Source organism: Tiliqua scincoides, chromosome 8, assembly GCF_035046505.1.
Source record: "Tiliqua scincoides isolate rTilSci1 chromosome 8, rTilSci1.hap2, whole genome shotgun sequence".
Classification (NCBI taxonomy): Eukaryota; Metazoa; Chordata; class Lepidosauria; order Squamata; family Scincidae; genus Tiliqua; species Tiliqua scincoides.
Window position 1 is genome coordinate 56,673,202 of NC_089828.1, and position 103,590 is coordinate 56,776,791.

General features: G+C 45.9%; 2 protein-coding genes across 2 annotated transcripts; both read left to right on the plus strand.

Moving 5' to 3' along the window:
• The first annotated feature begins 16,033 nt into the window (after positions 1-16,033).
• On the plus strand, positions 16,034-48,044 carry UBE2G1 (ubiquitin conjugating enzyme E2 G1). Its single transcript, XM_066635494.1, has 6 exons — positions 16,034-16,388; positions 36,149-36,251; positions 38,244-38,341; positions 40,266-40,444; positions 42,041-42,165; positions 47,922-48,044. Exons 1-5 carry the CDS (start codon positions 16,343-16,345, stop codon positions 42,125-42,127), a joined length of 513 nt encoding a protein of 170 aa, XP_066491591.1. The 5' UTR covers positions 16,034-16,342; the 3' UTR covers positions 42,128-42,165; positions 47,922-48,044.
• Positions 48,045-56,121: 8,077 nt separating this feature from the next.
• ANKFY1 (ankyrin repeat and FYVE domain containing 1) lies at positions 56,122-102,267 on the plus strand. Its single transcript, XM_066635942.1, has 25 exons — positions 56,122-56,144; positions 68,962-69,154; positions 71,135-71,253; positions 76,894-77,029; positions 78,391-78,514; positions 80,554-80,703; positions 81,770-81,935; positions 83,242-83,446; positions 84,145-84,213; positions 86,958-87,157; positions 87,458-87,555; positions 88,791-89,013; positions 89,838-89,936; positions 90,545-90,698; positions 91,338-91,506; positions 91,941-92,059; positions 92,303-92,459; positions 93,234-93,434; positions 94,363-94,539; positions 95,525-95,672; positions 96,438-96,528; positions 96,905-97,029; positions 97,118-97,264; positions 98,436-98,526; positions 99,755-102,267. Exons 1-25 carry the CDS (start codon positions 56,135-56,137, stop codon positions 99,885-99,887), a joined length of 3,504 nt encoding a protein of 1,167 aa, XP_066492039.1. The 5' UTR covers positions 56,122-56,134; the 3' UTR covers positions 99,888-102,267.
• Positions 102,268-103,590: the final 1,323 nt, after the last annotated feature.

Sequence of the window (103,590 nt, forward strand, 5' to 3'; positions counted from 1 at the left end):
AACATGGAGCCAAACCTCCCCTCACCTGTGGCTTCTGTTAGGTCCAGGAGGAAAGCTCCCAGGATCAACAGCAGCTGAGGGCAGAGTTGCAAGTTCAATGCATCCCACATCTTGCAATTTCTGAGTACCTTGTTGTTGTTGGCAACCTTCAGTCTCGAAAGACTATGGTATCGCACTCTGAAAGGTGGTTCTGGCACAGGGTCTAGTGTGGCTGAAAAGGCCAATCCGGGAGTGACCATCCCTTCCACACTGAGAGCAAGTGCAGTCTGTCCCTGGTCTGTCTCCCTGGCTATGGGTCTTCCTTCTTTGCCTCAGTCTGTTGGCCAAGTGTCTCTTCAAACTGGGAAAGGCCATGCTGCACAGCCTGCCTCCAAGCGGGCCGCTCAGAGGCCAGGGTTTCCCACTTGTTGAGGTCCACTCCTAAGGCCTTCAGATCCCTCTTGCAGATGCCCTTGTATCGCAGCTGTGGTCTACCTGTAGGGCGCTTTCCCTGCACAAGTTCTCCATAGAGGAGATCCTTTGGGATCTGGCCATCATCCATTCTCACGACATGACCGAGCCAACGCAGGCGTCTCTGTTTCAGCAGTGCATACATGCTAGGGATTCCAGCACGTTCCAGGACTGTGTTGTTTGGAACTTTGTGCTGCCAGGTGATGCCGAGAATGCGTCGGAGGCAGCGCATGTGGAAAGCGTTCAGTTTCCTCTCCTGTTGTGAGCGAAGAGTCCATGACTCAATGCAGTACAGAAGTGTACTCAGGACGCAAGCTCTGTAGACCTGGATCTTGGTATGTTCCGTCAGCTTCTTGTTGGACCAGACTCTCTTTGTGAGTCTGGAAAACGTGGTAGCTGCTTTACCGATGCGTTTGTTTAGCTCGGTATCGAGAGTCTGAATACCAAACCTTGAAAAATGGGGGAGGGGGGTGAGATCTGGTACCAAGGTGAAGTCCAGCAGTAAAGGGGCAGAGCTCACCATTCGCCATCGCCATCGGCTAATGAGACCCAGCAGAGGCCCAAAAATGGCTGTCCCCTGCCTGGGAAAAAAAAGAAAGTTGAAGAAACAGGGCCCTGATCCAAATTAGAAAGTATCAAGAGCCCTTTCCCCTCTATGGTGAGCCTGCTAAACTAGGGCCCCTTATGGCAGCTATCTACCGTGGGGAAAAACCAAGCATGGAAGCTCTAAGATGTAAATATAAGTGGTGTCCCCCTTATATTTAACTGGGGGGGGAGGAGCAACTGCCCAGCATATCATCTCTTCCAGTAGCTATTGCTGGTGTCCTTTCTGCAGCTATTTTTTTTTTAAGTTTGTGAGCCCTTTTGGGAAAAGGGAGTCATTGGTTGCTTTATATCGCTTACGTATACCGCTCTGTGAACTCCTCTTGTTGAAAAGCTGTGGGCAAATATTCTTATTAATAACAACACACCAGATTTAACGGCATGAACAAGAAAATGGTCCGGATTATAGAGGTGGCCACACCTGGGGATGCACCCATTGAAGACAAAGAACATGAGAAAAGTAACCAAGTATAAAGATCTTCAGATTCGGTGGTGATCTTGGCCCCGGCGCCACCCAGAGCTATGACCGCAAGCTGCCGGCCCCCTCACCAGCAGGGCTGCCATCCCCTCACTGGCCCCACCCTTCCGGAGGCCTGGGGAGGTTGCCCGTGGCCTCCATGACCCTCCAAAGTCCTTGTGAAGCCCTCAGAGGGACAAAAAACATCACTTCCAGTTCTAAGGACCACTTCGGAGGACCAGGGTGGCTTCCTGTGTACTACCTCCCTGTGACTTAGAAGGCCTTCCAGAGCCTTCCGAAATGCACTTCTGCTTTAGTGAAAAAGGCAGTGTGCCTTTCAGAAGGCTCCAGCAGGCCTTCTGTGGTGCGGGGAGGCTGCGCATGGCCTCCCTGCACCTTAGAACGCCTCCATACGTGACCAGGAGGCACCTCCAGTCACATCAAGATGTCCTTTGAGGCCTGTCTGCGGATTTCTGTTCCTGCAGGGAGTCTGGGAGCAGATCCACCATGGATACTGAGGACCAACTGTAGCAGTAGAAGCATGTTGTAACATGTTGCTTAACTGTGAGGCTGCGGGCGCATATCCAGGTTCGTGAATGTATAACAGAGCAACCCAGAATCCCCATTAACCCAGCAATGGAATCAACACTGCTGCTTGGCAGCCCCTTGCAAAATTATAAGTAAATAAGCCAACACTGCGGAGTCGGGAGAGGAACAATGACAGTAATGGCCCTGTTTTGTTTTTAAACCTGGTTTGTTTCCCCCAGGCGCCGGCGCGGGTGCCATGCGAGAGCGATTCACTTCCAATTACAGTCTCCAAAGGTTACACAGTCAACCGCTGTTCCGACTGAAGAGTTGACGAAATTGCTGTGAAGTTTGGCTCCGAGCTCCGAAGAATAAAGACCCAGGACCCAGCCAGGGGATTCTGTGAGATCTGTGGCAGTGAGGACTTTCACCCACCAACATTTAGGGACACGGTCATTACACTGCAGTTCTTATACCAACGATTGCTGCCCAAGCTCCTACCCTACCTAATTGGCAGGTCTCAGGATTTAACCTTTTTACTTATGGTAAGTTAACAGAACATTAAATTTCAGTTAACTTGTTTATTTTATTTTGATCAACGTATCAGCATGTACACATGCCCAAACCTAGGCCCAGACTTAGGCATGGCTGCTAAGAAGTAAGTCCAATTATAGTCCATGGTGCTTACTCCCACATAATCATGATTCTATCAAAAAGCAGAGGTATCACAATGCAGACCTGGTAGATTTTTGCAAGAGTCATTATAATGCAATACATTAACTATAAATACAGGCAAGTACCATCGATTTTCCAGAGTCCCTCGATTCAGTTCCTAGTGTGGATTAACAACACACAGTGGTGTAGCTAGAGCAAAGCACTAAGTTTTGCAGGGAGCATCACTGCGGCTTGCAAGCTGCTCTCCCCCTTCCCTTCGGAGCCATTTTTTGCAGGGGAGCAAAATGGAGGTGAACACCTGGCTCCAAAGGGGAGGGGGCCGGGCCTCTTGCAGACTGCTGCGGTGAAGTCTCCCTGAAAATGTTAGTGCTTTGCACCCCCTCTAGCTATGCCACTGACAACACACAGAAACATTGTATCTGTCTTTAAAATATCTTTTAAGAATCTCTCTCCTTCCAGAAACCAAGCCTCATATTACTTTATATATATGCACATCACAGGGCCTTGCAGTAAGCAGGTACTCAGATTGTTTCTCCTTAATGGATCGGTTTCTAGCACAGGATATGCCTTTACAGGTCCAGCTGCTTTTGTGTGTTCAGCCACGCTGGCAACCGTGCCTTCAGCCTGGGATATGAATGGAATCACAGCCACTAAAAAGCTGGAGTCACTTGAAATACTGTTGACCCTTCACAGTTGTAGGTTTTTTTCCCCTTGTATGGACTTATCTTGGGGCGATGATCATGTTGCACTCCTGTAGCCCATGGAGGAAGTCGAAGCTGAGTCTAGCAGGCAAGAGAGGCTGTGATAAGGTGTTTTCTTTCCCTCTCTCGTTGATGACCCAGTTGTCTGGTGATGGAACTTCCTGGTACCTTTCCAAAGTGATGTTTTTTTACTCCCTTGGGGAGGAAGTGAGAGCTGCCCATAGATGATAATGACGAAATCCAAGATTTGAACATAGATGTGATTGGGCTGCAGCCTCACTCTACCCACCTACCCTGCCCCCCCAGCAGCAGTAAAGTCAGGAGTTCCTGGTTGTTGTTTTTTCAAAATGCAATTTTGCACAAAAACATTTTTAACCATTTTAAGACTGTCACACAAATGCCAGTTTCAATACAATCCTGCCCAATCCTGTCATTGAGAGCCGCTTATGATCGTCCTAGCGCGGGGGTGCTCACACTTTTTTGGCTCGAGAGCTACTTTGAAACCCAGCAAGGCCCGGAGATCTACCAGAGTTTTTTTTTTACAATGTTCGCGCCATCATAACATATAACATTTATGTGTACAATGTATGTTGGTGTACCTTGAGCCCTACTGAGTATAACAGGACTTACTCCTGAGTAGACATGCCTAGGATTAGGCTGTGAGGCTGCAATCCTAGCCACACTTACCTGGGAGTAAGGCCCATTGTACTCAATGAGTACTCAATGAGTACATTGTACTCATTGTACTCCCGGCGTTTCCTCCCAGAGACACCTGAAGGGGGGGTTGGCATTCCACGATCTACTCATTTTGCCTCGCGATCTACCGGTAGATCGCGATCCACCTATTGAGCACCCCTGTCCTAGCGCATTGTTAAGATTGCAGGTTAGAAACATGGCTGAGGCTTTTTTGAATTCCTATCAAAAAGCCCGCCCCCTCCCCCCAACAAAAAGAAACACAGCAAAACTCAATTGACTTCAACTGCCAAACCAGAGACATTACTACAGGGTAGAGGAAGGGTAGGCAGGCCTTCAATAGCCCAGACCTGCGGAGGGGTGGAGGCTCAGCAGCAATTTGTGGTAGGAGATTGGGGCAGGGGTTCCAAGCATGGCCCTACTTTCCCCTGTGAAATGGAGGCAGACGAGGCACCTAAACTTGTCAGCACCCAACTGTAGACAGCGAGGACTATAGTGTGCAGGGTTTCCACGCATGGGTGTGTGTGTGGCAGATTCCGAAGGATCCTGCAGCCCAGGCAGTGAGTTAAAGGTTAACCTGGGAGACTCCAGGCTCCTTGGGTTTGTATCTCACCTTTGAGACTCAACTAATTATTATTATTGCGAGCTGCCTTGAGGCCACTTTATGGCAATAAGTAAGGCACAAATGTTCGCGGAAATACATGCAGGTATGTAACATGCAACAGTGTGGGGGAAAAGTGTGAAAAAGCACTATGTTTTGCAGGAAGCCCCACTGCAGCGTGCAAGCGGTCCCTTCCCTTCCCTTTGGAGCCATTCCAGGTGCGGGGAGCAAAATGGAGGCGTATGCCTAGCTCTGAAGGGGAGGAGGAGGGTCTGCTTGCCCTGCGAAACTTAGCGCTTTGCACCCCCTCTAGCTACACCACTGGTCAACTCAGCTTTCCCAACTCACCACTCAATCTGCATACTTAGCAAAGGATTTGCGTGGCGTGCTGATGAGATTGCTTGGATCTGAGGAACTGGAATAGCACCACCTTATGGCCACCCTATTGACCCTATGTATTGTATTGGCAACCTTCAGTCTCGAAAGACTATGGTATCGCGCTCTGAAAGGTGGTTCTGGCACAGCGTCTAGTGTGGCTGAAAAGGCCAATCCGGGAGTGACAATCCCTTCCACACCAGGAGCAAGTGCAGTCTGTCCCTGGTCTGTCTCCCTGGCCATGGGCCTTCCCTCTTTGCCTCCTAGCCTCAGACTGTTGGCCAAGTGTCTCTTCAAACTGGGAAAGGCCATGCTGCACAGCCTGCCTCCAAGCGGGCCGCTCAGAGGCCAGGGTTTCCCACTTGTTGAGGTCCATCCCTAAGGCCTTCAGATCCCTCTTGCAGATGTCCTTGTATCGCAGCTGTGGTCTGCCTGTAGGGCGCTTTCCTTGCACGAGTTCTCCATAGAGGAGATCCTTTGGGATCCGGCCATCATCCATTCTCACGACATGACCAAGCCAACGCAGGCGTCTCTGTTTCAGCAGTGAATACATGCTAGGGATTCCAGCACGTTCCAGGACTGTGTTGTTTGGAACTTTGTCCTGCCAGGTGATGCCGAGGATGCGTCGGAGGCAGCGCATGTGGAAAGCGCTCAGTTTCCTCTCCTGTTGTGAGCGAAACCCTATTGACCACCTTATGGCCACCCTATTGACCCTGTGGCTGGACAGCCCTGCAGAGCCCGGTTTCCATCTTTGACATGTGAAAGGAGAACCACCTACCCTTATGTTCTAATGAAGAACTTGCTTTCTAACTAGCAGCCTCCCAAGATAACATGTTCTTTGAATTCCTTTATAGCCCTCCGATAATACTGTGCATGTGCGCTGTCACCTTTTCGGATTCTGCTCCGTACAGCACTTATCCTGTTCATGCTGAGTAAAAGGCACAATGTGAGCAGCAGAGAACCAAAGTTTGGCACTGCCAATGCTGGCAAAGCAACTGGCAGGCTCAAGACAAACACGCCAGGGCTGCGCGCTGTGATGATCTGTGTGCGGTTAGAGTCTCTCTTTGTCTTCCCCTGGGAAGATCTCCCCAGCAGCGATTACTGGAAAGAAAACAGCGCTTTGGCTGCCGTCCACAGACTCGGCAAATGAACTCATGCTTCAGCCTTCCAGATGATTCAGTGCTTTGCATTCCCTCCTTGGTAACACACCAGCAGCAACTGCAGATGCCAAGAAAAGGTAAATATGGGCCTGGACAGGCTACAAGGAACCAGCGCTTGTCAGCTTAGGCCAAATGTGCCATCCAGGATGCCTTGTGATAACAGTCACATGTGTTTTAGCCGTTTATTCTCCTTGCAAGGTTTGGGCTGGCAAAGAAATGAGAATGTTCTGACAATGGGCAGCAGGATACTAACTATCTCAGGGGTCTAACCTCTACTTTTACATAAGCCTTCATGGACCTTGAGCTGAACGTGAGCCAGTAGTGTGGTGCGGTGGCGAAAAAAAGCAAATGCAATGCTGAGCTGCATTAACAGAGGCATGGAGTCCAGAGCCCAAGAACCAACATTTCCACTCTGTACCACACTAGTCACACTTACTAATAAGAACATAAGAAGAATCCTGCTGGATCAGGCCTAAGGCCCATCCAGTTCAGCATCTCACAGTGGCCCACCAGATGCCTCAAGGAGCACACAAGACCTCAAGATACTTGCATCCTGTAGGCATTCCCTTGCATCTGGCATTCTGAGGCAGCCTACTTCTAAAACCAGGAGGGTGCACATACCCATCACGGCTTGTCACCTGTGATGGACACTTCAGAAATCTGTCCAGTCCCCTTTTCAAGGCATCGAGGCCAGACACCATCACCACATCCTGTGGCAAGGAGTTCCACAGATCAATCACACGCTGGGTAAAGACCTGTAAAATGTCAACCTGTGCCAGGTAATGCACACAGTTAGGCCTAATGGACTTCAGCGGGAAGCCATACCTTAAATGTCTCCCCTGCTTTTTAAATCTGAGGAAGAGAAGGAGCAGTGGAGCTGGGTGGGTAGTGGGCACTGCTCTTCCCATCTGCTGCCTGAGGCGATTATCTCAGTTGGCCTCATGAACTGGTTGGTCCTGTGAGCCTAGCCAGTTGCCTTGTGGGCTGTGAACCCTCATTTCCAAACCCGTTCCCAGTCTGTCTGCTCGCCATTCAGCAACATCTTATTCAGGCAGGACTGGTGATGAGAAGGGGCTCTTCATTTTGCAAGGAGCTTGTGCCGAGAAGCCTGTGTGTGAAACTGTTGCTGTCAAAGGCTCAATTAATGGGACTCTGGAGAATACCTTCAGGCAAAACCACAATACGAATTGCCTGGAGGAATCCAGCCACCAAATATAACCATGAAGCTACTTGTTCTGTCTCCCAAGGGGCCTCTCCGAACACAACAGCTATAAGGGGCGTGGGGAAACACCCCAGAGTGTAATCTTGTGTGGCTGGAGAGGAGAGCCAAGCAAGATTGTGTCAGAGGGATGTTGGGTATTTTGTGTGACTTTTTTCCCCCCACTGAATGAATGAATGTGCATTGAGTTCCTTGATAGCAAAGACGCTCTTTTCAGACCTTCTGGCTTTTCTCATTGAACCTGTCACAGCAACCTGTCCCCTGTGACCCAGGCAGAAGTCATATAGGCTGTGGAAACTGAGGGAGCAAGTAGAATCACCTGCTCTATACTGGCTCAGATTGCCATATGCAAGGGAGGGCGCCCCCGATGCAGGTCTTTTGTTATCTGGTGTGCTCCCTGGGGCATTTGGTGGGCCATTGTGAGATGCAGGAAGCTGGACTAGATGGGCCTATGGCCTGATCCATCAGGGCTGTTCTTATGGCTCCAGCTTCCAAGACCTTTCAGAATGTCCTTTGCACAGAGTAGCCGGGCTGAATTTGAACCAAGTCAGAAAACCAGTTATGAATGCTGGGACTGAGACCCAGGAGGACATCTGTGCATGTGTAGAGTGCATTTTCACATCAGTTCCGGACACAGGCTGCAATCCTATACACACTTACCTGAGAGTTCCAAAAATGTCAACAGGGCTTACATCTGAGTAGATATACTTAGGATTGCACTCACTGTCACTACTTTCTGTTTCCTAAATCGCTGTTCCACATTTGACTTTCTGTTCGCTTTGTTAGTGTTTTTAGTGTATTATCACTGGACCTGTCATTCTTCAGGGGTCAGCTCCCTCCCTGGACCCTCTCAAAGTTAAATCCCAGAGTAGTTGAATGCAGGGCCTCCATTAAAGAGCTAAGTGATTATCATGTAGGATCATATGGATGGCTCACATCAGTCGCAAGCTCTGGTCCCAAAGACATCACTGGAGCTAGGCAATTCTGAGCCTGGCCAGTGACTACTGAAAGATGACCTGGGAACCCACCTGGAGCTCCAGCATGCAGGGAAGGTGGGATATAAATAGGGGTGGAAAGTAAGTGAGTTTGCACAGGGTAAAAGAGAAATCAGTACGTAGAGATGTCACTCTTGGACAAGATGGAAATGGAAGGCTAGGGGATCCTTTCATGCTGGCCTAGGGATGGAGAAGGTATGACTTCCTGATGAACAGAGAGTCTAGAACTGATGTAGCTTCCAAGTTTACATATCTAGAGACTGGGCTAGAAGCCTACGAGGTCTTGCAACAATGGAGAAAGACAGGACAGATCAAACTTTCCCCAGGTCTTCCAACAGTGGCTGAATGACAGAGTGGTCTGACAGTCACCCCAGAGGAGCCAGGGTTGGGTCCCCTGAGCAGCCAACACCTGATACCGTCCTCGGGCTGGTCTCCAGGTCAGCTCAGGCTGTGTTGCCAACAGATGACCTTATGATACGGCACCGTATGACTGGGGATACTGGAGTAATGCATGTAACCTTCAGTACCCAGAACTGTGATCAGGCTTTCTATTTATAGAGTTGTCAGAAGCGTTTCTGCACTGTTGGACTGATGGCTGGCAAAACAGTTTCTTAAACCTGAATTAAGTGCTGAATCCCCGGGGAGTCTGGAGAATCCTCTCTGCGCAGGCTGCCATATTGCAAATGCTCATTGCTTTCTTTTCTTCCTCTTCTTTCTGTTGCCCCAAACGATGTAACCATGAAATCTAAGAAACTGAGCCCTCAGTGAAAAGTAGGCTCAAATCTGAGGTCGGTCATCAGTCCACATGCACTCTCTCCCTCTTTTCCACAGCTCCCTCTCCATAAAACTGGGATCACAACATTGGAGGGGGTACACATCTGCTCATTGGAGAGCTACCCCCTTGCTATAATGAATTTGAGTTTCTAGTTATAGCTGCCCAAATCTGTCCTCAAGCAGTTGATGGACCAGGAGGCCAGTGACTTCTCCTGAATGGGTGTTAATGACTGTGAAGTAGATGAGATTTCAGATTTCAGGAACCTTTATTGGCATTAAAACAGTATATAGCTGTGAAGTATCCTGATGCAGGAAGCCATCAAAATCTTGTAGGATGGCTGGCAGGTATCCACTTTCACCTGATTGGAGGACATGGGGAATGCACCTAGACATGCCACTGTTAAATGGTCTCTGTCCAGAGTGAATAACTCTCCCTATTTTGGTCTGGTCTCTGAGAAGTTCTCTGTTAGCATTCTGTTGATGTGAGTGGTTTCATGTTTACACTCCTCAAGGTGTTAGCCCCCTCGCCGAGGTAAATCCTTGAGTGGATGAGAGGCGTCTGTAATACACCGGAATAGCGACAGGACGATGGCATTGTGGACGACTGTGTCCCAACCATTGGTATTCCATTCATTGGCGTCCCTGAATAGTTGAGTCTTTTTTTGTGTGTTGTGGACATTTGTGTTCCAATATATGTATATTTATATTAGAAGTACTTTTTAATTTTTAAAATGCAGAGGTAGGGTTAGAATAAGAGGCTAAGGATATACAGGTCAGTCCTCAGCATCCGCGGGGGTTCTGTTCCTGGATTCCCCCAGTGGATGCAGAAAATCATGGATAATCAAATCCATGGTCCAACCTTCAGAGGACCTTCCGGACACAACTGGAGGTTGCGTCTGGGAGGTCCTCTGTGGGTCCTCTCGCCAAGGGTTCAGAACATGTAGTGGGTCAAATCTGTGGATACTGAATCTGCTGATAATGAGGATCCAGTGTATAATGTGGAGTTTGTTGTCCAGTTGTGGCTGTTGACAGCTGCGATACAAGGACATCTGCAAGAGGGATCTGAAGGCCTTAGGGATGGACCTCAACAAGTGGGAAACCCTGGCCTCTGAGCGGCCCGCTTGGAGGCAGGCTGTGCAGCATGGCCTTTCCCAGTTTGAAGAGACACTTAGCCAACAGTCTGAGGCAAAGAGGCAAAGAAGGAAGGCCCATAGCCAGGGAGACAGACCAGGGACAGACTGCACTTGCTCCCAGTGTGGAAGGGATTGTCACTCCCGAAACGGCCTTTTCAGCCACACTAGATGCTGTGCCAGAACCACCTTTCAGAGCGCGATACCATAGTCTTTCGAGACTGAAGGTTGCCAATACAATGTTGTCCAGTTATAGTGGGATGCAAATAACAGGATACACACACATAAGGACCTGAATGTTCAGGGACACCAATGACTGGGATGTATTCGACTGGGACACAATCGTCCAGGATGCAAGTATCCTAGTTCCCATGTGATTGATCCCTCCTGATTTGACTCTTCACATCTGGTTTAACTCTGAAGTAAGCACAGCTAGGACTGGGCTGCAGCATTGGCATCAGCGGTTGACCAAGAAGAGTATTGGCTGAGCACCCACACCCATCTGTCTGGGGAGACCTCTAGAACCCCTGCACAGATGCCAGTTTGTAGTAGCCAATGTGCCATTGGGGGCTCAGAAGATATCACGGGGGGGGGCAGGGCTTGATTTGGTCCCAGGATCCTTAAGGTGCTGGCACTGTTGGGCTGCCAGGGGCTTCAGCATGGTCTAGCCTATGTCATTTTCAAGTTCTAGCATAGTTTTTCAAACTTGGCTTTCATCCAAAGCCCTTGATGGAGGGATGCTCCTTTCATATTGCATTACTCATCTGCCCTACTCACCCCTCTTTTCAAGTATGCACAGGCTTGCTTTCCCTCCTCTGCCCCCACTTCATCTGCTATCTGTCCATATTTTGTGGGGGGGTGGGGGTGGTGGGAGAAAGAACACACACAAACACACATTTAAAACCTTCTCATCCCCACATTGACACAAATAATAGATCTTCATGGAGCCTTCCTGGACTTTGCTGGACTTAAGGCTGCAATTCTATACACACTTACCTGGGAGTAAATACCATTGAACTCAAATTGAACTCAATTGTGCTTACTTCTGGGTAGAAATGCATAAGCTTGCTTTGTAACTTTGGGTCAACATGAACATAATGATGTGAAATGCATTTTTAAAACACACAATTTGCTTTTACTTATTTTTATGGGTATTAAATATAAATTTTTAAAAGAATTGTGATAGTTCCTCTCTGTCTGAATTGGAACTGCAGTACAGAAGAAAGGGGGTTTAAGCTTTCCCCTCTAAGCTATTTTATGGACAAAAATCAAACCCCCTCCCCAGTTGCTATTTGTTTGTCTATGCTACTCTTCCTGGGACAAATAGCTTCAAAGAGTAGCAATCTTATTTGGGAAAATGGTGCAGGAGGAGTGGTAAACCCTTGCCTGCGCTCCCAATCACCCCACGCCCATGACTGCTTTTTAATTTTTAAGCACAAAGAAAAATAATAAAATACAACAATGCGTTTAATGTCATGTGTAGTGTGACCCAACACAGGTTTAAATTAGTTGAGAATCGTGGTGGCTCAAGAAAGCCCCTCTTAGGGTTTAGCCAGAGGATTAGCATAGGTTCATGCAGCGCCTATCAACTTCCTGTAGGCAGGGGCGTCTGGGAAGGGGTAAGCCAGCAGAGTGCACCAAAATGAAGACCCACCTCCACCCAAAAGTGGCCCTGCTTCAGCTGAGGGCCCAAGAGCAGTGTAGATTGGTTTTCTACTGGTCAGTTGGCAACGTATTGTCCCTCTATCCAGTGTGGTGTAGCAGTTAGGCTTGGGCTCAAACTCTTGCTCAGCCATGACTTTAGACCAGCTGCTGTCTCTCAGCCTAAACCACAAGATTGTTGTGGGGATTAATAAATGGAGTGGTAGGAGCCGCGTACAGTGCCCTGAGCTCCTTGGAGAAAGGATAGTACATTAATGTGGAAAGTAAGCAGAGGCTTTTCTCCACAGCATGCCAAATTGTATGAACCTTGGTGACATCTCTTCTTAGTCACCTTCATTCTCATCCCCTTGTGGCGAAGGTGTTCCAGCTTCCTGGTCATTTTTTGTTGCTCTTTTCAACAGCTTGGCTGTCAGAGAAGGAAAGGACAAGTTGCCCCGGTCACAACTCATTGGTCTGGGAGCTGGCACCTTTCAACACTGCCAGTAGCCCAGAGAGCCAGTGTATGATGTAGGGCAGCGGTTGGCATCAGGCTAGGACAGGGAGAATGGGTTCAATTTCCTGGTCAGTCATTAAGCTCACAGGGTGATCTGGTGCCAGTCACAATCTGCAGATAGAGTGGAGGAGAAGGAAAACATGGGTGCCAGCTGGGGCACCTGGCAGAAGGGATAAAATAAAAATGCACTAAATATACCTTTTTTTAAAGGCTAGGAAAATGTTCACATTCTGGAAATAGCACATCTTGGGAGCACATTCAGCCTCCAAAAGTCTCCAGAATGATTAAAGAAAACTTTCAAAAACTATCAAATGGCAGAGGCATTTGAGGTGGGAAGCTGTGCCGTTCATCACTGTTTGCATTGCTGGTAACATCCAGTCCTTGCTTGCTGATGCTTGTATAGCAACATTCCATCCAGCCTGTGCAATCGCTGGTGGGGGGATATTTCGTTTCCCAGTCATAAAAATATTGTGTTGTGAACTCAGGGAACAGTTTTGTGTCCCAGAGACAGAAGTACATCACACACGGACATGCGTGCAGGCTCTCTTTCTCTCCCTCCCTCTCCCCGTGGATCCTATACAGCACATCAGTAAAGCAACATACTCTTCCAGCATGTCACACGCGACAACTGAGACATGTTCTACCACCCCAACTCTTCTAGGATCACTGCTCAAACTGAAAGTTCTCATGCCCCTGCAACCACCTGTTTTTCATCCCTTTCAACCGCTGGGGCATCTGTTTCCAGCCAGACTTGAGCTTCAGCATCTCTAAGCACTGGCCAGGGGATTCACTCGCAAAGTTTCTTTTTAAATGCACAGGAAACATTTTGGAATGTGGAACTGGAGGGCCATTTCCTCACCATTGAGAAACTGCAACCCCAGGCTCATGGATCTGAGTTCACCTGAGGGACAGCCACCCTTTTTTCCCCCCTCCAGGGCTCCCCTGCCTTAACCAGAGGTGCAACAGGCTGAAATGTCACAGGTGCAGTGTTCACCTGTGGGATTTCTGGTAAAGTTGCCAGAGCCCTTTTTGAGCAGAGGTTATATGTATGTGTGGAAAGGTAACAGCTCTGTTGGGAGCTCAGGGATACATCAACTTAAACAAACAAACAAACAAACAAAATCAAGCCCTGGGCTGTGAACGCTATTTAGAAACATAAATAGCGTTTACCGAATAGCGTGCTTTCGGTATTTGTTTGTGTGTTGCATTTGAATTTATTTATTTATTACATCATTCTATAACTTTAACATGTTTTAAATGGTTTTATTGCTTGCAAACCATCTTGGGATAATAGTATCTAAAACCACAACATATGTTTCCTGGTTGAGCTGGAGAATGTTTTACGTTTCTGAAATGGCTGAGACAGACAATTTCTCGAATCACTTTATTGCATGTCAGCAGTCTGGACAAACTTTGCAATTCAAAAGCAGCCCAGAAATTAGACAGATCAATAAATCAAACTCCTCATTGAATATATTGCTGGGAAAAAATTATATCCCAGGTTTCCACCCATACATCCCTTCTTTTTAAAATAACATTTTAAAATAAATAAATAAATTTTAAAATTTTAAAATATTTTAAAATTAAAATATTTTAAATTTTAAAATAAAAAAACAATGTGATGATTAAAAGTCAAAGTTCACAATGTTTGTATCATTTCTGCATGATTGAGGGGAGAATTGTGTGTCTCCCTTTAACTTTGGTGAACTTTTATGTTAGAGAAAGTCCACAGAGCTGAGCCCTTCCCAAGATGGCGACTTCTTTAGCCATGCAGCACTATTGCACTTGCGCAAGCTTCTCCGTCTCCCACCCTCCTTTTCGACCTCCCCAAGATGGCGTCTTCCTCCTTGTCTGCTGCACTCGAGAAAGAAATGAGAGTGAGTACATCATAGAGATAGGAATAGAAAAGGTATAGACTGACAAAGTCCGGTTAAAATTGAAAGTTGTCTCAGATCATGATTCTGTATAAAGTATACATTAGGATAGTAGAAACTATACTACATATAAATACTATAGATTATACTATATACTGAATACTAAACACTTCTCTTGTTGGCAACCTTCAGTCTCGAAAGACTATGGTATCGCGCTCTGAAAGGTGGTTCTATACTATATATAAATACTATCCCATATGCTATATGTATAAAAATACTCAGGTCATATATATGTGCGTGTGTATACACACACACATCCATATGTGTGTGTACATATATCATATGTATGTATGCATATATACACATACACACATTAACATACTTACATTATAATGCCATTGTACAAATCGATGGTAAGGCCACACCTGGAGTATTGTGTCCAGTTCTGGTCGCTGCATCTCAAAAAAGACATAGTGGAAATGGAAAAGGTGCAAAAGAGAGCGACTAAGATGTTTATGGGGCTGGGGCACCTTCCTTATGAGGAAAGGCTACAACATTTGGGCCTCTTCAGCCTAGAAAAGAGGCATCTGAAGGGGGACATGACTGAGACATACAAAATTATGCAGGTGATGGACAGAGTGGATAGAGAGATGCTCTTTACACGCTCACATAACACCAGAACCAGGGGACATCCACTAAAATTGAGTGTTGGGAGAGTTAGAACAGAGAAAAGAAAATATTTCTTTACTCAGTGTGTGGTTGCTCTGTGGAACTCCTTGCCACAGGATGTGGTGATGGCGTCTGGCCTGGACGCCTTTGAAAGGGGATTGGATAAGTTTCTGGAGGAAAAATCCATTACGGATTACAAGCCATGATGTGTATGTGCAACCTCCTGATTTTAGAAATGGGCTATGTCAGAATGCCAGATGCAAGGGAGGGCACCAGGATGCAGGTCTCTTGTTATCTGGTGTGCTCCCTGGGGCATTTGGTGGGCCGCTGTGAGATACAGGAAGCTGGACTAGATGGGCCTATGGCCTGATCCAGTGGGGCTGTTCTTATGTTCTTACATCCATATGTGTGTGTACATATGTATTGGCAACCTTCAGTCTCGAAAGACTATGGTATCGCGCTCTGAAAGGTGGTTCTTGCACAGCGTCTAGTGTGGCTGAAAAGGCCAATCCAGGAGTGACGATCCCTTCCACACCGGGAGCAAGTGCAGTCTGTCCCTGGTCTGTCTCCCTGGCTATGGGCCTTCCTTCTTTGCTTCTTAACCTCAGACTGTTGGCCAAGTGTCTCTTCAAACTGGGAAAGGCCATGCTGCACAGCCTGCCTCCAAGCGGGCCGCTCAGTACATATATGTATGTATGCATATATATACATAAATATATTATATATATGGATATATATGCATACATACATACATACATGTGCGCACACACACACACGTGTGTGTGTGTGTGTGTGTATGTGTATTTATACATAACTAGCGTATACACACATCCGCCAAGGTGCGCTCCCCCGCCTCCAGACACCCCGGAAGTGCCCCCTGAGGGTTGACGGCGCTGACTCTAGGCATTCCCTCCTCCTGCCGCTCTTCGCGGAAGCGCTCTGCGCCTGTGCGGGTGGGGGGAGTGCGCGTGCGCGCCAGGGCGCCCGAGTGCAGTGAAATTCCGTGAGCGGGGAAGGTGGGGGCAAAAGCGCCGAGCAGGAGCGGCGCCTACGGAAGCCCGGAGGGCTCAGCGCGGTCTCCTCAGGCGCGCTGCTCCCGCTCCCCTCAGACGGGCGGAGCGGCGCCTTCCCTTCCCTGCCCCGGCCAGGGACTGCGGAGGCCGCGAGGGCCACGACGAGGGCCGGGCGCGGGGCGGGCGGGGAGGCCCGCGGGCGGACGCGGCGACGAGGGTTCTCAGGGGGGCTCGGCCGTCGCCTCAGCGCCTCCCCGGGCGCCGGCGGGGAGGATGACGGAGCTCCAGTCCGCGCTGCTACTGCGGAGACAGCTGGCAGGTGAGGGCGGGCGGGGGTCGGCTGGGGTCCCAAGGGGGTTCTCCGGGGGCTGGGCCGGGGCGAGGGAGCGGCGGCCGGGAGGAAGCGGCTGCCTTGGGGCTGGCAGCGGGGGAGGGGGCGCGACGCGGTGGGTGCCAGGAGTGTGTGAGGGGGAGGGGTATGCGTGGTGCGGGTGCCGAGGAAGAGGGGGTGTGTGGTGTGGGTCTGAGGGGGGAGGGGTGTGCGGGTGCCAGCTAGGAGTAGGGGTTTGTGTGGTGTGGGTCTGAGGGGGGAGGGGTGTGTGCGATGTTGGTGCTGGGGAGAGGTGTGTTGGTGTCAGGGGTGTGTGGGTGCCAGCTAGGAGGAGGAGTGTGTGGGGTGTGGGTGCTGAGTGGGAGGGGTGTGTGGGTGCCGGGGAGGAGGAGTGTGTGTGGTGTGGGTCTGAGGGGGAAGGAGTGTGGGTGCTGAGGAGGAGGGGATGCATGTGGTGGGGAGCAGGGGGAAGTGTGAACTTGGTGGGATCCAAAATGGAGTAAGCACAGGTAAGTTGGAAGGGAAACAGGTGTGTGTGTGGGGGGGGGAAAAGCTGCCTTAGAAGTGGGCTTTTCCAGGAGTGGAAGTAAAAGTTGGACTGCAAGAAATTCCAGAACAGCCAATTTCAACCACTGTGCCAGAGCACATTGGTATGCTGCAGATGAACCCCAGGGAATTTGGGAGAGGGTCCTTTATTAGTAAGACCATTGCGGCTGTGAGCCGCACATTAGAAGCCCAGTGTGCTTTGTCAGTTGCCAAAAATTGGTAGTGTGCCTTGAGCATTTTCGTGCCTTGCCAGTGTGCCCTGAGATCTAAAGGGTTGGCAATCGCTGTTCTAGCAGTAGGCTACCTCAGAAGGCCAGATGTAAAGGGGGGGGCAACAGTTTTCAGGTCTCTTGTGTGCTCCTTGAGGCATTTGGTGGGCCAATTTGAGATACAGAAAGCTGGACTGAGGGCTCATGTTCTTAAGTGAACATGTTCATGTTAAGTGAAGAGGGCTCATGTTCTTAAGAGAGGGGTGTGTATGTGTACACCTGGGACTGTGGTGTTGAAAGTGCGGCAAGACAGAGGTAAGGAGTGAGATGAGCAGAAGGGAAAGGGTATATAAGGGAATAGATTGATTTTTTTTTTATGGTGTGGGTTTCAAGGTGGGGTGTAGTGTTGGGATCCGTCTGGAGATTCTGAAGGGGTTCAGTACCTGTGGTGGTTGTTGGGGCTTTGGTGGAGAGGTGAAAAGCATTAAGGTGGTGGTTCTCAAACTTTTTCGACTGGCAGTTCCCTTAACCAACTGGGCCATTGGCCACAGCTCAGCATTAGGGCTACAATCCTATACATTGCAGACTGGTAGTTCTTTGGCAAGGATTCCACAGCTGTCCAGGAAACTACGCCTCACAGTTTGTGAACCAGTGTGTTAAGGGTTCAGTGTGGAGGAAAGAGTAAGTTGGAGAAGGGCATTTGCAGAAGGACACCTAAGAAGAGATCAGCAAGGCCAGTTTTGGGTGCTGTAGCTGTGGTGTTGGGGAGGGGGGAGAATCATCTGGTGGTTTTGAGTGAGATTTGATTTTAGGAGTGGAGCAGGTCTGAGTGAGCTTAAGTGGTGGGGAAGAGGCACTTTGAAGATGGAGAAGGTACTTGTGGAAGTGATAAGTTGTAGATCTTCTAGCAATGTGTTCATCTTTAAGGTGCAACAAGACATCCTGTGTTGATAGTAATAGCTTGAGAAGGCCCCTGGTTAGTCCCATACTGGATGAATAGGGAAAGGGATGAGTGTCATGATTTGAGGTAGCGGTCACTAAACAGGGTTGAAACAGTAAAGAGTTCAACCAGGGCCATCCCTGAGGAACCAAGAGGGGCTAATAGCTGGTGGGTTTTACCCGTTCAGTGGGGATTTTTGGTGGCACAAAGCTAAGATCCTCTAAGTTAGCAGACATCTTGTGTGGAAGAAGGGGTTTGGTCCTGCATTTAACCATCTGTGTTTGGGGCTGGCTTTGAATAACTCAATTTTTCTCCCTCCCCCCTTTGCTTAATCTATAGAATAAGATTGTACATTGTCCACCTTGAACAAAGAAGAGTAGAGTTGACATCTGTGGATTAGTATATTGGGGTGGGGGTGTAGGGGGATTAATTAGTATTGTTTCAAATCCATAATAGGGAGCTATCAAAGTCTTCTCCCCCTCACTTTTTTTCCTCCTGCTGGGACCTCTGTCAGGACTGTTTCTTACTAACCCCCCCCCTTATTTTTATGGTACATGATAATTTCTTAGAGCAGCTGTGTCTTTCTTAAACTGTGTCTTTGTTTTTCAAAGTTTGGGGTGGGGGGGGGGCTCTTTTTTGGGAAGAGTTATCTCCAGATCTGGAGATGGTAAATGGAGCCAGTAGAGCATCCTGGTAACCTGACCTAGGTACCTTTGGAGAAGGGAATGGATATTTTCGGAAATCCTGGTGAAAGGCAGCTTCCTTCTCTTTTCTGATTTGCTTCTACAGCTCCTCCCCCTCCTCCTTCCTTTGTCCCCAGACTGACTAGCCTTGCTTGGCTAACACTTGAGCTACTGATATGGGGGGGGGAGCCAGCAGGAAGAGGATGACGGCACATGGCTGAGTTTGGCCCATGTAAGCAACAGTGTCAGACATGTGTGTTGGTTGCCTGAGTAGTTCAACTTGAAATCCAGCCTGTGTGTAGGACTACTTGTTGCCAGATTGAGAGAGATATGAGCCAAAAGTGGCTGTCGGGCTGCATGTTGAGTATGGTATTTGTCACTGCTCTTCCCTTTCTACCCTCCCCCTTCTAGTATGAATGCTTCACCTTGAATCTTTCAGTCCTTCATTCCTTCAGCAGAAGTCAGAGGCTGAAATAGTTCCCCCCTCAACCAAACAAATTTGCAGGCAGTTTGAGTCAGGTGCTAGTCAAACCCAACTGCCCTCGTCTTTACTTACATAAAAATTTGTAAAAAGGAAACATATGGAGTTGAGTATATAGCCGTGTTCTGGGCAGCAAGGCTCTGGTTGAAGGCTATGAAGGCTCAGGAGGGCTATGAAGTAGATTGCTGTAATAGAACAAAATAAAAAACCTATTTAATGCTATAGAAAAACTAAAGTTTGGGGTTAAAATACTAAAAAGAGCTTCATACTGTGTCAGTATGAAGTGTCTTCCAAAGTTGCGTTTAAGTTTAAATGCTTGATTTTGGTGCTTGTCTTAATTATAGGTACTATGGCAGTAGGTTAAGTACCGATGCTACTTCATTTCCTTGAACATAAGTAGTAATGTACTATAGCAGTTCTTGGGTGTTTTGTATGCTGTACTGAAATGTGAAAGTTGGGGCTTCTTTCCTTTAGTGCTGGGTCCTGTAGTTGGAGATAGAGAAAAGAGAGAGACCCAAAAGGACAAAACATCAGTGTGAAGTAGCTCTCTAGTTTAGCGATCTTGGTGGGGGAGGAGGAAACTTAAAAGTAGTAGATGAAGAATTATTTCAGAAACTTTGTTATCATAATATCAAGTTTTTAGTTGACTTTATCTAAAATTCTGGACGGTGGGCAGAAAAGACAGTTCACTTTATTATATAGCAGTCCAGTTTGTGATAGGCGATTTGGTAAACTTTCTGTACTATCTTCTGTAGCAAGTTGGAATAAACTGAGCAGTTTGTATGAAAGCAAACAGATCTGCAAAAGCAGGACGCCTTTGTATACCACTTCATGACCTCTCTGTGCCTCTCTCCCAGTGCTTACATCTTGGGCAAACCTTTCGTAGGAGGAAATGGGATGGCTGTAACTTGAAGGGGGGATTGACCATGGCTCATGTCCAGAATGTTGCAGATTCAGCCTCTGTCAACTCGAATTAAAAAGACTTGGGAATAGGACTGGGAAGGGCCTCTTCTGCCTGAAATTATGGAGAGAACCAGACACTGTAATCCACACTGGAGACTATACTGGACTTGAAGGCCCAATGGAGTAACTTGGCACAAAGCAGCTTCATATGTGCATAATAGCTAAATTATTATTCTTACTTCACAAAACCTGGCATGACCAAATGCATGTTTCATGGCAAGAAATGCTGTGTGCATAAAAGACATTTGCATTTGAATGAACTCTGAATTCATGCTTGCAGTTCTGCTACAGAATGTCTGTGCTGAGCCTTCTGCCTCCATCTATGGATCATCTTTATTGGATGTAGACCAGGATACATAACTTCAAAAATGAACAGCCATTAATACTGGCTTAAAATGAATGGTAGCAATACTGAAATGTCCAAAGGTTAGCATTGGTGAGGGTATGTGGGTCAGAGTTTGCTTGAGAATTGAGTAACTCAGCTCTTTACATGTGTCCCTGTCAGTCTGATATCATAACAGGGTGTGGTAACATTTTAATAGTTACACCTTGTCTGAATAAGGGTCTGCGTGTTTAATCAGAGTCAGAGTTCTGTTCTGTGCAGAGATTTGGCAAAGCAGAACTTCCTCTTGAAAAAATTACCCCCCCCCCAAAAAAAAAACTGATCAGGAAATTCAGACTTCCCAACTGTTTCCTATGGTTGTCTGCTATAACAGGGAACTCCCTTGCACAGCTGATGTTCCCAACCCCCTCCTGTTTGCTGGCACATGTGTTCTAGTTTCAGCTGTTCTATAAATGGTCAGAATGCTAGCAAGTTGCATTACTGTCTGCTTCAATCTTGACTCTGGTGTTGTGCACTTCACAAGAGGGGATAGCCATGTTAGTCTGTTGCAGCAAAAAAGTCTTGTGGCACCTTAATGACCAACAGATTTATCATGGCATGAACTGCCGCAATAAGCCTTTAAGGTGTCACAAGATGTTGTTTTTTTCATAGACAACTGTTCATGACACATGGTGTGTTCTCACACTTGGAAGAGTGCCTTACCAGGTGGATATTGCAAAAGCTGAGGTGGACTTGTATAACAGTTTTAAAGGGTGTTGATCTCACAGTCTTTTAGGTAGCTATGCCTCAAACATTGCTCAAACACAGTAGATTGGCGTGAAATTTCCTCATGTGCAATGTCTGCAGTGAGAAATTGAAATTCCAAAGCTACTTTTGTGGAAAGGCTGTTGGCTGGTAACACCTTGGTTGGGGAGTGTGAGGTTATTGTGTTAATGTCTATTGGCAGCTTAGTACTGCTATTATGTAGGGCAGTGGAATGTCTGTAGGCCAGAAACCGGAAAAGTCATGCCTACACACATCATAGTCTGGATATCCTGTGCACGTGGAATCTTTCTCAATGGAGAAGGAGTATCGTGTTTCAAAGGAAAACTTTAAGTCTTAATAGCATCATTATACACATTGTCCTTGATGTAGATCAGATCAGATGCTTTATCTGACCAGCTAGTCACAAAACACAACAAAATACACAAAATTAAAACCAACATCCCTTTACACATATATAAAATCATCAGTTCATCCTCTTGATTTTCTTTCTTATCAACTGTGCAGCATGGCAGAAACGGGCCACCCTGAGCGATATATCAGGATTTACATCAGATAACAGAAAAGCAAGCTGCTCCTCCACCTGCATCCCCGTTACAGCACCAAAAATCGGGGAAATAAATTTAGATCGCAAATCATCATAATTTGGACATTGCAGAATAATGTGGGGAGTTGTCTCCACCACATTATTATGGCAGGGGCACAGTCTCTGAATAAGGACGCCTTGCATAACATCCCAAAAACTGCTGATAGAAGTGCATTGCACACCTTGATGTAGAGTTGTCTCTTGGAAGATGTAGTTCTGCAGCTTGGTAAGATGTACATAAATAAGGTAGAGAAGTCTCTTCCCAGCACTCTTGCACAACAAAAGTTTCTAGCACTATTGAACTTGCAAGAGCATGATATTGACTCTCTGTGGGAAGATTTTAGCAACTTTTAAATAAACTGTTATGAGAGGTCACTTGGATTTCACAAAACTGGCAGTCTTAATTTTCCTTGTCATGTGGGCATAAAAGGACTTGCTCCCAGTGTGGAAGGGATTGTCACTCCCGGATTGGCCTTTTCCTAACAACACAGTCCTGGAACGTGCTGGAATCCCTAGCATGTATGCACTGCTGAAACAGACGCCTGCGTTGGCTCGGTCATGTCGTGAGAATGGTTGATGGCCGGATCCCAAAGTATCTCCTCTATGGAGAACTTGTGCAAGGAAAGCGCCCTACAGGTAGACCACAGCTGCGATACAAGGACATCTGCAAGAGGGATCTGAAGGCCTTAGGAGTGGACCTCAACAAGTGGGAAACCCTGGCCTCTGAGCGGCCCACCTGGAGGCAGGCTGTGCAGCATGGCCTTTCCCAGTTTGAAGAGACACTTGGCCAACAGTCTGAGGCTAAGAGGCAAAGAAGGAAGGCCCATAGCCAGGGAGACAGGCCAGAAACAGACTGCACTTGCTCAGTGTGGAAGGGATTGTCACTCCCGAATTGGCCTTTTCAGCCACACTAGACGCTGTGCCAGAACCACCATTCAGAGCGCGATACCATAGTCTTTCGAGACTGAAGGTTGCCAATACAATAAAAGGACTCCCACAAATATGCCTGGAGCTGGTTTAGAACAACTCTGGTGGAAAGCTGTTACATAGGCAATGCACGTATAGATAAAAAGTCAGTCTAATTTCTATGCATCTGGTGAATGTTTTCTTGTCTTCCACGCTTAAAATATTTTGCAGCTATAGAGCAAAGAGCTTGGAGAACACAGCTAGGGAATACTGCTGAACCAAACACATTTTGGAAGGTACAACAAGATTTGTGTAAAAAATATAAAACAAACCCACCTGGTATTTTCATGATAGATCTCTGTACATCTTGTGGAATTAGTTTACTACTGTTCTAAGCTGATCTTTCTGCTAGTTGGCTAAATAGAACATCCTCTCCTGGAAGAGTATAGTTAACCTGTTCCCAGGTTTAACCCAGTGGATGGCAAAAAACAGCACTATAGCAAAATCAATTAAAAAAAACAAAGTCTCTTTCCTCTGGTGATTTAAAAACAGCCTTGCTGACCTTTTGAAATGCACACAGAGGCCATCAATCCCTCCCTTCACCTGGAGCCCCCCCTGGGGGGGGGAAGAATGCAGAAGGTGATAATCACTGCCATTTAACCTTCTTTCACATGCTCAGGGGGAAGGGAGGAGTGAAGCCTACAGAGAATGATTGATTGGCAGTGGGCTGCCCTCTCTGACTATTTCACTGTTTTCCTTTAATTAAGCTGCCTTGGGTGCCCTTCAGTGAGAAAGGCAGAATACAAATCTAATAAATAAATAAATAATTTAAAGGACCCTTTTCATCAGCTTTGAGATAGAAGAATCTGTGGATACTTGGGTTATACATGTAATTACTTGTATGACTGTCTCTCTGCAACAGTAAAAAGCAGTTTTTTAAACTGATTTTAAAGGGGTGCATTTTTCCCTTCTCCAGGGATCAGCCCATTCCTTCTCATCTGCAGGAGTCATTTGTGTTGAGTCAAATCAAGGTATAAAAAAATCAGTGTATAACAAGGCTGGACCTGTACTCTAAAATTCTTAGTATCAGATGTGATATTGCTAATTGTGTAGTTGAGATTATTCGAAGGCCTGTTAGGCTTAATTGAAATCGTGTTCTTTTGACTATAAGGTGTAAGACTGTAGTTTTTTGAAGTTAGGTTTGACTATAATCCAACTGTTGGATAAAAAGTCAGTTTTATAGTGCAGGGCAACAGCATGTATGGAACGGGTGTAGATGGATCCCAACCCTTATAGAGCTGAGAAACAAAGGGCCTTGCTTTGTCAGATGATGCATTTAAAAGATAGACTGCCTCCTAGAAGAAGGTGTTCTTGACTTCAGGGTATTTCACCACTAAATTTTTCATTGGTGTCCCAGTCTTTGTGAAATTCACTACAGCATCCTGTTCTCCATCTGTTCATGGCAATCCTGAAAGATTCAGTTTCTAAAAGATTCCATTTCAATCACCTAAAGTAACTTTAAAAGCCCAGTTACCTAAATGTGAAAACAGCCACCCTTTAGAAGTAGAGGCAGCATTTGAAGATGTTGGAGCTCTTCCTTGGCCCTTTTGAGCCTTTGCCAGTGTGGGAAGTGAGTATCTCTTTCTGCTGTCCTGGTCTGTGTATTGTACCTTTGTCTTTATAATCTGTTGAGCTCTATGAAGACTCCTCCTTCTGGAGACTTGCATATACATACATTTTTGCCCCAGATTTGACCACACATTACAATTCAAATTTCCTTAAATGTTCAATTTACAGTAATTCAAATTATGAACTCCACTTTCCACTGAGAGAACAGTTAAAACATCTGCTAACTTTGCTACAGTGAAGGTGTTGCTTCAAGGAACCTTTTGCCTTTCAAAGTGTCTTCAAAAGTATAAAGAGTATGGAAATCCTGTGTAGCTTTGTTATGTGAGGGGCAGTGAAGACTGTAGATTGCACTATACAGCATTTGTTCTAATTGGGTATGGGGCTTGAAGCAGAAGGGCCTGCAGAAGTTATCACAGAATTATATTGTAAACTTTGCGCCTGTTCTTGCAAAGTGACAGGTTCTTGTGCACAAAAATCTGAATAGGATCCTGAATTGGTTTTGTACTAGTGTGACATGTTGCAGAAAGTGTCACATGCTAAATTGTCAATTTGTTGTGCGGTTTCTTCTGCATGCAGTTGTGCCGCTATGCATGGAACTTATGTTTTTTAGGATACAACCCATGATGAGGTAACATTTCACTAGATGCCTTCAGATCTCTAGTTCCTATGCAGCTGAATCAGTAAATTGAGCTAAAGCTCTGAACAGATGCTTTAAGACCTTAAAGCTCAGTAAATCACTTCAGTGATGAGAGCAGCTTACTGCCAGGGCTATCTGGCTTTTCTAAATCTGCATGCGCAGAACTCCACATGGGATCCAAGTCCTGGCATCAAACCTGGATTTATCAATCTCCACCTTAAAGGGAAAAAAGCTGATGTGTATGAGGATATGTATGTACACTTCAGATTCCAGAAGCAGTGCCTGAAAAGGGCTGCAGCGTTCATGATGTGAAGCAGCTGGTGAACAGGGTCCTCCTTTATGACATGTAGTTAGACCCCTGACTGTCTCTTTCTGTCTTTCCCTCATGCTGTACTGCTCCTTGCCTCAAAATCCTTAATTGTGCAAAGACCTCCACAGATCTGTTAAAATTTTTATTAAGTTCATAATTGATTTCCAAGAATGTGTTGACATAAAATATAAATTGCTTTGCATTAATACAAAGCTTCAAGGAATCTTGAGCATGAGATAAAGATTTTTAGTTGTAATATAAGGCAGGCGGTCTGGTCTAGAGGGTAGAGCCTCCGTCTGCTTGAAGATAACATCCACAGGGTCGCCAGTTCGAGGCCACCGGCACCGTGTGACCTTGGAGCAGCTGACAAGCTGAAGCCGAGCAATTCCATCTGCTCTGAGCGTGGGAGGATGGAGGCCAGAATGTGAAGCCAGATTGGAATGAAACACCTTGAATGTAGTCGTTCTTGAAAGAAAGAACCTTCTTTGAAATTGTAAAAATCCCTATTTAATAAGGGATTTAATAAAGCCTGCCTATGTAAACCGCCTTGAATAAAGTCTTGAATAAAGACCAAGAAAGGCAGTATATAAATACCTGTTGTTATTATTATTTATTATTATATGACAGACTTAACGATTATACTAACAGGCATATATAAACTCATTCTTGTTGAGAAGCAGCTGGGGAATTGATCTATATCCAAAATTGTGATATTGGCACAAGTGTCAACTGCTTCATTTATGCAAAACATTGTGATTTGGTATTGCTTTGAAAGTTAAACTGCTTGTCTAATCATGTTGGAAAAATGCAGCTGCTTCTTAACTCTCTGCTCTTCAAGTACTGTATTTGGATAAATTGAAGGTAGCTCAGTTGAAAGATTGTTTTCACATGTTCTGTTTCTTGGGAGGTGCAAGTCCAAATACGGACTAATTGAAATACTATCAACTGCTTTGTACCTGTTGGAGTATTGTGAGGAAATGAACTGTTCTCACCTTAAATATTGTCGTACTCCAAAGTTTGAAAGCTGTGTCTTGCAAAATTGAAATCAAGAAGGCTTGCATTGGGTTAATAGTTTTGTTCCAAGAACTCATGATGGGCAATGGGATTATGAAATACAAAAATCTACTGTTCTAAGCCTTTTGGTCAGGAGCTATAATTGAAGAGGGGACACAAGAAATACGCTCATGTTTGTCTCTCTGCTAGCATCCTCTTAAACAGCTTGTCAAAATTCCTTTCTCTGCCAGGCTAGTTCTCTTATTTCAGCCTCTTCTTTACTTCAGTTTCTAATTAGGAGTGGTGGTGTCAGCCCCTAGGCTCAGAAAGCAGGGAAGGTTCCTACCTCAGCCCCTCCCATGCACATCCATTTGTAGTGCCACAATACACCCCAAGCCAAAACATTTAATCCTTACCTGATCCTTCAACTTTGCATTAGTAAAGCTGGAAACGAGCTCTAAAACTACTGAAAAGCTAATACTTTGAAGGTGAATTAGATCCTCAGTCGAGTATTGCAGTTCCTTCATTGCTGTAGGGGGAACTAGAGCATGGGAGGCTGGGTCTCCTTCCCAGCTACTGGTTCACAACCAGTCCACTGGTGAATTTGCCTATAGAAAGCTGCCTGGCCCCAACTGCCTAGACTGCCCCCTCATAATTGTTCTCCATTTCCTTTCATGGGCCTCTGAGCAAAGGTGGTGGTGGCTTACAACACCCTATTCCTCCTTGCCACAGGGCTTCTACTAACCTCCCAGGGTCCTGGACCCTTCTTAGGGCTAGTCTCCAGCCCTCACATTCCCCTGGCCTCATTTTGTCCATCCCTTTCTGGCTCCACCCACTTGGCCTGGTGACCTTCTGGGTCATAAACCTTGTCTTCTGGGAGACAGGACAGCTCCTGCAGACTCTGGCTGCACCTTACTGCTCCATCACACACATGCATGATCTGCCCAGTGGGCTGATGGCCTGAGCCCTGCCCTGCTGAGGCCTTTCCTTTCTGCACCCAGCTCTGTGCTCGCCAGGCAGGCCACTCTCTGGGTCAGGTAAGTCCTGCCCTTGGGCTGTTTCAGCCTAACAGAAGAAAGCTTTGTGCTTCTGAGTGGTGTGCTTACAAGGAAGATTAGGCAACTTCTTAGCCTGGTTAGCATCATAGGCTGACTGTAGTTTGTCCACACAACTGTCATGTACCTATGCTATGGAAACAATAATAAAAGCACCCTGTAACCTTCCCCTAATGCAGAATAGGGAATACCGATGCAGTATTGGTTTGTACTATCTTTATTCCAAAACAAGTTTACATAAAGAAAAATTGTGACATTTAGGCCATAGTCTAAGTCCAAGGTGATGCCAACTAAAGGAAACTTTAAAGGCCTTGTGGTACGGTTTTTTTTCTGGAACTAATATGTGGGTAAGGAGTATAAGTTGTCACTATTGATGTCAAAGTTGCCTGTTTGGGGCAAATAATTTACTTGACTACAAGTGTTTCAAGTTCTTCCCAAGATGGCATGTGTCCCACAAAGTTACAAAGGGTTCTCTTAAGAGCCATTGACTCATGACTTCCTTCTGTGTACCTTCTCAGTGTGTGTGTGTGCTGTCTCCCTGTTGGTTTCTGATCACACTCCCAATCCAGACTGGGGCTTACTAGATTAGCAGGATTTGGTTGTGCATACACTGCCTCCTCTAGGCAGTAGAGGTAAGATGGTCCATGTCTCCTTTCACAGTTGGAGAGCATGGTCGAACTCGGTTACTTCATACCTGTTTTGTAAAATAGGGGGCAGCGATGCAGAAATGTCACGGGTGCAGAGATGGAGAAGTGTATCTAGTGGTGTTAAGTTTAGCTTGTGGGAAAGATAAACAAGCAGGCCTGTGCTGAGCCAAGTGTAAAAAAAAAATGCCTGCAAGCACATGTGTGAGCATGGAGGCTTGGCAGACTTGGGCTGAGTCGTTGGGGCTGCTCTACAATTGCTGCGATTGGTGGTTAGACCATACTGACAAAACAGGAAAGAGTAACTAAATTTAATGAGTGGATGATCTTGTTGACTCAAATGGCTGTTCCTGTATAGTCAAATCCCTCTTGTCTTTGAAATGGGTACTTTAATGTTCATTACTGTTAAATTGGCAAGGGGGAAAGCTGTGAGACTGGACCTTAGTCCAGTCACTCGGATGGTTTGCTTCTTGAAATTGTTGAGCTATCTTTCCAGGAGGGCTGTGTTACCATCTTAACAGCCTTTTGTCCCTCCCACCAAGTCTTTTCAGCTGACCTAATGCCTTCTGTATCTGGAAGCACAATCCGTGTTGGACGTCTGGCAGGTTTTGCTTGCTCCCCAGAGAGCAGAAGGGAAGAAAAACAGCATGAATGGATACTTTTACTTGCTAGTTACAGTATGGTATGTGTATATGTATGTGCAAAATGCACAAGTCACTACACACCACTGTAAGGGTTGTTTTTGAAAGGTAGCTTTCAATGTGTCTATCTGCAGTGGTGGTTTAGGGGAGCCTCCTGATAGCCTATTAGCAAAAGTGTTAGACTGGTCTGTGTACATTGCCAAATGTCTTTGCCACATTGCTTCTTGTATTTTCCCTTCTGATTTAAAAATAACTTACAGAATATTATGCTCCCTTCTGTACCCTGCAAGGGCAAATTGTCACAGAGGTAGCCTATGCTTCTGAGAAATGTTGGCGCACCTGAGAGTATAGTTCCTATAGCAATCAGGTGGTTTCTCATTGCACAGACCACATTAGCCCTGTCCCTCTCTCTGTTGGTTCTTGTTGGCCATGTTTGCTGAAGAACCTTGAATGCATTTGGTGTGGGGACCATAGCCCCTGGAAATATTCATTCAGTCTCTTAAACTAGAACTTGGACAGGGTTCTTGTGCTCTGTTTACTTGTTAAGCTGGTTGTTTAAAATGTGAGTTGTAAATATATTCAAATCACCTGCTTTAAGGATGTTGGCAAAAAAAAAAAAAACCAGCTATAAAATTATAACCTAGTGAATCAATTTCCTTTTTCCTAAATGATGTGCCAACAATATGTACCATGCTCCTGATATAGCGAGCAGGAAAGGGTGTAGAACAAGTGAGACAGCAGCAAGAATAAAACATTAACACCATTTCCTTCAGCTCGCTGCACTAGAGATATCAAAATTGGGTTCTGAAATTGTATACTGGTCTTACACATTATGTGATATAGGTAAGAATGGTTTGTATGGCCACTTATTCTTCATTGAAAATGTAGTCCTTTCTGAAATAGATGCATAATTATCTAATCCAATGGTTCTCAAACATTTAGCACTGGGACCTACTTTTTAGAATGAGTATCTGTCAGGACCCACCAGAAGTGATGTCATGAGTGGAAGTGACGTCATCAAACAGGAAAATTTAACAGTCCTAGGCTGCAATCCTACCCACACTTAGGCTTATTTGCTATCATTGTTAAAAGCATATACATAGTAGCCTTTTAAAAGTACAGATCTGTAACATGTCCCCAAATGCAGTCACATACAATGGTAGCATGAAGTCTAATATATTAAAAATAAAATATTGAAATGAATGGGGACCCACCTAGTGGGTCCCAACCCACAGTTTGAGAAACACTGATCTAATCTCTCACAAAGCTGTAGTCATTCCAGTTTGAATCCATTTAGGTTCATTGCTTTTGCAGGGCTGTATGTTTACTGCCCAACTTAGCTTCTTGTACCACTTAATATCTATTCAAATACAGTACTGAGGACTGGTTCATTTAGCAGCAGCACTGCCAAATTGTCTCCAGGTAAGTATTGCTTGATTACCAGTGATCACTTGGAACACCACCGAAATCTGCAGTGAATGTGTATCATAGTATGTAGGTTTGCAGCAGTTTTCACTGTCACATGTCCAGGAAGGACTTCTGCATATGTCTCTCATAATTCTTCATAGAATGAGAAATGGGATAGAACTGCTGCATATATTAGTGGACCTTTGGGGAAAGAGATGAAAGTTACTTATGTTTTCTGATAAGTGATTGCTTAAAAGAGCACCACCTCATTATGTTTTGCCTAATAAACAATAAGGTTCCCCCTCATTTCAAAATGTATTGCATGCCCACATCTACCTGCTAAAGGCTCAAGGAGGTTAACTTCTCTCCTATCTTGTACCCATTGTGTTGCAGTACTTTTCTAACTGCTGCCTCAGCCTTCTGTGTTTCCACTGACCATGCTCGGTTAGCATCACAGTGTGATGGAAGATTTACCTTTTTTCCTTCTCTTATGTACCTGAGTATGTAGGCAGCCACTAGCTGCTTTTGGATTGCACCTGTTTTGTCTGCACTTTAATGGGTAATCAACTCCTGGAATTCATGATTGGGGTAAAGAATGATAACACTTCAGGATAAGAATGTGTATAGAATGGTGGTCCTTTGGATACTGATGGGAGGCCATCTTGCAGCATTTTGGATAACAGTAAACTGTACTGGCATTCTGAATATAGTTTTAAGAATTCAACTCCTTATAAGCTAGGCTGTTGCTTCACATTGTGTTATTACAAGTGATTGTCATGGATGTGAATGTGAAATATGAAATATATAGCCCAGCAGTTCTCAAACTTTGGGTTCAGGACCCACTAGTGGATTTTTAATGGTTCGCAAAACTGACAAGGCATATTAAGCTGTGTGTGTCAAGGCTTAAACAAGTTGCTGCTTGGTGGGGGGGGCACTGCTGCCCAATCACCATTATAGCCACGCTCCTTGCTATTTAGAAATCAGGTAGACGCCTATAAGACCCCTAAAAAGTTTGAGAACCACTGACACAACCTATTTCAGAATATCTAGCTATGTTGGGAATGTAGAATCAGTTTGCAGTATGCATTTTTTTCAGATTTCTTATCTGTTAGGTTCTGTTCCAGCTGTTGATCTATGAAGGGGAATCCTGTCTGTTCTTTTGCACAATAGTTTGTCTGAGGAAAGATATATACTTTGGTTCAGTGGTACTGTGGGGGAAGTTTGAATCTTTGAAGTTTGCTTTTTCTGGCAAGAAGCTAGTGGATACTGTTAGGTTCTTGTTTTGAAGTTCAGTAAAACTGGAGGCTTTGAAAGGGTCAGTAAGTCCTTTCACTGTAACAGAATAATAGTGTAAAACAGGGGTCTCCAAACTTTTTGGCAAGAGGGCTGCATCAAATAGCTGGCGTGGTGTGGAGGGCCGGGAAAAAATTTAAATATAAAATTTAAATAAATAGATTAGATATGGAACTTAGATGAGTGAATAAATGAAAGAATGGGCTCATTCATTCAATCTCTGTGGCCCTCAGAACACCCTCCAGACACAACCAGAGCACAATTCTGGTCATGTTCAGTTGAGTGGGCCAGAGGCTTCCAGAGATAAGAGGTTGGCACGGGCCGGATAGAGGCTTGCTGTGTGCCGCATCTGGCCCCTGGGCCGTGGTTTGGAGACCCCTGGTGTAAAGTGTATTAAAATGAGACAAATTGGTACACTGTTTGCTTGTAATTAGCTGTCCTTTTATTAGGAAGGAGGAAAAGGTTGCAAAATGAGTACTGTACTGGCTTGGATAGTAATCTAGGTTCATATCCGTGCTTGATGGTAGGCGTATTAGGGAATAGAGCTTGAGAAAGCAAAATGTCCAAGATCACCTACCTGTAAAACTGAACTAATAACCAACTTCATGGCAATCTTGTGGTCAAGATGAATCTTGTAAGTCATTTGTGTGCCACATCTCGTCTTAAAGTGAATAATGCAGGAATACTGGTTTCAGCTTAGCCTGCAGCTTGAAGGAATGAGAGAATGTAGCCTTCCATCATTGATTTACAGGCAGCTAGTTGAAAGTATTAGCTCTGTCGACTGTATCTTACTGTATTAATATAGTGCCAAAAAAATTAGTCACAAAAAATTAATTGCAAAGCACAAGAGAAACTCTACCCAATGAGTTTAAAATCCAATTTGGACAACAGAGCATGATCAGCAAGAATAAAAATTCATGATGGCAAGTTTTTGGATTGATTCTTTAAACTTGTAATGTGTAATGTTTCTTGGGGCTTTACTAACACTGCAATTCTTCACATAAAAGTTTTCAACTTTAGTTGAAAAGCGATATATAAATACTGTTGATAATAATAATAATAAAAGTAATCCCCAATGTATCCAATTGACTTGTGGGTGAATATAGAAACATAGGATGGTGGCAAAAACAACCTATGTCACCCAAAGAACTTGCTTGTTTCTGTAGTGTTCAAGCAGATGGGTTTCTGGGAAACCCTGTGACTGCCAAAGCAGGTTGAAGAGTTGAGATGCTATACATAGCTGCTCCTTTAGCCATAGGGTTCTTCCTGCTTAGTCATTTTTGTTGACGGTGCTGCTTTTGACTCACTTGGACTTGTATGGAGGCTTTTCTTTCTAAAGCAGAGTCCACAAGCAGGGGAATGCTGTTCACTTGGTATGCCTTTGAACTTCAGCCATAGCCCATGCTCTGCTTTACAAAAGAATCTGTTTTGGCTGGTAGCGTAGTCTTTGTGGAAGTAGCTATGTATGCTGATGACCCATGTCATAAATTGGTTGCAGGATCTATGTTTGCAGTCAAAACTGTTTACTTGGTGTTCAGTTCTTGGCAGTGCCATCTTGGTATAGCAAATGGGAATGCTATTAGCAGAATGAGTCAGTTTTCCATTTTGGACCATAACCTTCTCACACACACAGGCAAGGTCTTGAGATGTATGTTGCGTTGGCAGTTCTCTGCTTGACTGCAGCAGGCACCCTGCTTGGGGCAAGACTTGTACTTGTCCTAAAGGGGAGGCACTACATTCAGATGGGTTAACTTCCAAAGTTCACAATTAGGTTGTAGCGAACTCAAAGGGGGCAAAACAATGAGTTCCTAAAGACAGAGTTCTGCAGAATGTGATTAATTTGTGGAGGGAGCAACTTGAGTATCGGCAGAGTATACAAACATGAGCATGAGTGGCAAAATGTTTTGTTCAGTCTAAAATATGCCTTCTGTTTGCTGCCTCTGCTGGCAAGGCAAACTCCTCTACTGTGTCTTGGACTATGTCCATAGCATCAGTTACATAGCTGCTAAATTTTGCAAACCTGGAACATGGGGATGGCATCCAATTGGGTCAGTGCCTTATTTTGCTTTTGTCCTTTAACACAACTGTCAAATCCTCCTCATCCTGCAGAAGCCTTGACTCAGACGTCCCACACAATGTACTGATGAACTTTATTTGTGGGGAAACAATAAGCTGTTCCTATTGCATGTGGATATGTGTTGGCTTCTGGGTGGGTAGTAACCTAAACAAGTCTGTGGAAGTAGGATGAGTATAATGTAGGTTTTAGCCTATGAATCTTGCATGGGAGTATACAGTTCAATAAAAAACCTTGGTAGAATGCTATGACACAATTCTGCCTTGTGTCTGCAGCCTGTCGTCATTCTTCACATACCCAGTGACATCTGCAAGTTTGCAAAGTCTCCTTTACTAAACTTGAACATGACAGCTTGGTCTGTAGGAATTTCTGGTTTATGCTGAAATCCTAGCACGATGGTATAGTGCCATGACTAAGACTCTGCCATGCACTTGCATTAGGCAAACTGCATCTCTTCCACCCCCATCTGAAATATGGGGATAATACTCATTTTATAGAGTTGTAAGGATTACAAGATGATGGGTGTGAAATGATTTGAGCACTTAAAACTACTATACAAATGCCAAGTACGGTTGTGATGCAAGACATTGCATTCTGTCTCCTCTTTGAATACCCATGCTATGGATTTTTGGCTTGGGGACTATAATTGTGTGTGAGGTCCATTTAATTTTGTGTTCTGCACTAATTAGCATGTTCATACTGTACAGTTGTGTTGGCAGCTTGTTTTACTGCACTCCCCAGATTTCTTGATCCTGTTTCATGTGCACCCTGCTTTCAAGTACTTGGGTGTAATTCCTTGGAATTATATGAAGATCAAGAAGTTTAACACTGTGGTTTGAATAGTTCATACATAGCTGTGCTTCCACACTGTAGGGATCTTTGAAAAAAGAAATATTTGCAAATGCCTTTTGAGAAATAACTGACTTCAGTCATTCACTTGTTGAAGTTTCTGGTTGTGAACACTTTTTTGCTAGCTTCTTAAATTACTTCATGAAACAAGTCTCTCTGCACTCCAGATCTGAACCAAGTGCATGGCCAATTAAGAATGCTCTTGCTAAATAAAAGTTGGTTTCCCATAAGTCACTAAGAGCAAGGAGAATGAAACGGAAATGGATTGGTGTGGTGATGATTTAACTTCAGGTTGATGTAACTAGTCAGAAAGACATAACTGATTGCTTTCTGTATGGGCACCTACTTAGTTTTAGGATTGTGCAGTAACTGATCTCAATTTAGAATTTCACCTCTTGGGTCAGGAGCAGTCTGGGGAACAGATAGCAAGGCCAGAATTAGGGATGTAATGTTTCCTAGCTGCTTCATGTTGGCTTTCTCCATAACACAGTAGGAACTGATTTTTGTGCAGTGCTCATGCGAGATCTCAAGCTTCACATCAGCAGTCCTTGTGGAACTGTTTTATATTTCAAAGTAATGTGTAGGATGCATCTGCTTTTGATGGTTGGGTGATTAGTAGTTTGGACCAACAGAGTTTAACAAACACCTTGCTCTTTCTCTAATTTTAGTAAGGTACTGTGATTTTGCTGAAAAAGTAAAGAGATGTCAGCAGATTTTTTGCTGCCATTTTGCTTGTTTCATGTTTCATTAGGATTAATAGTGCAATATAGCATAATGGTTCTGTTAAAATCATAGTCATGGGGGGAGAAGTCCAACAACAGGTCAGTATAGTGCAGTGATTTTCAACCTTTTTCATCTCATGGCACACTGACAAGGCACTAAAATTGTCAAGGCACACCATCAGTTTTTGGACAATTGACAAGGCATACCTTTCTGTTGGTGGGGGGCTCATATCCCCAATGGTCCTATTAATAAATGACCACCAAACTCCCGTGGCACACCTGGGGACCATTTGTGGCACACCAGTGTGCCAAGGCACAGTGGTTGAAAATGGGTGGTATAGTGGCTTGTTGAAAACAAGGCAGAAGTGATTGAATAGGAACGACTTCACTTTCAGGGAGCTTTCTCACCTGGGCATTTGGTAGATCCTAGAATATGAACTTTGTTAACCAAATGAGCAAACTTTGAAAACGTGTCATGGTACAGTAGAGTACCAAATTCAAGTGCACTTGAACAAGCTCTAGAAGCTGATGGGCTACTTATTATGAGTGAAGCATAAGGCATAACAAGCACAAAGTGTAAACTTTGCCTCTTAATGGGCAGGAGATCTGGTCTAGAGGGTAGAGCCTCCATTAGCCTGAACATAACATCAGAAGGTCGCCAGTTCGAGGACACCGGCAGCTCCCTGAACGGCTGAGAATGGCGAGACCTTGAAGCAGCTGACAAGCCGAGCTGAGTGATTCCACCTGCTCGGTGTGAGCAAGAAGCGTCTTGGCTGCCCTCCATGTGAGAGATGGAGCTGCTTGTCGGCCTGTGTGGGAGAACTGAAGGCCAGAAGTGAGACCAAACCAGGAAGATCCACTCTGAAATGTTGTTGGTTCTTGAAAGAGAGAACCTCTATGATTGTAAAAATCCCCTTGAGGGATTTAGAAATGCCTGCCTATGTAAACCGCCTTGAATAAAGTCAGAGAAGTAATCTGATGACCAGAAAGACGGTATATAAATACCTAGTTGTTATTATTTTTTATTTTCTTCTATAACCGCATGTCTTTTTTTTTTCCTGTGTGTTTACAACAGAGCTCAACAAAAACCCAGTGGAAGGCTTTTCAGCAGGGTTAATAGATGACAATGATCTTTACCGATGGGAAGTCCTTATTATTGGTCCTCCAGATACACTGTAGTAAGTATCATTAGCAGCCTAAGAATCTTGCTGCTTGAGTATTTCATCTAACTAGTTTTCTGTGCTCTTCTGAAAATAACCTGATTGATCTTACTGAAATCATGGCTTAGTGCCTCATTTCAGGAACCAAATACTAAACTACTGTTGGTTGTGGCAATCGTTGGATACTGTTTGCTCCTGTCTAATGGGGATGGCCTAGTAGTCAGAATATATTGTATAGTTGCAAGCAAAGCTAGTTGCCTCTTCTGTTTCCTTGCAAACTACAATTAAGAGACTTGCTTGCAGCCAGTTATTCAGCCAGTGCAAAAGTTATAGCAAGGCCCAGATTCAGCCTTCCCCTGTAGGGTTGGGAGGGCAAAGGATAAATGTTTCAAGAAAGGCAAGCTTTCTTTTTTGCTAACGAAGATTGAGACCTACATAAGAAATTCTAGTCTCCTCTCTCCTGTTGGTCTAAGATGGATCGAGTTGCAAGTGAAAACTGGAGACTTGCCCTGGTACATAAATCTTGGGGAGGTGTTCTCCATACCTGAAAACCATCTTATGTTTCCTACATTCAATTCTCATGGAAGGCATGCCCATTCTACTTCGTAGTGTCCATGTTATATGACAAGCCTTGTTGCCATAAATGGAAAAGCTCTTGCATAGGTGTATTCCAACAAACACTGTTTAAAGTGCTGGGTGTGATGACATCATTAGGACCAGGGCATGGTGTGAAAGCACATGATATAAGGTGCCTTGCTGAAATTGGGCAGGTCTGATCAGTGCCTAGCTTGGAGGACTAATTAGGAACCCTGTGCTTGCTGCCTTAAATTCACAGAAGCAAGACAGGATGTAAATGATATATTAAAAGCACAGATGCCTTTTTCCATTAAAAGTGGATTGGCTTCTGGGCAGTGAAGTGAAATGCCATGCTAGGAAATTGAACCTTAACAACCATGTCATACTCTAGTCTAGCTTATTTAGTCTAGTCTTTGTAAACTCCTTGACTACACCAAAGGAGCCTTGTAGCTTTAAATGCACTGATGGTATGTGGCTCCTATACCCCCCCCCCCCAAAAAAAAGCATCCTGGAAGCATGTGCTTATGACCCTATAGAAAATTAAAAGAGAAAAAAACAGATGAATCTGCTTTGACACATTGGGACACATAGAGAAACTTGGAAAAATAGCAGGTGCTGGAAAGAATGGACACCTAGAAAAGGTGATACTGTTCTCTAGAGAGTGCAGAAACACCCTAGACATGAATTCAAGGACAGAAATAAGATTGCTTGCTTGTACTTGACCACAAAGGAGATATTGATGAAAGTACATGTTATGCATGGCCCTGTTCTTGTTTGAAGAGAAGCACTAGCATTTGTCCTAGTGTTAATGCACTCAACACCTATCTTGGGCATACAGCCAACAAGCTGGTCACACCATACTTAATAGAGAGTGCAGGTGGCTCCCCAACATTTGCTTGGCAACAAGTATTTTGTCAGACACGCACTCAAATCTGATGCTTTTCTTTATTCCATATGTGGGGTTATTTCTCGTGTGCTTCTTTGCCATCCAAAGTAGAGCAACTTTCAGATTTAACATTAGAAATGAATCTTGGATGTCACCTAGCCTGCCCCCCCCCCGGGTTCAGTGCAAAGTAAATTCATCATGACAGGAAGCTGCAGTTCTTTGCCTTTAACTGAGAAAGTCACCAAAGTGATGGGAAGTAGTTAAAAGCAATTAACAAACAGTCATCTTGAGGCATATTCTGGACTGTAAAAATTACCACAAAAACACCAGAATAAGCACTTGCTGTCACACATGTTACTCAACCATTTAATCAGCTACTCCTCTCTTGGACACTGAGGTCCTGACTAGCAGTGCTTGGCTACATTGTGCTAAGAAGTGATGACTCAGCTTCACTTTAGATAATTGGATAATTGATCTTCTACTATGCTGAATTTTAAACCATTGATACTTCAAAGGCCAGTTTCTGAGAATTCTCTTAATTCTTCCAGTGAAGGTGGCGTCTTCAAGGCTCACCTTACTTTCCCAAAGGACTATCCACTCAGGCCGCCAAAAATGAAGTTTATCACAGAAATATGGCATCCAAATGGTAAGATATGGTTGTACTGAATCTGGAATGAGAGTTGATGGTCCCAAACTGGATAGTGGGAATGCAGATATCTTGGACCCAAACTATTTTTAACAGTGTTTAGCGCAGTGGTCTCAAAACTATGGCCTGGGGGCCACGTGTGGCCTGCCACAAGATTTTATCTGGCCTATAGCAACTTGTTTTTGGCAAATCATTTGCTATTGTTTGACATTTTTACTTATCATACAGGTGGCCTGTGTTATCCAGATTCAGAAATCATGGAGTTCTTCATCCTTGGGTTCTGAACCTGTCCATAAGGGTCCCTCTGCATCCTCTGAAAGGGACCAGAGCAGTGCTGCAGTTGTTTCCAGAGGCTTTCTGAAGCCCAGAGAGGCTGTGTGTGTCTGCCTGAGGCCTCTTTGGGCATCCGAAAGCCTCTGGAGGCGACCGGAGCACTCTTCTGGTCACCCTTGGAGGCTCAAAGGTCCCTCAAAAATCTGCAGATTGAACCATTTCTGTTTTGGTCTGAATTGTATCATGCTGATTACAAAAAAGATCCAAGTAGAACTTATTCATTCATTTACAAAACTCTTTCCCAGTCTGCAAAATTGTGTAAAATATATGATGTGGCCCTTGTACTGGAAAGTTTGGAGACCCCTGTTTTAGTTTATACAAGTGGACACATATCTGTGCCTTATTAACCATGTAAACTGGTGATTCTCTTTTGGTAAGGATAGTTAAAACTATTTGCAGTACAGTCCAGCATGGCTAAGTAAGCAATGTATTGGTTTAGAAAATAGGAAATGGGGATCTTGGGTGATTACTTAACTGACAGTAGAAAGGAAATATAGGTTGGCCCTTGTTATCCATGGATTCAGTAAGTTCCACACTTGTGGGAAAGGCCCACCTGGAACCTTTGACTGTGACTGGAGCTGCACTCTGGTCACATCTGGAGGGTTTCTGAGGCCTGTTTTAGGCAAAAAAAAATTTATTGTGAAATTTGGAAGTGACTTTAAATGCCTTTTATGGTTATATTTATATGCCCACAGCAGCTTCCCTAGCGCTCAGAATGCCTTTTAAATGCATATGAACATCACTTCCAATATCCATAAGATGTTGGGGACTTTTTTTGCCCAAAATGGGCATTCTGAGGGCCAGAGAGGCCATAGGTGGATGTGTGCAGCCTCTGCAGGCCTCAGAAGAACCTCTGGATGTGACCGGAGTATCGTTCTGGTCATCTTCAGAGATTTTAAAGGGTCCAAAATCTGTGGATTCAATTATCTGTGGATTTTGGCATCTGCAGGGATCCAGTGGATACAGAGGGTCGCCATATACTTGCATTTTATCTTACTGGATGGTTACAATACTGAAGGATTATATAACTATCCTACTAACTATGCTGTAGAAACTTATGTTGCCTTTTCTGATTTTGGGTATCAAGATAATCTACTGGTACTTCACTGTATTGTAAATCTAAGAAGAGTTTGTGCTGTAATGGATCAGACCAAAGGTCAATCTAGTCCAGTATCCTGGCGTCTGCCAACCAGTTGCCTCAATGAGAAGTCCATAAGAAGGGCATGGAAACAGCTCTTTCCTGCCCCCCCACCATGTTACTCCCCAGCCCCTGGTGTTCAGTACTTTCCTACAAACATGCAAGTTTCACACAGTTATTTCAGTCAATAGACATGATGAGCTATTGATAGTTTTAAAGAGGTTTTTGTAAACTAATAGGCATTGCATCGCCTTGTGGCATTGAATTTCATAAACTGTGTTCTGTGATGAGCACATACCTGTCCTGAATCTATCGGTAATTGATCTCAATATGACTCCTCATAGAGGTGGGGTGGATTTTGAGGTTCATAACTGCTCATGAGACTCTGTGTGTTTCTGTATGTAAGAGAAGTTCTTATAAAGCCTCTGAAATGTTTTTTTCTCCTTTTGGCAGTTGACAAAAACGGAGATGTCTGTATTTCCATCCTTCATGAGCCAGGAGAAGACAAGTATGGCTATGAGAAACCTGAAGAGCGCTGGCTTCCCATCCATACTGTGGAAACCATTATGATTAGTGTAATTTCTATGCTGGCGGATCCCAATGGTGACTCTCCTGCTAATGTGGATGCAGCGGTATGACTCCTGTGGCTAATAAAAATCTTCGCAGCATTGCTGTTGGAATGCTGAACACTGAATTAAGAATAGGGTCAATTCCTTGGCAAGCAGGCTCTCTCTGTCACAGATGTTGTAGTAATAAGTGAGATGGGAGTTGACCAAAAGTAGCATAGTAATGCTATTGCTCTAGAACAGGGGTGCCCAAACCCCGGCCTGGGGGCCACTTGTGGCCCTCAGGGGCTCCCAATCCAGCCCTCGGGGAGCCCCCAGTCTCCAATGAGCCTCTGGCCCTCCGGAGACTTGCTGGGGCCCATGCTGGCCCAATGCAACTGCTCTCAGCATGAGGACGGCTGTTCAACCTCTCACCTGAGCTGTGGGATGAGGGCTCCCTCCACTACTTGCTGTTTCACATCTGTGATGCAGCAGTGGCAGCGAAGGAAAGGTTAGCCTTGCTTTGTGCAAGGCCTTTTATAGGCCTTGAGCTACTGCAAGACCTTCATTCAGTCATATAAGTTCAATCTATAATATATTCATTTATGTAAATTTATTCAAATTTGAAATGTAAATTAATTCATTTTTTCCCCGGCCCCCGATAGTGTCAGAGAGATGATGTGGCCCTCCTGCCAAAATGTTTGGACACCCCTGCTCTAGAACAGTGTTTTTCAACTGGTGGTATGTGAGGTAGTGTCTGGTGGTACATGTGGCACCCCCTGGACACCTCCTGCCTAGCAGCAGGACTGTGATGCAAAGCAACAAACATCAGGAGGAGGCTTGGTGGACAGAGCTCCAGCACGTGGTTTTTGCACACTTGAAAAAGCTCTCCTGCCCACTCTGAGCCTCTTACTGATGTGTTGCATCTGGCTTCCCAATCTGGAAGTAACTGGCGATGATGCCATCACCAAGAACTTCTACTGGTACTACTATAGGTGGACCATGACATGTGGTAAGCAGGAGAATGAAAGTTGAGAAATGCTGTTGTAGAAAAATAGGAATAATTCCGGACAGATTTTTTGCTGTTACTGTCTGGAAAAGACCAGAACCTTTCACTCATCTGTGGTAAACATTCATGAAGGAGAGATCTTCTGTTTATCTGGTGGAGAACTCTGTGACTGTAGTTGAAAGAACCATGAGCAGAAGGCAAAAATATCTTAGAACTGTTTCACAAGCTCCTGCACAAGACTTCTTGCAGTGCAGCACCACAATATATTGGGAATTGTATTCCAGTACGAAAATTATGAATAAGGAAAATGCAGGCTGTCGCTTCTAATTCAGAGAACAAGTGAGCTGTAACTTCTCTGGACTGGGAGGAAGGTTACCTCTTCTGCTACATCAGACAACCATATTGTGAGCAGAATTTCTACTAGCTGTTAGGTTCTTCTGGATACCTCCCAGTATCCTGAGAAACGTAAGGTTCTCCTTTTTTAAGAACAAGTTTATAATAGCTGCCAATTCAAGCTTGACTTTCTCATAATAGGAAGTATTTCCTGTTTCAAATGAAAAATGTCAGCTGTTCTTAGTGGTGAAAATGGGCAAGTTATTTTATAGCAGTTTAAAAAAAATAGAGGAAAGGTGTGTGTGTTACAGTTATTCTCAAAATTGAATTTTGATTTGCAGAAAGAATGGAGGGAAGATAGAAATGGAGAATTCAAAAGGAAAGTTGCCCGCTGTGTAAGAAAAAGCCAAGAGACTGCTTTTGAGTGACACTTAATTCAGCAGCTAGTAGCTTCACTTTTTTCAGGGTAAGTCAATTGATTCATTTTGATTTGCAAGATGAGTTAGCAGATATTAGTATTTGATCTTTAACACTGAATGCACTGAGAAGGATTTTGCAATACATGCAATACACCACGTTCTAGGCCACCTGCATTTGTTGAAGGCTTACTTGCTCTTAAGCAGAATTTGGTAGGGTTTGGGTTGAGTTATATATAACCTGAACATTCTGTGACTTAAATCTTCATCAAAAGGAGCTGTAAACCAAGAGCTCTGTGTATGAGAGTAGGGAGCTTACACCTTCTGTACTGCTGTTTTGATCCTCCACAGCACTTGACAATGGCTATACTACCAATGTCAGGAAAACTAAAGAGGCATTGTAGTATAGTGGTTTTAGTAGAGTAGTGTAATATAGTGGTCTGGCTTGGACCAGAGACCACCAAAATCCTACTGAAGCTGCAGAGTTTACTAGGTGACCAAACTGAGCAGAAGTTGCTGAGCTTAAGACTTCGTGCCAAAATTGAGTAAACCTGAGTGTGCCTGGCACTTGTGGATGCTGCTTGTGGTAACCTTGCTACTGACTTATTTCAAAGACTCCTTGCTGCTAAAACCTTGCCACTAAAAGTATGGAGGCTTGTTAACATCAAGACCTAGCTAATTTTTTGGTAAGTTCTGAAAGTATCAGTGTAGATGCAGCCTGCCCCAGGTTGGTGCAGTGGCATCACTAGGATTCGTGTCACCCAGTGCGGGAGGCCTGCGAGTCACCCCATGCAGTGGGCGGGGCAACACCGCAGGTGGGGGTGTGGTGATGTACCATCACCCTGCCCCACTGGTTTTTTTGGCTATACCTTTTGATAGAACCAGATATACCTTTTGATTTCAATGTGGTTTGTTTCATTGCATTCTGCATGAAATTACGCATTGATTGATAGAACATGATGGTCTTATTGCTCCAAACTCTGATTTTAGTGGTTTTGAAAACTTGTAGAGTCACACACACACCCGTGTCTCAACTTACTAATACCTTATTGCAGCAGTTCTCAAACTTTTAGCACTGGGACCCACTTTTTAGAATGACAATCTGTCCAGGACCCATTAGAAGTGATGTCTTGGCCAGAAGTGACATCATCAAGCAAATTAAAATAATTATAAATAAATTAAAATAAAAGAATTATATAAGGGGAGCCAGTCTTGTTCCACCAAGTGAATCTACTCTGAAGTAAGTCCCACAGTGGTCAATGGGGCTTACTCTCAGGAAAGTGTGGGTAGAATTGCAGCCTGTGAGCTCAATCCTATGCATGTCTACTCTGAAGTAAGTTCCATAGTGGTCAATGGAGCTTACTCTGTCACCTGCCTGCAGTCACCCCTCCCAAAAAGAATCAGTGAGATTTCTAGCCCTCCCCAGTGCCCAGTTTAAAGTTCTTCTATTTCAGGCATATTGAGATAAGGACCCACCTGGCTTTGCAAGTGCAAAATAGAAAACTTTCCCCTTACCACTTGAAGCCTCTTTCCTTTGTCCTTCTTAGTGTGTGTGGGTGGGGGGGGGTGCCTTGTGGAGCATTTGTTGTGCTCCAGTTCCATCGGATCGGGACCCTTCTGGTGTCCTCACATTCCCCTTTGCCTGGCCTGACCAAAAGGCAAGGCACATCTGTCTACTCACAAGTACTATTATTAACAGTATTTATATACCGCTTTTCAACTGAAAGTTCACAAAGCGGTTTACGGAGAAAAATGCATATGAATACAGCAGACAGCCACTAGAACAGACAGTGCTGGGGTGAGGTGGGCCAGTTACTCTCCCCCTGCTAAAAAAAGGAGCACCCACTTGAAAAAGTGCCTCTTACCCAATTAGCAGGGGTACCATAAGTAAACACGACCGTGTGGCTGTTTGCTTTCCATAGAGCTCAATAGACTGCAGAAGAGAGGGAGGAACTTCCTTCTCAGGTGTTTTGGGGGCTGCATTCATTGGATCAGGAACATTCTGATGTCTTTTGAGTTCTCTTTGCCTGCCCTTTCTGATGGACTAAGGCAAGTTCGCCTACTCATGAGTAAATGCGGCCACATGGCTCTGTTTCTGGCTCAATAGACACAGCTGGGAGGGAGGCAGGGAGCTCCTTCTCCCTTCTGTGTTTTTGGGGCTGCACTCATTGGATTGGGACCATTCTGGTGTTGTTGGATTCCTCTCAGCCTGCCCTTTCCAATGGACTATGGCAGGGGTTGGCAACCTTAAACACTCAAAGAGCCATTTGGACCTTTTTTTCCAGAGGGGGAAAAAACCTTGGGAGCCACAAAACCCTTTTGACATCTAAAATGAAGATAATACTGCATATATAGTTTTTTACCTTTATGCTCTTATAGGTCCCATTTTTATAATGTGGCCCCCCTCTTGTAGCTTTTAGTTAGCTTTGTCATACATTATTGTCCTGTGTTTTCAGATGCCTGGTTCCAAGGCCATTCTCTGCCTGGAGAATTAGGCCCACTTTAAGCAAATTAGCTCCCCTTCTTTCCCCCAACAGATGACCTTGGTTCTGTCCTGCAGTCCTGCTAGACCCCACCTTCAGGGTAGCTCGCCTGTTCAACTTGCAGAGGTCCTCTCTTCTGCCAGCAGCCTCCCACCACTACAGCAGACCCTGGGTCGTCAGCAGGTCTTGGGCACAGCAGCCACACTTCAAACTCCAGTGTCTCCAGCAGTTAGTCACAAAGTCAGTCAGAGTATCCAGGGCAGAGTCCAAAGTCAATAAGCCAAGTCACAGTCCAAGGTCAGATTCCAAAGTAAGTCAGTCAAATCAGTCAGAGTATCCAAGTCAAAGTCAATAAGCCCAGTCAGTCTCCTCTCCAATCTGCACTCCTTTTCCAACCCACACCCCCTTCCTGCCTCAGGTGCTCCTTATATCCCTGAGGGCCCTATTGCCTTCAAGTGGCTGCAGCTGTGCAGCACACTCTGCTAGATGCCCAGGCCTTACCCTTAAAGGGGCCACTGCTGACACCACATCTACCTCTTCACCAGATCTTCCAGGATTCCAATACATATGTCGGTTATGACATCTGCTTATCTTACATGGATACTAAAGAACTCCCCCCACCTTCCAGAGGCACCCTGCTGGAAGGAAAAAAGGACACAGACTCCAGAGGTGGGGAGGAGAAGAAGCCAGAGCTGGGGGGGGAAGGTAGGGGGGCAGCCGCAGGCCAGCTTCTGCCCTGCCTGCCTGCCTTCCCTCACTCAGGCTGCAACCCTCTCCACACTATCCTGGGAGTAAGCCCCATTGTCTACAATGGGACTTCTGAGCAGACAAGTTGGTTGGAGCTCTCAGGTTGCAGTCCTCTCCACACTTTCCTGGGAGGAAGCTTCACTGACTACTTGTGAGTAGACCTGGATAGGAGGGGTCTGAGGCTGCAGCCCTCCACACCTTCCTGGGAGGAAGCCCCACTGACTACAGCGGGGCTTACTTGTGAGTAGACCTGCACAGGAGGGGGCTGAGGCTACAGTCCTCCACACCTTCCTGGGAGTAGCCCAGGGACTACAGTGGGGCTTGCTTGAGAACAGACCTGCCAGGTGTGGGCTCCCACTCACCCGTCCTTGTGCTTGGCCTTGAGCAGGCTCCAAGGCAGCCATCCCAGGCACCCTTTCCTGGGAGTAAGCTTCATCCGATGTAATGGGGTTTACAACTGAGTAGACATGCATAGGAGCAGGCTGCAGTCCTAGGCACCCTTTCCTGGGAGTAAGCTTCATCTGCTGTAATGGGGCTTACTACTGAGTAGACACACAGGATGTCTCCTCTGCTGTGGAGGAAAAGCCTCTCCTTGCACTGAGTGGGGACCTGCTCAGGGAAAGGTGGGCTTGCAATGGCTGAGGAGGAGGGTGTCCTGCTGGAGAGTTGGGTAAGGGAAAAACAGGGAGCTTAAGCCTGCAGAGCGGGCAAAATTGAAAAGGGAAACCAATGCGGGGCAGGTGGGGGTGAAGGGAGAGGAGGGCAGTGAGCTCAGGGGGTGGAGGGAAGCAGCCTGTCCTCCCAACACAGGTGCCTCCTGTCACCCCCTTTGCCACTTTCACCCGGAGGAGCTGCAGCAGACAGCTGAAAGAGCCGCATGCGGCTCCAGAGTCACGGGTTGCCGACCCCTGGACTACAACCCGTGCAAGTACACCTGCTCATGAGTATATGCACGATACAGCTCACTTCCCCTTTCCATAGGGATCCATGCATTTTTTCCTTCCAGTTTTTTGGCCATAACTTTTGAAGGAAAGAAGCGATTTCGGTTCTGTTTTTTACATTGCATTCCGCTGGACATTCCACATCCAACGGTGTATGGCATGATGCGGTAGCTCCTAATGCCACGATGTTACTGCATCCTCCCCCAGGGCATGTCACCCCCCCGGCACATCATCTGGTGCGACCCGCACCCCCTGCACCTCCCTAGCGATGCCAGTGGGTTGGTGAGCTTCTTCCTCATTCTTCAATCAAGTTGAACTAGTCAGTTCCTTTCTCCAGACCAATTCAAATATAGGGGCAGGCAGGTGGCACAGTCCATGGGGTGTGTAATCTGAGTGATGCTTTAAATGCTAGTCCCCTGCTAATTGGGTAAGAGGCACTTTTTCAAGTGGGTGCTCCTCTTTTATTTAGCAGGGGGAGAGTAACTGGCCCACCTCACCCCAGCAGTGTCTTTTCAAGTGGCTGTCTGCTGGTGTTCTTTTTGCATCTTTTTAGATTGTGAGCCCTTTTGGGACAGGGAGCCATTAGTTATTTGATTTTTCTCTGTAAACCGCTTTGTGAACTTTTAGTTGAAAAACATTATATAAATACTGTTAATAATAATAATAATAATAATAATTAATAAATGAGAGCCTCCTCACAATCAAGATGAGCAAAATCTTTATCAGGCAGAAGTCTAGTAAGTTTTTCACACTTGGGGAGAAATTATAAAGGGTGTGTGTGTTGCATCTTAAGTGTGTATGTCCCATGCATTCTTTGAAGGACTGTAACATGTGCTTGTGCTAACTTTTGTGCTGTAAGGAATGGTCATTTGCAGTCAGATGTCTGTCTGCAGCTGACTCCTGCTCCAGGGGCTCCCTGGTTGTTATATAACATCTCTCCACATTATTATTATTAATTATTAACAGTATTTATATACCACTTTTCAACAAAATTTAAATCCTCAACTTCGAGAAAGTAGATTTACAGATGTCTTGCACTGATGTCCTTTACTCCAGTAGCCATAACTTCATTCTGTTTCTCCTCTGAGTTCTTAAAGGGACATCCCTGGACAGTGAGAATTTGCTGTTGCTTTGCCTGAATGTTCCACTCTCCAAGCTCTTAAAGCAGGGGTCAGTAACATATGACCTGTGAGCTAGATCTGGCTCACCAGCTGAAGTCATCCAACCTGCATGGAGTTCAGTTTGACAGGCTTTGCCTCTTGTCCAGTTTGCCATGCACAAGACAGGAAATGGCAGAGCTAATGGGAGGGAAACTGTATTTCTTTTCCTCCACAGAAAAAGGGGGAGAACATGAAGATACCTTTCTCCCTCCAATCAGTAGGGCTTTTGCTGGGTATGCAAGGATGCTTGCCTGCAGGTTAGGGGCTCTTTCTGCTGGTGTAAGGGGTGAGTGGATTTGTAAGTATTTTCACAACAAAGAATCTTGTGGCACTTTAAAGACTGCAGTTTGCTGCCACACACTAGCACCATTATGCCTCTGTTAGAGTTTGAAGGAGTCTATAGAGTGAGGATCCTACTAAGCCTAGCTGTGATACGGGCGGACCAGCTGACCATTCTGTCTTCTTGCCTTTGTAGGTCTCCAATTGAGGAACATGGCGTTGGTTTCCTGCACTCTACCCACCTATTGCTGGACTTCTGTTTATACCAAGTTGGCAGATACTGGCTGGAACTGGGCTGCAATAAAACATGCCAGTTACCTATGCTGACAAAGAGCCTAACAAGTGCCAACCAAGATTTGCGCATTTTGAAAACTAATGAACTGCTTTAACCTTCAGGAAGAATTGTAAAGATGTGTACATAGCACAACATGATCCGGATAATATATATACTGTTCATGTACATCCACAAATACACATTGTACCAAATAATGCTGTCTTGTAGTTAGGGTAAGAATCGTGTAAATTCTAAAGATTTTAGCAGGTTTTCTTTTTTCTTTCCCGCCCATGGTTTTCTTATCAGTCTTTAAGATTTCTTGTGAAGCATGTCAAACTAAAACAAATTAGGATTTAAACAAAATTCCCTTTGACTTTTTTCTTTCAGCTATTGAAGCTTAATTAAAACTTCTCACTTTGATAAAGCTTAATCTCTTTGTAATTCTCTCCCTTCCCTCAACTTTGTTTCAGACTCCATTTAATAAAACACGGAGATGTAGTACTTGATTCTAATGATGACTTTTGAGCACTGTCATCAGGAGGTTTCTTCCCCTTGCATTTATGACTCAGCTGTGCACATCTCTTGATTTTGGATGTAGCAATAAAACTTACAGCCGCGGAAGACCCTTGAGCCTCCTATCTTTTCCCACAAGGGCTGAGAGCGTGTGTTGCTTTGGAAGTGGTCAGCTAAGTAAGTTAGCCCAGTGTAGGACAAACTGCTTTCTTTTGATTTCTTGCTTGGTTTGAAGTTGGATAAATTAAAAGCATGCAGAACCGTAGGCTTTCAAGTGAGTTCTCATTTTGCTATCAAATGCTGTTGTCCCCTCTCTGATGCTTCTCTTCCCCCCTTTACTCCTTTTTTTTTTCTCCCCTTCATCTTTCTCTGCCTTCTGATCTCCTGCAGATTTTCCTCACTTAATGTATAAAGAAAAATTGCGATGTATATTTTCATGTAACTTGATTTTGGAATTCTGTCACCTTCTGTAGTGAGTTCTTCCAAAATATAAATTTTTCCAATAGCTTGGTGTTGCATTGGCTCTCTGCGGTACCTAAGAACAGAACTTGTTTTCAGGGAGCCTTCTGCAGAACTGTAGTTGCTGTGATAGGTAGTACAGACTCTTGTGAACGCAACTCCTGAATCCTGGGGAAACGGACTTTGGGGCTTGTGAGTTCTGAGAACCAGGTGTAGCATACTTGGGATTATAGCCCTTAATTGTATTGGTTAGATTAGTCAATTTTAAAAACATTTGAATTTACTAAAAGGCATCCCCAGATACTGCACAGAATTAATAAATGCTTATAAAAGCAGAAGGTAGTGAGTGCCAATTTAGACTCATTCCTCATGCCTTTCACATAGGAAGGAATGCCTCTTCTGAGATGGCACCTGCTGCAGTGCGTGCATGAACTATCTAAACCAGTGGTTCCCAAATTGTGGGTCACAGCCTGATTTTTAGTGGGTCATAAAATTGACTAGCTGACAAGGAATGTATTGAGCCCTATGGAAAGTGAAACTGACCTGTATGTGTGCATTTACTTACAAGTAGGCAAATGTGCCTTGGTCTGCTCTGAAATGCAGGCTGAGAAGAATACAGTGCCACCAGAATGGTCCCAATCCAGTGAACACTGGCTCCCAGAAACTCACAAAGGGTCCCCCCAAGCTGACAAGGAGAATATATTGAACTCTATGGAAAGCAAAACTGAGCCAGATGTGTGCATTTGAGTTGATAAACTTGCCTTGGCTTTTATTAAAGGCCAGGCAAAAGGGACTGCTAGGCCCCCAGAATGGTCCTGATCTGATGAATGTGGTGCTAAAAGGTGCATGCACAAGTTGCCCCCTCACCATAGCAACAAAGATAAAAACGGACTTGAGCAGCTGGTAAAGTGCAACTTTTTTTAGTCTCCTAAAACTAGGTGGATTGTGATAGTCACTAAAAAGTGTCCCAGTGCTAAAGTTTGGTAATTATTATTCTAAACCATTGCTTTAGTTTTCTGATTTAATCAATTAAAACTCCTCAACATTGGGTGTCTTTAATCGGGTGACAGACCTAATAGTACTTAAATTGTCTAGTGCCTAAATCAGCATCTTAAAGAAGGAAGCATCAACTTGGACATTATTAAAGGGCATTTCTACATTCTGGCTGGTAGCATGTGAAATGGTTCTCTTTGGAGAGTGGCCAGTGACCTAAACCAAAACAAAATGGACTGAGGCTGCAATCCTATCCACACTTACTTGGGAGCAAGCCCTATTGATGATAATGGGACTTCGGAGTAGGCATGCATAGGATTGGGCTGTCAGTCTTGTAGACCAGTGAGTCTGAAACTGTGGGTTGGGACCCAATTTCAGGTGGATCACCATTCATTTCAATATTTTATTTTTAAGATATTAAACTTGATGCTACCTTAGTGTGCGACTGCATTTGGGGAAAGTTACAGATCTGTACTTTTAACAGACTGCTATGTATATTCTTTTAACAATGGAATCAATGGAACTGACTTCTGGGCAATTGTGGGTAGGATTGTTAAAAATTTATCTGCTTGATGCCATTTCCGGTGGGCCCCGACAGATTCTCATTCTAAAAAGTGGGTCTTGGTGTTAAAAGGTTGAGAACCACTGTTGTAGAGTCTAATATTGGGGGGGGGGGGTTGTTTCCCTATTCTGATGAAGGGGGAAAAGATGGCACAACTTTTGAAGTTGTTTAGAAATTATTGGGGGCGGGGTTTACATATGATAAAAGTTTATAAAATTACGCATGGATGCAGAGAAAGTTGATAGCTGTTTTCTCTCTGCTCAATACTAGAAGTCTGGGTTGCCCAGTAAAAATATATGTAGATTTATAACATAACTTCTGCAGGCTCTTGAGGTATGGATTTTGCTGCCATAGGATAGGGTGATGGGTACTCGCTTTGAAGACTCCAAGAGGCGATTAAACAGATGCATGGAGGAGGAGAGATCTAGGATGCTCTGCAGAGCTTCCATGCTTGGAGTCACTAGAGAACACTGAGTAATGTGCTGGGAAACAGTGGTAGCCTTCATGCCTTGCTCCTGGGTATCCTGGAGGTATCTGGCTCAACACTCGGGGAAACAGAATGCCTGACTAGATGGCACTCTTAAAAAAAACTTTTTAAATATCAAACCAACTTTTGGGGCTTCTGTGTAGACCAGTGTTTCTCAACATTTGTCCCCCATTGTACCATGCATGGTCTACCTATTGGAAGTAACTGGCAATGATGTCATCACTAGTTACTTCCAGATTGGGAGGCCAAACATAATACAAACACTGGTAAGAGGCTTGGGACCAATGGGAGGGCTTTTTTGAGCATGGAAAAAGCACATGCTGAAGCTCTGCCTACTGAGCCAAACCTCCCCCTGCTGCTTGTCATGTTGCATTGCTGGCCTTGTTGCCAGCTGGCGAGGGAATGAGTGGCCTGCAAGTACCACTGGACACTACCTCAAAGTACCACCAGTGGCATGAGTGCCCTGACTGAGAAGTCCTGCTATAGACCTCTCCTCCCTTATAATCGTACAGCAACTGGTACCTGCTGTTTCTTTCCCAATAGTCACTGCTTCAAAGCAATGACGGGATAAACTATTTGCTCTAAGTTTGAATCCACAAATGAATCATAGCAGTTTCCCTCTGGAATATTGTGGGTGCAGGTGCCACTTAGGCTGGGTTACATGACATAAGAAGGAACAAAAAACCTCACAGGTCCCTAAGCGGAGTTGTGCTGGGCATTTGTTTCTGCAACAGCTGTTGATGGCAAAGCATATTAACGGTCTTCATTTTCAAGTATTGATGGCCTCTCCCTCTTGTAAATACCCTCCTGGCAGAAGGAAAACATTAATATAGCAGAGGGACTGGCTTGAATGGGCCTTCTGTGGCACAAGTTTTTTTTGTCTAATGCCGTTAATTGCAGAGGGTCTGAATGGATGGATCCGAACTCATTCTCAACTGCTGTGCTGTCTGCAACACAGTCTTCTAATCTCGATGTTCTATAAATAGTTGGCCAGACTGGCCTGTTTTTTGGAGCTGCTGTTTCATACAAAAGCAAGTGCCCAGAAGCAAAAGCATATGGTAGGTTCGGGGGGGGGGGGGAGAAAAAGCAACCCAATTACAAATGCCAGGGGAACCCACCATTGGTACAAATTAATTAGAAGAAACAGCAATTAAAACTTGAAACAGCCAACGGTAGAGCAACCACTTGCTTCTAGTATTGCTTTAAAAAAGCAATGCTGCTTTGTCCCCTCTGCCTGGCTGCATGTGGCACCTCAAAGTTACTCCAAGATGCCATGGCTTGGAAATGGCGCTTAATTAAGCACACTCTTTTTGAGGCAGACAGATGTATTTGCGGCTTTGAGCTGTTAGTGCCCAGACACAATAGCTGGATTTAGACAATTGCTCAAATGAGAACCAAATTTGCTTAGCTCCTGCTGAGGTAGGGGGAAGGGGGGAGACTCCTAGCCAGCTGGCTAGCGTTTCTGCTTTTCTGTTTGCGTAAGATATATGTGGGGGGGGGGAGAAGAGTTATCCTGCAGATCCTGGCCATGGGGTGCTGCCATCTATCCCATGATTAAAATATGAAGGAGAATATCCCAGCGTTTCTAGGTTGGCTATTGTCATCTAAAAGGCTGCCAGCTGGCCATAGAATTAAAGTCTCCCAACTTCCAGCCATATGAAGTGCTTGCTTGTTTTGTCTGTTGAACAATGCACGGACTGGCAGAGGCTTGGCAGTTTCTCTGGACTTGGGAGAAGCAAGACTAGGCCTTATACCTGGCTGGGATTATTCTTGAATTCTTTAAAAAAAAAAAAATTCTCATGCTTTTCCTACCCAGATAGTGTCCTTGGAACAACCAAAAATTTTTAAAAAGCAGACAGCTAAAACCAGAGAAGAACATAGAAACCTTGTTCAGCACAACCAATGTGTTCAAACGTAAGCATCTTCATGGCCAATTCAGACAGCAAGACAGAGGGAAAGTTGAATTGCTTGAGCCAGACAACTGCATAGGCTGGGGGTGGTTGAAAAGGCCTGCTCAGTGCCCTCTGTCCTGTGCATGTCCCCTCAAGGACAATTCTGTGTAGACCACATTGTAGCACTCTAACTTGAAGCAACACAAAAATGCTTAACTGGTGCAGGATCTGCTTTCTCCTTCTGAGACTGCAATGGGACTGTTCCTGGAAGGTGGGCAGAAGAATCCCTGATAGCTCCAGCTGTGCTTATCCCAGAACACAGCTTTTCCCCTCAAAGAAAAAGCTGGAGTGAACATAAGAGTGGAACCTCTTCTAGAAGAGGTTGAACTCCACTTCCTGGGTTGGATTAATTTATCTTGTTCTTTGGTAGAGGAAGGGGGTCTAAACCCCTACCATGGAGAGGGGGGACCTCACTTTACTTCGGTCACTTGGTTCAGACAAGGGTGGCGGCTTCACCATGTGGCTGCAGTCCATTGTTCCCTCTACAGTGGTTTTCCAACTTCTAAACTTTTGCCCAGCTGTGGAAGACCTCTGAGCACAGTAGTGTGCTTGGAGATCTGCTGTGGTTGGGCAGAAAAATTACACCACGACCTCTGCATAGCACCCAGGGCAGGAGGCCTTCAGGCTCTGCCCTTGTTAACCTTGATACCCTATCATTATCCCTTCTATGCTTCCACTCCATTCCCCTCTTTCTCTTCCAATCCAGGGAGTGGGAGGAGCAGATGCTGGGATGTTCTTGTGAAAGAATGGAAGCTCAGTGATAAAAAGTCTGCTCTGCATGCAGAAGGTCCCCGGTTCAAAAAGATGTCAGGTAGCAAGGCTGCAGAAGACCTGTGCTGGAGGCTTGGAGTGCTGACGCCACTAGCATAGAACTGGTGCAGCAGTCTCCAAAGGTGCTATGACCATGCCCCACTAAAGCTAAAAACCATAAAGTACTCACTTTCCTGGGTGTAAGCCCCATTGAACATAATGGGACTTCTGAGTAGACATGAATAGGCTTGCACTGTTAGGCTGCAACACAGTTTTCTGACAGCACGTCCTATTGAATTAGATTAGACTTACTTCTGAGTAAACATGCACAAGACTGTGCAGTTAGGGCAGGGTGACCAGATTCAATGCAGGACAGAGTGCCTGTACCTTTAACTACAGAACAGAAGGAATTTTGGCAGGTGCAGCTCAATGTGGAAGGGTTTAAAAACCTACACCTGCCAAAATTTCCTCTGTTATACAATGGTTAAAGGCACTCTGTCCTCCATAGTATCTGGTCAATCTGCTCAAAGACCTCAGGGCCTCAAAGTGGTTTGGGAGTTGGACTTAGACCAGGAAGATCCAGGATCAAATCCCTGCTTAACCAGGAAGCTTCCTGGGTGACCTTGAACTCAGTCTCGCCTACCTCATAGGGTGGTTGTGAGCAGCAAAGGAGGGGAGGAAATATGTACACCACCCTGAGTTCCTTGGAGGAAGGAGGTGAAAAATAAAATCCCAAAGGCTTCAATTCTACAAGATACGCAGACACACTTGGTCCTTAAGGCTGTTTCCGCTTAGGTCAGTGGTTCCCAAACTGTTCGACTGGTGGCTCCCATGACATATTGGGGCGTTGGCTGCGGCTCCCCATTAGAGTTACAATCCCATACATCAGTGTTTCACAAACTGTGGGTCAGGACCCATGAGGTGGGTCGTGAACCAATTTCAGGTGGGTCCCCATTCATTTCAATATTTTATTTTTAATATATTAGACTTGATGCTACTATAGTCAGTGACTTTCTTTGGGGAAATGTTACACATCTGTACTTTGAACAGGCTACTATGTATATGCTTTTAACAATGATAGTAAATGAGGCTTGTTTCTGGGTAAGTGTAAGATTGCAGCCTAGGACTGTTAAAAAGTTGACATACATGATTGAGACATACAAAATTATGCAGGGGATGGACAGAGTGGATAGTGAAATGCTCTTTACACTCTCACATAACACCAGAACCAGGGGACATCCACTAAAATTGAGTGTTGGGAGAGTTAGGACAGACAAAAGAAAATATTTCTTTACTCAGCGCGTGGTTGGTCTGTGGAACTCCTTGCCTCAGAATGTGGTGATGGCGTCTGGCCTGGACACCTTTGAAAGGGGATTGGACAAGTTTCTGGAGGAAAAATCCATTACGTGTTACAATCCATGATGTGTATGTGCAACTTCCTGATTTTAGAAATGGGTTATGTCAGAATGCCAATGCAAGGGAGGGCACCAGAATGAGGTCTCTTGTTATCTGGTGTGCTCCCTGGGGCATTTGGTGGGGCCGCTGTGAGATACAGGAAGCTGGACTAGATGGGCCTATAACCTGATCCAGTGGGGCTGTTCTTGTGTTCCTATGTTCTTAAGTTTACTGCTTGATGGTGCCACTTACGGTCATGGCATCACTTCCCATGGTTCCTGACAGATTCTCATTCTATAAACTGGGTCCCGGTGCTAAATGTTTGAGAACAGTGCCATACATTGTATAGGGTGGTGGGTTTTTTACAAGAATTTGTGGCTCCCTTGGTTGGTTTCTGTGGCCCTCTGGGGAGCCACAGCTCACAGTTTGGGAACCACTGCTGTAGGTCTTAAACAAACATACAAAGCCCTTCTGTTTTGAAAGCACTCTGCACATGCTCAGACAACCTTCCTTCCTTTTTAAAGGAAAGGCAGTTATCTCTTTAAACATTTTTTAAAAAAATGTTCTGCTCCACTTGAGAAAATGCACTCTGCACATTTTCAGACAACCTTTCCTCCTTTTCAAGGAAAGGCAGTTATCTCTTTAAACAAACTTTAAAAAAAAAATCCTGCTCCATTTGAGAAAAAGTACTCTGCACATGTTCATTAGCTCCTTCACAAAATACACTCTGCACATGCTCAGAAACCCTTCCCTCCCTTTTAAACAAACTAACAAAATCCTTTAAAAAACTTTTGCCCCACTTGGGGAAAATGCACTTTGCACATGCTCAGGGGCACTCACCCCACAGGCAGTGTGGAAGACGCACGCGAGCGCCCCCTGGCACCTATAAAAGGATGACCAGCGCTGCCGGTCTTCGCCTGCCTTCCATCTGCCAGGCAGTGGCGCGCCTGCGCACTGGACGCTCCCCGCCCCGCCGCCTCGGCTCAAGTGTCGCGAGAGCTGCGAGGCAGCGGCCCGGGCCAACATGGCGGAAGGTAGGCGGGGGTGCTCCTCCTCCTCCTCTCAGGCTGAGGGGCGAGCCGAGCTACTGGGGCGGGTGGGGGGTGTCACTTGGCGGGCTGCTGTGGGGAGGGGCCTCTCCTCGCAGCCCCTCCAGAGGGGGGTTGAGTGGCAGGGGGTTTCCTGGGGTGGTGGGAGAGGGGGTCGCCTCCTGCTTGGGGACTAGTTTGGGGGCCTCCTCCCCCCATCTCCCTGTGGGGGGTGGGTGGAAGGGGGGGTCTGGGGAGAGGGTGAGGGTGGGTTGCCTCCTGCTTGGGGGCCTCTTCCATCCCCCTGTGGGGGGTGAGTGGCAAGGGGGTGTGGGGAGAGGTTGAGGGAGGGTTGCCTCCTGCTTGATGGGTGGTTTGGGGGCATCTTCTCCCATCCCCCTGTGGGGGTGGGGTAAGTGGGAGGGGGCTCTGGAGAGAGGGTGAGAGAGAGTTGCTTCCTACTTGGGAGTGGTTTGGGAGCTGCCTTTGGGGGCTGCCAGTGGTCTCTGGCAGCACCAAGAGGTGTGGAGCATCTGCATGGCTTATGGGCAAGGGTCTGGTGGCCTCTCTGGGCTGCAGCCCCCTTCCCTGCAGGTGTGTATGGTGCTTGCAGGTGTCATGCACTGGAACACTGTGGCAGGTAACTGTGTCCACCTGGGCAGGTTAACTAGCCTTGGCTGCCTGAGGACATGCACAAACATGGAGTGTGGAGAAAGAGAGAGTCATCATCAGAGAGGCTCAGAGGATTCTCACATGCAAGAGGGACATGCATTACCAGCGGTGGTAATTTTGTCTAAAGCAGTAACTCCCAACTAGTTGAATGGCTACCACCAGTGGTACTTGAGATGGTATCCGGTGGTACATGCAGGACCCCTGGACACCTGCTGTCTGGCAGTGAGACCAGGTATGGAACATAACAGTGGTAGGAGGTTCCAAAACATGTTTTTACATGCTTGAAAAAGCCCTCCCATCCTCCATGAGCCTCTTACTGTTGTTGTCCTGTTGCATCTGACTTCCCAACCCAGAAGTAACTGGCAATAATGTCATCACCAGTTACATGTGGTGGTACTTTGAATAGGTGGACCATGTGAAGTGGTTCAGTGGAGGACAAACATTGAGAAACCACCTGGAAGGCATCTTACAGCCTGTACATGGAAATGAGCACAAGACCTTCTAATGTTCACACTGCAGAAAATTTTTGGACAAATGTGTCTGGATTTCAGATGTCTGATAAGGGGTAATCCACCTGTAGTAGTAAGGAGCCTTGTGGGCCCTTAAACACTGAGAGGTTTGTCACAAGCTTTTGAGGAGTGCAGGTCATTTCCAACGGAAGCTTGAAGTGTTGTCTTTAGCAAGTAGACACACATAAGCATAGAGAAGGAAGATGAAAATGTTGCACATGGTGGGGCCAGGTGGCATGAAACGTAAGTGGAGCACTAAATTCTGAGTGAAGCTTAACTGTACGTAAGAAGAGCAATGACAACACACACCACAGCAGTCATTGGTGATAACAGGGTGGTCCTCCCTTGGCTTGCATCTGTGCTTATCTTGCAGGCACTGAAGCATTTATGCAGGCTGTACCTCTTGTGTGTCATGGCCATGTAGCCCCACTGGCTGCAATTTAGACGTGCTTACAAACCTCTTTGGGAGCCTTTTCTGTTGGTAATGAAGTGTGCAAGCCTGTGATAAGCATGGCTGTTTTGTTATAAGTGTTTAGTACTTGCATAGGGCCACTTTAAAAAGTATTGAATTCTAATACCAGAGGCACTTTATTGGCAACTCTTTATTTTTTTTAAAAAAACTGCACCTACTTTCTTGTGATAAAAAATGGCCGGACCCAGAAAGAGGTACTTGGAATTATACAGGTCCTATGTCAACATGTAGGATGGCTTATCTTGACTTGCATAGGAAACGGCTTTAGAACTATCTGCTTGATTCCCTTTCCTGATTTCATTGAAAGCTCCGTTTGGAGAAGAGGAAGAACATAGAATCTAATTATGAGAGGATTGGCACTCTAGGTTTTCTTTTCCCCTGAAGTCTGGTGATGTGTGTGCTTGGCTTTTCAAGTCCTGAATGAACAGATCTAATGATGGTAGGGAGGAACGTTTGAAGGAAAACAAAAGTGGAAACGATAAAGCTATAAGGCACCTAATGTTGAGATAACTAGGAGTGTTTTAAAATCATACTAAACTAACATTTTCAGTTGATCCTGAATAAATTTGCATGCAACTAAAGTATTTTGGGGAAAAAATAATCCTTGGTGTCTCTGGTTATGAATTGAATCCAGGGAGCTGTTTGGGTATGTCAAGTGTACAGTCATCCCTGGGAGAGTCTTTGGTCTTCTGAATGTTAATTCCATGCCAAACTGCAAACTGCTTTTCAGTCTACCCTGTCTTTCGAAAGATCTGCTGTGAAGTGTGGGGCTGTCTAAGAATTGCAAAGTCAAATCTCATTTAGGCATATGGAACAAGTCATGCAGTTCTTTGGATTCAGACTGTTCCTTAATAATAATAATAATTAATAAACTTTATTTATATCCCGCCCTTCTCCCTGAAGGGACCCAGGGTGGCTTACAACATATTTAAAACAGATTAAAATCACATTTTGCAGCAGGCACCATCTTGGAAGAGGCATTCTCTCTGGTGTTAGAGAAGTGGGAGGGGATGCTTCTTCTAATGTAACAACTGTTGCCAGCAGTTTTTATATGCATTTGTATTAAAAATAAGGACTCTATCATTTAAAATCGTGTTGATAGACTTTGTATCAGCTTCCTTTAAAAAAAATTTTTTTTTTAATGCAACTGCCCAAGTTTCAGTTTGTAGCAGATGTCTGGTGTGAGAAGTGCTTTATTTTAAGATGATTCCTCTTATGACTAGAGGTGTTCGTTTCCAATCAGTAAGATAGAATTGCAGCTGAGGTCTTACTGAACACAATGGGCTTGCTTCTGAGTAAAACAGTACCCTTTTCAGACATCTCTGCTTATGATATAGTTAAGGTGAAAAAAATTTCTTTAGATGCCCATAAGAACAGCCCCACTGGATCAGGCCATAGGCCCATCTAGTCCAACTTCCTGTATCTCACAGCAGCCCACCAAATGCCCCAGGGAGCACACCAGGTAACAAGAGACCTGGATCCTGGTGCCCTCCCTTGCATTGGCATTCTGACATAGCCCATTTCTAAAATCAGGAGGTTGCACATACACATCATGGATTGTAACTCGTAATGGATTTTTCCTCCAGAAACTTGTCCAATCCCCTTTTAAAGGCATCCAGACCAAATGCGGTCACCACATCCTGTGGCAAGGAGTTCCACAGATCGACCACACGCTGAGTAAAGAAAAATTTTTTTGGTCTGTCCTAACCCTCCCAACTCTCAATTTTAGTGGCTGTCCCCTGGTTCTGGTGTTATGTGAGAGTGTAAAGAGCATCTCTATGTGCCCAATTTTTTGTCTTGGGTGCAGATCCAATGCATTTAAGAAATCATACAGTAAATGGCTAAGAGTTACTTAGGTGGCATTGAAATTAAAACTAGTTAACAAAATCTGCTTTCTGATCAATGGTTTAAGTCAGGGGTGTCCAAAGTTTTTGGCAGGAGGGCCACATCATCTGACACTGTGTCGGGGGCCAGGGAAAAAATTTACATTAAAATTTGAATAAATTTGCATAAGTTTACATAAATGAATATATTAAAGATGAACTTATATGAATGAATGAAGGTTTTGCAATAGCTCAAGGCCTATAAAAGGCCTTGCACAAAGCAAGGCTGGCCTTTCCTTTGCTGCCTCTGTTGCATCACAGACATGAAACAGCAAGTAGTGGAGGGAGCCCTCATCCCACAGCTCACGCGAGAGGTCAAACAGTTGCCCTCATGCTGAGAGCAGTTGCGTCGGGCCAGTGAGGGCTCCAACAAATCTCCGGAGGCCAGAGGCTCCTTGAAGACTGGGGGCTCCCTGAGGGCCACATTGAGAAGCCTCGAGGGCCGCATGTGGCCCCAGGGCCGGGGTTTGGGCACCCCTGGTTTAAGTGATCAAAATATTGTGAACAATTGAATAAAAGTTTCAGTCTTAAATGATTTGAAGGTGGGAGGAAGGTGTAACACCATATATGTATAAAAGGAGAGAGTGCCATGGATAGAGGGTGGCAGGAAGGAAGAGGGGTGAAATCAAACTCACATACTTCCGTATTTGGTGTATCTTGTTTCAGAAACACCAACAAGATGCAGCTTTTGGAATGTGGCTTTGGAGTTTATAGGATGTGGGAGTCTACTCCACTTGTTAATAATAAAACTGTAGTTTACTTTCTAGTCCGGCTGCCTTATCATTTGTAAAGTTGCTGAAACTTTTTTTCTGTCTTAAGCCTGATGGTAGCTGAGCCAGCATGGTGCAAGGCTTAGTGTGAGAGACTCTGACCTGGGGTCAGATTCCTTGCTTGGCCTCTAAGCATAGTGGGTGACCTTGGGCCAGTTGCTGGTTCATAACCTCACCTGTCTCTAAGAATTGTTGCAAGGCCTACTCTGAGCTCCTTGAAGAAAAAAAACCAATAGAAGCAATGATGCTCAGAACAGCCATCCTTTCTTTCCCTGTCCTCCAGCCCCCATTGTGGTGCTCTACATCAGGGTTGCCCAGACCCCGGCCCTGGGGCCACTTGTGGCCCTCAAGACCTCTCTATGCGGCCCTCAGGGAGCCCCTAGTCTCCAATGAGCCTTTGGCCCACTGGAGATTTGTTGGAGACCACACTGGCCTGACGCAGCTGCTCTCAGTGTGAGGACAACTGTTTGGCCTCTTGAGTGAGCTGTGGGATGAGGGCTCTCTCCACTGCTTGTTGTTTCACGTCTGTGATGCAGTAGCAGCAGCAAAGGAAAGGCCGACCTTGCCTTTTATAGCCCTTGAGCTATTGCAAGACCTTCATTCATATAAGTTCATCTTTAATATATTCACTTATGTAAATTTATTCAAATTTGAAATGTAAATTAATTCGGCCCCTGACACGGTGTCAGAGAGATGATGTGGCCCTCCTGCCAAAAACTTTGAACACCCCTGCTCTACATCAATAGCACCACAAGAAGATACCTTTCATTTGGGATTGCTGCTTAATTGTGGTCTTATGTGCCAGTTGATGATGTTTAGCTGCTGTGTCCATATCTAACTGGCACTCTCTCATCACATTAGTGATGGTGATTTTTTCCCTTGAGTCTCTCAGCCACACATCAACACAATACACAGTGACTTCAGACCTTGTTCATTGTTCTCTTTTCTTTCTTATACATTGTAGCCTCCTGATGGTAGATACAAGCTTTCAGTTTCTGAAATGCCTCGAATTAGTTAATTTCATTTTATTATATTCCACTGCCAAGCTAATACTGTGATATGGCCTTCCCAGAGCTGGGGGGAAGGGGGTTGCACGCTAAACCTGCAAACATTGTAGCAACCTCTGCAAAAATAGTTCTCTGCCAGGGTAAATAGATTGTGCAATCCTTGCAAAACTCAGGAAGGACAGCCCTGCATTGCCCCAGGGAGGTCATTCAGTTTGCCAACAAACGGAAGTGTGCCCTTTTCCTTTTAGGTGTTTGTGGGAGATGCAGAAATCTGAAAGGAGAAGGGAGCTCTGGTTTGGGGACATCATTTGAGTTGAACACAATGGTTAAAACAGGTGGAGGGTAGGTTCATTATAAGTAGTGATCCAAAGAGGCAGAAATGGTGTGGTTGAAGACACTGATGACCAGGTTCCAGAGCTGGCAGTGAGACACAAATTTGCTTGGTACTTTCTCCTAAAGACACAGGAAAGTGTCTTATCCTGTTGGACAGGTGACCCACCTTGCTCAGTATCATCAGTACTAACTTACAGCAGTTCTCCTGGGTTTCAGGCTTTCTGAAGGCAAAGTAGGTTCCTTATCATTGAGCTGCAACCCCTTCAAAGACATGTTACCCAGGCTAGGGACCTAAGCTCAGAGCTCTTTGAAAGGGCCAGCAAGAATTCTGTTGGCTCCAGAGGTCACTTGGACCAGCTGGCTGCAGCTTTCTCTCTTACCAGTGTTGAGGAAACGTACTGTGGTGCAGCAAAACTTAGGTTACTAATGGCACCTCCTTAGAAGGGAAGAAAGTCACCTGCCTCTCACTACCAAGTCTCCTTGGTTTGAGGCACTGATGAAGATACTGTGAAATGTGTGGGCTCAACTGGATGAAAGCAAACACCATGTTGAAAGGAGCTCTGGCTTGGCCAAGTGAACATTGCTAGAGTGCATAAGGATGTAAACAAGGCGGTTGGTATTTAAGTTGCATGATAGTGTTGGGCATGCGCTAAAACACTGGGGAACGTTGACTTGTGACTGTTTATGCAGATCCAGGTACAGTGCTCATGGCACAACTTGTTGGATTGGCATGACATGCGTATAGAGAGGCAAGGATATGGGTGCAACAATATGTAGCTTTTATTTTGGGAATAAAAATGCAGTAACTAGGAACAGGAATAAAAAATACATGCTTACTACTGCAAATAGCCTTGAAACATGAAGCATCAGCGATTTCTGGACAAGTTGAAAAGAGAGAAATCCTTACAAGGAGAAAGGGGTGCATTGTGATGCAAAATGAATTATTAAAGGAGGGGAGCAGAACATTTGAAAACTGGAATGATTACTTGGGGGGGGGTGAGAATTGATAAAGCAAAGGCTGTGTACAGTAGCCAGGGGAGAAAAGAAGAAGACTCGGGAATAGAACCAGGAGCACAAGGGCACCCCTGTGCAATTGTGCACTACACAAGGGTGCCACATAGGAAATGGGGGATGTCACTTTTGAGTGGGGAGGTAGTGGTGCCTTTTTCTTCTGTCCACAAAGATGGTGTGTGGGTGAGGGACAGCCCTGCAGGAAAGCACACAAGATCCCAGCTGTGGCATGAGACTGGCTCGATTCTGCATTCTCTGTGGTCTGAACCAGTGTTGCAGTCAAGGACTAAGTCCTTTGGCAGGCTGTAAAACAGAACACATGGGTTGTGAGTGCTTGAGTGCTCACACGGCAGTGGTGCTTTTTGAAGGGGTGCCTCTCTACCTACTGCACAACCCTTGTGTGCGAACATGGCAGGCAACCATACAAATATCAAAGAAAATAAATCTGGAAATGGAATTAGGATAGGGAATTACAGCATATCTGCCCTGTGTGAGTTACGAGTAGTGAGTCTCTTATGTGACACATCCAAATGGGCCAGCGAACATCTGCAATCGGGAGAGAAATGAATCTTGTTTCCCTCTTTGTTCAGATCTGGCTGCAGTGTTAGATTCTTACAGGTGGTCTTTCTTGGAACACTCTTCCACTCTGCTCTATGAAGGGGTTCTTTCTCTCCCTCAAGTCTGTCAGCTGGCTTAATGTAGGGCTTTTTAAACATTTGTCATAACTTCTAGCGAACTAATGTTAAAAAAAGAAAAGACTTGATTTTTGTTGCCCAGAAAGTTGCCTTAATGTTGCTTCCTGTTTGGAAAGGTTGCCAAACTTTGGTTTTAATTGGATCTAAATACTCCCAAGTTTACCACTCCCAAGAACATCATCAGCACATACGTATGTGCTGGTTTGCTTTCTTTTAGTTGTCTGTGTCAATTAATAGATTCCCCCATCAGACTATAGTTCCACCAACTCCAGCATTCTGTTTCCCACAGTCTTATGGTCTCGTCTCCCCTCCCCCCCTGTAATGGAGTACAATATTCATCAAGATTAAAAAGCAAAGGTCAGCATATAATACATAAAATGCAATAGCAGCAATAGTAAACACCTTAAAAAAAAAAAAAAAAGCATAACCACCCCAAATGAATTAAACCAAAACAGAAGACCAAGCAGTATCTAAACCAAAGCTAAGGTAGGACGGCCACCTAAGAGAGGTTTTTAGCCCTAATATTGGTACTTCTACTGAGAAGCTCCAGCCCTTTGTTGCCATCAAGCTGGCTTCAGTCAAGGTTGCACCTGAAGGAGGGTCCCGTTGCTTAAGTTCTATGGACAAGCTGACTCACATGGGAGAAGATGGTTCCTCGAATCCTCTTGTCTCTCACTGTAGAGCAATGTTCCTCAAACAGTGCATCAGGACCCACTAGGTGGGTCACAAACCAACTTCGGGTGGGTCCCCATTCATTTCAATATTTTATTTTTAATCTATTAGACTTGATGCTAACATGGTATATGACTGCATTTGGAGAAACGTTACAGACCTGTACTTTTAACAAGCTACTATGTATATTTTAATAATGATAGGGTTAAACATTTATGGAGTAAATGGGGCTTATTTCTGGGTAAGTACGGGTAGGATTGCAGCCTAGGGTTGTTAAAAATTTTCCTGCTTGATGATGTCACTTCCAGTTATGACATCCCTTCCGGTGGCTCCTGGCAGATTCTTATTCTAAAAAGTGGGTCCCAGTGCTAAATATGTGAGAACCACTGCTGTAGAGGACTTTAATAGTCCAAACCTGTAAGTGGAATTGTGCCTGGAAACAAACCAGCAGGCACCAGGAGCATTGGTCTAACAGTTAAATCACCAATCACTCTTGAGACTTGCCCTAATTGTCATTTCCAGAGTCCTTGGGGGCAGCCCCATATAGAATGTGATACAGTAGTTGGGACTTGATGTCACGAAGGCATGAATCGGCATAGTCAGGTTTGACTCACATATGGATGCAGCTGGCATGCCAGCTTAGCTGGGCAAAGGTCCCTTGGCCAGTGTCATCACCTGGTGATCCAGGAACTGCAGAGAACCAGAAGAACCCCAAGCTGTGAATCTGCTCCTGCCAAGGGAGCACAACCCAGATCAGGACAGGTTGACAACTAGAGTCTGATTCATTGTCATCCAAACTAAGAGGACTTCTGTTTTGTCCAGATTTAACTTCTGTTTTAGCTAACCAGTTACCTCCCTGCAGTCCACAAGCAGGGCATGAAGCATGGCCTCCCAGCCATTTATGTTAAGACATGCTCTGCTTTTTAACCTGGAAGCTTCATTTAACCTTCTTGAGAAATAGGTGGTGGTGGTACATCCTCCTTGAATTTTTCTGTCTCCCCTCTTAAAACATGGTTATGGGCTTGTGACTATAAGCTGTATAATTAACTGCATAAGTTGTATTATGTGCAGAAGCATCCTCTGTCTGTCCTGAATCTCTGGCCCTTGGTTTATTTCATAACCTAGTGTTGTGAGAGGAAAAAATTCTATTCTGTCATTATTAATCATACCCCTATCATATTTTCCCACCACCACCCTACATCATCTTTCTCCATAAAAAGCTGCAATAACTGTCTTCTGGTAAAGCTATACTGTGTTGCTTCATTCTGTTTTGAGGACAGGGCCATATCACTTGCAGTGTGCCTGGTAAGTCTTAAGGAATACAGGTGCCTTCTGCAGCTGAGTCCACCTAGTTGATGCACATGTTGGTACCCTGGGGGCAGAGTTGTTTCCTCCTTGAAGATGACTTGGCTGAGGTGACAAAAACCTAGGAATTCTAGCTGTTAATCTTTTTATATGGCTCTACAATTGGACCTCTGGAATGGGGAAATGACCAGGGCAGTGGATGAGATTGCTCCGGAGCGACCTCTGCCACGTTGCAGACTTGGAGCAGCTCCTTGGTTCACTGAGGAGCTGCGAAGGATGAAGCGGCAGGGCAGGCGTCTAGAGCGACGGTGGCAGAAAACTCGGGATGAATCCGACCGGACACGGAGTAGAGCCCATTACAGAGCCTATTCCGTGGCGGTGGTAGAAGCGAAGAGATCATTCTTCTCTGCTACCATTGCGTCTGCTGACAACCGTCCGGCAGAGCTGTTCCGTGTGGTGCGGGGCCTCCTTCATCAGCCCCCCCCCCAGTAGACCAGGAGGAATACACGGTCAGCCGCTGTGACGTGTTTGCGCAACATTTTGCAGATAAAATCGATCGTATTCGTCACAACTTGGATGCCACATTGACAGTGTCTGACGATGTCCCCTTGGCAACTGCTTGTCCTGTGTTGTGGGATTCTTTTCAGCTTGTACAGCCTGAGGATGTGGACAGACTCCTTTGGAGTGTGAGGCCATCTGCCTGCCTGCTCGACCCTTGCCCAGCTTGGTTGATAAGAGCTGCCCGGGGTGGGCTGGCTGAGTGGACAGGGAGGGTGGTCAACTCTTCCTTGATGGAGGGGACGTTACCACTCGCTTTGAAACGGGCGGTGGTTCGCCCCCTCCTGAAGAAGCCCTCCCTGGATTCCACTGTGTTGGATAACTACCGGCCAGTCTCCAACATCCCGTTTCTGGGCAAGGTAATTGAGTGGGTGGTGGCGTCCCAACTCCAGAGGGTCTTGGATGAAGCGGATTATCTGGATCCTTTTCAATCTGGCTTCAGGCCGGGCTTTGGGACGGAAACCGCCTTGGTGGATGACCTACGCCGGGGACTGGACAGGGGGAGTGCGTCCCTGTTGGTCCTGCTGGACCTCTCAGCGGCTTTCGATACCATCGACCATGGTATCCTTCTGGGCCGATTGGCCGAGTTGGGAGCTGGAGGCACTGTTTTGCGGTGGTTCCGCTCCTACTTGGAGGGTCGGTCCCAGATGGTGGTGCTGGGGGATGCCTGTTCGACACCCTGGCCCTTGAGATGCGGGGTGCCACAGGGCTCAATTCTGTCCCCCATGCTATTTAACATCTACATGAAACCGCTGGGAGAGGTCATCCGGGGGTTTGGAGTGGGGTGCCATCAATATGCTGATGACACCCAGCTCTATCTCTCCTTTCCTCCAGACTCCAGGGTGGCGGTTGAGGACCTGGAGTGCTGTCTGGAGGCAGTGAGGATCTGGATGGGGGCTAACAAGCTGAAATTAAATCCGGATAAGACAGAGGCTCTCCTGGTTAGGAAATCCTCGATGCAGGTGCTGGACTATCGGCTTGCGCTGAATGGGGTTGCACTCCCTCTGAAGGAGCAGGTCCGCAGCTTGGGGGTCCACCTGGACTCGCAGCTGCTCCTGGATTCCCAGGTGGCGGCTGTGGCTAGGGGGGCCTTCGCTCAGCTTCGGCTGGTGCGCCAGCTGCGGCCGTACTTGGATCGTGCAGACCTGGCCACGGTGATCCATGCCTCAGTGACATCGAGATTAGATTACTGTAACGCGCTCTATGTGGGGCTGCCCTTGAAGACGGTTCGGAAACTGCAACTAGTGCAGAATGCGGCGGCCCGTGTGGTTACTGGAGGTAGGCAGTTCGACCCTGTCAGTCCTCTTCTCCAGCGGCTGCACTGGCTGCCCATTCGTTTCCGGGCCCAATTCAAGGTGCTGGTATTGACCTTTAAAGCCCTATACTGCTCTGGACCAGGGTATCTTAGAGATCGCCTGCTCCCGTACAATCCGGCTCGCCCTCTCAGGTCATCAGAGAAGGCCTTTTTACAAGTGCCGCCGCCTAGGGAGGTACGTGGGGCGGCTGCAAGAAATAGGGCCTTCTCAGTAGTGGCACCAACGCTATGGAACTCCCTTCCCCTTGACTTAAGAATGGCTCCCTCTCTTGAGACCTTTCGGCAAGGCCTGAAGACCCTTCTGTTTAAACAGGCCTTCTGAGTTCTTGGCCTTTTAACATCTTTTTAACATCTTTTAATATTTTTTTACAAGCCTGATTCTTTTATGACTTGCTGCTGCTCTATGCTCTTTTTACCTATTTTTTTTACTCTGACTGCTGTTTTTAGTATGTGTTAATATGTTTTTATTTGTTTTTTAAATTGTTTTTAATATGTTGTAAGCCGCCTTGAGTCCCTTCGGGGAGAAAGGCGGGGTAGAAATAAAGTTATTATTATTATTATTATTATTACAATTCAAGTTGTATTTTTAAAAATCCAGTTATTAGCCTCTTGAGTAAGAGCGCAGAATAAATATTTATGACAAACTTAAAATCATAATGGCAATCTTTTGACTCAGTAAGGGGATTATCCCCCCAGACCCTAATGTATGCTCTAAAGATAACATCAAAAGCCAGTTAATGCCATGTACATGGTTTTTTTTGCAAATCTTGCTAGTTGGTACTTAATGGAAACGATCGGTCACTGCAAGTAGAAATTGATGTGTTACAGAGGGAGGCCTCTCTAATGTCACTGTATGCAGAGTTTGCATCTCATAACTTAGCAATTTCTCTTCCGTTGCTTCTGCTCTCCCACTGCCCATATGCCCAACAGTTGGTGAGGCATGAGTCTCTCCTCCCCTCTCCCCCCCCCACCCACTGAGGGCTGCCATAGCTCCTTCCTCCCTTCTGGGGTGATTCCCAGACCATTGGTCCATCCCTTGTTCTGAAAGTACAGGGTGGATAACGACACAGGGCCAGGGTTCTTTTTCACCACCTGAAATGTAGATTTCATTATAATTTAGGCTACGTGGGTAGGGCCTTCTTGGTAGTAGTGTTTAGGTTGTGGACTATGCACTCTGGGGAATCCTTCTGCCTGTCCGGAGAAGGTAAAAGCAATACAGTCAAGTTTATTTGTGGAGCCCCTGAAATCATTTTGAAGGCTGGTGCGTGTGCTCTGTACCTGCTTTTCATGATATAATTCTGGTGCTTGGTGGGGGTGGGGTGGGGTATGTCACTATTTTGGGTTTAAAAGGTTTCATTTCCCTTGACTGTTTAGCTGAGGATGTGTATGTCTTGCATTAGGGGTAGAAAATCAGGCTGTAAATGTGGGGCTGCTTTGTGCTGGATTGAGTCAGACCATTGATCTATCTAGGTCAGCATTGTCTGCACTGACTGCAGTCCAAGGTCTTTCCCAGACTGGTTCCTGAGATTCTAGGAATTGATCTTGGGGCAGAGTGGGGGAGGGGAGAGACACTGGAACACAACATGCACTCATTTTATTTTTTTTTTGCCCATCTTCACAGAAGAGGTGGCCAAACTGGAAAAACATTTGATGCTGCTCCGTCAGGAATATGTCAAGCTGCAGAAGAAGCTGACTGAGACAGAGAGGAAGTGCACACTCCTGGCTGCTCAGTCAAGCAAAGAGAGTGCCAGCGATTCCTTCATCAGCCGACTGCTGGCCATTGTTGCAGACCTGTATGAGCAGGAGCAGTACAGGTAAGAGTCGTCCTCAGGAGCAGGACCGCAGAGGGGCTTGGTGACTATAAAACTGCACAGGTGCGTGCCTGTTATCTATACAAACAATTGCACGTATTGTAGTTTTAGTGGGATATGATGCTCTATATATCAGTGCTGTTGCTTGGTAAGAAATCTGTTATTTGTATGAGTTTTAAATGACTAAATCTGCATATGTTTGCACATGAATGGCAAGAGTTTTGAAGAATAGCACACTTTTAGTTGGGTCAGTTGTCTCCAACTTGTCAAGAACTGAGACCCATCTCAGACTCCAGTGTGCAACATGTAAGGATCTATCTTCAAGAGCCCATTGACCCTGCCCAGTGATGAAAGGGCAGAGCCAGCAAGAAGGAGGAAAGTCACAAAAGCTAGATTCAAGTCCTTGGCCACCAGGCAGTATGTTATTATATTATATTATATTATTATAGTATATTATACCAGCTCTCCTCTTTTTTTCCTTCCCACCCATCTACCTTTAGATGGTGATCAGTCACCATATGCTGCAACTGTGGTTCTGTCCGTTTTTAGACCAGTTGGAAAGAGGGGAGGTTGGATTGCTTACCAGTGAGCAGAACCAAAGTTTCCAGATAAGCTGTTAGGTTAGATGGCAGTTTTTCGAAAAGCAGAGATATTGCCCTCAAGCTAGACTGGAGAGAGAACAAGCAAACAGTTTTCTGTGTCTTTCCAGCAGAATGTAGTTAGCAAGGTACTCTACACTCAAGAGTGAGATGGATTCCAGACCCAGCATGTGTCCAGAAATGTGTGATAGTCTGCATTAAGTGTGTCTCAAGGAGCTGTTGCCAAGCTGAGCATCCACAAATCTCCTTTCAGCCTTTTGTTGAGCAGGTCACCCAGTGTCACACAGGTTTCTGCCTGAGAAGTCTTGTTTCAATGAGAAGTCATTGATGAGACTAAGAAATGGTAAAAACTCTTCTGAGTAGTGTGACTGACTCCTGTTATTTGCCAGTGCAAATGAGAAAAGATCTGTCTGTCTCTCCCAAAATCCACTTATCCCAGAGGAACTTAATGGTGACCCCTCCCAATTAATGGCTAGCTTGCAAGTCAACATTTGCAGACCTCTGTACCAATTTATTCCATAAGTGCATGTCATGTTTTGCCATGAAGTACAGCAAGATACATGCACATTTCTGAGTCAAGAACCACTTGTCTAGTCTGCCATTTAAATATTTATCTTGGGCAAATACTCTGTCGCTCTGCCTATTAAGTCCTTCCTGAAATTCCTAGCTTTGAAAAGTATTTATGGTGAGTTTTTTGTCGAAGAGGGAAGGGGAACACTCAAGCTAAATTTTTTTATTCTGAAGTATTTTTTTAAAAAAACTTGTATCTTATGTTTTCCCTTCCACTCAGAGGCACAACCTCTGGGATGGTGCTCAAGGCAGCTGACAGTATAAAAATGTAAACAATAAAATTGCAAAATCAGAACTGTTTTTCTCTTCCATCCCTTTTCTCTGCTGCATCTCCCTCACAGGATGACAGTCCCAAAGGGGTAGCCTGGCCCTTAGTTGGCAACCACAAGCCAGCCATTCTCAGAACCCAGTTGTATCCAACTTTTCAACCCTGTTGCAGCTGCAATGCAGCCTCAAGATAAGGGAACAAATGTTCCTTTACCTGGAGGAGGCCTCCATGACTGCCCCCACCACCACCACAGGATGCAGCACCTGCTTTGTGGTGCATGTTGTGGCTGCGTCAGCACTGGAAAGTTAGGTAGGATTGGGCCCTAAGAAGCCTGACTTGTCCCCCTTGTTTCTGATCTCTTGGCATTCTTTCATCATTCTCCAGTATCTCTCTGCAGCAAAGAGTGCTGAAGCTTTGTCTCGTGGTTCAAGATTGTATCAGGAAACCACCTGCTTCCCCATTACAGAATATCGTGAACTTCATTGCAGATGATGCAAGTTCATGCAGTCATCTCAATCCAGGTGTGCGTCTCTGTTTTCTCTTCAGTGACCTGAAGATAAAGGTTGGAGACAAGCGCATCAGTGCTCACAAATTTGTATTGGCAGCTCGCACTGAGACTTGGAGCCTGGCCAACCTCGTGTCAACGAAGGAGCTGGATATGTCAGGTTAGTTTTCTGACTGGCTTGCCTGAGTTGGAGAGATGCTTTCACTGCCTCTGGAAGTGCAATGAAAAGATGAGAGGCCTCTTTCAGAGAGAAGAGGTGGCGTCCTTCTGGAGGAGGCTGTCTGCCTGTCGAGAGTGGCTTGATCCGTTAATTACGAAGCTTTTTTGTCTCGGAGCAGGCTTTTGAGGTCTTGGTGTTTAATGCTAGTTAAATCAATGACCTGTGCCACTTTGGTTGTGTAATGGTGTGGATGTGAAGAGCAGCGAGTCTGTTCATCGTGCTAAGTGGGAGCCTGACTGAGCAGAGAAACAAAGCTGTCTGCCAGTGCCTGATTATTCCTTTTTGTGCTTGAGATTGCTTGGTCAAGGCAGCCTGTGTTGTCATGCCATGTAAGGCAACTGTTGCAATTGCAGCCTTGTGTGTGTGTGTGTGTGTCCGTCTGTGTGTGCGCGCGCGCGCACGCACGTGTGTGTGTCCTCTCTTCCTCCTGCCCTGGAATCTTGCTAAATGCACATTTCTTCCCTAAGGACACATTTCTGTGATCAGAAGAAATTTATGCCAGCCAAAGTGGATTGATTAAAAAAAAAAAAAGCAATGAACCGATTAAACTTGGATTATAAAACAATCTGTATTAAAAGTGTAGTAAAATTATGTTGTACGGGCACAACTCCTCTACCCTGTGTAAATAAGCTTAATCATGCATATATTAAATGGCACATTCTTCTCCTGATTATGCTGTCATCACTTCCATCTCTCTGCCTTGTGTGTGGTTTTTAAATTGTGAGCCCCTTGGGGCAGTGACTTTTCCTCTCCTCTGTTGGAAAGTGTCCTGAACGTTGATGGCGCTGTAAACATTCGGATGCTTAAGGGGTGTGTTAAGGAAGCTCCCTTACATCGATGATTGGAAAAGGTTGTATACCAAATGTGCCTTAAAGTGATACAGTGAGTGTCTGATTTGTTATGTGCCATCCATGTTCTTTTATTCTGTGTACAGTGTCATGTATGAGTCCCTGCCCCAAGGTACTTGGTTGAGAAAATGCACACAAGGAAACCATACAGGGGGCAATGGAGTTAGGAATACGGTGAAAACAGTGGTGTAGCTGGAGGGGGCGTAGCAGCAGCCAGGCTGGCAGCGGGGCGGGCAAGTGGCCTCTCCCTTCGGAGCCATTCCCGGCGGGGGGAGCAAAATGTAGCCATGTGGCTCCATTTTGCTCCCCTGCCAGGAATGGCTCCAAAGGGAGGGGTCAGTTGCCCGCCTCGCTGCCAACCTGAGTGCTCTGCCCCCCTCCAGCTACGCCACTGGGTGAAAATGTGCAGTTTTTTCAGTTTCAGTTTATAGCAGAAAACAAATGACCATTTTGATCAGCAATGTTGTGTTTAAGGTGGCTGTTGGATCCAGGCCCATTTATCTAGATCAAGGGTGTCAAATTGGTCTCATGCGGTGAGCCAAAAGTGATGTCATTAAGCAGGAGAACTAGAAATAAGCACTTTTTTCTCACTTAGGAGCTTATAAACTGTAAATGACAGAAGATAAAATATGCAAATCATGACCATATTTTCAAGATATAGGAGAGTCCAGTTATCACGTGGTCTGCTGCTTCTGCTGAGATGTCACTGCTGAAAGGGCGGCCTGCATGATAGTTGGCTTCTCTCAGCGTCTTGCCAGCATCTCCTTATCTCAGCCCTCTAGTGCTGCTCTCTGTACCGTTCCTCACCTTCTGAGGTCTCCTCTGTCCTCCTCAGTGCCTTGGCAGAAGCGATGCTGTTGAAAGGATGGTCTGCATCAGTGGTTCTCAAACTTTTAGGGAGATTTACTCCCTATGTAAGTCTTTGCGGGGGAGGGGCGAGGGCAGCAACGTGATCCCCAGAATCTCATCGCTAAGGGGGGTACTTCTACTTACTTTGGGCTTGGGCATGCAGCAGGAGGTGTGGGGAGCCCCGTGCAGCCCTTCTCAGGGCTCCCCGAGGCTTGGAAAGTTGAGAAACAGAGCATGCAGACCTCTTCCGGTTTCGCGTTGCATCTAGGAGGTGGTTTGCGCATGCTGTTTCTCAACATTCCAAGCCATGGGGGGCCCTGCAGAGGGCTGTGCAGGGCTCCCCACACCTCCTGCAGCCCAAACCCTTAAAGGGATGGGGGAAGCTTTACACAAACTGGTGGGTTGCGACCCACCAGTTTGAGAGCCGCTGGCCTGCATGATAATTGGGCTTTCCCAGCACCACCCTTTCAGCAGTGCCACTTCTGCCGGTGTATCACCTCACAGCTCAGCAACTGAGAGTAGCTGATGGTGGTGTTGGGGGCCAGATAAAGAATTTCTATAGGCTATATCTGACTCATGGGCCATATGATTGGCACCCTTGATCTAGAATTAGTAAAAGAGTACAGCCAGTGACTGTGAGGGTTGGACATGAGAAATGTTGAAGCACTCTTACATTTTTTTAACCTTCCCTACTTCCAAGAAGCTTGGGGCAGTTCCCTTCTCTCAGCAATCCTGTGATGTAGGTTTGGTTGAGAGAGTGACTGGCCCTTGGTCACCCAGCAAGCTTCATAGTGGAGTGGGAATTTGAACCTGGGTCTTTCTGTCCATTTTAGTCCAGGACTGTAACCCTTGTGAAAAAACAGGGTGTGTGTGGGGTGGAGGCAGGGAGTGAGGTGAAGCCAGAATAATGCAGAGCAGTTATCTTTTGACTCTGATGTGGAAAAGCGATTGGAAGGGCCAGGGTTGCACCTTACCCTTTGGTGTGTTATAACTTGAAATGAGTCATTGGGGTGTTCTGCCACTGGAACTGCCCTTAGTGCGTGATCTGTGTCTCGCCTCTTGCATTTCTGGCTGCAGGACAACTTCTAATAGTGGTGTTCAGCCAGCTCCTCTTTCCAGGGGGTGAATGAGTAGCCAGCATCCCTAAGCAAGCAAAGGTATAAATATTACTTGTCCCAGATCGCATGGGGTGCCCCAACTATTGCTGACATTGGGAGTAGTTGCAGCAATGGTGTGATTGAATATCTGTTTTTGCCGTGACTCGTAAAGTACAAGTGGTGATTCTGATTGCTGAGACAAGGTCCTCTGTTAACCTCTCTAATGTAAGAGCATCACCTGGCAGGACAAAGTTCCTAACAACACAGTCCTGGAACGTGCTGGAATCCCTAGCATGTATGCACTGCTGAAACAGACGCCTGCGTTGGCTCGGTCATGTCGTGAGAATGGATGATGGCCGGATCCCAAAGGATCTCCTCTATGGAGAACTCATGCAAGGAAAGCGCCCTACAGGTAGACCACAGCTGCGATACAAGGACATCTGCAAGAGGGATCTGAAGGCCTTAGGGATGGACCTCAACAAGTGGGAAACCCTGGCCTCTGAGCGGTCCGCTTGGAGGCAGGCTGTGCAGCATGGCCTTTCCCAGTTTGAAGAGACACTTTGCCAGCAGTCTGAGGCAAAGAGGCAAAGAAGGAAGGCCCATAGCCAGGGAGACAGACCAGGGACAGACTGCACTTGCTCCCGGTGTGGAAGGGATTGTCGCTCCCGGATTGGCCTTTTCAGCCACACTAGATGCTGTGCCAGAACCACCTTTCAGAGCGCGATACCATAGTCTTTCGAGACTGAAGGTTGCCAATAAAAATTTGGGACACCAGTAAATGCACTGTGGTGCTGGAGAGGTTAGCAGGTGTGCAAGGTTTGGGGGGGGAGGTGGCAGCAGCAGAAGGTGGGGGTCTGAAATATTCCTGGTAGGACAGAGTGTAGGAGAGAGAGAAGGGGAAACTGAAAAATGAGGAGAATCGTGTATGAGGCTGTCTTAAAGTTGGATCTTGGCTACATATCGCCCACTGCTGTCCGCTATAGCAATCAGCAGCTCTAAACCTTCCCAGACTCTTAACGGAAGAGCCATGGATCCTGCCCAGGTAGTTACCTTCAACAGAAGCAGAGCAGTAGTCTGTCTAGTCCACGACTGTTTCATGTGGTAGCAGATTTTTGGCAGATTCTCCTCCCCAGGCCTGCTGTCTGAGAACCATGTCCCTAGAGATATCAGGGTCTTTCTCTTGAACCATGTGACTTCAGACATGAAAGCAGGCTCCTTCAAGAGTCTTCTGTCCTATGTCAAGGAAGGAGGGAGAACTTGCAAGCCTGAGGCTTGGCTCCGTACATCTCCCTAACCCCAGGTGGCAAGTGTTCCTAGGTTTAACAAAGGACCAAAGCCCGACTTCTTAGAAGGTGCCTTCCATCTAGTCCAGTATTCTGTATGTCGACTGGCAGCTGTCCTCCTTTGGAACAGAGGTCTTTCCCCGACCTCCCTTGCGATGCCAGTGTTTGAACATGGAGCAAAGCAGGGGCTCTGTCTCTGGGCGACAGCCCCAGAATTGAACATGGTAGAAAATCCTGTGTATGTTTTGAGACTTGTCTCTGGTGCTCTGTTTATTTGAGAAATTAATTGGTGGATACAGGGATGATATTAGGAAGAGCAGGATAGCTTTAACCCTCTCTGAACAGGTACCAAATGGAACAAGGAACCTTAGGCTAGGTGCAAGATCAGCATTGGCAGAAACCAGTTTATGAAACTGAGACGGGAGCATCTTCAATTACACTGTGCTTATTAAAAGAGAGATGTAGCGCAAAAAGCCTCAACAAACTGTAATGCTCTGTGTGTGTGTGTGTGTGTGTGTGTGTGTGTGTGTGTGTGTGTGTGTGTGTGTGTGTGTGAGAGAGAGAGAGAGAGAGAGAGAGAGAGAGAACATATGCACAGTGTATCTGGAGTGCTAGGGAAATAAAAGGGGGGAAAGGCTGAGGGGGGGGCCTTCTCTTTTACCCCAGTACCTAAGCTAAGCCAGGAAGGATGACTGAGAGAGGGATGGCATGTTGCACTTTTGAAACCCCCCTCCCCCCACAAGTGTATCTACCTGTATCTAACATGAGTGGGAAGCTGTTCAGAGGTTTCCCAGCTTGTGGAGGCTCTGGCACACGCGCTCAAGAGTTTCTGCATCTAGTGGAGCACAGCTTACTAGTTGATATGCCCCTGTATTTGTTGGAATGTGGGATGCTGCCTGTGTTGCGGCTTGGAAGGTAGGTGTTTGTGATGCCTAATCCTATTATCTGTGGGTTTTGTTGGCTTTTGTTCTGATGTGCTAATGTGTGAGCTAGTGTGTGAATAGAATCTCAGTGGGCAGCTATACGGCAGAGTTCAAGATGGTGTTTTGTGAGCTTGACTTCAGTTCTAAGAGATGTGTCCATGCTGTTATCCATTGATCATAGATTCAAAGAAATGATCCAAAAATGTGTAGATGGTAACACTTCCACCCTTCGAAATGTCTCTTGGAGAATGCTCTAAGAATGTTCATATACTGCTTTTCAACAAAAAGTGGTTCACATAGCAAAATTAATGGTTTCCTGACCCCAGAGGCCTCGCAGCCTAAGAAAAAATGCAGAAGAGATGCCAGCGATAGCCACTGAAAAGATACCATGCTGGAGTGAAGAGGAAGCGTTATTGCTGCTCACTCCTTCTGCATCTGGGCTGCCCGTGGGGCGTGGGTTGACACTCTGCAGAGGGCTGCATTTAACTTGGAGCTTCTCAGTTGGTGACCCTGAACTGTCACAGAACATGGGAGCCTTTTTCCTCATCCATCAGTAACATCTCTAATGCTCTTCCGCCAGACTCTGACCCCGAGGTGACCATGGCAATGCTGCGCTGGATCTATACTGATGAGCTGGAGCTAAGAGAAGATGATGTGTTCCTCACTGAGCTGATGAAACTCGCAAACAGGTTTCAGCTGCAGCTCCTCAGGGAAAGGCAAGCCTCAGAATAAGCTGTTGTGCCTCTGTCTTAATTAGCCCGGCTGGGTGTGAATTGGCTGTTTATCCTAATGCAAGGCAACTTTTCCCCTAGGGGCCTTGGAGAGGGGTTTTGAAAAGCAGGGATGGGTGTATTTAAGGCAACCGTACCATGTATGCATTGTAGAGTTGATCGAGAGAGAACTTTTTTCCTCTTGCAATGCTCGAACGTGGGGTCACCCAGTTGAGAGAGTGGCAGGTGTGGTCTATGGTGAACCGTTGTTGCCCATCTTCTACTCTTACTAGCCTACTCCTTGCATACTCTCTTCAGAATAAGAGGGACTGTAGTGCCACCCTTAAGTTCACATCTTTCTTCTTGGGAGTACACAAATGTTAAAGGGACTCTGCTGACTAGCAGGACTCTGAACCCTGGCTGTGGGAACCCACACCCACCCTGGTGGCTTGTATTATTTTTCCATCTTGTTCAAAGAGGCTTGTACTCTTAAGCAGTCTCACTGTGGTGAGATCAAGAGAAACTAATAGAAAAGAACTTTCTGAGCTGATCTGATAAAAAGCAAGCCTGTTTTCCTGCCTCAGATGTTTTCCCCTCTCCTCGTAGTACACAAGCCGTGGCAGCCAAAATGGTGCCATGTTGCCATTTGTTTAAGGCTGAAATGTCCTGTCACTAAAAGTGGGAGCAGTGGGGAGCTGCTATGTTCCCCACCATCAATCGTGTCAAGTTTGTTCTAGTGGTGTGCCTCTTTGATTGCCATAAAATGAAAACTTCTGCCCTGTATAACTGAAACTTTTCAGCTACAGTGCCTTAAGTAGTAGAATACTGGTGTCCTGTGAATAGACTGACAAACACAGAAGTTAACTAGCAGCAGAAAAACTTCTGAGCGTACCTTTAATATTGATGGAAATGTATATGGTTGTAAACCTTTTGAAATCAACTGCATATAACATGTGTTCCTTCTGACCATCCTCTCAACTTTTTCATATATTGCCTTACAAGTTGTACAATATCTCACCCTCATGCATTTTGTTGGGTAATGCTTAGGCTTGGGAAGGCTGGGTTGGGTCTGCCTTGTAAAATGAGTAGCTTTTTCTATATTTTGCATACACACAGTGGGAGAGCACCAGGTCTCTCATTTATATCCCATTGTTTGGAATGTAGATCTCATCATAGGTTACTATCTTATTCATCGCAGATGGTGTCTGTTTTTTGACCTGGCTCATACACTAACTGTTAGTGAAAGTGATCTAGAAGTTACAAGCAAACTAAGAGTGTGTGTGTGTGTGTGTGTGTGTGTGTGTGTGTGTGTGTGTGTGTGTGAGTGATGCTGACTCCTGACCCTGCACTGCTCTTTCTCTTGGCAGGTGCGAAAAGGGAGTTATGTCACTGGTAAATGTCAGGAACTGCATCCGCTTCTACCAGACTGCTGAGGAGCTGAATGCCAGCACTTTAATGAACTATTGTGCTGAGATCATTGCCAGTCATTGGGTAAGCACCACGTGGATTGCTTTCTTACAGAGCGCTATACCCAAGAACCAGTGAAGATTTAAGTTAGTAGTTAGTAACCAACTCCTGTTTTGGGAGGTGAAGCCGTCAGAATTTGGAGCTACAACCTAGATATGGAGACGTGGAATCGGAGGTAAAGAGGGGAAAGCACTGGCAGTGGTTTCAGTTGGATGCCCTGAAGCTTAGTAGCAATAAAGGAAAGTGAAACGGACATGGTTCCAGTCTTCATGGCAAAGGTGAGTTTTGAGAGAAAGTTTGAAGAAAGCAAGCGAGGACAGATCCCCAAGTGTCCTGGGAGGCAGTTCTGAGCATAAGGGGCAACCAGGGAGACAGAATGGAGAAGTGCTGGCTTGAACACAGTAGTATGGTGTGTACCCCTGCCAGCTTATTACTTTGGAATTCAGGCAAGGAGTTGCTTGTCTTAGTGCAGGAGGCTAAGCTGCTCTGTTGAGGGCAAGAGATTCAGCGTAACCTAGCCCTTCTCCCTGATGCGTTAGCTTTCCACAAGCATTGTGTGTCTAATAGTGTATTAAAAAATTAAATTCAGTCCTGCTGTTCCTTTTCCCACCAGCAACAACAGGCTGGTAGTTTCTGCCTCATTTAAAATAGGATGGCATAGCAGTGGCAATAGAAGCTCTGTTTGCACTGAAAACAGAAGGTTTCTGGCCTATAATTATCAAATCACAGCTCTGTTCCTAAGCATCCCCCCCCCCCCCGTGAAACTGCTTTGGAGTGGGAGGAAAATGCCTCATCAGAGTATGGAGCATAGGCTGATGCTTCTTGGAGCAGTTTGAGCAGTTTTGAGTGGGGAAAATGTGGCAGGCTGTTCCTAGTGTAATCGCCCAAACCCATGGGAGAGCCTTATATACAAAACTGTAGTGCCTCATGCTCTTGACTACACAAATGCTGAACACTTGGAAGAGCCCTTATTTCTTCCAGAGCAATACAGAGCAAATTCTTTCTTCCAGAGCAATATAATGTGCACTTGTATCATGTTCTTGCCCTTAAAATGGGGGAAGTGGTTTGCATTGCTTTTGGGTGGCAGAAGTAAGACTTATTCTTCCCGGTTGCTTTGGAGAGGTGAGATGGCATTATCCCTTCTGTTGGCCTGGAAGTAACCGGTTGCCATTGAGCTCTTGCCCTCGCAGATCCGTCTCTGTGAAATGGCCAGGATATCTGAACTGGCTTATTTACCTTCTACTTCCATGTCCTTTTTGTGTTGCATCTGATATACTGTGCACTGCCTTGAGTGTGTTGGCAGAATAGGATGTTAATGGATGGTTCTTGTACATTGATCCTGAAAGCAGTTGTCTAAATCAGTGGTTCTTTAATGGCTTTGCCAAGACTGGCTCAAACTCTTCAGTCCTTCTGCTTCCTGAAATAGAAACCTGCCACTGGGTCAGAGTCCAGTATGCTTTGCTTAAGTGTTTACTCTGACTTCTTTGGTTCAGCTTCACCCCATTTTGGGATGGCCTGGAAACACAGGCAGCTCCCACCCCTTCTGCCTCTCATCCATATCCAGCATTCAAGCCCTTTCCCTTTTTGTGCCATACTTCTCAAAATCCACAGATCTGGTGCTGTAGCAAATGATATTAAAACTCTAACCAAACTTCAGATTTTAAACGCTGGTGTGTTTATATAGTGCCACCGTTCTACATAGTGCTTCATGTAGAATGAGAAGACTGGTCCCTGCCCCAGGGTGCTTACAATCTCAGAAGAGGCAGGGTAACTAGGAGAAGCACATGCAATTGTTTGTTACACATAATTAGTCCGCATTCCTCACTGTGGCTAAGGGGTGATGCGAAAGCTTTACAGAAAAGCTGATAAACACTGTCTTAAAAAGGATTTAAAGGATGTAAGTGGAGAAGCAGCCCACGTGTTCCAGGGAGAAGTTCTGAGGGGAAGCAAGGAAGGATGGGTGTGAGGCAGTAGATCTTTGGAGAATGATGGGACTTGGTGTTTATTGTGGCGGATAGCAAACTGAATGACCTCTTCCGATTCACTCTTCTCTGTAACCCCAGGATGATTTGAGGAAAGAAGACTTCAGCAGCATGAGTGCCCAGCTGTTGTATAAAATGATCAAATCCAAGACAGAGTTTCCTTTACACAAGGCGATTAAAGTGGAGAGAGAAGATGTTGTCTTCTTGTATCTGATTGAAATGGATTCACAGGTAATGCAGAGACCACTAAGTCTGTTCCAGGATTGGTTTTTGAAGTATTTGGCATGACTTTGCATTTGAGATGGAAACTCAAAGCTTAAGCTATTTATGCTAGTGAATGACTTGAGGGTCCAATCCTGTCCAACATCTCGGCACCGATGCAGCCCTGTGGTAAGGGAACAAAAGTTCTCTAACCCCAAGGACGTCTCTGACTCCCCTTCCCCACTGCAGGATGCAACTCACACCCCTTTGGCAGTACATCAGCACTGGAAAGTTGGGTAGGATTGGCCCCTTATTGATGTTTCGGGGTGCTTTGCAACTTTTTCTAATAACCTCTTAGTTAAACTTTCCTCCTGAAATGTTGGTTGGATGTGTGTATTTGTGTGGTGGTGCTAGTCTCTGCCTTAACGTTATACAAAATACTGCATATGTTGGGTCTGACTCTGAACCCTAGACTGTCATTTCTTTAAATGTGTAAAGTCATCCCTCAGTATTAGTGGGAGATTGGTTCCAGGACCCCTTTCGGATACCAAAATCAGTGGGTGCTGGAGTTCTGGCTTAAGGTGATGTGGGGGCAGGGTTCAAGTGTTGTAGTGACCTATGAGCCTTCTGAAGTCACGCTGGGCCTGAGGCCCACTCCATTGGCCTCCCTGTGCTTCAGAACACCTCTAGGAAGTGACTGGAAGTTGCAGGCACGACCTAGAAATAGCTTCCTGTCGCTTCCTGGCGGTGTTCTGGGGCACAGGGAGGCCAAAAATGTCCTTTTTTTGAAACCCACACGGGCTCAAATCTGTGGAAACCAAAACCGCAGATGTGGAGGGTCCACTGTACTTTGCCATGTGTGTGATTCCAAAAAAATGTAGACCAACAGTGGAAATCCAGAAGAAAGGGGGTAGCAATGGAATGCAGGTATCTCATTGGCCTGCGTGCTACTAGAGGCATCTGCTGGGCCATTATGAGGTACAGGAAGCTGGGCCAGATGGGTCTTTGGCCTGTTCCAACAAGGGTATTATTACATCCTCTTTCTCTAGTGAGATATTGGTTGACCGCTTGTCCCTGCACTATTCTGTTTCTGTAGCTTCCTGGGAAGTTGAATGAACTGGATCACAACGGTGACCTTGCTCTAGATCTCGCACTCTCTCGAAGACTGGAAAGCATAGCAACCACCCTGGTCGGTCACAAAGCTGATGTCGACATGGTGGATAAGAGAGGCTGGAGTTTGTTGCACAAAGCTATTCAAAGGGGTAAGGAGAGCTGCAACTGAGTGCCAGTGTTGGGTGGGAAGTCTTGGATCCTACACCAGCTCTCGCCTAGCCAAGTTAGATTTGGGAAGATCACAACTTGTCTTGACCTGGGCTAAATAGTTATCTGCTCTTATTAGAGCACAATCCTATGTACATCTGCTCAGAAGTACATCTCATTGTGCTCGATGGGACTTGCTCCAAGGCAGGTGTGTATGATGTTGCATCCGTAGAATCCCTGCTGCAGGAGTGAACGTTTGGCTGCATCTCAAGTCAGGAATTTTTAGAATCTCTACAAGGCTATGTGTCTCTGGTTACAATTCCAAAGTCCTCTACTCAGGTGAAGAAGGGCTTTCCTTGAGGATTAACACACCCTGGTTGGATTTGGTTACCATGGCACTTTGCTAGAGAGCAAAGTGGTGGTGGTGGCAGCGGCAGCATCTCGAGTTATGCTGTGATTGGGCAAGTTGAGATTGCTTTTGAAAGGGTGACTTTTAAACTTAATGGGACTCTGCCTGCATGATGGTGCCAGGCCAGGGAAAGCTGTGCTTTAGCTCTGTTCCTAGACCAAAACACCTGTAGAATTAAATCTTGATCTCAACTTCTAGTAGGAAAATTGTGGTTCTCTTACTTTCAAGTAACGAGCAATACTTATTCCTCCATGTTTGCATATTTATAGTTTTATTGGTTTTTTCTGTCCTTTTAAAAATCAAATGTAACACAAGTTAACCAACTGGAAAGAAGAGGATTTGGGGAAGAACTGGTAGAAGGGTATAGAGCAAGGGTCTCCAAACCCTGGCCCGGGGGCCAGATGCGGCCGACAACAAGCCTCTTTCCAGCCCGTGGCCAACCTCTTGTCCCCAGAAAGCCTCTGGCCCGCTCAACTGAACATGACCAGAACTGTGCTCTGATTGTGTCTGGAGGGTGTTCCGAGGGCCAGAGAAGTTGAATGAATGAGCCCATTCATTCATTTATTCACTCATCTAAGTTCCATCTCCAATTTATTTAATTTTTTTCTCCCGGCCCTTCACACCACACCAGATATTTGATGCGGCCCTCTGGCCAAAAAGAGAATTGAAAGTTGACAAAATCTTTCTTTCTTTTCAGGGGAGGGTAACTAAAGAAGGGGGAGATAGGACATAGGGTTTGTCCCTTTCTTCTGTTTCACATCCTTCCTTTAAATTCCTCTCTGTTCCTTGGGGGAGAAAATATGAAACAAAGGTGTTAAAGTCCTGAGTTGTGCCTTTCCCCTTCTGAAAAGGATCCCAAGGCAACGGACACTTCAAAAACCTCTTAATCTTCTCGCTAGGTGACAAGTTTGCTGCTAACTTCCTTGTTAAAAACGGTGCCCGGGTGAATGCAGCCACGTTGGGAGACCAGGAGACTCCTCTGCACCTCGTGGCTTCCTACAGCCCCAAGAAGCACACGCCAGACATAATGGCAGAAATGGCACAGATTGCGGAGTCCCTCCTAAAGGCAGGAGCCAATCCGAACATGCAGGACAGCAAAGGAAGGTGACTGTTGCATAGCAGACTGTTGGTTTTGGGACTTGTGTGCTCTCACTGAGTTGTTCTAAGCGTACAAAGTTTCTCTGTCCTGGATCTATCATCAGTCAAGTCCAGTCTAGTCTCTGACTGGCAGTGACTCTCAAGTCTGGAACCTGTTCAACAGAAGATGGAACTTTCTGCATGCAAAGCCTGTGCTCTGCCACAAACTGTGGCCTCTCCCCAAGACTGTGGTAGGATTTTCTAGAAGCATGACTTGTGATGGCATTGTGGACCATTAGAGAATGGCATTCAATCTCCCTGTATTGATGGTTGGGTAAACTCCCATAGAGAATGCGTAAGCGCAAGGGGCTACCATTATAGAAGGTCAAAGTGAGATGGCTTCTCGAGGGTCTCCTGCAGCTGAAATCCATTTTGCAAATAGTTTGTTTGTTTCAGTGGTTTAGAACAATTCCCAGTGACTTGGGGATGGTGGGAAAATTATCTGTAAGGAAGTGGGACATGTTTTTGTTTTTTTAAAAAGAAACCAACTCAGGGGCACAGGCCTTAATAACCAAAGTTGAACTGGTTTTTATAATCTTCAGCATTCAAATGCAGAATAATTCATTCTCCAGAAATATGGCTGATTCTGGCTGAATTACTTAGGAGACCTTGCTGAACCTTCTGCAAGATTTGTGTCCTGATAAAAACTCTTTTTTTTTTTGTAGGACTCCACTGCATGCCTCCATCATTGTGAGAAATGACCAGGTGTTCAGTCAGCTTCTTCAGTGCAAACAGTAAGTCTATACAAGGTAGCCAAGTACCGCCTCAACAGGTTACAAAGCACCGTTTCCCTCCATTAAATAAAACATGAAGTTCTTGTGGAGTAGGGAGCAGTGGCCTTTTTTAAACTGTCGGGTCCCCTCCCAGATGCCCTGACCCCCGATTTACCCGGGAGCAGGCACCCCATGCCCAGGGTGGGGAGGCTTCCCTGCCCTTGAAGAGGGCAAAGCAGGTTGGCTCACCCCAACCAGCCAGAGGGGGTTGTCAGGGCAAACAAGGAACACTACAGGAAACAAGCCAGGAACAGGAAAGGCCTTTTCTGCCCCACCTGGAGGAAGGGGAGGAGCCAAAGGGGGCTGGCTTGCTCCATAAAGCAGGAAGGCCAGGGATGAGAGGCAGTCAGTGTGAAGCAGGGAGCTGTGAGGTGAACAGCTCCTGCTCCTAGGCCAGGTTTGGCAGCTCTGCTAGGGAGGAGGACAAGGGTGCTGGGACCCCCTCCCCCTCCAGCCAATTGGAGGCCTCCCTGGGGGTGGAACAAGCCTGCTCCAGGCCCCTCCAGGGCAGGGACCCTACATAAACATAATGGCAAACTGTTTTTTATTTTACTGCACGTCATGTGATTTATTTGGTAAGCCACCCTGGCATCCAAACATGAAAGGCAGTCCAAGTTTAAAAAATAAGCAGGCCTGAGCCTTGGTCTTGTGCATTCATGTTCCCCCTTGGCCTTTCATTCCCTCCTCACAAAACTAGAAGCTTCTATTCCGTTTGTAGAAAACTTGCATTTTTCCTTTCATTTAATTGTGGATACTGTAGTTTGTACTAACCATAGTTTGGTTAACAAACCAGGAGATCAAGCTAGGATGTGTTTCTGGCTTGGTACTATGTTTAGCAAAGTGTGGTTTGAGCAAGCCACCATTTCTTGTACTGGGGCAAACATGGAAACTAGTTCGTTACTAATCAAAGGGAAGCGATAAACTTAGTCTTGTGTGGAAGAGGAAGGAAGGGGAGGTGAAATATGCAAGCCCAAGGCTTGTTGTGCAGGTTCTCGTAACACTAAACTATGGTTTAATGGTGCATCTGAACCAGATCATGATCCAGATCTTTCCTGGATCTTAACCAGGTTTTTTTTAATGGTGGTTTACATTTGTCTTGTACCCAGTATGTGTGCTGGCAACTATAGTGTTCTGAACTGTCTTATTGCCATATTTTTCTGTAATGGATACTTAGTAGCTGGGACTGTGGCCTGTTGCAAGGATGTCACAGCAGGCTTAGTCAGTTTCTCAGCTTTGGTAAAACAGAAGAGTGCAGAATGTAAACATTTTGTTTTTGACTTCCCTTTTAACTGTCCTCATTCTACTGCTTGTCAACATAATTGGGTGACTACACCCCTCTGTCGCAAACTTAAGGGGGGTTTGGGGTGCTCAGAGTTCTTGGTTCTCAAACCCTAAAGCCCTCAAGGCCCCTCTGCTTAGTAGTACTGCCACCACCCTGTATGTGCCAGTGCCTCAGTCCAGGGACACTGAGGCCCTCTAGGCTTAACTCTATCCCTTGCAGGCACTGAGCTCCTTCTCCAATTAAAGCTTCAGTCCTCAAGTTACTAGACCTCAGTGAGCACTTGGTAGCTTGCTGAACAGCTAGGCAGGATTCTGAACCTTTGTCCCCAACAGGTAATGAAACAACTTAGTAAAATGGATTTTAGTTTATTAAGTATATAAAGTTACATAAGGCAGCAAATGCTAGAGGCATAAACATCTAGGAAACACATCAGCAATAAAATAATAGTTAGCTGGTTATCTCTATTAGTCTCTATCTCTCACCTGGGTCAGCTTCTCTTGTAGATCTTTTAGCTCCAGGCTGCCTGTGAGACCAGATGCCCATGTTGGACAATGGAGCTCACTGCGTGTAGGATGTTGCACCCAAAACCTCTGTTCCAAGAAGGAGCCCATACACCCCTTGGGCCTCAATATTATACTTCTTAAGCTAATCGTACTGAGGTGACTTCATACTCATTTAGACTGTCCAATCAGAACTTTTGAGGACAGAACCTTCTTGAAGTGGGCCTGGTTGCCAGCCCTCTCAGTTCTTACCCCTCCCAGCTGGAGATCCACAGCTGCATTTCTTCAGCCTGATAAGGCGCCGTTCTGTCTGCAAAGGTACTACATTCCAATGGGTTGTAATTCTTGTTGTCTGTCCTTTCTGGCCAGCAGAGGAGAGACAACAATCTTTGTGTTTGTTTACTCGCATTCTTGCAACTAGGAACTGCGAGCCACTTCTCCGTTACTGACTTAGTTTGGTTCAGGCTCCACATGCTAACCAAGGCCTAACATGTACATATTCACGACACCCTCCCACTTTCTCCTCATGTAAAATTAGAACTTTTCTCCACCTCATGCATAACATTGATCATGGTCTCCTCCCTTGAGTTCTCTCCTAAACAACCCCCACCCTAAGGCTTTCAATTTATAAAAGATCCCACTAGAGGGAAAGTATTTAATGAAATCTTTCTGGGGGAAGAGACAAGTGCTGAAAAAGACCGACCAGAAACTTGAGTCTGTTCTCTGGAAAGCAGGGAACGCAAAGTCGATCTGTCTGCAAGCTGTTGAAAGTGCCCTAGGCAGATATCCACAATTTTCTGAGCTGCTTCATGTTTGAAAGGCTGGTTTGTGCCACCTTTGAACAAATTACTCTCTCAGAGCTGCCGGTATACAGCTTTGTGGGATGCAGTAGGATTTTCTTTTTGCATTTTGTTTCTGCTTAGACTTGATTTGGAACTGAAAGACCATGAAGGAAGCACTGCCCTGTGGCTTGCCGTTCAGTACATCACTGTGTCTTCTGACCCTTCTGTCAATCCCTTTGAGGACGCCCCAGTAGAGAACGGCACTTCTTTTGACGAGAACAGCTTTGCGGCCAGACTCATCCAGAGGGGCAGCAATACAGATGCTCCTGATACAGTGACTGGTATGCAAGAGTGGAGGCTGGGGTGGTGGTGGGACAAGGCTGGCAGGAAATTTGAGGATAGCAACCAGGGAATTGAGCGTGCACTGCCTTTGAGGCTAAAAAATGACATTCTTGAACTGGCTGCTTCAGCTCTTTAGCTGCCAAATCACGTTGAAGCAAGAGGTGGCTGGTGTTGAGGCCTGTAAGGCTGGATTATAATGCCTCCTGGTATGACCACTTGCCTCCTAGGATGTCACATGGAAGCAGAGACTCGAACTCTTCTCATTTGGTGTATTTTTTTTCCTCCCCTGTTGCATTTAGGAAACTGCTTGCTACAGAGGGCTGCTGGGTCAGGAAATGAGGCTGCCGCTCTCTTCCTAGCAACTCATGGGGCCAAAGTCAACCATGGGAACAAATGGGTAAGGGAAGGGATCCTTGCATCGAATAGAATTCTGATAGAACTGTCCACTGCATTCCTCCTTTACAGCCCAGGGAAGGAAGTGGATTTAAGTTACAGCAAAAAGTGTTTACTGTACTGTACGTGCTTGGGTGTGGATAATAGGGGCCTATTAGAAACCTGTTGGATGGTACCAAGTGCCCTGTGCTACTTGACACTTACTTGAATGGAATCTCCTGTTGCAGGAGAAGAGACAGGAGTAGGATGCTCCCCTTGGATAATGTCTCAGTATAATGGCAGATCATGCCTGACTAGGCTGCATATTTATGCTTCTGTGTGCATATTTATTGCAGCATTGTCTCCTTCCCCGTTTTTGCTGAGAAGTTTGAGGAAATGTTTGGAAAATCCCAGGTCATCACCAATCTAGGTGCTGACCTCACTCAAACCGGTTTAGCTTTAGCAACACCGCTGCTTCAGTTGTCTTTTGATCACACCTTGCTCTGTATCTCCTTAGAGGGGTGGTAGCTGTCCCAGAAACCCAAAACCTTAATTGAGAGCTGGTATAGGTAGAGGTTTTTGAAAAGGGCATTTTGCTCAGAAGCCCCATGTGTTCAGCAAGACTTACTCACCTGAAACAAACACCTAAGACACTGAACGACAAATCGGGACTTCTAGGTTGAATCTTGCCTCTGCCATGAGTTGACAAGGTGGCCTGAAGCAAGCTATCCTCTTGGTCTCGCCTTGCTGCAGTGTGGAGATGATCCTTGCCTACCTGACCAGGTGGTTGTATGGCAGCATCAAGATAATGCATGAAAAGTGCTTGGTGCGCTCAAAGCACTGTACAGATACTAGGTGCTATTATTATTGAGCTGATTTGACCACAGAACTGCCCCAACGCTCTATCCTTCAGTACCCGGAATGGATATTCTTGGCCTTTAGGCCCTACATGCGCCTGCACATTCTAACCAAGGTTGATGAGTCTCCCTTACATACTAGTTTTCGGTGAAGAGGTAACTTTTTCTCCTCTGTGAATAAAGTGAGTCTCTGCCTGCAGTTTGATGTAGTACAGTCAAGACATGGGCTGCCTGCCTCAGTCAAAACTAGGTCTGAGCATGTGTCTGTACTTGGCACACTGGGCAACCAAACACTATAGAAGTTGTTTAAACCCTATTCAGGAGTCTGTTCTGTTCTGTTCTCTCTCCCCCCCCCCACACACACCTGTAATTGTCTAAAACTTCCCAAACTCTTCTCTTAAAGGGGGAGACGCCGCTGCACACCGCCTGTCGGCACGGTCTAGCCAATCTCACAGCAGAGTTACTGCAGCAAGGTGCCAACCCAAACATCCAGACAGAGAAGGTGGTGCCTGCACAGAAGGGGACAGTACCATCTGCAGCAGACAGTGTCAGTCTGCAGACTCCTCTTCACATGGCCATAGCCTACAATCACCCAGACGTAGTGTCCATCATACTGGAGCAGAAAGGTAAGGGGAAGTCTGGGTGGCCTTTTTCTGATCCACCCCAGCAGCTTGGGAACAGTTCTTCTGGCTCTAATAGACTGAATAGGTTGGGTTGATTCAAACGCCCTTGGTGAGCTTACAAGTACAGTCTACCCTTTTTATCCATGGGGGATCTGTTCCAGGCCAGCCCCCCCCCCCGCAGATACATGAATCTGTGGATACACGAATCTGTGGCTACTTCTGGTTTGAAAAGCAAACCGGAAATGGCTTTCCCTGGTATCCAAGGCATCTGCGGTGAGTCGAATCTGCAGGTGCTGTGTCTGTGGGTGCCAGGGGTACCCTGTACAGTGTGCCCATACTGTATATCTTAATATTTTGTTTTCAAATTATCTGCTTTGGCAGGAAGTTGACCTGAAAAACAGAGTAGAAATGATGTTTGTGTGTTTACTACAAGTAGTTTCAAAGTTGTGATGATAAGTGCCTTCTTGAGAGAGGCATCCTCACCTGTGTGTGCGAACAGAGGGGGAGTGCCTCTAAAGAAGATGCCTACTGTGATGTGAATGTGCATTATCACCAGTCTTCTTTTGTATTGGAACTACTGTTTGCTCTTATGCAGATGATTTTGATGGACTTGCTCTGATTATTGGATGGCAGCCCTAGTTCAGAGAGGCAGAGAAGCTTGGCTGCAGTTTAGAAGTTCTAATGGGTAGAAGATGCTGTCTCTGGAAATCCCAGACAACTTGAAGAGAAGTTGGCAGGCAGCGTTTCTTAATGTGGCCTTTGAAAGCAAAATGATCCAGGAGCAAGAACAGCATATTAAAGAACACTCTCTGCTTTCTTCTGTTAAGCAAATGCCCTCCATGCCACAAACAACTTGCAGATCATTCCGGACTTCAGTCTCAAGGACTCCAGGGACCAAACCGTCTTGGGACTGGCCCTGTGGACAGGTAAGAACTGAAGTGCACTGTATAGAGGGTGATGGTCTCTTCTGGAAAGTGTTAACAGTTCTGATCGTTTTACTGGCAGGATCTCATGTGCGTGGTGTCACACAGTTTCTGTATGTTATAGTGTTATGGCTGAGTGACTGAGTTGTGAATTGGGACGGGCCTACTTCAGATCTGGCCTCTGCATTGAACGTGCCCTGTGGCTCTGGGCAGGCCACTTGTTCTGTGCCTCAGTCTTCCCCAGCAGCAATATGAGGTGGTGACACTGTTGAGTGGGTCAGAATGATAAGTTGGCATTGTATGACACTTCTCATATATCAAAGTGGTGGTGTGTTGAAACAAAAAAACAATACAAATGAGAAACCCATTGTGGACAGTGTTTGGATTGCATGTTGCAGCATAGAGGCCTGGTCTGGTGACTAATTAGTTTTCAGGCATCCTTTATGTTGAAACTTTCCTAAATCCTTCCACGGTCTGGACCCAGAATATTTGTTGTAATTTGCTGGATATTTTCTCCATAATGACAACCAGTTATGAGAACTGTGATTGGAAGAGTGAGCTACAAACAGTAATATGCTGTTCTTCTCTCCACCCCCCCTCCCCCCTTGCAGGGATGCATACTATTGCAGCCCAGCTGCTTGGATCTGGTGCTTCCATCAATGACACAATGTCAGATGGGCAGACCCTGCTGCACATGGCTATAGAAAGGCAGGACAGCAAGAGTGCACTCTTCCTGCTAGAGCATCAAGCAGATATCAATGTCAGGTAAGATTTTGCTACCCACCTTTCTTACCTACCCAGGATAAAAACTAAGCAAAAAACATGCACAGTTTCCAAAAAGCAGCAGGAAATCAAACCAAATAGTGCTGCTTGCCCGCCCGCCCGCCTGCCCGCCCTTCTCCAAAAGCAGAATGAAGAAGTCAGCCAGGCTCACTTCCTAAAGGATTTCAAGGTAGGGGCTTCTCAGGCTGGGCCTCTGTAGGGAAGGTGTTCCATAAGGTTGGTGCCACGTCTTGGAGTGAGATCTTGCACAATCCTAGATGGCAGAGTCCAGGAGAGCCAGGAAGAAGCCACTGATTATATCCTGCAGCGCCTCTGAGTTCACCACAACACACAGTTTGAGAACCGCTGGTTTAAGGCTTTCAGTGTCATGGCCAGCACCTTGATCTAGGCATGGAAACAAACTGGCAGCCAATGCAATTCACCCAGATTTGGGGTGATGTTATCCCACTGAACCTGACCTGCTGAGTTTATGCTTGCCACTTTCAGGGTGGAGGTGGCCCATGATGGCTGTTCATCATTAACTACTAGTTAACTTTAATTACTTGGTGGGGGGGGGGGTGAGTGGCTACCGTAATGCAGTCTAGTTACCTGAAAAATCTGCAGCCCAGTACATTATTGCAGGACCCGAGACGGAGAGACGGCCCTGCAGTTGGCCATCAAAAACCAGCTTCCCCTCGTGGTTGATGCCATCTGCACCAGGGGAGCAGACATGTCTGTGCCAGATGACAAAGGGAACCCTCCGCTGTGGCTGGCGCTAGAAAATAACCTGGAAGACATTGCCTCGACTCTGGTAAGGGTGGTGACTGTGGCGTTCTTCTGTCACAGCCTTGATGGGAATTCTTAATCCTGATTGGAAGAGACCCTGCAAAAGCAATAGGTTGCCAGCTTTGGTGAAGTGGCAAACCATTGCTTTGCCTGCAGTGGAGCAGAGTGTCCACATGTGCTCCAGATAATAGGGCCATGCAAATTTAAACTCTGCATGGTGCTGTGGAATGTAGCCATGCCCCCTATTCCAATCTTGCCTTGCTCCCGACAGCTTGCTGGGGAACACACAACTATAGTTTGGTTCTCATGTGAGCCCACCCCAAAGCAAAATCTATCTTAAGTTCTCTGATTTCTACCCCCAAGGAGATGGCTGTTTGAGCTGGTCTCCGGGGAAAATCCCAGACTTCCACCAGATCGGTGAAATGTCTGCCTCCCTCCTACTCCTCTTCTTCCCTGTAGGTAAGACATGGCTGCGATGCAACTTGTTGGGGTCCGGGACCAGGTGGCTGCTTACAGACGCTGCTGCACAGAGCCATTGATGAGAACAGCGAGCAGATCTCCTGCTTCCTTATCCGCAGGTAAGGGGCAGAACTGTGGTCCTCTGTAGGTTGCCGCCCCAAACTCTGAGCAAACCAGCTTCAACCAGTTGTGCGCCCCGTGGGTTCCTAACAACATGGCTGCTCTTTTCTTCTTCCTTTTGACCTATTTCTGGCAAGCTGCCAACATTGAAGCTGCGGGACTGAACGTACCTGCCTGTGGGCGTGTGCGCACGCAGCTCTGGTGTTCCGGTTGACTGCTAATGGTGCTGTTTTGCTTTCCAGTGGCTGTGATGTCAACACTTCCAGGAAGCCAGGCGCCAACGGTGAGGGGGAAGAGGAGGCCCACGACGGGCAGACACCTTTGCATTTGGCAGCTTGCTGGGGCTTGGAGGAGACGGTGCAGTGTCTTCTAGAGTTTGGCGCCAATGTGAATGCACAGGTAGGAGAAGGAACACTTGTGTGCCTTGTTGTGTGCTCACAGCACCGCCCACTTCTCCTAGCACTGCTGGAAGTCTTCTGATTCAGCTTCCTTTTTCCCCACCATGATCCCTCCTGGGAGGTCTACAGGCAGAGTTTGAGGCTGGCAGCCCTCTCCTGTTTGTCCCCAGCGTTTGGTACTTGGAGGCAAACTGCCCCTGTACTTGGGAGGTCCCATTATCATGGCTGATAGCATGAGAAAAGCCCTGCTGGGTCAGACACGAGGTCCACCTATTCCAGCATCCTGTTTCACTCTTGTGACTTTCCCTCCTGTAATCACAGAGACTACAGAAATCACAGAGATGACTGTGATTTAGTAATCACGGAAGTCACTCACATTTCTGTCCTGCATCTTGTCACTGCAGCTAGAAATGCTGCTCTTTGAGATCGAGCTGCAGGGACAAGATGCGAGTTTCTGAACCATGTGGCATGAAGCTCCTCACCTTCATTCCTCCTCTTAGAAGGAACTTGTATCATTTTTTAAAAATAGAGTCTAACAGCCCTAGAAGCTGCTCTGTCTCAGTAAGATTGGCTGCCCCAAGTCCATGCGTGGAGTTTGAGCTCATGTATTGGGCTTGACCCCAGACTTCCCAGATTAACCTCAAGCACTTTGCTGTCCTAGGCCAGCACCTTCCCAGAGGATCTCTAATGGATGCCTGTAAATAGGGCGCCAAAAATAGTTCCTGTGCAACGAGCTGATTTTGCATGGCTGACTCCACTGAATCTCTCTTCTCAGGACGCAGAAGGAAGGACTCCGATCCACGTGGCCATTATCAACCAGCATGCTGTCATTATCCAGCTGATGATCTCCCACCCTGACATTCAGCTGGGCATCCGTGACCGGCAAGGCATGACCCCTTTTGCGTGCGCCATGACCTGCAAGAACAACAAGGCGGCCGAAGCAATCCTGAAGCGGGAGCCAGGAGCTGCAGAGCAGGTGGACAGAGCGGGGACAGGCGAACCTGTTGCAGTCTTCTGGGGCTGGGCCAGCAACGGAAGGGTCACGGGCCCCATCAGCATACTCCGTCTGAGCATTTTATTTCTGGGCGGCTTTCCCACAGTCCAAGGCAGCTCCCAGTAACTGTAAAATGGGTGGGATTTCCTGGCATCGCTTTGAAGACTGGAAAGGATTTCTGCCTCCTGGTTATTGAATAATAGAGTTCTCTGCTGCTCCTTTCTCAGCCTTCATATTGCTCATCTGCAGGATGGGAGTAGCTCTTAGGTTGCCTTTCACCAGGTCTTGCTGCTGGCCAGTTTGAGAATTTGCTGTTAATCCCCACATGATTCTGCAGATCAGGCCTTCTGAGTCTTATGTAGGTCATTGCCTTGTACAGCTCCTGGGATGGTGGTAGGCAGTAGGCTTTGTCCCGAGGTACTATTTGGCATTTGGCTCTGCTGCCTGTCATTTTTAGCGCCAGATTCTAGTGGGTGGGATGTGGCCACTTGAAATCAAATCAAGTTTGAAGCCTGCCCATCCCTGCTGTCATCTGGGAGGGTTCCATGGCTCTGACAGAGACCCTGCTTTGCATCCGGGAGGCTTCAGGTTCAGTGCTGGCAACATCACCGGGTAGGGTTGGGAAAGAGACCCTTTTCTGTCCAAAACTCTGGAGAACTGCTGCCAGCAGACGGTGCTGAACAGGATGGACTTGTTCATCTACCTCTGAGAGCACACTAGGTGTCTGTGCTGGGTGTCTGCCCTTGAAAGCTTGTGCAGCACTCGCATTCAGGCTCCATAGTAGTTGACCTTCTGGCCTCTTGCAGGCTACTTGTCTAGAGTTTGTTAAGACCATGGGCATTGGCTTTGGAGGTGCAATCCTTGAGAACCTGGCCAAGGGAGGGGCTCACTTTTATCTTCCCTGCCATAGGTGGACAACAAAGGCCGGAACTTCCTCCATGTCGCTGTTCAGAACTCGGATATTGAGAGTGTGTTGTTCCTGATCAGCGTCCAGGCAAATGTGAATTCCAGGGTCCAGGATGCCTCTAAGCTAACTCCTCTACATCTCGCTGTGCAGGCTGGCTCTGAAATCATTGTGCGCAATCTGGTATGTCTTGTGGAAGAGGAATCTGAACTTGATGGCATTCACTAGCTGGGGTGGCTGCTTCTGCAGGACTCCTTTGGAGTGAGGCTGATCGAGGTGTGCCTGTTCATCAACCACCAATGGCCATTGCATTTGGATAACTGCCAGAGGCAGTGTAAAAGGGGGAAACTCCTGCTTTTTTGGGGGGGGGGGAGGGGGAGGTTGCTTTATGCATTTCACTTGTAACCTAGTGATCCATGTGCAGATGCATGTGAATTACTGCATGGTCTTGGGTGATTGACTGTCTCTTTGGTTGTCCCTTAATACTGGCCTGTCTTATAGGATGGCTCTAAGGTTTGTAGAGAGACATGAAGCACATTAAATACTCTCACTGTTTTAAAAAAGGAATCCTGTTTTCTTGAGCATTGCTTGGTCTTGTGTTTGATTTATTTTATGGGGAAACAGAGAAGGGAGTATGCAGAGTTCTTAGCTCCATATGTGACACTTTCCAATTTCAGTGATGCTGGCCTTCTCGTGTCCGTTTGTTACTCTCTGTTGCATCTGGCAGTGCTGGTCAGTTGTGGTGCTCGTATTTTGTTAACATCCTGGTTTTTTAAAACTCCTATGTAGCTGCCTTGAGCATTTCCCTAGTGGGAAGGGGAAGTATAAGATGTGATTTTTTAAAAAAAATTAATATATAGAAACACTCTGGTTTTAAAAGGGCACTTGTAGTTAATGGGGGCCACACTTTTTTAAAATTGCAATTGATAGAAGCCATTTTATAAGTATTCCCCTTTCACTGACATGCCAGAAGGAATGCCTCTTAGATGGAGCCTATGGCAACCTGTTCTTGCACCATCTATAAACAAGGTTGTACTTTGTTTTCTTCATGTGCAAACATTTCGTTTATCAACTAAAATTAAGACTTTTCTGTTAATCGGGGCGGAGGGGGAGGAATGGCCCTAGTGTAATCATTAAGACATATGCTGAGAAACCTCTTTTTCTCCAGCTGCTTGCAGGTGCCAAAGTCAATGAACTGAACAAGCACCGTCAGACGGCCCTCCACCTTGCTGCTCAACAAGACCTTCCCACGATTTGCTCTGTCCTTCTAGAGAACGGAGTAGACTTCACAGCTACGGATGAAAATGGGAACAATGGTAACTTATTCAGGAGCACTTTTTCCTGTTGACTGGGTTCTGTGTTGGAGTTCTGTCTAAGTCTAGCACAATAACACTTAAATGTATTCCCCTTTCTTTCTCTGGGTTGTTACAACCTTAGATCGCCCCACAGAACCTTTCGGTTGAGCAGATACATGCACACATCAATTCCCAATTCTAAATCCAACTCTTTAGCTGCTAAAGAGGCAGAGGTCACCACCTCTGACTTACCTTTGGCATGGAGTTTTGCTGAACCTTCCAAAGACACATGTACAGGTCTGCCCTTCTCATCTGTGATTTGACTAGTGCAGATGGCCAGCACGGACACGAGAGGCCCTACTGATTTTCTGAAGAAAAACGGTGTTAAAACCTTTAAATTGTGGTTTTAACCCGTTTTTCTCACTATAGTGGAGTGGGCAGGCAGGCAGCCTTGGGTAATTAGAACTGCTGTTTCTGGCTTGCAGCCCCCTCCGTTGTCCTTTGGTCACCCCACAATGCAACACGGAAGCACTTAATCAAGTCTCTGTTGCATTCTTCGATGCACCAGGGGCAAGGGCCAAGTCACTTGCCTTGGTGGAAACTGAAAATAGCTGTTAACCTGCCTGCCACTCTGCTGTAGTAAGAAAAGCGATGCACTCTTTTGCAGTTAGTGGTTTTGGCATCTGTGGGGGTTCTGCCCCCCCCCCCGATGCTGAGGGCAGACTATACTGGTCTGCACATGATTCCAGCAGAAGCTAAGCACTCATCTCTCCTCTCTCATTGCAGCCCTCCACCTCGCAGTGATGCAGGGGCGCCTAACCAACATCCGCACCCTCCTGACAGAGTCCACGGTGGATGCTGAGGCCTTTAACCTCAGGTGAGTGCAATAACTTTCCTTGCCAGCAGAGAGACCATCTCCATTTTGTTCAGCTCTCTTGAGAACCCGTGTCAGTGTTGCAAATGGCTGTGTGCTAGCCCCTCATCTTTGGAGTCGTTCTTCGGGCACTGAGAAAGTGCCCCTTGGCTAAAAGTTTTGTTTTTTTCCAAATAAGCAGCCCAAGATTGCATATGTGAAATAATGCCATTGAGATTAGGAGCCCTTTGGGGCAGGGACCTAGCTTCTCATTCTTTGCAAGGTACCACATGAAAATGGCACAGTGTACTAAAAATAATGGCAGTGATGGGCATCACTGAAACAGCCAGACTTGCTTGTATTGCATGTGTGAACATGATCAGTGTCTTCTCCTCCTCAGAGGCCAGTCCCCAATGCACATCTTGGGACAGTATGGGAAAGACAACGCAGCTGCCATCTTTGACCTCTTCTTGGAGTGTATGCCAGAGTACCCTCTTGACAAACCAGATGCTGAAGGAAACACTGGTAAGCCTAACCATTGCTGGACCATGTAAGGCTATGTAGCTGTGTTCTGACCCAGCACTGAGACCTAAGGGTTTCTTTTTCCCTCCAGTGCTGCTTTTGGCTTACATGAAGGGCAACGCCAACTTGTGTCGGGCTATTGTGAGAGCTGGAGCGCGCCTCGGCGTCAACAACAATCAGGGAGTCAACATCTTCAACTACCAAGTTGCTACGAAACAGCTTCTCTTCAGGCTTCTAGGTGAGCGCCCTGAGCATGCGGCCCCTCAGCATCTGTCCTGGGAAGATTGCCCCACGTGGCTTGGTTTTTACGAGAGGTTCTTGGAGTGTATTGGTGCAGGAAGGTTGGCTCATGTCCCTGTGGAGCTACCTGAGGCCTAAGGGCATCTTCTCAGGCCCTGCTCTCTGGTCCACCAGTCGCGCAAGTGCAGTTGGTGGGAACGCAAGGCTGGATTTGGTCTGTGGTGGTGCTGCAGTTATGGAATAGTCTAAAGAACACTGGTCTTCAACCTTTTCTGTGCCGTGACCCCAATATATAAAGTATAAGACGGGGGACCCCACTGTCGATCCTGGCCCCCACCCCACCATTGCCCACTCTCCGCCCTTGTAATGAACTCCCAGCACTGTTCACTGTAACCAAATATTTTTATTGGGGGGGGGAGCATAAAAGGTTACCATGAAGCCTGGCATTAGTGAAAGTTATTTGAGATCAATTGCCAAGAACCTGAGCAGGACTGGAACACAATTTCCTGGTACTGGAAAGGGCACTCCACACTAAAGATACCTCACCCTTTAGCTGGTGATACTCTAGTTCAGTGATCCTTTTTCATTCCTGTGAGTTGCCGTGACCCCAGAACTGAGGCTTCGTGACCTCATTGGGGTCCCAACCCCAAGGTTGAAGAACCCTGTGTTAGAAGGTCGGGTAGACCACCACACTTCTAGTTTTGGTTTTGAAACAGGCTCTTAAAAAGCCAGATAAAACAATACCTTTTACCTCTGCTGTGTTAGTAATAGAATCTTATTGTCATTTTTCCTAATTTTGGACAGCAGCTCTCTCTCTGCTGCATAAAGATCTTAAGAACGACATAGAAATATGTCAAGTACAATAAATTTTACAAAACAAAAAAGGAATACCCTCCTTTTTCCATTACGGAAAGCACAAAGCAACATTCAGTACCAAATGAGATATTGTACATGTTAAGAAACCCACTAAAAACGTCGATCTGTAATTTTAAATCTCTGCAGCTTACTCTTTTGATGCATGTAAGCAAAAAAAAAATTGAGAAATGAAAGTGTGCTGTAATAAGCTACAAACTGTTAATAGTGGCAAATTTTTTCCCTATTTTCTGTTGATTTGAGTATTGAAACTTAGCTGGTTTCAAGGATGTCTCATATCCTTCTTTGGTTTGCAGATATGCTATCCAAGGAACCTCCCTGGTGTGACGGCTCCAATTGCTATGAGTGCAGTGCCAAGTTTGGGGTCACAACAAGGAAGCATCACTGGTAAGTTTTTTTTTTAACTTTTTAGTGTTTCAGTAAGTTTTTTTTAATTTTAAGTCTTGCTTTTTTCAAGGTGGCTTACAGAAACTGTGTTAAAACACAGTTAATTTAATAAAACAAATTGATCAGCAAGATGACTCCAGAAGAAAAGAAACAAGTGCAGCTGTGGATAGAGGGCAGCAACCAAGCTCTTGAAAGCCTATTGGAATAGGCAGGCCTTCAGTTGGGAGAGAGCACCAGATGTTCCTGCCATGGGGCAGGATTCCACATGAGCGGAGTACCACTGAGAGGCCTCTTATGTGTTGCTGCCAGATGAACATTGGAAGGAGGCAGTACCTGCAAGAAGGCCTCTCTGAGGAATCTTGTAGGATGAGCACATTAATGTGGGGGAAGGCAGACCTGAAGATAACCTTGGTCCCGTGATTCTTGATCACAGAGGTGTGTGGCATGATTAAAAAAACCTCACACCTGTTAACACTGTTGGCTGCATCTTGTACTAAGTCTGGCATAGATACCTGTGGCTCACACAAATGGATGCAGCTCAATTTGTTATGTAAATAGTTCCGCGAAGGGCTCAGCAGTCCCAACTTTGTTCCATACCTTTGTAAGGCACCTGACAGCTGCTGTTGTAGAAATCTGCCATGGGATAGGCTGTCTGTGGTATCTGCTTGTTCTGTGCAGGTTGAATATGGCTGCAAACTTGGCTGTGAGGGTGCAGTACCCTTGAGGTACGGTGAGAAGACTCCCTGCCCGACTTCCACAATCCAGATTCAGTTACGCAGTGTATAGAATCTGCTGCTGGAGTGCCTTCCTCTGCCACACATCTGCCCATCCTCTTTTCAAGCCATTGGCAATCAGTGGCTTCTTGATCAGATGCAGTATATCCCAAAAGCCAGTTACTTTGGGCGTGGAACTGGAGAGTTCTGATGACTTCGTACCCTGATTCTGGACTCTCAGGCATCTGGTTGCCAATGGAAAGCCGGATGCTGGACTAGGTCTAGCAGGTCTAGCAGGTTCCCCATCCCCTCAGACCTATTTGCGTGCTTAGCAACCAGCGCTCTTCACGTCAAGGAAACTGCCAAAGACTGCCATGGGGTGGGGATCATAAAGGAGTCCCCTATCCCTCCAGTATTCCAGCTAAACACTTCACTTGCCACCTTCAGCAAGTGATGTCTTGTCACACTCAGATGGAAGACGACAAGTTTAAACTTTTATTTTTCTCTCCTCACAGCCGGCATTGTGGGCGTCTGCTGTGCCACAAGTGCTCCATGAAGGAGATCCCCATAATAAAATTTGACTTGAACAAGCCTGTCCGGGTCTGCAACATTTGCTTTGATGTCTTGACTCTGGGAGGAGTTTCCTAGTCGTCGGTGGGAAGAGGACTGATTTCCAGGTGACAACATCTCTCCAGTCTTGCAAGAGCTCTGCAGCGAGTTGCCTGTAACAGAGACCAAGGGGAGGGGGTGGAGAGAGCATATACTTCTGTCTTCCTTCTACAACAGACTCTGATCAACATAAGGGACCACATCTATGCGTATTCCAGTATAAATGAGTTTTGTACAATTCCCTGAATGTGTAACGGTGGGTATTCTAGATACTGGATCAGGAGCAGATGGGAGTGTAGGTGAGAGAACACTGAATTGGACTAGACCCTCTGCTTATTGCTAGTGCAGGGCATCTTGGGAAATGAAGGTTCTGCATTAACTGATCATGTTGCAAAACAGACTTTGGTAGGCTGTGCTGCAGTGAGTGGGCTGTTCTGAGATCCAGTTCCATTTTTTATAGATATATTGTTAGCACTTAAATTTCTGGATAACTCTATCTGCCCACTCTTGCTACCTTGGTGGAGCGAGCAGTCTAATTTTTCTCTCTCCAGCGTTGTCACAAATGGGCGACTGTACGGTGCGCAGCGACTGCCCCTCCCAGAAAAAGTCCTCTCCACACACAGGGTTTTGTTTGTGTTGCTGAAGAATTTTTTTGCGTGGCCTTATTATACAAGCTTTACAGTTTCTTCTGGAGAAACGGAGCCAGAATTGCAGATCCTGTGTCTTCATAATCCTTCTCTTCCTCCCCCGCCTCCAAAATAGTTGACTATCATGTCAAAAGTGGAAAGATGGGAAACTATCTTTTCAATCAGATTTAATCATGGCTTCTCAAAGGGAAAAACTCTGGAAAGCTACTGGCTGTAATAATGTACCAATGGCTTGGCCAATATTTCTCAGTTTACAGTGATGTTGCAGGAAGTTCTGGTAGTCTGGGACTAAGCCAGTTCTGGAGAATCTCTCAACGACAAACTGTAAAGACACCGGGGGTGTGGGTGGGGGGAGAAGGTGGATGTGGCATCAATGACCCAGGGCCTGATGTGAAGGCCATGATTCAGCTGATGCCAGAGGAGCCTGTCACAAAGGAAACTGAGGCATAGTTGCCTATTTGTTTACAGGCCTTGGAGCTGGAATGGCTTCTATAGAGGCTTTATCCATTAGTTTCTGGGATTACACCACACATACCCACCCTTGCTCCTGAGATCCCAGGAGACTAGCTTAATTCAACACTCATCATGCCCTTGAGATAGCAGTATTAAATGGCCAGCTCGAAAGAGCTTGGCTTCCCGTTCTTGCAGGTGCTCACACTGTCCTTTTGCAACAGAACATTTCATGCAGCTGTTCAACACCTAAATAGGGTTCCTGGAAAACACTCCTTTGAATCACAGGCTGTTGAGTGTGACAGCTCAGCGGGGCAAACTGAGCATTCTGATGAGGTCCAACCACTGTTTACTTGTCAAACTTTTCCTTTTTTAAAAAAAAACACAATGTACAACACAAAACAATTCTAGAAGAAGAGCAAAAATGGAGGCTTAACTCTGTCCCATGACTGAATCTGTTGGAAGGTGTGTCTGTTTCTCTCTCGCCTTCAGTAACCACTACTCTTTTTCAGTGTCGGGGGAAAATCATTCATAACTTCAGATTGAATTCTTTTCCCTCATTAGAATACTAATGTGTCCTCTAATGCCTACATATATATATGTAAAAAGAGCTGATACCAGAGTGCTACTTTTTTATATTACTGTGATTTATAGAATAACTGCTTTGTATGTTAAGTGAAACCTGGGCATGTGCAGTAAAACGAGGGGAAAACTCTCAAAAGGTTGAAGGCCAGAATAGTACATTTCAAGGGGATCCCAGGCTGCTGCTCGCCTTTCAGACCCTGAAAAACAAAAAAACTGGAACTCCTGCCCTCCTCAGTTCTGTGGAGATGATGGATTGGGGAGCGGGCTATGCTTTGTGTCTTCCTTCTGCTGAGGGATGATTCCTGTTTGTCTGCCTGCCCTCCCCTGCTCCAAAAGAACTAAAACAGTGCCAGCTGGCAATGATTCAGTCTCGCTTGTTTTCTCTCCACCTCAAAAGTGCAAACTCTTGAGAGGCCTTTTGCAGGAGATTCTGGAGGCTCCAGGTAGAACCAGCCCTTTCCCACCCCAAGACGTAGCGTTTCACCTGGAGCTGCTCCATGACTGATCTTGTAGCATTCCGTGGGTGGGTGAGTCACTAAGTGATGCAGCTCTGCTGCTTCTGCAGGGCAAGTGCTGGAACACATGCGGGGAACCCACAGAGTTGGGGAAAGGGAACAAGGGAATCTTTCCTCTCTGGGACTTGCATCTTGGGCAGTTTGTTTCTGGGTTCTTGGTGGACTTTGTCAGGTTGCACAAACATAATCCCTGTAAAGCACTTTTTAATAAAACACTTAAGTCTGATCCTTAACTGACTTGGTCACCTGTTTGTGTGTCAACGGCTGTTGCTGCTCAGAGCTTGGTTTGTCCTTGGGCTCAAAGGTTTCCACCAACTTCTGTGAATTGGCTGCAAGATCAGCTTGAATAGTGAAGCTTTCAGTGGTGCAAACAGCTGGCAATCTGGATAGAGAGTCTGTTCTCAGGGCTGGAATGCTAACCTGTGCTATGAGGTAATTTTCATTTCCCCAAATTAAAATCACATTTTCCAATTTTCTCTAGTAATTGGCATGCCATAGATTGTGTGTGAACCCAATTTCAGCGTTTTTGACAGGCCTCGCAGATCCCAAAACCATATCAAGTTCAACTTTTTGGGTACCCTGGAATGACAAAAAGTTTTTTTTTGGGGGGGGGGGGAGCGAGCCCTTAAATGCCATTGCTAGGGAAAGTTTAGCAAATGTCTACACACACATACTATATAGTTTCTAGTAGCCGCAGGAACACAGGATGCCAACTGATTGATTTTACTAATAGAAATATTTCCAGATCACTTTAAGAAAGCTATGTGGGTCACAACTGTCAATTTAAAAAATGAGTCTTGGTGCTAAGAAGTTTGGGATGCATTAAACTACTGTATGCTGGTAGTTCCTTGTTATCTGGTGTGCTCCCTGGGGCATTTGGTGGGCTGCTGTGAGATACAGGAAGCTGGACTAGATGGGCCTATGGCCTGATCCAGTGGGGCTGTTCTTATGTGGGGGGGGGGGGAGAGGAGACTGCAAGGCTGAGAAACAACTTTGGGTGGAGGCATCAATTCAAATATTGTACTTCTTGGGTGGTGCGCTTTATTGTAATGTGTACACATCAGTACAACTAGAATGCATTCTTATTTTACAACCTGACACCAAGGAAGTGTTCCTTCTGAAACACTGTAGGGAATCTCACTGGCATAGCTAGAGGGGGTGCAAAGCATTAGCAGGGAGCCTCAGCACAGTGTGCAAGTTGCCCCTCTCTGTCAGAGCCATTCCAGGCTGGGGTGCAAAACGCATTTGCTTCTTTGGGTCTTCCCTGCGTTTGCTATGGTGAGGCTCCCTCCAAAACTTAGTGCTCTACCACGCCCAGCTATGCCACTGGGGAATCCCTCCCTTATAAAGGGCAGCATTTTACATTTTTTTAGACTTGCTTGTTTAGGACTCCTTGTCTTTCTGCATAATGGAGACAGAATGATGTTATGCTTTGGGAGTTGAACTTACACCTGGAGGATCCAAGTTCAAATGTCTGCTTGGCCATGAAGCTTCCTGGGTGACCTTGGGCCAGTCACTTTCTCTCAGCCTTGCCTATCTTGCAGG

What these genes read in the sequence shown, in the direction of transcription:
- ANKFY1 (XM_066635942.1), top strand. An exon ending in AAATCATTGTGCGCAATCTG is followed by an intron (nt 94,540 to 95,524) that starts GTATGTCTTGTG and finishes CTTTTTCTCCAG; the next exon opens with CTGCTTGCAGGTGCCAAAGT. An exon ending in GCTTCTCTTCAGGCTTCTAG is followed by an intron (nt 97,265 to 98,435) that starts GTGAGCGCCCTG and finishes TTTGGTTTGCAG; the next exon opens with ATATGCTATCCAAGGAACCT.
- UBE2G1 (XM_066635494.1), top strand. Translation starts at nt 16,343, where the DNA reads ATGACGGAGCTCCAGTCCGCGCTGCTACTGCGGAGACAGCTGGCAG. An exon ending in ACTGCGGAGACAGCTGGCAG is followed by an intron (nt 16,389 to 36,148) that starts GTGAGGGCGGGC and finishes TGTTTACAACAG; the next exon opens with AGCTCAACAAAAACCCAGTG. An exon ending in CTGCTAATGTGGATGCAGCG is followed by an intron (nt 40,445 to 42,040) that starts GTATGACTCCTG and finishes TTTGATTTGCAG; the next exon opens with AAAGAATGGAGGGAAGATAG.